The sequence below is a fragment of the Hydra vulgaris genome, chromosome 06, assembly GCF_038396675.1.
Source record: "Hydra vulgaris chromosome 06, alternate assembly HydraT2T_AEP".
NCBI classification, from domain to species: domain Eukaryota; kingdom Metazoa; phylum Cnidaria; class Hydrozoa; order Anthoathecata; family Hydridae; genus Hydra; species Hydra vulgaris.
In genome coordinates, this window is record NC_088925.1 from 37,022,416 (window position 1) to 37,166,594 (window position 144,179).

Here is a 144,179-nt window from a genome sequence, read left to right on the forward strand (position 1 = left end):
AACTTATTTTGGGGGAAAATTTTTTTTTTTTAATTGAAAAAAAATAATTTAATTTCGTCAAAATTTTAAAATACATCCAGTTGCTTATTCATTTTGAATTCAAACAAAAAATATACTAATGTGTAAGTTTAAAAACTAAAAGTGTAAGCAAATATTTTTAAAATGTAAATCTGCCGTCTCTCATTGGATTCTTCATATCATTCATACCCAACAGATATGATTTATTATTTTGTAAGTCTTTTACATTTCTGTAATAAATTAAAAAAAAAGCGCATTTTTATTCCGTCCAAGTCTCCCGTTTAGTTTTCTATCTTTTATTAAGTTTATACTTCAAGACAACGTTTATATCTCAAAACAACGCCAAACATACAAACGGCATAAACTGAGATTTTTTTTTATAGCGAACAAAGTATATGATGTTAAGTTCTAATTAATTTAATTTATTTGTTCTGCGCAACTGTTTAACATAATGTCTAAGTTTAGCGTTTGTTGCTTTGCTTGAGTGAACACACCCCCGTTTATCACCGTGTTTCAAAATAAGTTATGAGAGATTTATTTACTGTTCATTAAATATTCAGAATGTTCGTTGCTGTTTGATTTATAAAATCTCAAATCAAACTGTTTCCTTTCAGTTCTCCGGTGAATAGCGGTTTATAGTAATTAAGGTTTCAAATTAGCTTTAAAAATACAAAAATTTGATTATCTGGTGCGGTTTATAATTGTTTGCAATTTGTTTGCTAATTGTTTGCAATTTGTTTGAATTTGAAAAAAAGAAAAACAATTTTAGGAAAATCTACATTGGTGAGCATGTTTTTGAATTCAATTTTTTTTTTTATATATTATATATATATTTAAATAGTTAATTGTGTTCGTGACCTTGTCAAATTCAAAAATATAAAAAAATAAAAAAATATTATTTTGAAAGTAATGCAGTTCCTTAAAAGTGTTCAGTACTACGCTACCTTATAAGAAAGGTCCGTACTACATAAAAGAAAAAATGTCAAAACTGTTAAAGTTTTGTTAATTGTATTATCATAGTTAGTATTTTAAAAATGTCATCCGCCTAACACTTAGATATGCTAACTTTATACTTTTGTTGGCATTGTTATTTGAATCACCAAATAGACTCATAGATAAGAGGGCCCAAAAAGAGAGAGGGAACAAGTGGGTCCAAAGCCTTCTAGAAACTTATCTTACTTATAGGCGCCCATTAGAATTATAAAGATTTTACAGCTCAATGTTCCTATAGCTTAGTTTGATAACTTTTGCGTAAGAAAAATAAAACGTCATTATAATATCTTATTAGAAAAAGACACCTTGAAAACATTTTGAATATGTGAGCATATATAAATGATAGCATATTTGAGCAGCAGTAGCTCAGTTGTTATCGCGCTCACCTCTGAAACTAGAGATCCGTGGTTCAATGCCACCTCTGGGCGAGTTTTATAACATCGGTAAGGAAGGAGGCATGAACTTTCTTTTAAATACTCTATCGCGGTGCACTGTGATAAGACCGTATGGACTTCTTAGGGCACCTAAAATCAAAAATAAAAAAATAAAAAAATGTTGTACGTATATTGTAACATGCATGGATCAAATAATATCAACAAATGCTTGCAAATGTTCTAATCCATTTACAATCTACATTGTACGATGTCTGTTGCTTAGAATAAATCTAAGTTGCACCATTTTCTTCTTTTTGCAGATAATTTATAGAGCCTGAGGCACGAAAAAATTATTAAATAATAACCTTTTTAATTTTCAAACTGTTTAATAAGTTCTTCTTTATTCTTTCGCTGTTCTAGAATGATAATACCCCGGTAATTTCATAATTCAAGTGCTTTATAAAAGCAACTGTCTTGATTACTCGATGCTGAATTTCCTCAAGAGTTGCAATGTCTTTTATGAGACAGGGCAACCAGACCTGTACCTTAAATTCTAGGTGTGGCTAAATATAAGCCGAATAAAGCATTCGCCAAAGATTTAGATTTCAACTACAAAAAGCTTTTTGAGTTTACCAATGGTGCAATTAGCATTTGATGCCACCATTTCTACCAGGAATTGTTTAGTCGGATCATCTGATATCTTTTCCATTTTTAATGATCTCAATTGTTTTGCAAAATTCAAGCGCGTCAATTATAAAATAGTCTCGAGTTAGTTTTGTTTCACAACAAACAAAATCCATCACCTTACATTTACCAACATGGAATCGCATATACCAATTTCAAAACCATTTGAAAACTTCATCTAGATCCGCTTGCAGAGAGTTCTTTTCTTTGGAATACTTAATGATTTCAATGATATTTGTGTTATCATCGTATGGTTTAAAGTGGTCAGCAATTTTTTCCGGTTAATCGTTTTGACGTTTCAACGATTAATTGACAGTACGAAAAGTAGCGGACTAAAAGTAGTTACTCCGCTCATGACAATCTTACAATCTGATGTATGGTCATCAAAAAAATGCTTTAATCCAATTCAACAGAGCAACTTGAATACCATACGCTTTAAATTAATAAAGTAGTCTTTGATAAGATACATTGTCTAATGCTTAGAAAAATCTTTATTTGCAACATCTGCAATGTAGACTTGGTGCACCGTTTTTGTTAAAATATTGCAAGCAGGCACAGCTTTTTAGGAACGTATGTAAGTACCATCAAACCTAGTGGATTGATTCGTCCAGACAACTCAGTAATTTATTAACTAGAGGTAAGTTTATGTTTGATTCGTCAAACTGACAGAGACAGTTTAGGGTGAGGTGTTTGCTCAGTAACTAAACCATTCTGAAAATAGTCGTTTAAGGTTTTAAAAACAATTTTTTTACAATCTTAATGCTATTGGGCGCCTCTAATGCGCTAACTAATTTGTGCACCCTTTGTTTACTACAATTATGAAAATGCAGATTTCTGTGGTTAATATTTGTTATTAGACTTTACTCGTATTCTATTACTGCTCGTTTCACAAATATCTTATCGAACTAATCTTGTGTGCTTGTTGTAATTCGATATATAAATTTGAACCCGCAAAATCCATTTGAATTGCTTTAACTACTTCTTGTGTGGCCCATATTTCTCGTCTCATGACAAAAGATACTGTTGTACTTGGAATATAAAGCTTGACAGCCTTGAGATATTTTTTAATAAACAGTTTGTAGTTTTATTAGTGATACTTCCTGAAATATTTTAATCCAGTTATAAGAGGTTGTATTGATTGTAAGTGATTCGTAGTCAGCTCTGCTCCATATTTAATGTGATTGAGGTTTTTTCGTGTCATTTTTTTGGCATAAAGTGAAAACTTACGTGTGATTAAACAGTGAGCTTAATCTTTGAGAGTATAACCAAACAAGTCTTCCTCAAAAAAATTAGTTAATCTATTGGGATTATTTGTTATTAATAGACCTAGAAAGTTTTTTGCTACATTGTCCAGTAAATATTGATATGCCAAAAAAGTCACAAGCTGAGTAAGATTAAAGCTTTCAAAACATGTTTGAAATATTTTATCACTAAAACCGCTAACATCCACGGTCTGAAATACTAAGTGTTACTCACATTAAAGTTGCCATACAGTAGCATGTACCACTTAATTATTATAAATATCATAACCATACACGGCACATATCTGCATTACCCTAAAAATTGAGATGGCTATTACATGTGGCGCGCATCAAATTTTATTGTTGGGATTCGATCTGAAATATCTCGAAAATCGATTTCATTTTTTTATAGCGTTGTAAGTTTTTAGAAATTTTTGCTATGCGTTTATATTTGCTTTCAATTTCTGTCGAACACTTTTCGAAAAGGGTTTAGATTGAATGGATTGGCTTGCCACGAGGCAAAACCAATAACTACATTTACTAAGAACCATGTTATGACAGTTTTGCTTGTTTATAAGTTGCTCCGTTTTGAATGCAAATATCAAACTTTATAATTTGAAATAAAATATACACAGTTTTTCAAAACTTCTAAATAATTTACGGAGATGACAGTCTTCCAAATAATTTACGGAGACGACAGTCTCACCTCATTTAAAAAAATGGTGTAAATTAGCACTATCATTGGCATCCCAAATCATCAAAATGAAGTTCCATTGGTTGGATCAAGATGACATTCGATTGGTTTGATCAATTCTAATATGTGTAAGTTGAATAATGCACAAATAATAAAGTTAGAAATAGTGTTTTCAGCTTTTTTAGGTCATTGCTTAAAATTTTTTAGGTTACTTCTTAAAATCTGAAAAACATCTAATGAGAAATTCCAATCTACGAGAAAGATCACAATCAGAAAGATTTATCAGCCTCACGCGAAATAGGGGCGCAACCTACCACAAGGCCCAATCAAAATATTAGTTAATTTCATACAACCTAAAATAACATTAGACACAGGCTCAGAATGAATTCTTAACAGTTTCCAGCAGAAATTTTGAAATCGAACACTAGATAAACAGACATGTTACCACGTTTTGATTGATGCCTTGAACATTTTTGTATAAAAAAACTTGATAAATGCCTCCATAAACATTAAATCAAAGTTTAGCTCTATAGTTTATGATTTTGAAACTTTTTTAAATATTAATGCCAAACTAATTATTTCAGCATTTGACAAACCTGTGTTAAACTGAACTTGAACAAGATCTTGGGAGAATCTTGTTAGATTTAGGAATTTTGTGTACTTTTTATGAAAACACTAAAAAAATATACAAAACTATTATGCCAAAACTTGTACATGTTGTTTTAAATTTTTAAGGAACAACCCAGTGAAAAAAAACGCTTTTACCACTTAGGTTCAATGTGGGCTCTGTGTGGGATACATGGGAGCCCTCATGGAACCCATGTGGGTTCATCTCCATATACTGAAACTTTATACAATCAGTCTACAATCTACATATAATGCTTTTTTTTAATTAATTGTTCTTTTAATTACCCATTGGTTTGCACATTTTATTTACTCAAAATTTATATATAAAAATTTTTTCCAATTACTTGAAAAACTTTAAGAAAAAACTCTTAATTTTTATATATTTAAATACACCTTAAAATTCCCTACAACATAAAGAAAAATTTGATCTCGAATTTTTTTCCAAATTAATTTCCTGAACGATTATTTATTTGTTAAACAAATAAGCTGGAAAAAGTATATTCGTTTATCAAATAATCGTCACACTCTGCTTTATATTTTCCGTCAATTAACAATGTTATTTGGTTTAATATTAAATTTTATTGAACCATATAAATTATGACCGACTTTAGATTTGTAATAAAATTTTATGTAACTGCATCTTATTACACTTATTAATTGTTTTCAAACAATATATAATCTTGATTAAACCATTTTTCAATATCAAAGTTTTATTGACAAAAATTAGATGGCTGTGTAACAAAGACACTTATACACACAAATAATAAGATTTTAAATCATGTAAACTTATTTATGGAATCAGAACTTGTAAACAAATACTTAGACCTAAATCAGCACCAAAGCTTTATTTTAAAAGCTATTATAAAATTACTATAAATTTTTTAGTTTTTTTTATCCATGAAAACTTTTAAAAAATAAATACAATTTTAGAGGAACGCTTTTATTTCAATTTTAAAAAGAAAATAGTATATCTATCTATCTTATATATATATATATATATATATATATATATATATATATATATATATATATATATATATATATATATATATATATATATATATATATATATATATATATATATATATATATATATATATAAGAAATTTGTCAGGTCTTGCTTGGTTGACCATTTTTCAATTGACGGCATGTTCAGAGCACACTCTGTCAAGTTCAGAAAAGCCTTTTAGCTAATTAAAACGAATTTAAAAATGAAAGTGAAACAACGTTGAACATTAAACATTGAATCTAGTAATTAGTTGGCATAAAAAAGTAAGTAAAAAAGAAAGGCAATAGTAAAGTACGCGAGAATGATTACGCAAATAACGTGATTTTTTGAGATTTCAATTGAAAAAAATAATTTAGAAAAAAGTATCTTCCTGCAAAAATATCTTTCTCCTAAGCTATAATAGTTTTTATTGCATCAAAAATGGTGCTTATTTTTAATTTATTTTTATCAAATAAAAAATAAAATATTTTATTGCTGCATCACTATAATAATGTAGTAGTATTTTCCTTTTTTTTTTTCTTTTTAAACCAAACCAACAATACGGTTACGACTGGAGAACATGACTAAGTTGAGAATCACTGTGGTGATAAAGAAATTAAAACACTAATAAAACCATGGACGAAAAACTGAAAAATATGTAAATTATGAATCAGGATAATGTGAAGATTGAAAAAAAATCTAAAGCCTCGATGTTTGTGAAAATAAAACTAAATGAGAAATAGAACTTTGAGCATAAAGGAATAGTTACAGTTAATTCAAAAATAATAATTTCGATTTTATTACGACATGTAGATAGCTGCATTTTATAGCCAAAAACAGGAATCAAGGATTGAGAATAGTCAGCTACATACTTTATGCTTTTTTTTTTCGTACACTATTCTTTGTCCTTATTTGATATAATTTTTAAATGACATTGAGCCCCTTATTTGAACTTTGTTTATCCAACTGCATTTGTTAAAAAATGGTCATTGTTTACCTTTTAATGCTTTGGATATTATTAAGAATTTAAACATTCATTCTTTCTTCATTTAAGCATTCAGAAAACGAATTAGACATCCTTAAAAATGGACTGAATTTTTCTTTTCCACCACAATATCTTAAAAGAACCAATATATATTCTTCTTTCGAACTCATAAACTGATATCTTCATTCGAATTCATGAACTGATATCTTCAGAATAATTTAAAAAATAGTAACAACTCCAGTCAACTTAAAGCTAAACTTGCTTATCTTGCTAATTCCTATATATATATAAATATCGCCCATCTAAAGAAAATCTCAAAAAACATGGAATTCTGAAAAAACTATGTAAAAATCCAGACATCATAATTTTGAAACCAGATAAAAGAAATGGTGAGGTAATGTTAAATAACAAAATTTATGAAACCAGTCTCTACAAAATTATTAATTATCCAGCCATATTCAAACTACTTAAAAAAGACGTCACTATCTCCAGAGAAACACAACTCCAACACTTTTAAAGAAAAATCAAGAAAAAAAAGTTTTTTTCGATGAATCCAACTATAAAAAAATATACCCTTCAGGGTTTTGTCCAACCCGCATCTATGGCCTTCCAAAATTGGATCAGATCAAAGTTTTCACTTCATTGAAATTTTTAAAAAATTTTTCGGCAAAAGATTCCTTTCCTATAGGCTTTAAATTTAAAATAAATTAAATTTAAATAAAATATTTTTTATACTATTCTCAACTAGACTTATATTCATCAATAATTTTTAAGTTTCATAGTATTATCTCTCAGCGTTCAAAAATTATGACCATATAAAGTTTAAACCCCCCTCAATTTGAGGGGGTTGTAATTTTTATATGGTCATAATTTTTGAACGCTGAGAGATAATACTATAAAACTTAAAAATTTTTGATGAATACAAGTCTAGTTGAGAATAGTACAAAAAATATTTTATCAACTTGTTGCTCTCACGTTTGGGGCAAGTGTAGCAAAAATTTTGGGGCTTTTTTGTTCCCAGCCTCCAATCATCGCAATTTTTTGCAAACTCTCATTATTTGACATATGTATAAACATATAAATGTTTGGAGTTAGCTACATGTCTGGAAGTTAGCTATCTCAAAGATCAAAAAATGCTGGATCCGCCACTGTATATATATATATATATATATAAATATATATATATATATATATATATATATATATATATATATATATATATATATATATATATATATATATATAGGATATATATATATATTGTTAAGAAGGAAAACTATTCCAACTATTGTTAGGAAAACCTTCCTAACAATAGTTCGATTAATTGGATTAGAGTGATTTACAGAGTTTTTTAAAATCCACAGTTTTTTAGGATCCACAAATGTCATTTTAAAACAGACAGGAAAACATAACTAAGTTAAACTACTACTAAAGTAAAAGTGAAAATTTTGAAAGGAATAATGTCTAAATAGCAAGCTATAGAAGAGTTTAAAAAACAATGTAAACAGTGAGAGTGATTATAATTTTCAAAAATATATTAACTTGTATGTCAAGAATGTCAGGAAAAAAACATTATATTTGTGAGATAAATTAGAAAAAAGTTGTTTGCAATTCATAAAAGCGTGATGGAATATTAGACTTGTATTTGGTATTGAAACTATTAAAGATTTAGTCACAAGTAGCTAGGGGTAGTCCACAAATTACGTCATGCAATTTTTGACCTTTTTTGACACCCTCCACTTGCCCCCCTCGTCACAAAATCGTGACTCTTTAGTAGCAAGCAGGGATTGCCCGGGATCCCGGGATTTTATATAATGTGAGATATTTGCTAAAAAACAGAACTTAATACTGCATATATAAATATACTTTTTGATGTTATCAATTAATTTCATTATGCCTTAATGACTTAAATTAATTTTCTATGGCGCCTTAAATTGTTTTAATTGTGTAACAGGCAGCAGGTGTATATAAAGATCTGAAAATAATGCAGAATTATATATACGGTACCTTCCATATTATGTTTTAAGATTACAGAATAACCTTCATCAAATAATTGGATATGTAAATAACATTTGAACATTTAAAGTGTATTTGACTAAAGTAACTAAACAATCAAAATTTCAAAATAAATTTGTAAACATAAATTTTCTTAAATTTGGCTACCGATGTAGCTGCTGTAGCAACAAGCTACTTTGTAAAAAATAACATAATAAGTTGTTTGTTAATATTGAGAGACAAAAATTAAAGAAAATCTTTATTTTATATTTATAAATAAATGGTAGCTAAATAATAAATGTAAAACAAAAAAAAAATTCATATTAAATGCATATTTTATTTACAAACTTTCTTTTTTTGTCTGAAAATATGCCCGGAGGAATAGTAGAGCATTTAAGGTTTGGTCATTTAGCCTACTCCTTATTTTACTTCCCAAATACCCAGCTGCAGAAAATGCCCGCTCAGGTTCGATGCTCGTCGGTGGAATAGAAGTCTTGCCAACAAACTTAACAATTGTTTTTTATACAATAGTCAAACAAACCTGCCTTAATTTGTGTTTGTGAAACTTTTTTCAATGATAAACTCCCGAACTCCATGGTCTATTCAAAAATTTGTTCCATTTATCGTAAGGATAAAGCATAAACAGGATAAACCTGCAAAGCAGCATTATATAACTCATTATAATTCAGTATAGTTACCAACTTTGAACATTTTGTTTTACAAAATAATTTAATTAGTTCAATCCTGCTATAATCCCGAAAATCCCGGGATTTTGTGTTTAGAATCCCGGGATTTTCGGGAACCAAAAACGTCCGGGATCCCGGGATACGGGATCCCGGGATTGCAATCCCTAGTAGCAAGTTTCTTATGAGTTGTCACAAAACCACTAACCCCTACCCTCAAATGTGACGTAATTTATGAACGACCCCTTGAATTAAACTTGTAAATTAAGATTAAATGAATAATCAATTATAAATATAAACTTATATCATTTATTTTCAATTATAAGAAGCGCTTCTTCTCAGGGAAATTGTTTTAGTAAAAAAGTAAATGAAATGGCTGTTACTGGAAATAACTTTTGCACAAAAGAAGAAAACTGCCTTGGAAAGTATGAGTTAAATTTAGATAAACATCAAGGAATAAAACTTGAATACTTACCTGAACTAGCAACCAGACAATCTCTAATGGACTTATTATAAAAGGACAAAAATAGACTCCGACAAAGCACTAATTGCAACAATTTTAATTACAACTATCAAAAATGAATTGTCTATAAAAAATGTTTGTCTTTCTAGACAATCATTTTAAAAACGGACACTAAATGAACAATCTCGATTTTTTAATGAGGTATAGAAGATCTATTTAATATATAATTTGGACTTATAACGAGTAATTAAATTTTCACTGCAGCATCGTTTCAAAAACTGAAAACGAGCACAAAATTAAAAATACAATTTTTCTAACAGAAGTTCATTTTTTAATTTTTTGTCCAGCGTGTGCTGTTGATTAAAAAGTTAATGTCTATTTAAAAACCTCAAAATGGACTATTTTGTGCTCAATTGAAGTTCATTAATTACTCAGTTCAGTTGTTTTTCAATTCTCAGTGAATGTGCGTGAAAATTTATTTTTAAAATGCCCTCTCCAGTTTGGGATTACTTCAAAAAAGTTGAAGGTAAGTTTATAATTTAAAAAATTTTCCTTAGTCACTAAAATCTTTATCACCTTCAATAAAGTTATTTTAAAATATGTGATCAAGGAGTTGTCCTTTATAAAATGTGGATTAGTAAGTAGAAGATTCCAATAGGTGTTAAAATTTATTTAGGTTTGTGAATAAAACAATAGTGAAAAAGAAAAATGTTTTTTACTTTCATTTTATTGATGAATATGTACGCAAGTTTTAAACAATAATTAATCATGGGCAATGATCCTCATTTGGAGTTTTGATGTCATTTCAATATTTTTTTAATATTATAAATTTACTACATAACAATCTTCAAATAATACGGTAATGAAAGATTTCTGGTTTTATGAAATCAAGTAAATTTAGACAAAATCATAGACACCAAATAGACAAAAAATTATGCTTTGTAGACTTATGAAGTAAAAATTATTTTTTAACTGAGCAATCTTAGGACACCATCAAAAATTTGATAGACACAACAAGGACAAAAATTAAACATTTGTTGTGTCCATTACAACATACAGAATTGTCTATGTCTGTGTTGTAAGTCTATCCATAGACTAGTCTGGTTACTAACCTGAACCCAAGATATAACAAAAACCTCGCAATTTTAACTGAGAAACCACAAACATTTTTCCTAGGGCAATTAAGAATGTAATAAAAATTAAAAAAATCCAGATTACAACCAGATATTTGTAAATGGTACATTAATAAAAAAAATAAAAAATAAAGAAAAAAATCAAAAATAATTTTTTTTTTGAAATTATAGCATGAGTTGAATCACGGAAAGTGTTATCTGCAGCTCTAGAGTTGTAAAGTGTTTAAGTCACTTAGTAGAGTGAGTTAATTCACAAGTAAAGTTCTCAAGTCACATGGCAGGAGTTTTTTAAGCGAGTAAAGTTTAAGTTCAATTGTTGCAATACTCCCGCCATCAAAAACAATTTGATACACAACTGATTGAATGCACTTTTTGTACATAAAATCATTTTGAATTTCCTCTAAAAAAAGTACATGTGTTGATAGAAGCCTCTCCAAGAGCTACTATAAAGTTCAGGAGACCTTAATACCAGTTGAATCAATGTATACAAAAACGTTCTAAGTCATTTTTTTTAATATTTGACTTTTTGATGAAAATTTATTCTTTGAAGACAGTTCCACCATTTTATAGTAAAACATTCTAAATCAGACCTCTTCGTACACGTTAAATAGAGAGCTGCAATATTGTCTGTAAACTAAAAGGTTCTAGGTCAGTGACTTAGAAGGTTTTTGTTTGCAGCACTGAGAGAACCAGCTGTGTTCTGCTGGTAGCTTTCAGATGTTTTTAATCTAATTTTTGTTTTGTTTTGGTTACGAGTTTGAGGTTATTTGGGCTTATTTTATTATTCATGTAGTTTTCTCGCAGTGAACACAATGTTTCGATTTCAGATCTTTTTTATTCATTAAAAAAACTGCCTCTGCAAAAATTCCTCGTTCAACTTATACTTTAAAAAACACCTAAAATATGCTCATAAAAAAACCGTTTAGACTATACTTATATTTCCACAAGGAAACTACGTCAGTCAAATCCGCCGTACAGGGTTTCTCCCACGCAATTTAATAATTAAATTGCGTTATGAATTGTAATTATTACAATTCATCTCGTTGTTTTAATGAAAAATACTTATAATGGATGAAGAACCTAGTACTAGCAGTGGAAGAAAGGTTAAAAATGAGACTATGTGGAAAAGGAATGTTGTTGAAGAAGCTAGAGTGAAATGTAAAGAGTACATTGACTACAAAGGAAAAACTGTACCTGCTACTACTGTTGGAACTGATTGCATGTGAGATTTGTATTGCAATTTCGATACCCAATTAGTCTTTTAATAATTTGTTTAGGCCTATCATAGCATACCATGCAACATGTTTTCATAAAAACGTCTTAGAAAAAACTAATCCAACACGTTCCATATCGTTCCATTTAATTGTCTGTAGGCCACTCATTGATGGGCTGATGGTCCAAACTTACAAGATGTCTCAAGTCGTCGATCGCATCGTCGAGTTTCCGCAAAATGTGTGCTACCCATTGGGTAATGTTCCATTAAAAAGAGTGAAACTGCAGGATCTTAGGAAGCTAATGCAATATGTTGCGGATGAGTTCAGTGGTTTTTATGATGAACTCGTGAGCTGGCCAACAATTTTTTTTTGAGAAAAGTGGGACATTTCCCCCAGTGCCCCTGCCCTGTGGTCATCTGCCCTCGAAAACAAGTTTAACACATATTCTTTAGGGCTACACAAGTGCTGAAATTTTCAAGAGCTTTATTTTGTCTGGAAAGTAGTGAAAAATCTATCATATAACTCCACTACAAAAAAGTGGGGCTCAAGACCCAGTCCCTGGTGTCTCGGACCCTGAAAACAACTTTAGCATGCATGTTCATTGGCACTACAGAAATGCCAAAATTTGCAGAGCTCCAACTAGTCTAAAAGGTAGTGAAAAATCAATTACAACACTCCGCTGCAAAAAAGTGGGGATCGTGCCCCATTATCCATATATGGAAATCCATATACTTGCAGATCAAAATTATACTTTTTGAAAGATCAATGAATATAAAATGATGTGTAATATATAATTTTATGATATCATTAAGGCCACATGGGTTTCTTGAGCATCGAAATCTGGTATATTAAAAATTGCCTAAATTTATTTAAATTGATAAATACAGGTACTTAAAAATAAATTTTAGATCATTTCATTGGATTTTACGCTCCTGAAAATGGCCTGGCACAAACTTTTAAGTAAAAATATCAAATATTTTTAAAGTTATATGATTTGAATTCTCTAATTAAACGTTGCAATTCCAAAGGAACAAGAGGGGCCTGGCCAGTAACTGCTAAAAGTAAAACGCTCATATTTCATGATCTTCTTGGAGCCAGAGGCTAAAATTTTCAGAGAGTTCTTATTTTAATAAGTACTCTCAACTATATAAAAATTAGCAAAATCTGAGATATAGGGTAACAATTTTAAAAATTTCTGGGTCATTTGACATGGAGTTACCCCTTACCAATGTCATTTATTCGGTTGGCGCAGGCATCGAGTCTTGCACCTCGTGGTTCTGAGCCAGAACTCTAATTATTGCACCACGGTTGGCCAGGCAGAAATTGTCGACATTTTTTTGTAGAACCTTTGTACATAATATTTTTCCAAACCTTTTCTAGAAATGCTTAAAATATAATTTTTCTCTCTAAATTATTTTTTGCAGCTTTTGGTTTTTCCTCCGCTTTTTAAAACTGACGACAAGTAGCTAAAAAAAAAGAAACGGGATGACTTTCAGTAATTTTAAAATTCCATCTCTCCTAGTTAATGTTACTTGTAGGAAAGATATGAAAAGGTGGCGGGATAATAATTTATAAAAATGGTGATGAAACGACATCCTGTTTCATCGTCACTAAGAGCACTATTTATATGTGTTTCTTTATGCGTTTATACAAGGTTTTTTGTAAATATAAAAAACTTGTATAAACGCATAAAGAAACTCATATAAACACATTGAAGAATGTTTTTTTTGCAATAATGCATGAGTTACCCGAAGATTTGAGCTAAATCTCAGATAAGAGATATTTTAACATTAAATGATATACCTTTGCTTTTGAAGACAAATAGTTGATAGCTTTGAGTATATTTTACCAAATAATAGTTGTTAGAAAAATTTTAAGGTTTTAAATATATAAGTTTTATAATTTTTCTTTTTTAATTTTAAGCTATTATAAAATTACTTCGCCATGATATTTTATTGCTGTTTTATACAGTTTACAACACTTAAAACATAAAGCACGTTTAAAATAAAACGTGTTTTATTGCCAAAATAAACGATGGTATTAGCCTTATTTTTTTTTCTGTCTAAAATAATTGTTGAATTTTTATAATGCATGTCGTATGTAACTACCGAAAATAAAATATTTAGTAATGTTACGCAAAACATCCTTTTTTACAAAGGCAAATTATTCAATTTGACATATTTGAACTTTTAGGAGCCGGCTTCAATTCTCCTTGCAGCAGAAATTGAAGAATTTAAATCAAACGCATGTACAATACTGGACTGTCAGTTCTAATTTACCGTTCACCTCACTGACTACACAGGCAACACACTCCAACTTGTACACAATAAAAAAGTGGAGGAAAAAGTTAAATAACCAGGTATTAAAACTTTTAATTTTCATCTAAAAGTTTAAATTTTTCGGCTTTTAGCGCGTGCTAACTACTACTATAATATAAGTATTAATAATATTGATATTGCTGACAATTGTATGACTATTTTGAAACTATTAACAATTGTATAACTATAGCAAACTAGCTATATAAAAAATAAAAATAAAAAATAAAAAATTAATAAACTAATAAAATTACGAATTAAGATAAAAATTAAAAATATTGCTTTTTATAAACTGAGTAGAAAGTAGGCTAGATAAAGACAATGAAAATATAAAAACGCAGTTTTAAACTCTGCGATACGCAGCCATCCAGTAGCATAGCATAGGGCCCACATTGCCCGCAGCTGCAGAGGGAGGGGGAGCTGAGCTATTTGGGGCCAAAGCCAACCAATGAAAATTTTCAAAATTTTTCACTGTGAGAAATTACATTCATATCAACATTTTATAATTCGCACTATTACTACATAGCTAAGTAATGCAAACTTTAATAATCAAATATTTCAAATCATTTAATATTTTTTAAAACAAACTTCACACTATGTTGCAACTATGTTGCAACTATGTTCCAATTTAAATTCATTGTTGCTGAAAATGATTTAACTCTCACGTGACTAATTTCACTAGAATCATATTTTAGATCTAAATTTTCAGTCGTATAAAATATATTTAAAAACTTATCTACATATTAACTGACACAGCGGTTTCATTTCTATTAATACATTTTTCTGAGACAGCAAGAACCAACTTAATTCTAACGTAAATTAACAACATTTATGAGTTTGTTCTCATGCAGTAATGCATCACATGCAGTAATGCATCTCATGCAGTAATGCATCTCATGCACATTCACATTAGGGCTTTCGTACTTGGGCCGGCTATCCTGTAAATGATTGATTAATTAAAATCTGTTTATATAAAATTATGCAGTTTGACACAATTTTAAAACTTTTAAATTTAAGAGTTTTAAATTTTTTATTCTAATAGTTTTAGATTTGAGTAAAAAAAATTCTTCAAAAATATTTTTTTTACCTAAACAAGCGAAATTTAAAATAACAATTTTAAAAGGCTTGAAGTTTATTTGATAAAATATCTATTAATAGAGAGAAAAGTGATTTGTTTCATCTTATTAACAGAACTTAGTCTTTTTCAATGAATAAATTAGTTACTAACAAATCTTTTTGCTGAAATTAATTCATAAAAGTGAGAATTGTCAAATGTTTACCTGAAGTATTTCACGGAGTAAGTTTTCTGAGAGATCTTTTTTCTTAAAATTCACTATTGAGTTACTGAAAACTCAAAATAAGCGATAATGAATACTGGTTCAACTACTTCCCCGAGTAGCAAACATTGGTGCAATATTGTTTATATACTTTACACACTAAAAACATTATTGCGCCAATATTGTTTGCTACTCGAGTCTAATCTCTTTCTAAAATCTTTTACTTAAAAACAAATTTTTGGTTTATAGTGAATAAATCTAATGATTTTCTTTTTATAAAAATATGAACGTGAACTAAAATTGGAGAATGTTTTTTTGCAGTAATGCATGAGTTACCCGAAGATTTGAGCTAAATCTCAGATAAGAGATATCTTAACATTAAATGATATACCTTTGCTTTTGAAGACAAATAGTTGATAGCTTTGAGTATATTTTACCAAATAATAGTTGTTAGAAAAATTTTAAGGTTTTAATGTATAAGTTTTGTAATTTTTCTTTTTTAATTTTAAGCTATTAACTATACTTTGCGGGGCGGAAGTCAAGTATAAAATCTAGAACAGAAAGCATCGTCACCACGAGTATCGTCACCAAGATACTGCTTTTTTATAGATAAAACAACCAGAATTTTTCCACTTTTTTAAGTATATAAAAGATTTTGAATAGAATAAACGGTCTATGATTTTTCATCGCTTCATATTGTCAAGAACTTTATGAGAAGAAGCAGAAAGAAATTTCAATACTTCTGATATATTCTAAATTTTGTTAGTATTTAATTTTGCAGCATTGAATTTAGGATGATTAAACGAGTTTTACTAAATTTACTCGTGCTCTAACTTTGATCCAAGATCACTTTTAGATCCAGATCTTTTAAGATCTTTTTTTTGATCCTAGTGAAATGCTCTTATAGTAAATGATCCGTTTTTCACTAATCTTTTATTTTAGTCAACTACAAATAATTTTTCTACTTGATCTGTTAGCATGTTAATATGTTGGTAATATTGAAAGGTTAGTAATGGTGATTGGTTGATAGTTTTGATATATTGGTAATGCTGATCAGTTGACAGTGTTGACATGTTGGTAATTTCTTGTAAACCCTTTTTAGTTTATTAAATCTATGATGTTTAATATTGTAATCTAAAGCATTAAATTATTATTAACCTTATTAAAGATCTTGGTTAGAATTGACAGCGCTAGCTGAAGGTCTTTTCAGTTTTTTACTTTTCGTCAGCACTTGGGTCATATTTTGAGAAAACAACGTATTTAAATGCGATTTTTTTCGTCTATTTTTTATTAGGTTTATTATCTTAAAGAAAGAATAAAAATTTTACCAAAATATATTCAATTATATATTTTTTATTTTAGATTATAAATATAAATTTTAATTTTACTAGTTCGTTTTTACATTTTTAAATTCAGGGTGTAATAGTATGAATTCAGGGTGTAATAGTATGAATTCAGGGTGTAATAATATGAATCGATGGCTCAATAATAATTAGAACTTGCCAATTAATAACATAATAAAAAATAATACAACAAATCTTAATAAATATAATATAAAATTGTCCTGCTACTGGGTTGCGTTAAAAAAAGATTTTTTTTTTAATGTTAGATAAAAAAAGTTTTAGTAATTACGTTAGTTACTATTTTATTTGTCAGAATTTTATTAGTCACTATAAATTTATTAGTCACTATAAATTTATTAGTCACTATAAATTTATTAGTCACTATAAATTTATTAGTCACTATAAATTTATTAGTCACTATAAATTTATTAGTCACTATAAATTAACAGTTTAAAATATGCCGGAACAAAATTTTGAATAATGTAAGCTCATTCCTTCAAAAAAAATGTCTCCAATAATTTATGTTTTAATTTTCAATATTTCTAATATTTAGGTTATGCACAATAAGTTTATATTTAACGAAATAAGCGGTAACATTGTAATTTTTAATTTGAAAAACTCGCTTCCCGAGTTCAACGCGTTACACTGACGCTACAGTAACAGTGTGTTTTCTCCCATTTTTTTACGCACACTACATTATAAAGTTTATTTTTTATTTTTACGCTTAATGTGTATAATATAGTTAAATAGGCGGGTTTCTTTGTTATGATCAAAGTTATGATCATCAGAAGCTTACAACCCCCTCAATTTGGATAGGGGATTTAAATTTAAATTTTTATCCGAAAATATTTTAAGAATAATAACCACTGAAATTTTGAAATTGGATTAATATTAATTAGTTACAAAAATTTTTTAAATTTATAGTATTGTGGTGAAAGTCACAGTGAAATCAAAACTTCAGTGATTTCAGTACCAATGATATTTTAATATTGATATGCATCAATGATATATCAATAGTGGTATGTATCAATGATATATCAACAGTGGTATGTATCAATGATATATCAATAGTGGTATGTATCAATGATACATCAACAGTGGTATGTATCAATGATATATCAATAGTGGTATGTACCAATGATATATCAATAGTGGTATGTACCAATGATATATCAACAGTGGTATGTATCAATGATATATCAACAGTGATTCGTATCAATGATATATCAAAAGTCGTATGTATCAATGATATATTGATAGTGATATGTATCAATGATATATTGATAGTGATATGTATAAATGATACATCAATAATAATAAAATCTTAATTTTAAAGTTATGCATCATTGATTAATAATGATGAAACCTCGCTGATGAAATCTCGATGTATTTTATTTTAGAGATACGCACTAATACTGAAATCTTCTCAACACATATATTGATTAAACTTTGATTTTAAAATAATTTAATGAAAAATTTTAAATTTTTACAATAAAAAAATAAAAAATTCTAATTTAAAAAAGTATTTAAAAAGTAATAATTATAATTTTAATAATAATTATCGTTCAAAAAAATATCAATTACACTGTGAAGCTTATGAATTAAACTGTGAAGCTTATCAATTATACTATGAACTATGAAGCTTTTCAATTAGTTTTTGCAGTATCTTCTCATTAAGATTAAAAAAAAGTATATGTTTTTTATATTTTTTTGCAACAATTTATACTATGATGCTAATCATCTAACTACAAACAATGAAATTTTACACTGTGAAGCTAATCATTTAGCCTTTTCAGCAATTGCTTGCACATCAAGAGTTTGCGCATCAGTATAACGAAAGCTTACACTATAAAGCTAAACATTAGGCATCATTTTTTGTATCTGCACATCAAGCTTTAAACACAATATACACTTTTAACGTTTTTGTGATTTGTGATTTTATTCAGAAGTTGCACGAGTATTATTTCATTTGATAATTTTCAAAATACGAGTAGCATGTTGAAATTAGAAGTTCTATTAAAATTTCGATAAAATTGGAAAATTTACAACTACAGTACATTTATAATTACGACTTGAAAATGTGTTGTAGATTTAATAAACTTATTTTAATGGAAAAAATCATGTTCCCGTGGGAAATCGGCTAGTAACTAGCTATCCATATTATTAATAACAATTAGACAACAATTTAAGGATGAGAACTGCTGGCTTTTTTAGTTAGCAATTAATTAGCAAAAGCTCACAATAATAAAGATAATGATTTGACTATGAAGGTTGCTAAGCAACATTTTCTTAGCTACAAGTTAGCAGAATATAGAGAAAAAATGTGAAGTAAAATTTAAAATACCTTTAACATTTTTAAAATACCATTAGAGTTTTCCTTAAAGAAGAATTTTATATATATTTTTTCAAATATTATCTAAAATGATAATAAAGGAAATAAGTTATCTTTTTAGACGCATTTAATATTGCGTTAAGGGACCTATCGTGAGTTGTTAATTGGCAAAAATTGTTTAATTTTTTTATTATTTATAACATAATGTGAAGCCTAATAAAAAATTTTTCAAATTACATAGTTGTCTTAGCCTAAACAGAAAGTCTGAAATTGTCTTAAGCATTAAAAGTGAGTAGACAACCACTGGTTAATGTATGACAAGAGAACAAGAACAAAGTTGTTAAGTAAATAAAAAAGAACTCATAAACTATGCAATAGTAATTAAAGAATTTTATTTACCAGTCTTACCTCTAATCAGAACTTCTTATATAAGTCTTTCTTAAATAACATTTTGATTCAGCTAGGTTATTTCTTTTTAGTCTTTCCGAGTAAAAACTCAAAGAGATGAAAGTCAAGGCCTCCAAATGTTCTGAAAAATCATGCATTTACACTCTTTTAACTTTCACAGTATAAACATAGATGGATGCCACAATGATCAAATAAGAAAATATTTACGTTAGTCAACTTAATAAACCATGCAATATGAAAACACCTTGAATCTTGCTAGAGAATATCTACAGTTTACTATGCATTTATAAAGTTTAATATCGGGAAGATTGTTAGCAATACCAATAAACTGTATACGTTGTATAATCCTCTGATAAACTATGTTTACTTCTGCTCTCTTTTTTAATTTTTTTAACTAGAAGTTTGGCTGGGTCAAACCAAGTAGTTATTATGACCGTCCTCCGTCAATTTATAATCTGTAATCAATAATCTATTAAATATAAACTGAAGAGTATAAGAAACCAAATGCTCTCTCAATAATAATGTAAAATAAAACCCTGAGAATTTTTTCTGGACAACAAATGTATTTTATCAACCAAAAAGAATGCGGTTTTGTGCATATGTTTATCTATATATTGGCAGATAAGGTTTCTTAGCTGTGATAAATCAAAATTAGCGCTATTTTCATCAGACATTTTTGAAATTGATGCAACGGCGATAAAAAAACATTGATCTTTTAATTAGTACATTACAAATTATAAATATTTTAGTTGTGCCAATCACGACAGTATTGAGCATATTTAATGTTATGTAGAAATAACGTGTTACAAACTAGATTTCTATTAACTAGATTGTGCATACCTTATTTAAGTGCCGATGATATTTGGTTTTTACAACATTTGATTAGCAGAATTTGTGCTCTAACCCACGCCCACGCCCTAAATGCATATTTAGATGATAATTAAAGACATATCAATATTATATAAGATTCTAAAATTCAGACATTTAGAACAGATCTTTAATATGTTTTTTTCAATTTTATGTTTTTTCTTATTTACAAACTAATAAAGCTTTACATACGTTTTGGCTGTTTTTCCAGTAAACAAATGGTTATCTTTTAGCAAAATATTAAATAGATGCAGCAAATGAAGGAAATATTTTGAAGAAATATTACCTATATTAGCTTTAAATTTTTTAAATTTATCTCTAACAGGAATTCAAATATTCATATTCACGTGATTTTAAGAAACTTATTGTTAGAACTTAATATAACCTATTGTTACTTTTCTACTTTTTTGAAAGCAAAAACATGGCCAGTTTTTTAATATTCTATAGCATACTGTTTTTTTTTTATTGAAAAATCTAAGACAAAGCAAGACAAAGAAAGACAAAGTAAAAGATAAAGTTTAAAAAGAAAAACATACAAAGTTAAACGCTAAAAAATAAAAAATTTGAAAAAATAAAATGCGTGGTTTTTTTTTAACATAGTTTGTATTCTTTTGTCAAACCGTTTGAATATTTAAAAAACATTGGTTAAAAACTGCTAGCACCAACAATAAGATCCGTTCAATGTTTATGCACGCCCAAAACCAAGATATAATTTCGATATTTTTGGATCATTGTGAATTTTCAAGTATATATTAGATTGGCGTTTTGCACAAAATGATTGTTCACTTGAGGTAATTGTCTCCGGGCAAACCAGATCAGTTTTTTCAAAACAAAATACCTCTGAAAAAAGTACCATTTTACAAGCGTTAAAGCCTTTTTGATATTTGACAAGGTCAGTACAAATCACGTCAATTATTTTGTTCCACAAACACTTTAAACTGTGATTTCAATAAAGTTGCATCAAACCCATTTTGTCAAACATCATCACAATTTCCAGCTTGATATCGCACAGCTGTTTTCTGACTGCTTTAAGAACAAGCTCCTGCAACATTGCAGACATTTGATAATCTTTATGATTGAACCTTTTTTAGCGTCCATTCACAATATTATTAAGTTCATTGCAGTAGTATTTGGAATGAAGATCTTTTAGTTTATGTACCATAAAAGCCTATTAACTTCTTTGGCGCTCCACGTTTATTGCAAAACTTGTTTAATTTACGTCTAACGTTTTAATTATAGACCCAACATTGTTCAAAAAAATTTTGAAATTTTTCTTGCTTTTAAACATTTTAAACACTTTTAAAGTCAAAAACTTGTAGCACAAACTTGACACTGGAATTTAAGTGTTTTACTCAGACTTTCACAATGATGATAAACTCACGATAAACATGATCAAATGTCTTTATGTACTCATCAGCACAACTACACTACTTAAAAATGTTGCACAAATGCTCCGTCAAGTTGAGTACAATACTGTTATTATTGTAACGTCAATAGACATCATTTTTAATGAAATACATCAAAAAAAATGTTTATACATAATTTCTAAAGATGTCTAAGGTGCACTAATTTGAGTTGTATTCTATAAACCCACATTACCCCGTTTAGTGGGGAAATGAGGGTCAAATTTACATTTTTACCTTTTTTCAATAAAATATACCAACTAACAGTAAAATATGGCAGAAGTCATTAAGTACGTATTATATTTAAATTATTTGATCAAAATTTAAAACATAATAAGTACTTTAATAGATGTTTTAAACGCAAAAAAACTTTATTCGTTCAAAGTGCTAAATTAGAAATGCAAAATAAATATATTTTTACTATCTCTGTTAGCTAATTTCCAAGGAATGCAAAGCATTCTTGTAGTTCAATTTCTATAGTTTTTTTTACGAATTTTCTTAATATAGATATATTAGTTATAGAATTATATTAATTATGTATATAAATTAATTATAGAATTATTATATGATTTATTCTGTAGAAAAAATCATATAATAATTCTTCCTATAGAATATATGATATTCAAATTTAAAAGTCGAAGTACTTATAAAAGTCAATGCATATTTAAGGAAGAATTTAAAGCAAAAAGCTTAATTGAGAATTATCCAAAAATTTTTGTGTTATATATTAGAGATTCATTATCCTACAAAAACGACAAAAAAATTCAATGTGCAATCCTTCAAAAATGCCTCGCTGCGTTGTCTACTAGTTTTAACTGAAAAAAGGATATCATCACATCTTTAATGACCATCTAAAGGAATCCATAGCAATATGACTCCACAAAAATGAGTTCCGAAACATAGCCAGACTTCTAATTTATACTAATTTTCATTTTAAAGGTATTTATTGTTGTATAAGCATTAGGTTTTTAATGGCACAAAACACATTGGCATATAGACCCACATTACCCCATCCAAAAATGTTGCTTATTTCAATAAACTATGCATCATTCCGTCTAAAACTAGTTGAGCTTAATTATCTGGTAATTTTTTTCCAGTTTCAAACACTTTCAATGTGGTTGACTCCGTTTTTAAGACCCTCTTTTAGAAGTTTACGGTTTTCGATAAAAAAATCTCTCTTTAAATGTATGCGCTTTTTTGAAAACTTTTCTTCTGTAAAACTGATAAATGTTGCTCAGACCCACATTAATCTTTAGCCCCACTTTATCCCACCCTACCCTACCATAGCTTGGTTAAATATTCAAATAAACTTTGTTGGAGTTTGAAATGGTCACAGCTTCCTTTTAAAAATCTTATTGATGGTTTTTTATTAAGATTTGTGATTTCATGAGTTATTTTTTTATAAATTTACTGTCCTTAACTACCACCCACTGCTAAGTAGAATGAATGCATGTATTAGTGCTTATATAATGTTTCTTTGCAATCTGCTTTGCAACTGCAGATTTATCAGACCTTTCGATGTTTGAGGTCCATCAAAATAACGACTACGGCATTTTATTGATAAAACTTTTATACTTAGCAAAGCATCACTAATTACTTTTACAACTGTTTCAACGTTTTTAAATTATAACAAAGGGATTTTTTATAGAACCCGTGTCAAAAAATATAAACAGTATTCATATAACAAGTTGCTCGATGTTCAAGACATCAAATGATTTCTCAACTAGAACTGCGTAAAACTCTACGAAACCAATGTTAGATATTTTTTATAGGTTCTACCAGATTTTGTCAGATGTTGTGACTTATTTAGTTATTCCCAATCCCACAAGAATGGGTTGTATATTCACAGTTAGAATACGACTTTTCTTTACAGTATTTACGCATTGGTTGTGCAAGAATTTTTTGCTCATTGTTTGAGAAAGATTCTTAGCAATAGTTTAAAGGCTTTTATCTCTTTAAATTTTCATACTCATCAACACCTTCTATATTATCGGAAGTATGGTAACTACACATGTTTTTGCGAAGAGTTTTATCGGAAGTATGGTAACTAAACATGTTTTTGCGAAGAGTTTTACTCATGTGTAGCATGTATAGCTACAACTTTTTTATGTTTCATAGTTAAGATGGAAAAGTGTCTTGGAAAGTTTTTAGGGTAGGATTTGTGGGGATTTTTTCCCGTATTTATCCCAATTGGTGGAGTTTATAGCATTTCTTTATACCGATCTCCTCTCTGGTAAGCGGTATAAAGAAATGCTATAAACTCCACCAATTGGGATAAATACGATTTCTCATCCACCAACGTATTTTAACTGTATTAAGCTATTATTTGGTCTCTGATGATAGCAGCTAAAATCATAATTAAATTTGGTTATATTAAATGCATTTAATGAACGAATATTACTTTTATATATTTATATAATATTATTCTACAGTTACGTCCAGAAGTTTAGAAACACCAACTATTTTTCAGTTTTTAACGCACAACCTTTCTTTTCAACTTCCTTAATAAAGCTCAAAATTCAAAATGCGAATCACAAAAATTGTAAAACTTAACAGTTCATTAAAGCTTAAAGGCTTTTTAAAAAGAGACTCCGTGCAAAAATTTAGAAACAGCATCGTTAAAGCTAGCTTTTGTAAACAAAGCAAAAATAAATGCTAAAATATTTATGAGTTTGAATAATTTACTTTCTTTGAGTTGTTTCGAAACCAGTAAAGTAAAACTAAATGCCAAAATATTTCTAAAATTTAAGAGTATAATTACTTGGTGGTAATTTAAAAGTAAAGACCAAGGAAGTTTTAATTGAAATAAAGAAATTAATTATAAAAAACTGTGGGAAAAAAAATGACTTAAGAAAAAGATTTCAGAAATTTACAATGTTTTTAAATCAGAAATAATTCATATTGTGAAAAGATTTTGTCAGCACAAAACTATTCAAAGCAACCCTCGCTTTAAAAACCTAAAGTGACAACTGAAAAGGCTGATAGATTATGAGTAAAGTTACTCTATATAATCCTCGCAAGACAGCTTTCAAACTTAATTCAATTATGCGTCAGCTTTATGGCACAAACTGAAATGTTGATGAAGCAAGATGTTAGTTAAAACAAAATAATCTGTATAATCGCCTTCCAGTTAAGAAACCGCTGGTATTTGCAAGAATTTTAAAAGTCAGAATAACATTTTCGAAAAATTGAGCAGCCTTGGCGCAGTGGTAGCGCACTTACCTCAGAAACAAACGATCGGTGGTTCAAACCCCACCTCTGGAAAGCTCTACGACTTAGGTTAGGAAGAAGACGTAAAGTTTCCCATTAAATGCTCATCCGCGGTGCGGATGTTACACCACGGATTTCGTTCAGGCTTTTGTTGAATGCCTTCAAAATAAATTTATAGTTGTGTTTTGTGGATTATAAATGTTTAACACACATCAATAGGTTAAATGTGAACATAAAACCCTAAAGACCAAATCATTATCAAAAATTGAAAATATTTATTTTGCAATTTTGTGATTTTAAATAAGCTTATAATATCTGGACAATAATTTTATCTAATGGAAATCGCCAATAACATATAACAGTAGTTCAAGTTGAAAATAAATGCTCCTCGTCATAAGTTAATGCCACTTTTTTATTGGCCATATTTTTATTGGCAAGCGAACATACTTTCATCATTTGCTTCCGTACACCCGTACATTCTTTGAAAATAATTGTGTTAGATTAAGTATTGTTGGCACGTTTTCCAATATTATGCTAGTTATATTTACGAGTTATTTAGCTTTAAACAAATAACAATACAAATATCTTTTTAAATAAAAAATTAATAAATTACTTCTAAATTTAAATTATTTAAGTTTGTTTTAGAGTTAATACGAATATATAAATTAAAGATATTTAAATAACTGCAACAAGAAAATTGAACTTAAAAATAAATTATTTTCAAAGTATTTAAAAATATATAATGCTAAATTTTGTCAAGATTAATGATTTGTGTAGCTATCTGTAGCTATTAATATATAGTAGGGGAGACCGGGGCTAGTTGGCTCGGTTTTTACTCTATGAGCTCTGTAGCCTTAACAGTACATTTTTTTAAAATATTAAAGTGTAGTCTTAAAGAGTATGGATTAGGGTATCTTATAAAATTTGCATTCATTTACAAAAAAAAATTCTTGGGGCCTTTCCGGACCCTCAAAAAAAAAAATTTTGCGCCAACTTACCCCACCACGGGGTAAAACTATAAAAATGGCGCAAACTATAAAAATGATTATTGATGCACTATTAAGTGCAAAATTAATAGAAATTTTTTTAAATTAATTTTTGCAACAATTTTATCTCAAAATTTAATATTACTTTTAGCTGGTACCAAATATTAGTCCGTATAAAAGCCAAACAGTAACCCACCTTTTATTTGTGGAAAAAAAAACTAAACAAAATTTTTTTTTAATTTTTTTGTAAGAATAAATATTTTCAATATTGTTAAAAATAAAAAAAATAAAAAAATAAAAATTTTATAAAAATAAATATTTTTTTCCATAGTAAATGCTATGAGCCAACTTACCCCGTGAAAAATTTGTCAACTTACCCCGAAAGCTTTTTTTTTAATAAACAGTCTATAGATCCTGAAAAACGGCAGCTTTGAAAAAAAAGTCTGACTGGATATAGTAAACCAATTGTGACTGGAACTTTTAGAATAATTTTTTTTTCATACGAATAAATATTTTCTTTGTAAAGTAAAAAGGAAGCGATGTTCTAAAAGTTACGTTTTTGTCCAAAAAACGCATAAATCTCAATATCTCCCATGCGCATGCGCGAATCCTGACAATACTACAGTGAATGATGAAATGGTCAATGAGGAAGTTTCTGAGTAATTTTTGTCACTTTCTGATGAAAGGCTCTAAAGATAAACGCAGTTCGTCAACTTACCCCTGCGGCCAACTAGCCCCGGTCTCCCCTAATAATATTGCTAGCTACAAAATTGCGATATATAGCCATTGACTTGCTGCAGATATTTCGTCTGCTGCAGCTAGCTACAGTGCTACGAATTGTAGCTAGCGATGTATAAGAGTAACATCAATAGCCACAAAGTTACGATATCTAGATAGCATCATCTGGTAATAAATATAAAATGTTATAAGTTTAGTTATTGTCATAAATATAAGGTAAAGTAGTCTAGTAACGCCAGCAGCTTATAACGCCATTTCATTTTTCTAAGTTGGCTCAACTAATATTCAGTGGAAACGTCTAGGAACCAGGACTCCTTGGAACAATAGTTTCTGAGTTATTAAGTTTCATTTTTTGTGAACTGTTGTCCATATTTATTTATTATATAGTGTAGAGAGCGTGATTTTAGACCAATATTTTATTTGATCTAGTACTTTAATTATATTTGCGCAAACCTATCAATGTTTTATTGCTATTTTTGTTTATTTATATGTGTAATACCATATCCGATTATTAAAAATAAGCAATAGTCACAATGTAAATTAAAAAAACAAACATTTTACATAAAATGCGGTACTGCGGCCAATAACACCAGACCGCAATAGGCTAATAATCCGCGGTGCTCTGTGAAAAGTCCGTAAAGACTTGGGGCACCTTAATAGATAAATTTAAAAAAAAATATAGTGCCCTGAGTTTAATTTCAATTTTTGATATCATGGTTATGCACATATGTGCTGCATTCGCGCTCAAAGCCTGTAATTTAATGTAAACTACTGTAATTTAATGTGAACGCTAAAAAAACTAAACAAAAAAAGAAAATATTTAAATCGTTAAAAAAAACTTTGTTTAAGTAAGAACGGCGTAACTTGTATCAAGCTAAAAATTTGAAACATGAGTACGGGAATTATTTGTCCCTTGGAAGTATTTTTTGTATAACTCCAAAAGAATATATTACTAAAGGAAGAACTTTGGACTTTTTTGCGACATTTTAGGTTTTGTGGTTTATGCTCCTCCGGCTAATTGCCATATAGAGGTCACATACCACAAGAGTTCCTATCAAGTTCACTTGATAGGAACTCTTGTTACAAATAGATTTTTTACATAATTAACGCAACTTTAACCAGCATCAATTACTAGGAAATGTTTAATTGATTTTTGAAGAGCATTGCAGTCATGATCTTCATCCTCTGAACAAAAGTGTTTTCAAGCCATTAAAAATACTTTAAAAAAAAACTTACTGGAACATATTGAAAAAACTTACTGGAATGTTGCCATTGACAAATTCAAATGAAAATTGGAATTTGTCAATGGCAACATTCCAGTTAGAAAATTACTGTGTACAACTACACCAGTAAACGCCATATCAGGATTTAGATCTACAGTAATCTACCCTTTCAACCCTGATATTATCCTGCAAGTAGCTTTTTCTACCAGTGAAATTTTAAATCGTTAAAATGTCGAAAATTCTGATTTTTACAAGTTTGGTACTTTGAAACTTGGAACTTCAGAGCCTGCACCAAGTATAATAGTTCAATCACCTAAAACAATTAATAAAGTAACAACTAGAAAATCCTTAAACGTGCATACTGTTTTTGTTGATCGAGTTTTAGTTGAGGATAAAATGACTAAAACGCCAGGGCAAAGTCAAAAAAATGATAACGTAGCATAAACCTAAAAAAACTCAAGAAGCATTAAAAAAAAAAAAGAAATAAAAAGTGACGTTTTGTAGCAATTAAAAAAATAGTTTGAATTATTTTAATTGAAAGTTAAATAAGTATTATGATTTAATGAATAATGATTTATTTTCTATTCACATCTTTAACTTAATTTGCGTTTTGAATAACGAAACAAAAAAAAAGTTGTGGGTGGCGGTATAAGGCGTCTATGAGGCTTATATTGCAATTAGTACTTTAAGTACTTTATTTCAAAAAATGATGTTTCCATAGATTTATTTTAGTAAGACTTTTTATCCTAATAGATCCAATACTATAATTACTATAAATCAATATTTATATAATTATAATATCTATATAATATATACTTACTATAAATCAATTTTTTAACTCGTAAAAAGTAAAATAAAAAAATCAGTAACAAGTTCGCCAAAAATTACAATAAAGCTAGCTGTTCGCTAGCTAAGCGTTTATTTCCACAAAGATATGTATAGAGAAAACAATATGTTGATTGCAGTATATCATAGCTTTTTAGCTTGCTAAAAAATAACTATAAATTTAGAGGTAGTTAATATCGCTAGCTAAAAAGTTATGGTATTTACCCAACAGCTTTTTAGCTATCGATTATGATTATTAAATTATTGTCGTAAACTATAAAGTAACGACAAATCTGTATATATTCGATAGCTACATACCGTAGTTTGTAGCTATCAACATCAACTTTGTTTTAGATAAAACTACTAAAATAATAAAACGAAAAGATATAACTGCAAGCAAAAATAAAAAAAATTTGGTAAAAATAGAGGTTTTGCGCTTTATTACAATGATGCTTTTTGTGTCAAGTTAATTTACAAAACTATCTTCGACAACAGTAAGAAAGTAAGTTATTAATATGTAATAATAATTTAACCATTAAAATGAACAAGTAATAGAATTAAATAACAAGAGTTATAGCTAACAATCCAATTCGCAAAATCGCCATTGAATCGTTATAAATGTTGCTAACTAGTCACTATGCATTTCCCCACCCGGTAGTGTTGATTTTGAACCAACTAAATTAAAAATGTTTGTTTTATTTCACAATAAATGCTCAAATGGCCTCCCAAGGTGATCCTGACCGTAGCACAAGGCACATTGACGACTTCCTTGTTTACCAATTTCCATTTTTTTCAAAGTAAGCCAAAAACACTTTCAATTGGTGCAACAGAAAATTAAAATTGAGCTGTCAATGCAGTTGAACTCATAATTTCTGCTATATGGTGCTGCTTATGAATATTCTCCATTTGCCACGCGTATGGCTTCTATTTTCTCATTTTGATCAGCATAAAAAACATGTTTATATAAACATTTTGCCATCAAAATGTATAATAAAATAGTTTCTTTCTTCTTCATGAAATTTATCAACAATGTTCAAGTTTGTGACTCACAAAACTGCTGTCTTTGATGCCTTAGTGTTGATCGACTTAACAAAAAGTTGTCAACAGAGCCAACTCCATCCTTGATACATGCCATGTCCTCATTAGCTCAAATCAGAGTTGTTAACAAGGCCGAAAATAACAAGGCCATGGCCAAGACCAAGGCCAAGAGTTTCAAGACTATGGTCAAAGACAAAAGTTTCAAGGCCTACGCAGACCAAAACGTTAAAAGCCAAGGCAAAGGTCAACGCCAAGGTCAACAGTTTTAAGGCCAAGACCAAGGTAAAGGTCAATTTTTGGGCTTAAGGCAAGGCCAAGGCCAAGACGAAGGCCATGGTCTAACAACTCTGGCTCAAATGGTTAAATCATTATTTTCAAAAAAATGAACATTAAACAATATTTCAGTTCTTTATTATTTGGCCGTTATATAGCGTCTTGAAATAAACTTTTTTCTTTTTATCATCATCATACTCAAGTTTTTGGCAGTCACATTCTATATCAATAAAATTTTAGGCAAGTGATGATTTAACTTTTGTCCCTTGATTTTCTTTTTCTTTCAGGGCTTTATTTCTATACTCTCATTCTTCACTTTTTCATAATACTTTTTATTTTATCCGCTCAAAGAAAATATTCATTTTTCATATCTTTAAGAAACAACTTTTCATCTTAAGTCAAATTGCTACTATTACATGTGATATCTTTGTTGATATACAAAATGCTTTTGATACTGTTGATCACTCTATTCTAATAAAAAAATATTATAGAATACCTCTTATTACCTCTTAAATAACACCTCTTAAAATGGTTTATTTCCTACATTTACAGCAGATCGCAGTTTGTTTCCGTTAATGGCTCAATATCTATTCAAACAAAATGTTACAATGGTGTTCCTCAAAGCTCTGTATTAGGACCACTTCTTTTCCACTACTTCTTTGACAGGCCATACGTTTTCAGCAAATGATCTGGTAGAATAAACCTAAAACTTATTAAAACAGAAATAACAATTTAAAAAAAAGCAAAAATATATAATTTTGATAAAACAAACAGAAAAACATTATTGACTTAAATGAAATTTTCTGTACGTGTTAAAAAATTAAAACTGTCATATTTATAATATTTTGATTACATTCAATTCTTTATAACTATATTATTGACTATGTTAATGTTTTCAATGCAATATTAATTGAATGGAACATTAATTGAATGCAATATTAATTGGCAAGCTCTTAAATTTTTTTTGTCTTAAATTTTTGTGAAATATTCATTGTAAAAAACATTTTATGTCACTTACATAAGATTCAGATATGCCTAAAATAATATAATATAATATATTATAATATAATATAATATAATATATATATATATATATATATATATATATATATATATATATATATATATATATATATATATATATATTAGTAAAAAATTGTTTATTAATTAAAACCTTAAAATTAAAACAATTAGTTTTATTAATTATTATTATTACCAAGAAAAAACATAATATTTTTGTAGTTAGTTTTACTTTTATTGGAGAAAGTCAAAAAAAAAAAAAAGTAAACTCTATCCATTCATAAAAAATAGAATGATTCAGTTGCTGTTAATGATAATAATAATAATAACTCAGCTGTTGTTAATGATAACTAATAATATTTTTCTATAAAACACTAAAGCCTAACTTCTAAAATGAATATTCGAAACTTAATAGTTTATTGATGAGATTTATCATGAGACTTTAATGAATACTGAAAGTTTAGAAGATTGATAGAGTTGTGAGAGAAGCTTCCTGGCTTTAATCTTTTTTTGGCAGTTTAAATGCTATATCAGTATTTGGTACCTATTTAGTACTGCCTCATAGTTACAACTTTTGTACAGCTTTTTACTCAAAACGTGGATACTTTCCTCTATTTCGCCCAATCAAAACTAAGAGCAGTTCTGTTTATTTGTTTTAGCTCTAATATTTACTGCATCTCTCGTTGCCAAAACATAATCGGGACCTTTGAGGATCTTTAAGGACCTCTTTATTTAATTTTTGATTAAATTTCGTTTAAATTTCATTATTTTTTGTTGCGTTCATGTCTCATACTTTAAGTTTTATATATATTTTCTGATACTATTTAATTTAGCAATCAAATTACCTGAATGCTATCTAGAAACTGATACTTTCATGAGTAGAACTGGCTTGGAAAATGCGCGTTGTAACAGTTCGCGCTCTATCGTTAATTGCGTGTGGCATACTTTTATCATATGAGTTTTGGAAAGCTGTATATCTAAAAAAAACAATCGTATTTCACGAAGAACAAGTAGGTAAACATTTTTCATTTCTATAGCTTATTCCACTTTTCAGTATACACATTTATCAACCATAAACACTTAGTGTAAGTAAAGAAACCTTGTCAAAGAAAAATGTCAAATTTTCCTATTACTAGCCTAGTTTCCATTATGGCGCCATCATTATAGCATAATATTATTCGTCACATTCAAAACTTCAAATTTTATTACCTTTTTTTTTTAGTTTCTCATATTAGGTTGGTGCAAAAGTAAATTTGCAAATTTTTAGAGACAAAATTTAATAAAAATTCTGTAAAAAAATACAGACAATATATATAGTTTTTGAAAAAGCAATGTTTTTTATTTTATACATTTAAAACTATAAGTTCAAATATAAGATTATAGTTTTATATTGCAGTTGGCAATTTAGAAAACGTCCCTTAAAGACATACGCTTTAAACATTGCATGCTTTACAAATGCAACGAAAGCAAATAAGACATTTGTATTGTTTACGGCAAGAATGCTTTTAATAGTCAAGTTTTGGAAAATTTGTTTGCTAGGAATCGCAAGAGAACTTTCAATTATGAGGACCAGGAACGGTAAGGAACTAGAAACAGAAGAGTTGAATTGAGGAAATGAATCATGAACTAGAAATTGAAGCGTTGATTAAGGAAAACCCGCGTCAATCGACAAGAGAATTAGCTAAACAACTTAGAACTAATCATACGACTGTTTTAAAATGTTTACATGACTGTTTTAAAATGTTTACATGATATGAAAAAGGTTCAAAAAGTCAATGAATAAGTCACATATGACTTGTCCTAAAAAAAAAAAAATGCAGCAAACACTTGAGTTTCTTATCTGGCAGGGTACAAAAAAAAAGAATTTTTTGTGGAAAACTATAAAGATTTGAAATTAAACGCTTTACTTTTGCACCAGCCTAATAGTAAAATAGTTTTCTGAATTTTTTGTAAAACATTTTTTAATTAGAAGGGTAAAAAATAAAAGAAAAGTTGATTAAAAAAAATATTTTTGGTCCATTTTGCTTTGAATGCAATAAACAGCTTCACTAAGTCTTCTGTTTTAACTTATTTTTTTAAACTATAACTTTATATAACATTTTTCTTCTAATCAAAATTTAAACTCTTAGTACTAAATGTAAATGTATATTTATTTTAGAAGGAAGAGAAAGTGAAAATTTTGACGAATATTCTTTAGTAGATGTAAGTTTTAACTATATCAAGCATAAACATTACTTCATATTACTTACTTATAAATTATAATTTATACTTTCTTACTAAAAATTGGTTGCTAAGACTTTGACTTATCAAAATCTAACTGCAAGACTTACTTAATTAGACTTAAGTTGACTTATCTACTTAGATTAACTTGCCAAGATTAGACTTACAAGTTTTACAAGCAGCACAATATAACTGGCACAAAATTCGTCTGACCATTTGTTATTTTTTGCCGTTTGTGATCGTATCATTAGCGTTGGCATATGATTGGCTTCTCATAGGGTCAATCTTGACATCATGCATGTTTTACAAATTAGGCATTAAATTAGCTGCACATAGTTTTATAATTTTTTGGAATTCATATTGGGAAAAAAACTCATTAAACCAACTTATTATCATGGATCTTCCATTTCGCTTTAATTTTTTTTTATGAAGGTTACTAAAATTCTCTGTTTTTCTGATTAGATATCATGAAAATTCTTAACTGCATCTAATTTTTAACCTATTTATTTTTGTGTTAATAAAAATTATTCTTATTTAAAGTAAAGCACGGTTGCTCGGACTAAATTTTGTTTTAGTCCGGGGCTACAATTTTTATAAATAATAATTTATACTTTCTTTTTAAGAATTGGTTGCTAAGACATTGACTTATTAAAATCTAACTAAAATTAACTAAATCTAAACTAAATCTAATAAAAATCATCCTTATTTACAGCAGCCCTGGCGCAGGTGTTAGAGTTCTGACTCAGAACCAAAAGGTTTGTATAATAGTTTTGTATAAAAACTCTAGCCCAGTAAGCGACATTAGTAAGAAATGTAAGATGTAGTTGAGAAACGAAAGTTGTAATTTGGAAACGTAAGATGTGTTTGAGATCGCGAAAGTTATAAATAAGAAAACGTAAGATATAATTGAGAGCATGACAGTTGTAATTAAAAAAAGGTTTATAATATAGATACTTAGAACAAAGTTCATTGTATTTCTAATTTTGTAGCCTTAATTTTTTTTTATAACTTTAGCTTTAGCTGGATCCGTCTTTGGTACGCAAACATGGGAAGAGGGGGCATATCCGAAAACATACGGGTGCTAACTAGGGAAGTAGGAGAGATTAAAAACAACGAGTACGTACGCGGTTTGACTATCTCTTGTTCTTTATCTCTCCTAAAACTTGACTTCTTTTTAATTTTTTTTAAGAAAAATAGAATTTCACGAGTTTTTAAAACCAATATTATGTTATGTAACATAGATATGTCAAACTAACTAAAAGTTTTTTTGTTTTTTCAATTTGAAAAAATTATAGGTCGGAGAGGGGGTTGATTTTGTTAAAAATAATGCATACGTTCGTATAGGAATGACGGAGGGGTAATTGATGAAGGCATACAATTGCGTACATGGAGGGAGAGGGTCCTAAATCAGTGGTTTTACTGCGTACCTACTTTATATATACCCCAAATAATAAAATATCAGTAAAATAAAAAGTTCATGAATATTATACTATTATACAATTTAGCGGTACGGGAAAAATTCCATGGGGTGTTTACAGTTATTCAGATAAATAATAAAGTATAAATAATTTATTTACAAAAAAAATATGAAATTTAAATTAAATTTAAACATTAAAATTAAAAAAATCATACAAAAAAATTACTGAAATTTCATATAAACATCAACTTGGACGACTTGTATATTTAAAAAAGTTGAGCAATGGGTTTTTTGTATGTTTTACAGCACGTCCACAACCACCTCCCATTGTATTTTTGCCGCAGTAACAATTCTTTCTAAATATTGCATTCGCTGCTCCACAATCCCAGCACTTAATAAGGTGGAATGCGAACCGATTTTTAAAGTTATTTTAATTTTAGACCACATTGTTTCCACCTGGTTTAACATTGGGCTGTAGGGGCCCAAAAGTTACAACTGAGCTGATGAATTTTCAAACACTCTTTTTAAACGAGCGTGACAAAGAGCATTGTTTGTTACGCCAACCAATTCTTTTAAATGATTCCCACTTTTTATAACAATCTGCTTTAAATGATCATCTGCGAGTTTCTATTATGACGACATTTATTATTGATATAGCTGCAATTAAATGTATATTTGAACATTTTAAAGCATTTATTTTTATTATTGCTCTTCCTCCTGGTCTTACGCAAGGACACGCCAGACCAGGAAGAAGACCGTAGACCGTCCTTGCACCTCATTCAAGAACTCTTAATGAACTTTTCACTCTTCTCATCATATAAACATACTCATTGTATGTTTTTCATGCCAAAAAATTGCATAAGTTTAATCTGGCTGTTCCATAAATGGATGCAAACTGATTTGGTGAATTAAATATTGACACGGGTTTAACTTAATAACAGACTTTTGGTTCGTAGTGTATTGACACAAACTATTTATTACAATTTCTTACTTTCTTGTCATGTTATGAATTACATCTTGAAAAATTATACATTTAAAGTTGCGAGTAGCCAACCTTTGGGAAACTCTATTACGGTTATCAAACATGATTTTGAGGTGCCTAATGTTATTTTAAGTGTTTAAGAGTTAGCATTTTGCCGTAAGATTAATGCGCTAAATAAATTTGTTAAATTTTTCTGACACCTTATTTTGAAGTCATTTTTTTAGAAGTGTGCAACTTTTGTTATATATATGTGTGTTTATATATATATATATATATATATATATATATATATATATATATATATATATATATATATATATATATATATATATATATATATATATATATATATATATATATATATATATATATATATATATATATATGTACAGAGCCGTAACTATAATTTTGATATTAGGGGAGGGGGGGCTTGGGGTTTCTTCGATTGAAAAAAAAAGGGAAGGGGAGAGTTAAGATCAAGAAAAAATTTGAAAGTAATAACTTATATTAACTAAAACAAACCTTTTTAAATTAGTTTTAACAATAGAATGTTGATAATAATTCAAAAAAATGTTGATAGTAACATTATTCGATTTGACAATCGAATTGTGATGTGTAAAAACCTCACGTGTATTACAATAAATACTTTATTTTTTGCAATAAAATGCAGTATTAAGAAAATGTAAGGTTTTCGCAGATTTTAAGTTTATCTCAAGAAAATAAATGCTATAGAAATAAAGTCATTCTGTATATTTTACAATAGTTTTCTTATAAAAAAAATATTTTTAAAAAAATTATTGGGGGCCAAAACCCTCCGGGGCCCCTCCTCCCCCTCCGGCGGTTACGGCTTTGTAAATATATATATATATATATATATATATATATATATATATATATATATATATATATATATATATATATATATATATATATATATATATATATATATATATATATATATATAAAAGAGTATATTAAACTTGTATCAAAGTTATCTAAATTCAATAGTTGTGGGTTTACAATTTTATAACTTTATTTTAGTTTTTTATTTTATAAGTTGTTTTTTCATAACTTTTATACGCTTTACAGGTTGTTATTATTATATACTCGTTATCTCTTAATTTACCAAAGAAAATAAATGTGTTTGTTATTTTATTGTTGCAATCCATTATCATATCAATCAATGAAGTACATTCATTACCTGTTTTCTTTGGGTATGTGTAACGTTTAGTGGCCAAGTGATAGGTCAGGGGAAAACTATATACTTAAATACTTTAAATAGATTTTAACAAGTTTAACTTATACAAATGTATAACTATTTTGTTAAGTAAAACAAACTTATAAATAAAAACAGACTGTGTTGAGGAAGTAACTTAAAAAAATGATAAAATTATGTTGTAAATTTAAATACATTTGGAAATGACTTGACTATAAATTGAAGTTCTGTTAGAGTCCCAGTTTCATAATAGAAACAAAACTTGAAATTTTACTGGAACAGAAACTTCAATAAAAACAAAAAATATTTATAATTATGAAAATTATATATGAATTGCAAATAACTAAGATTAATTAATTATAACTAACTATTATACAACTTAAATATGTTTTCTAAGTTTTAGTTTATGTTGCCCTTTAGATGGGTATATCCACTATTGTTCTTAATTCTACTGTCTTATCAAAAACAATCTTAGAAACCTTTAATATTGTTGTACTTGGAGCCACTGTACACGAAATCACTGTACACGAAGTCACTGTGCATGGAGCCCCTGTACACAAAGTCACTGTACACGGATTATATTATATTAACTAAAACAAACCTTTTTAAATTAGTTTTAACAATAGAATGTTGATAATAATTCAAAAAAATGTTGATAGTAACATTATTCGATTTGACAATCGAATTGTGATGTGTAAAAACCTCACGTGTATTACAATAAATACTTTATTTTTTGCAATAAAATGCAGTATTAAGAAAATGTAAGGTTTTCGCAGATTTTAAGTTTATCTCAAGAAAATAAATGCTATAGAAATAAAGTCATTCTGTATATTTTACAATAGTTTTCTTATAAAAAAAATATTTTTAAAAAAATTATTGGGGGCCAAAACCCTCCGGGGCCCCTCCTCCCCCTCCGGCGGTTACGGCTTTGTAAATATATATATATATATATATATATATATATATATATATATATATATATATATATATATATATATATATATATATATATATATATATATATATATATATATATATATATATATATATATATATATAAAAGAGTATATTAAACTTGTATCAAAGTTATCTAAATTCAATAGTTGTGGGTTTACAATTTTATAACTTTATTTTAGTTTTTTATTTTATAAGTTGTTTTTTCATAACTTTTATACGCTTTACAGGTTGTTATTATTATATACTCGTTATCTCTTAATTTACCAAAGAAAATAAATGTGTTTGTTATTTTATTGTTGCAATCCATTATCATATCAATCAATGAAGTACATTCATTACCTGTTTTCTTTGGGTATGTGTAACGTTTAGTGGCCAAGTGATAGGTCAGGGGAAAACTATATACTTAAATACTTTAAATAGATTTTAACAAGTTTAACTTATACAAATGTATAACTATTTTGTTAAGTAAAACAAACTTATAAATAAAAACAGACTGTGTTGAGGAAGTAACTTAAAAAAATGATAAAATTATGTTGTAAATTTAAATACATTTGGAAATGACTTGACTATAAATTGAAGTTCTGTTAGAGTCCCAGTTTCATAATAGAAACAAAACTTGAAATTTTACTGGAACAGAAACTTCAATAAAAACAAAAAATATTTATAATTATGAAAATTATATATGAATTGCAAATAACTAAGATTAATTAATTATAACTAACTATTATACAACTTAAATATGTTTTCTAAGTTTTAGTTTATGTTGCCCTTTAGATGGGTATATCCACTATTGTTCTTAATTCTACTGTCTTATCAAAAACAATCTTAGAAACCTTTAATATTGTTGTACTTGGAGCCACTGTACACGAAATCACTGTACACGAAGTCACTGTGCATGGAGCCCCTGTACACAAAGTCACTGTACACGGAGCGACTGCACATGGAGTCACTGTATATTTCAAATACTTTTTAGTTCTCTAAATAATTATATTTTCTGATTCTGTTAAATTTCTTTAAACAATATATTTCATTTTTTGTATGCTCAGACAATCGCAAAGACTTCTCAAATAATGTGAATCAAGAATTAGTAACATGTCTTTTTTGTATCTTTTATTATTAACTTATTGCATTGACCTTGTGCAATGGAAATTATTTTAATTATAACTTTGAAGTTTTATGCCAAATATATGAAAAAAAATATGCTTCAGCAATTCTAGCCAGTAGTTGTTACAGCTCAAGTTACACGTGTATACTACTTTAATATACTTCTTGTATACACTATTTCAATAAAGTATCAATTGTTGTATTGTTAGCAGTATATATTAATCTAGGTATTATTAGGTATTTATCTAGGTATACAAACTTAAGAAAAACATTTTACGCCAAATCATATAGCTAATCTAACATCTTACAAGAAAGAACTGGATTGGTTTCAAGAATTTCCTTTTAGCTGAAACCAGATTGTTGCCATGAAAAATTTAAAATCAAGTTTTTCTAGAACCATCTCAAGAAAGATAGTAGCAAACTAAATTTGCTTAGTTTCAACAATTTTACAAAAGCGCAGTGTGTTATCTATAAATCAATCAAAGAGTAATCTAACGTCATCCTCTACGCTCGTACTCTTTCAATGTTAGAAACTAGTAAAATGTAAAAATCTTTTCTCCTCTAATTGACATTTTGTATATATATTATAATAAACAGTAGCTTTTTGGTGTTTTTTTTTAATTTTTTTATGCATGTTGTGAACAGTAGGGTGGAGTGAATTATAGTTTTTTTTACAATTCGTTTAGCCTGGGTGTGCAAAAGTTGTCTATTCATTTCAGAAATACTCTGGAAAAATATCAATGCTCTAGGAAATTATCTTGAGGTGCCTCAAGACCTTTAAAATTTTAATGGGTCCCTAATATTATGTAAAAAAAAGTTTTTCAAAAGTATGTCATGTTGGGTCTCAAAAGAAGCAAAATTTTATAAAAATTTCAAAATAAACAATTATTTTAAAAAAAAAATTGTTATTTTATAGTTTATTGCAGAAAAAATGACCTTTTAAACTGAAAATGAAAAAAGTTTATTTTTTTTAATTATAATTTCAAAAAAATCTTAAATAATAATTTTTTTATAAAATAATTGTTATTTTTGAAATTTTATAAAATTTTGCTTCTTTTGAGACCCAACATGACATACTTTTGAAAAATTTTCTTTTACATAATATTAGGGACCCATTAAATTTTTAAAGGTCTTGAGGCACCTCAAGATAATTTCCTAGAGCCTTGATATTTTTCCAGAGTATTTCTGAAATGAATAGACAAATTTTGCACACCAAGGCTAAACGAATTGTAAAAAAAACTAAAATTCACTCCACCCTAGTGAAAAGTTTTTTATGCAAAATATGAATAGTTTGAATACAAACTATTTATACAAATAGTAAGAATACAACTTTTTATCAACACCATGATTATAAACTCCTCTAGAAAAATAAAATTACTTAAAAGAAAATATGGTAAAAGAAAAATAACTTTTACACAATACAGATCTTAGCAAGTAGTTATTGGAAAGCCAATTAAACTCATTTAACTAACATATTATCATAGATCTTCCATTTAGCTTAAGTTTTCTTTATTAAGGTCACTAAAACCCTCTACTTTTCTGATTACATTTCATGGGAATTCGTTTTTTAAACTATCTATTTTTGTCTTGATAAAGTTATCCTTATTTGAAATTTTCTTAAAACACTTGGAGTGTTGTTTATTAATATATCAATTAAATATTTTAATTGTTCTTCGCGGTTTTTTTATTTGATGTTTTCATCACTTAAAAAAGCTTGAAAGTTGTAAATTCTAACTTTTGTCCTGTATAAAACTGCTTTGAACTGTATTTTTATGCAAATTGTTAAAATTGTTTTTTTACTTTAAAACAAAAATATCAACAGTAACCTAAGCCATTGGTCAAAATTTTTAGTCAAATGGGCAGAATACCTGTTCACTGAATCATGGGCCAAAAGCCTAAAGTTATGATGTACGTGGAAAACAAACAATGTACAAAAAACACACGTGCAAAGGAAACACCAACGCCTAAAGATTCTGGAGGAGCATGGTAAAATTATTTATTGGTGTTTATATCCAGATATCTTCAAGCCAGCTCTTTTATTTAGGTTTTGCTTCTTTTTATGACATTTTCCATTATAGAGAAATGTTATGCAAGCAAAAAATGAAAATTATGAAATAAAGTCATTAGGGTGTTTCAAAAAACTTTGAATGGCAACCTCCTAATGTGTTCTGTATAATAAAATAACACGGGATTTAAATATCTTTTATATAAAAAAATATTTTTATGGGTCCCCAAGACACTTGAACATTTAACGAGTCTCTAAGATTATCACAAAAAGTTGTTCAAAAGTCTCATGTTGAGTCTCAAGTAAAGCAAAATTATGTGCTAATTTTAGAAATGATAGAATAAATATATTAGATTTTAATGCGTAAAAAAAGAAGTTTATTAACTAAAAATGAAAAAAGTGCATATTTACCAATTTTTTTGACGATGCTTTTTTTAACAAGTTTTTATAATGTAGTTACAGTGAAATAATGTAAATACAGTAGTATAATGTAGTACAGTCTACATTTGTATTTACAAATTTTTACAATTTTATATTTACAATATAAAATATAATGTAATTATAAACAAATCTGTATATTATTTTCTATATATTTTGTTAACTATAATAAGAATGTGTTAATACTACGTATTAGATATACGTATTAGTATTTTAAAGATTAAAAAAATGTCGTTTGTCGAATTAGGACATAATGCACTATTTAAGTATAAAACTGCATTAAAACCAAAACTTTTTTTGTAAATAAGACTTGAGTTTTGGAGTTATAGAGTTAAGAGAGGGTTTTAACTATAATTAAGTAAGCCTCATTGTCTGTAGTGGCCTTCATTACCTTGGGGAAGTGAACTAATATTAAAAAAAAAAAAAAAAGGTAAAAATGAATAAATTAATTGAATGATTCCCAAAGAATTTTAAAGCAATTTTAAATATATGAATGAATATTTTAAATATCTGAATTTAAAAAATAAAATTTCTTTAAAAATTTTTTTGAATTGTTTTAGTTAAATTTTATATTGAACTTTAGTTATCCTTAAACATTTGATTATTTATTTTTTATAAATGGGTATAATAATAAAAATTTATATAAATTATTATTCTTAAACTATATTTGTTTATTTATCTTTTATAATAGGGTATATTATATTATTATTAAAAAAGTGGTATCTATATTTATTAAAATGGAAAAGTTAATATATACATTAAATAACAAATACAACTTTTTACTTAATTTTATTAGAAACATACTTTATTTAACATAACGCTACTTTATTAAACATAATGCTACTTTATTTAACATAACGCTACTTTATTAAACATAATGCTACTTTATTTAACAAAACGCTACTTTGGTATACGATATACAGGGTATAAGATCTTTTATAAACGGGGTATACGATATAGGGGGAACAGGTATACGTATGTAAGTGGTACACTTATGTGCGTGGTAAAAGTATATACGGGTCATAAAATATACAGGGTATACGATATATGATATACGGGGTATACGATCCGATATACCATTTAATATACAAGATACAGATCGTACGATCCGATGAACTCAAATGGATCAAAATTAAATCTGTATAAATTGCATTTAAAAAATTTAAGGAACCTCTCTAAGACCTTTTGCGCTATCTACACTAAACTTGGATATTCAAAAATTCAGTTCACTCATTTTTGATATAGTACAGATTTCATCCCCTTATTCATGATATAGTACATATAGTACAGAATTAATTGTCAGATATTTTTATACTTACTGAAACTTGGATAAAGCCAGAAGATCCCGCTGCAATTTAAAAAGACATAGCGCCGATCAGTTTTAAAATCATTGTCTGCCCTATGAACGTACACCTGCTATATTAAATTTAGTAAATAATATTTACTATATTTTTTCTATTCATCGATGATATCCATTTATTCCGGCAAGCATTTTATTTATGGAATTATATAATTTTCTAGAAAAACTTCAAACATTTTCTGGATAAATAATTCTATGTGGTGACTTTAAATGCTCAGGTACCACTCTAGCAACCAGAAATCCAAGACATGCTAATACTCTAAAGCCCTACAGCATGATACATCGTGTTCAATCATACTCGTGTATCAAACTCAACTTAACACGGTAATCAAAATGAGTATATGAGAATAACTCTAAAACTAACTATAAAATACAAGAACCAAAGTCGACATAATAAGTCAATATTTTATAAGCAAACATGAAAGTTTAAAAATTGCTTTTCAAGAAAAACTTGCTAAAATTCCAAAATCTGATTTCTTTTCGGAATAACCTCTCCCTGTAGATATTTTTGCAACATTTGGTTCTGTCACTCAGATGTCACTTCAGATGTTTTGCAAGCAATCAAAGCTCTCAAACCCAAGACTTCGCCAATGGATATTATTCTAACCAACATTCTTAAATCATGTTCAAAATTATTCAGTTCAATTATAGTTCACCTCGCTGACCTCTCATCCGAATCTAAATTTTTTCCAGGTTTATTTAAGATTGCTGATTCCCAAAAATCAGGCAAACAGTATTTGACCTCACTGATTCAAACCTCACTGCAATATTAATGTAACCTAAGTAGAAAAACTGTATAAAGCAAGCAACATGGTCCAGCAGGTGAAACAAGAAAAGAAATTAACCAGAAACTAACCAGAAAATTAACTAAAACGTAAAATTTCTTTTCAAATCGAGTTATTCCTGATTGGAACAAATTACCAAACACAATTGTTTTAAGCAAGGCAGTCAATATTTTGAAAAACAGATATGATAAATACAACAAATAACTATTAAGCAAATATATATATATATATATATATATTGGCTATGTTGGGGTTTTAAAAGTTGTCTGCTTTCACAGATGAATAAATCTGTCGTTGCCTACTCTTATTGCTGTAATCATTATTAATCACATTTGCAATAATATACTATGTTATCTTATACACTATTTAAAATGAAAGTAATAATACGTAATAAAAACATGTTTAAAGTTTATAAAAAGGAATGAAAATAATTGTTGATTAAAAGCAAAAATAATATTTATAAAAAGTTATTTACGAAAAATATTTGAATATTTCTCACTTTTAATTGTATGGCTAGGAATTGTACGGCTTGGAGAACTTTTGCAGTAACAATAATATAAAAGATATATAGACTAGTTTGTATATAGACTAGTTTTAATGAAAATCGATTATTAATATTGGGTATAGGAAGCATTTTAATTGATAAATACTTCCATAGACAATAACTCATAAATAACTCACTATTAAACGTTATTTATTATATATTTTTTTAAATTTATTTTTACATTCCCTTCTTCCAATATTTCATTTAGCATGGAATATTTAATAGAAAGATGTCTGTTTATTTCAATATTTTTGATTATTATTATTGTGCAATAACAGTTTGTTAGGGAAACAAAATTTATAATTTTTTTAAATAAGATGTTATATAATTCTTGTCAGGGGCGGATCTAGACAATCTATTATTGCAGGGGAAGAGCCATTTTTAGATTTTTTTGATTCGATGGATCCAAATCATCCGAGAAGGAAGGGGTGAGGGCGGGTGCTGGGCAGTTTTCAAGTTTAAATCATAAAACTTTTTTATTTAGTTTTTTTTTAGAATATTAGTCTTACACTTTTTTAATCTATGTAACCATGCAATTACGTCATATTGATATCCCAAGTGTCCGATATTTTTTTGCACTACATAAATTTGTTTAAATTTTTAACATTTTTAAACAGCCTTTTTTGATATCTAAGTTTACAAAAACAAAAATTATTTTTAAAATATCTAAGGGGGGAGGGGCAAGCGCCTCCATCGCCTCTTTCCCCCTCCTTTAGATCCGTCCTTTATTCTTGTTTTATTAAAAAAAATGGTTATGGTATTATATTTTCCTGGTATTTGGTGCTTGTAAAAAGATGATTGTAGGGTAAAGGTTGTAGTGGTAGTTGTATCACCCACACCTTCTTTGAATTCGTCTGTTTAAATTATTATTTAAAATGTGTAGCTTGATTTAGTAATCCCTTTATATAAACTTTGGCATTTTATTTTTATTACATGAAAATTTTTGTTAGAATTTATTATAAATCAGAAATAAATAAGTAAAAACTCCATTACTTCTATTACCTTAATTTACAAAACTTTTGAGCAAGTTTAAATTTGGTGATTTTTTTTTTTTCGTCTAGTTATTCTTTTCACTTCCTAAATAACAAATTAATTATTTTTTTGCAAAAGATACATACATAATTAGTCCAGTGGTTAGTTATCAAGCGGTTTTGTGGAAAGTGTTTTTGCACTAACTAAAGTTGGTACGGTGCTTCAGCGCAAAAATTAATGTCAATTATAGTATCAAATATTCACATAATATATTTGATAACAAAAACAGAGGTAATGATTTCTAACTAGTATTTGGAGGGTTAAAATAAATTTTATGATTGAGGAGCAGTTAAAAGATTAATTTTTAAGAATATTACTCAATAATTTCAGGGGGTGCTGTCTTTGGTTTTAAGAATAAAATGAATACAAACACAATTAGTAAGAAACTGTTGCTAATTTTTTAATAGAATTTTTATTTGTTTTTTTCGACATTAAATTATAATCAAAGAAGTACTTAGCGAGGGACGTACGAGTAACTTGCGAGTGCTTTACGAGGGAAGGCAGAAATAATAGTCCTTATCTAGACACTTTTACATTATTGACATATTTTTACATAAAACTAATAAACTAAGTATTTGCACATTTTTTTTAAATATGTTTTCTGAAGCTGTTAGTACAACATAATAATAATAAAAAAAAACACACATTATTACATTTGAAATTAAAAAAAAGTTTGTTTTGTGCCTAAATAAAACACAAGTTGTTTTGTGGCGCGTTTAAATAGTTGGTATTAAATAATTATTAAAAGTATTTTTTAAAGTTTTTCTAAAAAATAGGTTTCTAAAGGAGTTGAAAATTATGATCGTTTTGATAAGATTTTTGAATCAATAGTTTTTGACACAGAGTTTTAGGTTTGATACTTATGGTTCATCAAAACAAAGAATTTCCAAAACCAATATGGAAGCATTCCGTTTTTTAACCTAAATATTAACTTTATTTAATTTAAATATTAGTAGTTTAAGTGAGTAAATTTTTTTTTGCTGTGGTTTGCCGCTTGTTTATCTGTCGGCATATAGTATTGAGCAGTTTTTTCTTTTTGGCTTTTTGTCTCTCTTTACAGTGTTTGCACTATATAACAGATATTCTGTAATATATAGTGCAAAACTATATATTACAGAATTTTTTTTTTCTGAATATCTAAATAACTGTAAAACTTTAACGTCAATCTCACAAACTAGCAAACAAACAAAAAGAAAAAAAAAAAAAGCCAAAGTGTAAAAGAAGTAAAAAAAACTAAATAACTGAAAATGATATCGATATTAAAACATGACGACAGGTTACTTAAACATTGTTTAAACAATAGGTTTTAAGAAATATCATAAAGAATAAGAAGATATATAGTAGGAATACATCTATCATCTATCATCAATATAAGTAGGACTACATCTATCATCTATCATCAATATAAGTAGGACTACATCTATCATCTATCATCAATATAAGTAGGACTACATCTATCATCTATCATCAATATAAGTAGGACTACATCTATCATCTATCATCAATATAAGTAGGACTACATCTATCAGAACATGTAAAAAAATATATTTGTTTGATGATATTTTTGTGAGGCTAAAAGGGTTTTTTGGTGTATCAATTTGAAAGAAACCATATATACTAACTTAAAACTTTCTAGATTTTAAATAATAAATTAGTTTTAAAATTTTTTATACGGTTTAATTGAGTTTTTTATTCTGAATCAAAAGGTAATATTTTTGTTATGTTTTAAAATAAAAAGTCATTTCATAAAAACTAAAAAAGGTAATATCCTACTTAAGTCGGTCAATAATTAATGAATAATAATCAATTATTTATGGCAAAAAGAAACCATTAATTAATAAAGACCTACGGTTCAACTTTCTCTTTAAATTCCATTCTATTTCTATAAAAAGAATGTTTCTCTTCTCTTCGAATCTTCTCAAAATTTCTCTGTTTTAATATGCTAATACTAATCTTATCTCCTGCAAACTATAAATATAAAAATTAAATCAACAAAATGCCAAGCAACAACTACAGCGAAGAAGGTGTTGAAAATGCTTTGAACCATCATCGAGAGCAAGGAATACCATTAAGAAAGTGTGCAAAAAAGTGAAAGAAAAGAAAGTGTGCCTCGATTACAGCATTCTGGTTCAATAAACGAAAATGAACCGACATTGATTGACAGAAATAAAAGTAAAAATGCAGGTAAACAGAAAGCCAACAGCTTTACCAGTTGAAACTGAAAAGTTAACGATTCATTTAATTCAATGTTTTAGCAATTGGGGTTGTGGTTTGAAAAACACAAAAGAAGAGCATTTATTTAAAAATGACAAACCTTCATTACAGTGATAGTATGATTTTAAAGATGAAAACATGATGTAGTATTACGCAGAGTGGATTACATAACATCGAACATCATCTTGCACTTCTAACATAATTTTACCAATAAATGTTTTAACAACAAAGAAATAATACAATGAAGCCAAAATTGATAACTTAAAAGCTTCACATATTTGGAATTGTAATGAGTGTGGTCTAATTACCTTCTTTCGTTGTTTATAAATCAAAAAAGATACTTACATCAATCATGGCGCAAAAATCGTCCAACCGACACTGAGTATACAAGATCAGATTCAGGATGGATGGGATTGAGTGGTTGGAACGGGTGTTAATACCAGTAGTTAAAGCGATTGGCGGAGAACACATTATTGATTCGATGGATATAGCACTCATGTTCCATTAAAAGTTATCAAAATATATAAAGAAATGTCTGATTGGTCTTTCTATCAGTTCAATCAAGTTATATTTTGCAGCCACCAGACTTTAGAATATATTGTCATGTTAAACTTTCCTGGAAAACGTATTATAATCATATTCTGAATCATTAAAATGCAAAAATGTTGATAAAGATAATTTTCCTTGTTTTTTAAAAGTTTTTTATGAATTTGGCAAGTGTTTCACCAGAAGACACGCAGTCAGTGCGTTCATAAAAACAGGGTTAATTGCTTTTAAAAATGAGCTAACTTCACATTAAGCATATATCATCGACTGCACAGCGTTCCTCAATTCTTCAACACCATCGAAAGCAAACTTGAATACGTTTTAGATTATTTTCTTAATTAAGCTAAACTGTAAGGCTTCAAGTTTGGAAAACTATATTTTTTGTTGCTTTGAGTTCTTACTTTTAAATTGGTTTTAAATTGTTGCAGTGCTGTACTTGCAAGGGTTAGCTGTGGCACTACTGTGTTTCCAATGGTTAATTGTGGTTTTCTCAAATGTAGAGAATGACTATGTCTCTATAAACATTAATTGGAAAAATACCAACTTTTAGCCTCAAGTAATTGTACTAACTTTTAGCCTCAAGTAATTGTTAAATATAAGTTTTGAGGGCTTTAACCTTGTCTTTTTTTGTTCGTTTTGATCAACAAAATATAAATCTTAATTTTAAATAAATTTTGATAATAAATAAGTTTAATATTGCCTCAATGATCTTAAATGTTTAGTTAAGTGTCTTCTGAGAGTACTCATTTTTTGAAATTATTTGTGAATGAGCTATTTCTAACTTGTCGGTTGCTTTTTATTATCTATTACATTTTATTAAGTTTGAACTAAAAACGTATTTTTACAATAACAAGAAAAATTAGAACTTTATCATAGCATAAATACAAGATATAAATGGATTAAAATCGATGGGAAAAAAACCAGAAAGAAAAGTAAAAAAATGTATTTAATTTTATAATTTAAAGAAATTTCGATTAAAAAAGAAACAATAATGTTAATCAGTGTTTGCGTGTATGTCATTGGTGAACCACAATAGCATTTAAAAGGCAAAAGTTTACTATGGAACTGTTGAAATTCTGTTTTTTAATAAAAAGAAGGAAAATATTCAACAATGAGATGTTGTGAAATCTGTAATTTAGAAAATGTGTGACGTTTGTGCCAATCCTTGAGTTTCTGTTGCTGAGGAAGAAGCGTTCATTACAAAGTTGATAACATAATAAATACGGGAATATTGTGGACTCAGAGAACTTAAAGTTCAAAAATCCAAAAAAATATACTTTGTTTCGTTATGTCATTTTCCGTTTGGTATTGCTCACCATGGTGCGTTATAAAAATTAACTAAAATTGAAGCAAATAGAGTTTTTCTAAAAAACAAACGTTTAGAAAAAATTTATTTATGTGTAATGTGGACAGCGGTTTGGTAAAAATTAAAAACGTAGCGAATTAAGAGCGCAGAAAGGAATTTAGGTATTATTTGCTTTATTTAGAGACGAAAGTGACTGTGGAAACGGAACGTCTTTAGTAATAAAAGACACCTTTAGTATATAAAAGACACCTTATAACTGCAAAACATTAAAATTAGAATAATCAGTTGCAAAACAGTACAGGGTTTATACATTAAAAATACCTTTAGGTTTACAAAATGTTATTTAGGTTTTTTGCAGACAATGTTAAAAACTGGGCAAAAATCCAGTTCTAAATTGTCAGATTGCATAGAACACTGAAAGGAGACTGAAAGTAGTGGATAATTGTGCAGAGCAGAGACTGAAAGTAGTCGATAATTGGTTAGAGCAGAGACTTAAAGTAGTCAATAATTGTGGAGAGAAGAGACTGAAAGTAGTAGATAATTGTGCAGAGCAGAGACTGAAAATAGTGGATGATTGTGCAGAGCAAGTAGTTATCTTTGCTAAAATTTTAACTTTGCTTTCATAAAACTCAACATGCAGATACATGAAGTCTTTTTTTTTTAATATAGAAAGCCAATTCAAGCGTTTTAAAAACCTTAAAAATGGTACCCTACTTAAGAATTTTAAATACGGTTGTAAATATAATCTAAATTCAGTACACACTAAAAAAAGAAGGTAGAAATTTCTACCTTAGGGTAGGATATGTGATATACCCTTAGTAAGGTATAATTTTCTACCTTTTAGGGTAGAAAATTATATTAAAAACCATTATTTCCCATACAATTTTCTAACTTAAAGGTATAATTTTCTACCTTATAAGGTAGAAAATTATACCTTACTAAGGGTATATCACATATCCTACCTTAACTAAAAATTTCTACCTTTAATTTTTAGTGTGTAATGTAAAACTTGGCAATTGGAAGAATAAAGATAGTTATCTATACATTTTTTTTTGAAACTTTGTTTTCTGTTTAGCGGGTTTCTTAGCTATAATTTTAACCTCCGTTTGATAGTTTAAAATATTATCTGATGCTTTTATATTTTTTCTAACTTATATTCATTCCGAATAGAACTTTTATAAAATGCAAAAAATAAAAAAACAAAAAGTTTACTTAAAAAAGTTTCTTTTAAAAAAACTTTTGATAAAATTAGTTTGTAGAACTCAAGTTATTTTATTTCAGAACTTTTTTGTAGATTTAAAAGTAAATAAATCCATTTTTACTTTTGAAGAGCTAAGTTAACTTATATTCAGGTTTGGGGTGTAACAAAATACATTTAATTCGATACAATACTGCGAAAATAGCACCAATCTAGTATTCTATGAAAAGTTTTTAATTGATCTTATTAATGGAAACAAAATTGATTGTTCAAAATTAAATTGTGGTTATGTGATATAAGTTACTTTTACGTGCTATAATAGTTATATTAAAACCCAACGACACGGGTTTCGAAGTGGAGGGCGCACAGTCATCAATTTCTAAAAAAAAGTCCTCTTAATCTAGAATTTTCAAGCTGTGCCCCTCTCTCCCACCCCCGTCCCCCCTCTCTCCCACCCCCGTCCCCCTGGGCGTTGTTGGTTCTGAAACGGTAAATTACTATCTTTTTAATCAGAGTATTAACTATTTTATTAATTTTTATGAATTTTATTATCGTGTTTCAAACTTTTAAAAAAACTCGTATTTTACACCGATATGAGTATTCAAGATTTTGAGCAGCACTCCAAAGCAAATAATAAAAATTTACCACGTTTTCATGGTTTTTATTATCTTTTTATTTAGCAGGACAGTATGCTAAGTAAAAAAATAATAAAAACACATGGAGGTTCTACAAGTGGTCTTCATACCCATTTAAAAACAATTCATGAAGTAATTTATTGAAAAGAGATGTAGGTAGCCCCACTGATTTAAATACTTAAGAGTTTGTACATAAATCAAAATCTTCTGTAACTATAAACAACTTTTTTTAAACGTGATAAAATGGATGACTCATTGCCAGCTATTTTGGTTGGATGACTGCTAGTAATGGTTTATCATTCAACATTATCTGGACGTCACATGATATCAGAAAAGACATAACTAATATACCAAATAATCGCAAAACAATTCACAAAATGGTCTTGAATTACATTAGAAATATACGAGACCAAGTAATTATAGAATATTGTGCTGAATTGCTAATGGAAACAAAATTTCTCTTACTTTCGATGAATGGAATCGGTAAGAAATAGAATATCAATATCCACTCTCACAAAGATATTCGGAATCTAGGACTGGTTTGTACTTTTGGAACAATTCTAGCAGAAAAATGATGGCGCTGCAGTTATGACAAAAGTTGGCAGGTTAATTGAAGCACATCAACAGCTATGTTTAGCGCATGGGTTTCATTTGGCTGTTCTCAGCGTACTTTTTCAAAAAATCTATTAATGAGGCTAGTCTGCATGATGAAGAAGATGCTTACATGACATCTGTTGCCACACCCAGATTTGAGAAAGAGCAGAATTCCACAGAAGACGACAAAAAGTTATTGTTCTACAGATACAACGTCTGGGTGTCTCTGACTTTATAAGAAAAGTTGGAGAGGACAGTATCAAAAAAAATTTGCTTCAGATTACCTGAGAGTGGAATTGACTAAAACTAAAAAGATCTCACACGCTCAATTAAAAAAATGTTAGTTTTTGATAAAAATGGCATTAGAGACAAATACTTAATTTCATCTTATCTTCTGGCTTAATCTGAGTCAGAATTTGGTCAAGGATGGAAGATAATTTGCTCAACAGTCTATGTTTTCTGAGGTCTTATATCAACAATCAACTGCAGAAAAAGTAGAACGTTAAAACTTTATATTTTCTTTTTTTCTTATGAATAATGTATAAATAACATTTTACTGAATTTTGTTTTTTATTTTTTATTCTTTAGATAAATTTAGTTTTTTTTAATTGCTAAATCATTTTTTAATTAAATTATTTATTCATTCGTATTATTATAGGAAAAATAATAATCCCGGAATCCCGGGATAACAAGTTTTCAATACCAAAATAACGGTATTGGAGTTTTGGTTCGGTATTCCGAACCCTAATTGGTAAGGAAGCTTCTGGTTAAATGCTATTCCGCTCTGCTAAGTAATAAGATCGGTCTTCTTGGAGCATCTACAGAACTCATTAAGTTTTATCCTAACAATGATATTTCAAGTACTTTTTAAAAATTAGGATTAGGAAATTTTTTTTATTTAAACTTTATTTAAGATTTAGTTCATGTTTATTTCATGTTTTAGTTATGTTCATTACACATGACTGAATATTAAACATTAAATTTAAACAATTATACTATGAAACAAAGATGTGAGTTCATTATTAATATTATTGTATTTAAGGAATATCTTCTTACATCAAACATTCAAGATATTGAAAACTCGGCCACACAGCGCAAACGAAAGCGAACCGTCACTCAAGACTGCCATAAACGTAAGATAAAAGAGATATTTCCCCTGTCAGCAGATTCATCCTCAGGAATAAACTCATATGCTTTTAGAAATATACTGGTAAGATTGCATGACAAAAAATGATAATTCAGATGAAAAATTTTTAAATCTTGCAAATAAAGTGTTTTGTTATCACATTCTCACTCACAAATAACTTTCTATCTATATATCTAGATATATATACATATATGTATATATATATATATATATATATATATATATATATATATATACATATATATATATATGTATATATTATATATACATATATATATATATATATGTGTATATATATATATGTATATATATATATATATGTATGTATATATATTTCTATATATATATATATATAGATATATATATACATATATATATATATATATATATATATATATATATATATATATATATATATATATATATATATATATATATATATATATATATATTTGTATATATATATATTTGTATATATATATATATATATATATATATATATATATATATATATATATATATATATATATATATATATATATATATATATGTATACACATATATATATATCAAAAATATTTATTTCTAAAACACTCAAGCTTGTTATAAAGGTGAGTGATAAACATCAACTTCTATACTGCGTTACTCCGAAAGTTGCTTGTACAAATTGGAAACGAGTTCTACTTGTTCTTGATGGCTATTTTAACAAACCTGATGAGATAAATTCTTCACTTGCACACAACTTTAGCACGGGATACTTTCGCAAACTTAGTGACTATTCTCCTGAAGAAATAAGTTTACGTTTAACAACATATTATAAATTTTTATTTGTCCGTCATCCTTACGAGAGACTTGTGTCAACATTTAGAAATAAATTTGTAGAAACGAAATACAAGACATTTAAATTAATATATGGAAAGTATATTATGAGAAAGTATAGGGAGCTCAAAAATATTACAAATGACATCCGTTATATTGAAGGTGAAGGCCTAAAATTTGAAGAGTTTATCAAGTTTATTATTGATTCTCCGCTAGAAGATGCTGATTTTTGGAACGAACACTGGGAACGAATTGATAGACTTTGTTTGCCTTGTTTGGTACAATATGACTTTGTTGGAAAATTTGAGTCACTTAAACAAGATGCAGACTATCTGTTGAGAACCCTAGATGTTGCTGATAAAGTAACTTTTCCAGAAAAACCTGACGTTCACTCTAATGAAAATTCAAATAAACTTATGAAACAATTTTTTAAATCAATATCGAAAGATATAACAGATAAACTTTACGAGTTATTCAAACATGATTTTTTAATGTTTAACTACAAAAAACCTCAATTTGGTATGAACTAATGTTTATAAATAATTATCTTTACTGTACCTTGTACCACGTGTGTCGTTGTACCAACGTTATACCAACGTTGCTGCGGAGATAAAGAGCTCCAAAAAGAAAACTTTAATGTTAATTTATTCACACACTAGACGCTGCTTTTAAATAGAAACCCATAAGACACAACCTACAAATAGTTTTGATGTAGACACTAGACGCCACTTTACAATTAGTGAGAAAGCATTTTTTTTAAGTGTGTCATTTTTACAAAACTTTTTACTTGTTTGCTTATTCAAGATTTTTTATGTCTCGTTTATTTGTAATCTGTCTTTTAGTAACATTATACACAGAAATATATTAAAAAGGTTGTATTTAGAACAAGATTTTATTGAAAAACACTTCTTATGCTTTCGGATTTTACCGTTTCTAAAACGGAAACAAAATGTAAGTCTTAATTATTTCTTAAACGTCCTTAATATACAAAGCTCTCAGATAAAATTTCTGATATTTGAGCGGAATAGTAAGCGGGTGTTTAACTATAAATTTAAATTATAAAATTGATAAATATAAAATGTAACTTTATTTGGTGCGTAAACTGTAATAAAAAAACGTAAGATGGTTAAATGAAATCAAATCCGTTTTGTCAATGTCGATTCCTGAATATCAATAAATGATTAATTTTAAGCATTTTTTTCGACTTAAACAACTGCAACATTAATCCTTCTCTTGAAACTAACACACACTCTTTTCCATTTCAAATTTGATGTGGGTTATTTTTATCTTAAAAACGTAACACCCAGTGGGCAAGGAACGTTCAAAAGACGTCTTTTTTAGGTCCGGTGCCCACCGGATAGTGCACGAATGTTCAGCTTTAAATTTCTTGTAAGTTCAAAATAATGAAAAAAACTTTATTTATTTAGAACTCTCTTTTTTCATTTATAAAGAATATAAAGTTTAACATAAGATTTTGAAAATGTTTTTAAAAAATCACGATGTTCTTGTTTTTGCAATCTTTGAAATGTTTAGCCAAATTTGAGCCATATTTTAGCCAAATCGCCATATTTGAAGTCTTCTGTGTTAAAAACAGCGCAGGGGCGGATGCAGGATTTTTTGTGGGAGTTGCCTGTTTTTTTTCGAACTGCCAAAATATAGTCGGCGATATTTTTTTGTAAACCCCTCCCCCGGGCTTGCGAGGGGGGGGGGGTTAAGGTTGCAAAAAAATATCGCCGACTATAATTCGTCATCAAAGCGGCATCAGTACTTTATTATTACTTACTTGGCATTGTTCTCAATTACCCATATAAAACAAAACTAATAAAAATATTGCCTTGGCTATTCTGTTCATAAATTAGACATTTTTTACTTGTCTAACCTATTTAACGAAGTGCACCAACGAGAAGGTAAGCCATAGGACTTTGCACTCCATCTGTAAACTGTCATGTGGCCTAAGGTTAACCCTCCATTTCTGGATTCTTTCCTTTTCTTGATAGGCAGTTAGTGTAAAGTATTTGTATTGTTGCCTTAGGTTAGCTCTCCATTTCTGGATTTTTACCTTTTCTTGATAGGCAGTTTATGTAAAGTATTAATATTGTTGCCTTAGGTTAGTCCTCCATTTCTGGATTCTTTCCTTTTCTTGATAGGCAATTAGGCCAAATTTTTTTAATAGGGTTTTATTTTTAATTTTTTATGTTGCTTTTCTAATTTTCACTAAATATAAGGTAAACTTAAATATAAAATAAAATACACGAATATAGTCAATAAACAAAAAAGAAATTATTAAATAAATATTAGGTAAAAACCAACTCTAAGCGTCGTTCCCCTAAAACAGAAAAAATATTTAAAACTCTTTCTACATCAGGAATTATTTCTTGATGAATAGACATCAGAGCTAAAGAATTAAATCTTGACTCTGTCATGCGGCTTCGCATATAAGTTTTCAGTCTGCGTATAACAGAAATGCTCCTCTCGCATTTACATGTAGTAATTGGAATTGTTCCCATTATTAAAAAACCTTCTCTAATGTTTGGGAAACCCATCATATCAATAGACTTTAAAATCTCTGAAATAGTGGATGGGATCACAGATCGATTGTTCCAAAATGTCTCCCACAAATCTAATTCAGCATGAATTGATATAGAATGAGGCATATCCGATATATAAAAATGCAAAAATTCCATAAAATCTGATTTCCAAAAACATTTTTCTTTATTTTTTTTACAACAGTTGCAGGAATACCAGATAAACCTTTGTAAACAATCATCTCACCTTTGCAAACAATCATCAATATTTACATCTACAATTTTAGTTTCATTATCTATGCAAAACTTTATGTGAGATTGAACTAATGATTTTTTATTAGAAAATGGATTTTTAGGAGGTTGACAAGATAAATTAAGAACCTTAGTGGTAACAGAAGAATGCAATAGAACACTTGGCAAAACTGAACACGATCCTCTTTTTAAATCACTTTTGACAAATTTCTTAAAGCATAAAACTTCTCTTTTCACAATAGGGACAAAATGATTTGGTGACCACATATCTTTATCCTTGGAAATAGAGCGACAATCAGTGTTACACCATAAAATACTCAGAATTTCTTTATTTGTTTTATGATCACCACGTGGGTATATACTCACATTAAATAACTTTTTATATTTTTCAAGTCCAAATTCAGGATAAACAGAACGAATTTGCTTATTTAACACTGTAGATAATGCAATTAAACAAAGAAAAGAAGCAAATTTATTGTTTCTGCAATTGTTATAGGCTTCTTTTTTTATAAGTTCAGAAATATTTATATCATTTAATTCTGTAAAAGAATTATTTTAATTACATGCCATGAAAACACTAGAGAGTGAAGAAAAACTTTTAGATTCCACTTGGTTTAAGATTATTGGGTATCTTGAATAAAAGGTTGCTTTCTCAAACAACTCAACAGAAGTTAATAGTCGAAGAATTTCATGTGTTTTATCTGATGAATTTATTAATAAAGCAGCAGAGTTGTAAAGACAGTTACCATTTTCCATTGACCTGTAAAGTCATATCATATATAAACTAAATATAACTAAAAAAAACATATTTAACTTATTTGTTAAGAATTATTGTTTTATAAACAAAATAAAACATAAAAAAACGCGTTTAAACTCATACTTTAAAACAATATAGTCTTCATTTTCTTTTTGCATGGGAATAAAAGCTTCCAGTTCAGAATTTCTTAAAGAAAGAAGATCTTTGTTTACAACAGGAAACTTTGAATTTAAATCTTTGAGATTATTACGAAGCTTTACTTTGTAAGTCGTAATATTAGGCAAATGCTTGGCTTTAATGGCATTGGATAGCAACAAATCCATAATTGCAAACAAAAGTAAAATTTGTATTAAAAATTACTTTAAACTAATTTTTGATAAAACTTCAATTTATTCGAATACTTATAGCTTTATCTTAAAGCTTTAATTATTCGAATAAAGTTTATACGAATAATTAAGGCGTTATTGGAATAATTAAGGATTCATTTCTATATGTAAACGGAACCGAGAGAACCCTTTTGATCAAACGTTCCTGCAACTTTTTTTTGTTGTCTACCGGAAATTCGGGTCAAATGAATCCTGAAACAATAGGGATTTTTTTGGCCTTAATTACGGCAACCAAAATAAATACATTGCAATAACGATTGATTAAAAGGGTTCTTTCGGTTCCGTTTACTTTAAAAAAAGAATCCTGATTAATAGCGGCATTTTGAAACATCACGGAGGAGAGAGAGAGTCTTTGAAACATTGTTAAAGCCGTGTATGTTTTTCTATAAAGGCAATATTTATTTTTTTAAAGAACTCATATATACATATTAGTATACTATAAATTTAAGTTTAGTATTTTTTATATTATGAATCGGAATTTTTTATAACTTCTTAGAATATTATGGGTGAATCCTGGGCAACACAGGATACCCCCTAGATCCGCCCCTGCAGCGGCCTCCTAGATGGCTGTTCCTGCACTAAATTCTTTAAGCAACTTCTTATTGCTATCATTAGAGGAACCTGGGTATGGGTGAAAACATCCTTTCAAGGTTAAATAAAATAGTTATGCCTCTTAATATGAAAATTATCACTTTTTAAATTAAAATCCGCTGACTAACCCTTCATTATGCTATGTTGCTTTCGTAGCAGTTGTTAAACTCGTAATTTTCTTTTGCTTTCGTAGAGGTTGTTACACTCACTACGCGCTTTTTAATTTATTATACTTAAATTTAGGTAAAATAAATTACAGGGGGGGTCGCATTTTATATGCAAGTATTGCAAGATTATTCAATAAGAAAATTTAAAGAAATGCTTTTTATTTAGACATTATTTTGTAGAACTCCGTCTTAATGAATTTTGTCTCAATGGATATAAATTTTCTTTGTGCTGTTTAAGATTGTTGCCGGGCACCCGGGTACCCGTTATTAACTGCCAGGGTAGTATTATTAAATGACGGGTAAGCATTATTTGATAAGTTTAAAAGTTATTTTTTTATGTTTAAAACCAAAGTATAATCGTAATATAACAATTTAACAACATTTTTAAAGAAAATCTTGAAGATCTTGTAATTAAAAATTTTAACGATTTCAGTGTTATTTATCTAGAAACATTGAACGGAAACAATTAGGAAAGTTATTTGAGTTTCAGAAACTAACTTATTATTCTTCACGCATTATGTTTTCCTTTACGTGAATCAAAACTCCTCCAACTCCAATTTTGTTATTAGTAATGATTTTAAATACATAAATATGAAAAATAACAATACAAATGCATGTTAGTGCATATATGGACATATGAAATAATTTTATTTCATATGTCCATATATGCATAATAATTATCTTGTTTGCAAATTAACCCATCGATATAACTATTTTTAAGCTCATTTAAAAAAATTCAAGTTACAGTTAAGCTAAAATGTAAATTTTGGATATAAATGAAAAAAAGAAAACTCTAAATAAATGACACCATTGAATGAAAAGCTTTCATTGACTGTTTATAAGTAAAAACTTACATATTACACTCTGAAAGCTGGAATAACTCAGAAAAAAAAATTATTAATTTGTTAGAAAATGAACTTAATGTAAAAGGAGTCGTTATTGGAAGAGCTCATAGAACAGGGAAATTTGACCCAAAAAAACCAAGAACTATTGTAACAAAACTACTAAACTACAAAGATAAGGTTGAAATTTTAAAGAATGCAAATAAGCTAAAAGGATCGGGAATTTACATTAACGAAGATTATTCAATCGAAATTGCGGCAATTTGAAAAAAACTTTTTGAAGAAAGTAAAAGTCATAGTATTAAAGGTAAATATTCTATAGTCATTTACTATAATTTAATTGTCAAAGAATTTAGAGATTGAAATTTTGTTAAATGATTTTTTTTTTAAGTTTACAATATTGTTTGATTTTTATTAGTTTTTCTTTGTTATATTACTCTTATTTAAAATGGCCGAGGATTCAGCTTTAAAAAATTTTAAATTTAATTCATTACTAACTGAAAAATAAATACGTTAAAAAAAAGATTCTGATCCTGATATTAACTTTTATAATAATAATGATCGAATAAAAAATATTAACCCATTATATTATAATGTAAATTCAAAAAATATCATTGAAGGAATGGGGAACAACTCGTTCTCGATCCTTCATGTTAATATTAGAAGTCTTGAAAAAAATTTAATTCTTTAAAACAATTTTTATGTAAAATTAATATTAATTTTCAAATTATTTGTCTCAGCGAGACATGGTGTGATGACAAAAATAAAAGACGGAATTTTTCCGGAAAAGTTAAAAATCGCTAGAGTTGTCCCAATTTTAAAATCAGGTGATCCTTATGACGTTACTAATTATAGGTTGATCTCAATTCTACATGTTTTTCAAAAATTCTAAAACGAATTATGTATAATAGACTCTATTCTTTCTTAAGCAAAAAAAATATTTTGTACAATAAACAATTTGGTTTTAAATTTGGTCATTCTACTGATCACCCAATCTTTCATCTTGTACATGCTATGTTTAAAGGGTTTAATGAAAAAAAGTATACTTTAGGTGTTTTTTATAGATCTAAGCAAGCCCTTTAATACAGTTGATCATATAATTCTTTTATCTAAACTCGAAATCTACGGTATAAGAAATTCAAACTTGGCTTAGCTTAAAAGTTACTTGCTTAACAGGAAGCAATATATTTCATACGAAGGTGGAAAAACGGATAATATGACTATCACATGCGGTTTTCCCAGGGTTCAATACAAGGACCCCTCTTATTTCTATTTTATATTAGTGATTTAAATAATTTTTCTAATATCTTAAACTCAATTTTATTTGCCAATGATACTAACTTGTTTTATTCCAATGGAGATATTAATATTTTATTTTTAACAGTAAACAGAGAATTTGATAAACTAAGCCAATGGTTTAAATCCTATAAACTATCCCTAAACATTAATAAAACTAAATACACATTATTCCATCATGCTTCAAAAAAAAATATTTCATGGAAACTACCGAATCTTTTTATTGATAATAATTTAATAAAAAGGAAAATAACGTTAAAATTCTTGGGCGTAATTCTAGATGAAGGTATTAACTGGAGAGAACATATAAATGTTATTGAAAAAAAAAATTTAAAAAAATATTGGTATACTGTATAAAGCTAAAGAGTTTTTAAACTTTAATTTTTAAATCTTGTTTGAATTACATATACTTTTCATTTATACATTGTTACCTAAACTATACAAATTTTGCTTAGTGCAGCACCAACGTTACAAAAATAAATAGACTTCTCTGCAAACAAAAACATGTTATCAGGGCTGTGAATCTTGTGCTGTATATATAAATCATATATACAGCACAAGATTCTCAAAAAATAATTTTAGTCAATCCAAAACCTATTATTCAGTCACTAAATACTCAATTACAAATCGAGGACCTAAATTATGGAATACACTTTTAAATGATGATCTTAAAACACTCTCTTCGCTTAAACAGTTTTAAACAAAACTTAGGCAAACTCTTCTGTCAAACGACAATGAATTTAATTTTTTCTAAGGCGTTAAATAAGAGTACTCTTATGATTTGATTTATATAATTATGAATATATTTGTTAATTTTATATTTATACTAGGGTTATAACTTTTTTTAACCCCATGCTCCTGTACTGTAGTTTGATGAATTTTTACCTAAAATGCAAGAAAATGAACTATTATTTGCATATATTTTGAAAGAAGTTAACACTGCCATTGAAAAGTCGATTTTGACATAAGCACTACTATGTAACCCAGTAGGCAAAAGACGTATTTTAAACGTCTAAAATATCTTGTGCCCACTAGGAATACATGGGAATATATAAAATCGATTTTTGAACGGCGCACAGTGTATCGCTTTATACAAGCTAGGTGGACAAAAGTCATATTAAGAAATCGACTAATTGAGAATATTTTTACAATAACAGTCCTACATTAGTAATAACTTGCGGTGTTAATTATGAAAAACATTCCAGAGCAATGAGTCATAAGCAATTAAAAAGGCGTTAAAATGTAATTTCATTTTTGAAAAAAATTATATAAAAATTTACAATGGTTGCATTAACATTTAACATGAATTAAAGAAACCAATCATTTTAATGCAGCGATGGATTTTACTTTTAAGGGTAAGTACTATTTAATTACATTAAATATTTTATTTAAAAGTTAAGCAATATGTATTAAAATATGGTTTAAAAAACTGGGTTGAAATTGTAAAATATTTTTTGTTTTTTAATTTTTAAATTTATGCAACTTTTTGTATCCACATGTATCCAAGCTAATTTATTAACAGTGTATAGCTAAAGTCCTAATGGGTACAACAAAGAAAAAATTTTCACCACATAAATCCACAATTTTTTGTTACTAAATTTCATTTAGATCATGTGCGCTCTTTTTTAAAAATGGAGTTATTTTAAGAATGGCGAAGACATAATTAAGAAAAAAGAAATTCTCGTTTATTGGATTTTATTTTGCAAAGATTTTGTGTTACTGATGTAACTGATGTGACTAGAGATTCTGAGAGGTCTTTGCAGTTAAAAATTTCATGTATGGCTTCAAAAGTCGCAATAAAATGGTCTGCAGCACATACGATGATGGACCGTTTTTTAAACAAAAATAAAATTTAGTTATATAAGTATATACTTTTTCATCATCTGGAAAAATTCAAGGACGACCAAAAAAGAACTTTGAAGACTCGTCCTTTAAAACCAAAAAACGAAGGGTTCAAAACTTAGTAAAATCGTAAAGTGCAACTGAGTTGACCACAGCTGCTGAAGTAGCATGCCGTGTGTTGGGGCACAGAAACCAAGCTACTTTAATCAAAAAAAGTCTGGAATCATCAGAAAAAATTAAATCAAAAGACTTTATTTGTGGTGGCAAGCAGTTAAATTGTGACGAGGTATTAACTTATTACATTGACTCTAAATGTACAAGTCATTCTTATAAACAGACGAGAAAGTGGTCTTCAAATGCAGGGCATATATTATTTCCATCTTATTATAGTCTATGCAAGTCGAAAAAGTTATGTTATCCATTAGATGAAAATATTTCTGCTACAGAAACACGTGCCGAAATTAGCCTACAAGCTATACTTGATAAAACTACTGAATGCCTAATTGAAGCCCAATGCAAAGTTCTTAAAAGTATTACTTTTACTACGCCATTCACACTAATTAGCAAATCGGGATGTGATGGGAGCTCCGGTCACCGCACATACAAATAGAGATTTAAAAACTCTGATGCTACTAATGAGTTTTTGTTTGTATTTTCATTTGTTCCGTTGAGACAGAGTGACGGTCAAAATATTATTTGACAAAATCCACGACCTTCATCCACGCTTAATTGCCGACCAATTAAATTTATTTTTTCAAAAGAAACAAATCTTTTAACTACAACAGAAACTAACCAAGTTTTAAAAGAAGTTTCAAAACTTGTTTCAACATCTATAAGACTCAACGAATCTCAAATTACTGTTAAACACGACCTAATACTATCAATGATAGATGGAAAAGTTTGTTATGCCTTGACTGACACAAGTTCCCAACAAAAATGTTACATATGTGGTGCGACTCCTAAAATGATGAACGGTGAAGTAAAAGACTTAGTTGTTAAAAAAGAGCATTATGGTTTTGGTCTGTCTACCTTGCATGCGTGGATTCGTTTTTTTGAGTGCATGCTACACATTAGCTATTGGTTAGATATAAAAAAAGAGGCAAGTTAGAAGCGATGAAAATAAATTTAGTGTCCAAAAACGTTCAGATGATATCAAACAAAAATTTAAAAAGCATATGGGCCTTATTGTAGAGAAATCAAAACCTGGCTTTGGGTATACAAATGATGAGAACACAGCTCGCAAGTTTTTTATGAATCCAGAGTTGAGTGGCGAGATTACGGGTTTAGACATCAATTTCAATAAAAATTTCAGTATTTTATTAAGAACACTTTCCTCTGGCTATGATATTAACTATTATGAATTTGAAAAGCTTTGTTCTGAAACCCAAACTCTTTATTATTAATCTGTATTCGTAGTACTATATGCCTGTTGCTGTGCACAAATACTTGAGCATAGCACGGAAGTTAAAAACATGCCTTCTTCCAATAGGAAAACTGTCTCAAGAAGCCCGCAATAAAGATTTTCGTCGATTCCGCGAACACCACACAAGAAAAAATTCACGTATTTGCACAAATATAGATTTGCTCAATATGCTTTTGGTAACATCAGATCCTGTCATCAACTCACACAGAGAATTGTCAAGTAAGAAAACTGGTAAACTACCGTTGGAAGTTTTGAATTTAATTATCCCACCTATAATACCACCACAGCTTGTTGAAAATAGAACTATGTGTGACGATGAAGATTATTTAGAGTCCGAGTCATCGGGTAGTGAAAATAACAATGATTCATCCGATAATAATTAATTATTAATAAAATAGTTTTTTTTATTTTACGTAGTGTAGTGAGTATATTTTTATATTTTGTATATTTGTAGTGAGTATATTTTTATTTTATGCAAAATTTTGTTACATTACTTAATTATCTTTTTCAAGAAAAAAACTTTTAAAAACTTAAAAGTAATTAAAATATCGCCTTTTCTACAATAAAATTTAAAAAAAAAATACTTTTATAGTAAAATTGGCTTTTTGGCGCCCTTTTAAGCTTAAACGCGCGGGGTAATTGCCCTCCTGCCTCCCCCAGGCTACCCTACTGCATAACTAATCAATAAAACACCAAAATATTGTTAACTACATTCTTAGAAATGAAATTACAAAACAAAATATTTTTGTCCACTTAGCTTGAATGAAGCCATACACTGTGCGGCGGGGTGAACTTTTTTCAAAAGTTATGCAAATAATAGTTCATTTCGTGCTTTTTAGGTAAAAGTTTATCAAACTACAGTACAGGAGCATGGGGTTGAAAAAAAGTCATAACCCTAGTATACACATATAAAAAAAAAAAAACTCTATTGTACACTTTTACACGATTTAATTTTATCATTTGTTTATTACCGAGGATGCAAAAAAGTTTGTACTATATATTCTTGAAATCTTATGTACCCCTAATTTTTTGCCATATATTTATATGCGAGTGTGTACGTTCATTTTTTATCTTTTGTTTTTGTTATCTATATTTGTTTATTTTTTTATTTATTTTTTATTTTTTGTTCCATTTTGTTTGCTTTTTTGATGTTGTTTTTTTACTTATTTTTTTAATTTTTTTTTTCTTAATTATTTTCAATCCAAGAAAAGAAATTTTTAAAAATGAAATAGGAAGATAAAATATAAAAAATTTTTTTTTTTTTTTTAATTTTTTTTATTTATTTATCTTTTTCTTTCTTTATCTAAAATAAAATTTTTAAGAAAATTTAGTTAATATTTAAAAGATTTTGTATCATCTTACACGTTTTTTTAAAAGCTATGCTATGTATGGTATATAATACGGGGCTTAGTGACAAGACAACTATAGTCTTCTTTTTGCTCCTGTCATGTAAATTTTTATTTATTTACTTAGTTATTGTAATTATTCTTAAACGGCGAAATATATATATAATAAGAAAAATATTTATGTTTTAGAAAACATAAATATTTTTCCTTAAAATTTATTGACAAAAAAAATTATGTAAAAAAATACTAAAGACTCTTAAAAAAATTTCAACAGAATGTTATTCACCAATAATACAAAAAATACTTATTTTTATTACAAAAGAATAACATTTTTAAAATCTCTATGAAAATACGCTTCTTTTGAGACCCAGGTTGACATACTTTTGAATAACTTTTTTTTTGGCAATATTAGGGACTTTACCTTAAATACTAAAGATTTGAACCCAAATATCTTTACAACTTGACGTGATGGTGAAAAATGGTTTGCATATTTGAAATCAGCATATTTAATTTGTTTTAAAAAACCACCTAGTTAACAAGATATGCACAATAAAATTTTATTTGTTGATCAGTGTTATCCAATGGTATTGTTTCACAACGCCATGAACAATTGCAAATAAGATATGGAAGTTAACTTTTTTTTTCGGCAATATTAGGGACTTTACCTTAAATACTAAAGATTTGAACCCAAATATCTTTACAACTTGACGTGATGGTAAAAAATGGTTTGCATATTTGAAATCAGCATATTTAATTTGTTTTAAAAAACCACCTAGTTAACAAGATATGCACAATAAAATTTTATTTGTTGATCAGTGTTATCCAATGGTATTGTTTCACAACGCCATGAACAATTGCAAATAAGATATGGAAGTTAAAAAAACTCGTAAACAATATTTGAGCCCATGAGATGCATAGTGGTATAAGTCACTTTTTTCAATACTTTGAGTTATTGCCACCAATGGTTAGCATTTTGTTTATTCTATTACATGGCAGAGTGGTATAAGTCTAATGATATCGATAACGATGCTGGAACTGTTTTTTGTTATGCTCCTCACTAAACAGCTGTTTTTGTTCACAGCCATTGTGATATTAGTCAGACTTCTCAAAACTAGATATGAGTGACTTGTACCACTATGCATCTCAAGGGCTCATTTAGAGTTAGTTAATTATATTTTTTAGAGTTAGTTTATTATTTAGTTCTATATAAATGATTTACAGTTACAACTAAAAAGGAGAAAATAATATTTGTGTAAATTAAAAAATTTAAAAATCCACGTTTTTCTATCCGACTAAAAAGAAGAAAATAATATTCTTCTCTGTTACGCCTGAACTGATTTGTTAACATGTATGTAAATTTTTGATTCATATTAGTGTGAACAATTTATAAAATTTTAGAAGTGTAAACGTGATATACAGTATCAGACAAAACGAGTGCAGCCAAATAATGCTAATTTAGTTTCTTTATATAAAAGTGCTACATTTTTTCAATTTAGAGAAATAACTATGTAACTGTTTAGAGACAAAGTTCTTCAAGTTTTATTCATCACAAAGTTCATTATTTGTACACGAAAATTAATAAATTAATCAAAAGTATTAAAAAAAGTTGATTTCCTTCTGGACAAAACAAGTGCAACTCGACAAAATGTTGACCAAGCTGTATTTCGCTATCAACATTTCGTGGCAAACCCTTTGTTGTTGATCACAGCCTTGCATCTTCGAGGCATAGATTTGATCAGGTGATCAATGAAACTTTGTGGAATTGCTGCCCAGGCCTTTTGTTCAAACAGTTGATCCTTATTACGAACACCTTCACGACTAATTCTGCGGTTGACAATCTCCCACAGGTTCTCGATAGGGTTGAGATCCGGAGATTGAGGCGGCCAATCCATCACCGATAGGTGGTTGTCTTGAAACCACTGCTTTACTACTTTTGCAGTGTGTTTCGGATCGTTGCCTTGCTGAAAAACCCATTTTATTGGCATATTCCATTCAGCATGAGGTAACATAACATTTTCAGGATATTTTTATACATGAAACGGTCCATTATTCCATTGTTTCGATGTATTGGACCTAGACCGTTAGCAGAAAAACACCCCCAGACCGTTACATTGCCTCCACCATGCTTCACGGTCTTATGGCAGTAACGTAAATCGAGGTGTTTTCCGGCCGGTCGACGTACACGGCAAATGCCATCGCTGCCAATGATGTTGAACTTCGATTCATCACTGAACAGGACAGTTCACAATTTCTGTACATTCCAGGCAATATGAGATGTAGCAAACAGGAGTCTTTTCTTCTGGTTTTTTTAGTGAAATCAGCGGTTTCTTTGCAGGGCGTCGCGAAAACAATCCGGCTTCAACAACACGTCGTCTGATTGTTCGTTCCGATACAGGCAGCTCTAATTGCTTTTGTATCTCGACTGATGATATCCAGGGATCCTTCTTGACGGATCTGAAGATCATAGAATCCTCTCTAGAAGTGGTGGAACGCGGTCTTCCACCTTTGTTATCTGCTGCCAACTTCCCCGAAGAACGATATTTGGAACATAGTCTTGATACGGTCCATTTTTTCACGCGATATTTATCACAAATACTTTTTTGTGACATTCCACTTACGTAATCGCCAATAATTTTCTTTCTTAGTTCCAATCCAAGTCTGTCGGGATCCATTTTTGCACTTGAAGTCATAAAAAAAATAAAGATAAATAATCACGCTTCTCAAGGCTTACCGTGTTACATTTACCTTGTGATGATACAATAATGCTCTGTGGAATACAACGTCTTGGTTGGATGTGGACTGTATTGATGTAATGAAACACTTGTTGTATTTCACTTTTTGTATTGATGTTCTTCGATAAAACACTTTGATAAAACTCACTTCGATAAACTGTCTTGATAATACTGACTGATTGACTTCCATATACTGACTGAATTACATGTCGATTTACATGTCTCTTATATAGTAAAATGAACCTGTGTGAACCTGTTTTGGAAGATTCTAGATGCTTCTTTTCGATGCTTCTGGAAGCTTCTGCATGCGTCTAGATGCTTCTGAATGTTTCTGGATATTTCTGGATGCTACTGGATGCTTCCAGATGCTTATTTGGAATATTCTGGAAGCTTCTGCATGCTTCTGGAAACTTCTGGATACTTCCTTTAATTATTAAAAAACTTCCGTGACGTTGACACGGACCAGACTTAAGAAGATGAAACAAACCAAAAAAGTTGCACTTGTTTTGTACGGTGCAAAATGGCACTTGTCAACGAAATTCTGCCTGTGTGCTGTCACCTGTCAGCTGATTGCTCATGTCATGGCTTGCTATGACTCCAGACTCCTGAACTGTTTGCTGTGGTAGTATAGTTTGTTTCGTTTTTAAGACATGTAAAATTAGGAACACTTTTTAGCATTGTTCGATGTTGGTTGCAAATGTTTTGTCCAATACTATATATATATATATATATATATATATATATATATATATATATATATATATATATATATATATATATATATATATATATATATATATATATATATATATATATATATATATATATATATATATATATATATATATATATATATATATATATACATAGATGTGCATATATATATATACATAGATGTGTATATATATATATATATATATATATATATATATATATATATATATATATATATCACGTTTTCACTTCTAAAATTTTACAAATTGTTTAAAGTAATATGAATCAAAAATTTACATACATGTTAACAAATCAGTTCAGGCGTAACAGAGAAGAAAATTATTTTTTTCTTTTTAGTCGAATAGAAAAACGTGGCCTCTAGTGGCAAGTATCATAAACAAAACATATCGACTGTTGAAGCTTCTTATTTAGTATCTCTTAGAATCGCCAGAGCTATAAAACCTCACAATATTGCCGAAAAATTGCTGTTGCCAGCGGCCGAAGACACTGTTAGAGTTATGATTGGAACCGAGTATGTTACTAAACTGAATGCAATTTCCTTGTCTAATGATACTGTTCACAGGAGAATAGCTGACATGTCTGCTGAAATTATTGATCAGATATTTCAGGAAATTAAATCTGCTCCACTTCCAATATTTAGCATCCAACTTGATGAATCCACAGACGTTGCAAATTGTTCACAATTACTGGTTTACGTGAGGTATATAAATTATGGCGATTTTAAGTTTCTCTTTTGCAAATCTCTTGAAACTACTACTACTGCACGTGATGTATTTGACAAAGTTAGTTCATTTCAGAAAAATCATAATATCTCTTGGGAAGATATTTGTGGTATCTGCACAGATGGTGCTCCAAGTATGCTAGGATGTCGATCTGGATTTCAACGTTTGGTACAGAATGAGTCACCAAATGTCATTGGAACTCACTGCATGATTTATCGACAAATATTAGCAAGGAAAACACTCTCACAAGAGTTACAAGAAGTAATGAAGAGCGTCATTGGTTTTGTCAATTTTGTGAAAGCGAGTGCTTTAAATAGTCGACTGTTTTCAAAAATTTGTAATGAGTTGGATGCGACCAACAATGTTTTGCTATTTTACACTGAAGTGAGATGGTTGTCGAGAGGAAAAGTTCTAAAGCGAGTTTTTGAACTTCATGATGAACTATAACAGTTTTTTAATCAGAAAGCAAAACCGCAATTCGAAGCATTTTATAGCGATGAAAGTGAATTACAGAAAATAGCCTATCCTGTTGACATCTTTGCCATCTTGAATGAGTTAAATTTATCACTGCAAGGACCAAATGCTTCCAAATGAAACTTCAGCTTTGGTAAACAAAATTGAATGAAAATAAAATTTACATGTTGCCAACCTTATCTGCTTTCTATGAGGAAAATGGCATTGAGCCTGACAAACGGAATACAATGATAATTTCTGTGAAAGAACATTTGCACGCGTTGCGGACGAAATTTCATCATACTTTCCAAATCTACCTAACATCCCTTTTGCACTTGCCAGAAATCCATTCAAAGTTAAAGTTGAAGATGTTCCTGAGACATCGCAGGAAGAGTTTATTGAACTCATAAATAGCGATGCAGTGAAAAATGGTTTCTCTTTAATGTCAGTTACGCAGTTTTGGATCAAGTGTTTGCAACCATATCCCGTTCTGTCTGAGATTGTGTTGCGCCTTCTTCTTCGATTTCTAACAACATATCTTTGCAAAACAGGGTTTTCCAGCCTGTTAGTTTTCAAGTCTAAATACAGAAATAGACCTAATGCAGAAGATAACCTTCGTTGTGCTCCTGCAAAGACTGCCCCAAGAATTTCTGATCTGGTAAAACAAAAACAAGCTCAACCTTCGCACTGACATTGACATTTTGTACACATACTGTCGCAAGAATATTGTTGAAATGTAGTCATTTGCAATGTATTGTAAATGAGACTGTTATCCATAATAAGTCATGCTTTTCAAATTTTCATATAAGTATGCAACATGAATATGGTGAATACGTGATATAGAAAATTAAATATAAATGCAAGTCATAAAGATAAAATTCATTTAGTTGTAGTTTAATTATAATTAGAAATCTATTTTGAAAAAAATGTAATTACATATTGTTTTGTGATTAAACATAAAACTTTAGCTATGTTCAGTTTTTCACAATGAAAATAATTCCTGTATATGCGGAAATTTATATTGCGATATATAATTTGTATTATAACAATAGCAAAAGTACAGTTACTTAGGCCTATGAGCGTAAATAATTTTACAGTTGGGTTCGCTATATCATAGAGGTTGTATTAAAAGGGTCGCGGCAATATAAAGGTTGAGAACCGCTGCTTTGGACTATGCAATTGAAACATGAGACTTTGAATTGAGGGATAAAAATTATATTACATACAGTAAACTCCCGGTTACTCGAATTTGTCGCTTATTCGAAGCAACTTTCATTGCCCGAAAATTTTTCTTAAGTTATTCGAAATTCCTTTTATTCGAATTAATTTTTTGCTCCCCTTGTCTAATAACCCTGTTAGTTACTCGAAGTTTTCCTTCTGCTAAAGATACCATTGCATTGTATGTTAAAATATAACTAAATCGAATTTATTCAAATTATATGTATCTATATATGTAAAAAAAAGTAGCGTTATCAAAATATAACGAAATTGAACACTTTAAACATAAAACTTTAAACATTTTAATAAAAATTTCTCGTCTACGCGAAAGAAGGCAGTACCATGATTGTACCGTGGGGGTCGTTGGGTGCAATTGACCACCCTTTTTTAAGAAACTCTCTTTGTTTCTGGCAAATTTTATATTTAAAATTGAGCAAAAATTTCAAATTATCAATCAAAGATAAATATCTTGCCTTTAAAGATTGGAAAAAGGTCATATTAAAAAAAAATGTAGTCGGAAAGTTTAAAACACTTTTACTTACATGATTAAGCATTAAGAAGACAATCATTAAGGGTCAGTCAATTTGGAGCTAAGAGACAAAAGATTTGGAAAGCATGATTCCGTTCATAAATTGTAAAGATTTTATTTGTTTATTGTAAACTTATTTTTTAGAAGTTAAAGACTTAAACAGCATATTATTTCAAAATTTTTCTTCTTTTTTACTCTCTTCTTCTGTTAAAATTTGATTGTAACTTGAAATAGGCCACTATAACGAAGATTTTCAGTTATTCGAACTTTCAGTTATTCGAAGTAAACTATATTCCTTTAGGACGTTCGAATAACCGGGAGTTTACTTTAGTGTTATTTATGTTTTATGATTTCTGCGATGTTCTTTCTATGATGTTCTACTGTTATTTTTTGTATGTGATATATCATGTATATACATTATTGTATATACATGATATATACAACCTCGAAAAACTTTTTCACTGGAAAAAATTTTTCGAGGTTGATTTTAAAGTTAGTTTTAATTTTAAAGGTCTTGATATTTTTGTCATTAATGAATTCATACGGCAAGTTATTTCAAACATTAACAACCATAAGTGAGGAGAAATGTTGACATACGTCAAGCTTACACTTTAGTTTGCGTAATTTGAATTTGTGACCTCAAGTGTAAATATAGTTGTTTATTAAAAAGAAACTTGATATATTTAGGCAAACTTAGTTAATTAGCGCAAATTATTTTATGAAAACAATTCAGCGCTTGAGATTTCGCAAGCTTTTATTTCAACTTTTTAAAATGGACACGGTGCTGGTTACCCGGATTTGGACCCGGTATTTTTTTCCCGATTCTATTGATTTATCTAAAATTACTGCTGTAATTGAGGGGTAAAAATCATTATTACCAAATTATATTTATGATTTTTACCCCTTTATATTAGAGATGTGCCGGTGACTCGGTATAAACTGGTTCCAGCTCATCTCTAATATAAAGGGATAAAAATCATAAATATAATTTGATAATAATAATTTTTACCCCTCAATTACAGCAGTAATTTTAGATAAATCAATAGAATCGGGAAAAATCCACGCATAAATTACAATGACACTATTCGTTTGATTAAACATTGCAGGAAAATTTCATTTTTTAACAAGGAGACGTAGAAGAAAACAAAGATACACAGGATGTAGCAATGAGAGTTACGACAGTGCAGAAGTTTGCAAGTTTGTAGGTTATGCATTTTAAATTCCTTAACTTAAATAATACATAATAAATATTCAATTTATTGCAATGATTGAGAATAATACATTATTCATATACATGAATATATATTATTCATGTACATGAATAATATATTATTCATATATTCATATACATATAATATAATATAAAATTCATATTCATATACATGAATAATATATTATTCATATATCGCAATGACGGTTTAATAGTAATGCGCAATAAAAAATAAATCAGGTCCCCGTCTTAACAAAATCAGAAAAGAATGCAGGTATGAAAATAAGTACCTTTTAAAAAATTATAAAAATAGTCATATAATACTCATACTTTAAAGAATTCTTTTTACAATTAGTTTTTACAAAAATACTGAAGTTCATGTAATTTCCTGTTTACAGAAAATGACAGACTTAAATTGTTACAATTAACTTTAAAAAAAAGTTAATTGTAACAATTTAAAATTTCCTGTGAAAATTTTAATTTATTTAATAAATTAATATTTACTTATTCCGAAATAACCATCTTTTTCCATGCTTTATATAAGGTTACTTTCTATATATATATATATATATATATATATATATATATATATATATATATATATATATATATATATATATATATATATATATATGTTTGTGTGCCACAAAATTTGAAATCAATTTTTGAAAGCTTTTTTCTCAACCAATTTTGCTCAAATTTTGCACACTTAATCATTTTCGATGACAATACAAGGAAATGGAAAAATTTGACCAGAAAAAGTTAATTAAGTTAACAAAAATTTAATTTGTATTTCCCCATACATTTTATTTATTTGATATGAATTGCGTATTACGTCACAAATATCATTGATTTGCAAATTATTTGCAGTTTCGAAGACATTAAGGCGCAGCGATTCAAAACCTTTTGTTTTAAGTTATTAAGTAATAAGTCTTAAGTTATTAAGTTAAAAACCTATTGTTTTAAGTTATTAAGTTAATAAGTCTTAAGTTATTAAGTTAAAAAAGAAAAATTTAGTAAAAACAGTAATTTTTAAATTTAAAAAAAAAAAACAGTAATTTTTCCTTCTACAAAAGATAACAAAAAAAGAATTTCTAGGCCCAATAGAATTCTGCTTGCATAAAGCATGGATTTAAAAAAAGAATTTTTTTTTGATTTACTAGTTAAGTCTTGAGTTATTAAGTTAAAAAACAAAAATTTAAAACGCGCTACTTTTTTTTCCATGCTTTATATATAGAAAGTAACCTTATTACTTTCTATATATATATATGTTTGTGTGCCACAAAATTTGAAATCAATTTTTGAAAGCTTTTTTCTCAACCAATTTTGCTCAAATTTTGCACACTTAATCATTTTCGATGACAATACAAGGAAATGGAAAAATTTGACCAAAAAAAGTTAATTAAGTTAACAAAAATTTAATTTGTATTTCCCCATAAGAACACTGAATTAATAAAAAAAAAATTTAAAAACGTAACAGTAATTTTTCCTTCTACAAAAGATAACAAAAAAAGAATTTCTTGGCCCAATAGAATTCTGCTTGCATAAAGCATGGATTTGAAAAAAGAATTTTTTTTTGATTTACTAGTTCTTCTTAAAACAAAATTTGACGTCACTACTTCGAATACTTTTCAAGAAGAGCTTCAAACATAAACAATCGCAAGAAAAGTTATGCAACCCCTTGTTATCAGAAAACTTTTACAATCAGGTATTCGGAGAAAAATACAAGGATGCAATGCTTGTAAATGGACGCAATCTTTTTCAGGATTTCTCGAAGTTGGGCTGTTGTTTGCATTATCTCTTGCAGTTATTATAATTTTGTGCGTAAAAGAAGTCCCCGGTAGCAACGCATCAAGTATTGAGTTTTTTTTATTTATCAATTTCGTAGCGTTGCTAATTGATCTTGTGATAATAATCCTAAAAACCACTGGATTGTACAATGTACTTCCAGTCTATTTTATTGCAAATGCGGGGGCACTGTTGTGCTATGGAGTAGCCTCAGTCGTGTTTTTTATCACAAGTGTTGTCATAGTTACTTCCTTTAATGGAAAAAGAATCTTGTTTACAACTGGAGTATTTGGATTGATATCCACAGTGTTATTTATTATACTCTTTTTGTATAGACTTTACCATCTTTTAAAAAATGGACGTATGGAATATCCTGCATTTTAAATTTAGAATTTCTTGTATTTTAAATAACAATCGACTAAACAATAAAAGACCGGAAGTTAGCAGTTTTATGTTTACAATTTTTATAGTTTATTTACATGGTATATTATTAAAATTAAGAAAGAGAAAAATTTCAATCAATTTAACTATTTTTATTATAAAAACATTATCATTGGGACAATATTTTAATTATTATAATTATTTCATAATCGAATCTCCAAAGGATCACGGTTAGTACGGACCCTGATAATGATAAGCTAGCTGACCCAAAAACGCCTCTTATGTGGGGTGATAACGTACACATCAAGGTACCCTATAATGCAAATTTTGAAATCTTTTTATTTTGTCCGCGGAAAATAATTTAGTTTGAATGTTCAAATTAAGTGAAACTTAATTTGAACATTCAAACTAAATTAAATTGTAAAATTGATCTCATTTTACAACCTGTAAAATGAGCACAATTTTATATAAATTGATAAAAATTGGTGCAAATGTAGCATATGGCCACACCAAACTCTGAACAACATTTCAGTTTATTGGTTTACTGGTTAAGGAATTATGGCAGTTTTAGTTTAAATTTTGTTGATTACTGTGCTATTCGATCACGATTTTCAAAGTAATGGTCACATGAGTGTTCTATTAAGTAATATCAACAATTTTTATTATAATAGTTTTATTTCTAAATGTACCATTTTCATTTTATAGACATAAATATTATAATTGGCTTTCGCATAGCGTAGATACCTCAACATTTCCAAGAGTATAGACTACTGCTAAAAAAACTGCTAAAAAAGTGCAAAACCTGACAAAAAGACTATCAGATGGTAAAACAAAAGCTTTTTGCTGAAAGAATTTTTATTTGAAACCTTTTTAAATTTTTTAAATACATTGACTTTCAAAATGAAGTGAAAAAATAACAATATAAAATTTTTTTACATATAACATCATACATTAACATCAAACATCTGATTAAATTGTAAGACATGTTCTTTGATTTTCTCGCAAAAAAATTTATTCATAATAGCTTAATATACTCTTATAGTCAAATACTCTTCAATATTTTAACATGCAGTAATAAAATTCATAATTGCTAATAGCAGTTAAAGATTAAAATGGTTAAAATATTCATTTAAAACCGTAAGCTATGATTTTCTGCTGCTAAATCTAATAAATCGAATTATGGTAGCAGTTCTTTAAAGGTGCTTACGGTTTAGATCAGTTATGCCGCATAACAATCTTTCTTTGTAATCTGGATAATTATTGTTTCGTTTATACCTTGACCAATGTTTATCAAAGTCTTGATGAGCAGTTTTAACAGTTTGTTTACTATAGGGCCCCAAAGGATCCTTTTCAACTGATGAAATCTTTAATGTAATAGAAAAAAGTGTGAATTTTTGGTGTTACGCTTGCACCAGTTATCATTAAGTAACACCTTTTGAAATTTTCAATTATTTTAGTAAAATCCGGCTGAAGGATAAATCTAAAGCAAGCTTTTACAACTAAATTGAAACTTTTATATGCTTCGATTATGTAAAAAATGTTAGGAACCGATTTTCTACCAGCAAGTTGCTGGAGCATATCTACATTTTTAAGAAGCTTCCTGCATTCATTTCCCTTAAACGGGAAAAAAAATACGGCTCAGTTAAATGTGGACGGCAGCTGGCTACTTAACAGCTTCTATCCAAGATTGACCAGATTTGTTCAATTTTGGAGTGAGTTTCTGAAAAATCTTCTGATAACGCAGCATGAATTCGTCTTTTAAATCCAGTGTCTTTGCCAGTCCATTGAGTGAGAGATTGTTTTTGAGGCGGTAAGCTGATATCAACCCTTAACTCAGTATCAACAAGCTTAGAGAAAATTTTTACCACCATTAGTTCTTAACAAAAGCTTAAGACAAGAACTTAACAAAATATCCACCATAAATTCTGCGAGATTGAGTAACATTAAAAAGACTTGATAAGTATAAATAATAAAACCCGAGCTGTACCAAAATCTCCTTTTCCGTCGGTAATTTTGATTCACTGCACATGAAGTAATCCTTTAAGTGTTGACCTACTTTTAAGAAATTCTAATAAAAATTTGCCTCCACCATCTTGCTGCTTTAAAAAAAACTTTCTTTGAATACATATATAAAAAATATTCAAGCTTAAATATTTACCTGGGCTAGTGGAGCGCCGCCAGATGCTTTAGCAAGTCAAATAGTTCCTTCAGAGGATAATTCTTTATTGGAAATAACTCAAATGTAATTTTTTCAACTGCTCTGGCATCTTTTGCTGCAATAGATTGAAGATTTTTCCTGAACTTTAATTGAGAGCATTGGTAGAGCAAACCTTTTCCAAAAGGGCAAAGGCATGTTCTGCCTTTGCCCTTTTGGAAAAGGCAGAACCTACGTACATTTGATTTTTTCTCACTGGTGATTTGCTCTTCAGGAGGATGCTCTTTTTTTAAATTATACGGAAATAATTCTTTCCTTTAAAGGAAATAATTATTTAAATTAATGAAGTTTGTCATACTTTTTGACAATTTAGATGAGATTTTATTTGATGACACATTCCAACAAAAGATTTTTACTGCTCTTCAAAGGAGGAGGCTGAATAAGTGCGAATTTCATAACTGCGAATCTGCATAAGTGCGAAGCAGTTGCAAAGACTGGCATAAGTGCGAACTGGCACAAGCGCGAACTGGCATAAGTGCGCCGAAAGAATTTGCAAACATTGGCATAAGTGCGAACTGGCATAAGTGCGAACTGGCATATGTGCGAATCAATTGCAAAAACTGGCATAAGTGCGAACTGGCACAAGCGCGAACTGGCATAAGTGCGCCAAAAGAATTTGCAAACATTGGCTTAAGTGCGAACTGGCATAAGTGCGAACTGGCATATGTGCGAATCAATTGCAAAAACTGGCATAAGTGCGAACTGGCACAAGCGCGAACTGGCATAAGTGCGCCGAAAGAATTTGCAAACATTGGCATAAGTGCGAATTGGCATAAGTGCGAACTGGCATAAGTGCGAATTGGCATAAGTGCGAACTTGCCAATTCGCCACTTATGCCAATTTGCACTTATGCCAATGTTTGCAAATTCTTTCGGCGCACTTATGCTAATTCGCGCTTGTGCCAGTTCGCACTTATGCCAGTTTTTGCAATTGGTTCGCACTTATGCCAGTTCGCACTTATGCCAGTTCGCACTTATGCCAATGTTTGCAAATTCTTTCGGCGCACTTATGCCAGTTCGCGCTTGTGCTAGTTCGCACTTATGCCAGTTTTTGCAAGTGATTCGCTCTTGTGCCAGTTCGCGCTTGTGCCAGTTCGCACTTATGCCAGTTCGCACTTATGCCAGTCGCACTTATGCTGATTCGCAGTTATGAAATTCGCACTTATTCAGTCGCCCCCTTCAAAGGACTATTCTCCCATTCACAAGAATTACCTCTGACCGCCCCTCCAAACATTTTATTTGTCAATTATATTAGTTATCTTATCTAAATTTTCATGTTTTTTTTATGTATCTTTTTTATGTCTTTATAAATGCTTTTCAACCATTTTTAACGTGTTCATGCATTTTGACAGTAGTTTATACTTTAGGAAATGCTGAAATTTTCACGCATATGCCAAGTCGAACAACGCTTTAAATAGCAAATCAATATTTTGGTCTATAAAATAAAAATGGTAGTTTTAGCAATAAAAAAATTATAAAAAAATTTATTGATATTACGTAGCAGAACACTTATGTAACCATTACTTTGAAAATAGTGTTCGAATACCACAGTAATCGGTGACGTTTGGAGGTATAAGAAGCAAAAAACTAACAAAATATAAACTCAAACTGCCATAAATCTATAACCAGTAAACCAACCCGGCTAAAATTTTATAAAGAGTTTGATGCTGCCATATGCTACGTTTGCACCAAATTTTATCAAATTATATAAAGTGCTTCTCATTTTACATGAGTTTTTATTTTCGCATTATAAAGACAAAATTTCACTTAATTTTAACACTTATTTTTTGTTTTCTGAACAAAAAAATTTTTATTTCTGGTTTTTATTGGTTCAAATAAATTTAATTGTAAACTCCACCTCACTCTACAATTTTGAACTCAATATTAACTAAAAATTGCAAAAAGGATGTGATTTGTTACGCATTACCGATGAAGTTAACAACCAATTTCAAATTTCAAAAGTTAACTTATTAACTTCCGAAAATCCGCAACTTCAAACACAAATAAAACCAAAATCAAAAATTAATCAAACAATTAAAGGTTTTATATAAAGAGCCTTAAAAAATTTTTTCCCAAAATACCTTAAATATGGAACACAGTTTATAATAACAACTTTTATTAAATATCTTTTACTTGATTAAACAGCATAAAAAGTAATTGACATGCTTCCGAAGTCTCAGACCTCTGCAAGAATTGCCACGGTATATTTTATTGGATGCACCCCAAAACAATTGCTCTTAGTTCTAGCTACCATGAAAGAGAATCCCTTGAGGTTATACCTAAAAGAATTACGAGATGAGGCATTTAAGCAAGGACAACACTTTTAAACAAGAACAACGGTGTTAAAATTGCGCCAAAATGCGCAATTTTAACACCGTTGTCCTAAATATGAACTGACATAAGGTGAAAACTATTTTGAAATCTCAAAATAGTTTTCACCTTATGTCAGTTCATATTTAGGTCTTCTTAACGGCTATTTTTAACGTTTTTTGTGATATTATTATTATTAAATTTTTTTTACGACTGACGACGGTCTGAGCTAATTAGTCAATCATATATATTCTGAAAATAAATTTTTCACACACACACACACACACACACACACACACACACACACACACAGATATATATATATATATATATATATATATATATATATATATATATATATATATATATATATATATATATATATATATATATATATATATATATATATATATATATATATATATATATTTATTAATAGTTATAATGATAATAATTATTATTTTAATAAAACGATATTGATAAAAATATTAACATTAATAATAACAACAATAATAATTATTTTTATAACAATTTAAATTTATATTTATTTAAATAAAATTTTGTACTTTGGTGCCTTTTAGGTAATGCTTTACTAAAAAACAATTATTGTATCAAGCTATAATTTCAAAACCCCATGAGATTAGAAAATTATAATATAGGGGAAAGGCGCCTATGATGGCATACTTAACTTTGAAGCTTCATTATTCAGTATCCTGAAGACCATTATTAAAAGTTTTAATATGGATACATTCCTTGTTACATCTAGAACAATAATTACTCTGGGAGTTTTCATCAGTTTTATTTTTTTATAAGTTATTCTTATTGTAAAAAAAAGCACAAGTATGCCATCATGGGCAACCACTGCTCCTATGATGGCATAGGGAAGGATGGGGCTAGTTAGGATCGAGGGTAACTTAATGATTTCATTTAACCTTAGAGTCTTCCTTCAGAAAAGCCAGAAATTACTCGAAACCATCCTAATTTACCATTTCATGCTACACACAAGCATTGTAAAATTTTGAAGCATCGCTTTCTTTCAACTTTACTTAAAAATAAGTTTTTCTTATAAAAAAAAAAGGTTTTTCCAACTCGTCAATATTTCAACACTCCCAACTCGTCAGTATGCCATCATGGGTAAAAGTCATCATTTTCATTAAAACAAGCTGTGTCTGCTTTGTTCAAAAGATAAAATTAAAGTAACTATTCCACTAAATGCACAAAACTTGAACATAAAATGCATGAAAATTTCATTTCTGCACAGTTAATAGTAAAATCGCAATCTTAGATATATGAAGGAAATAAAACTGCAACAGCACATCCCAAAATCGATTTTTGTTGATTATAAAAACAATACTTGTGCACAAGGTACGTTTTTTCACTAAAACTAAAGTAAAGTCAGTATAGTCATGTAGGTCTAATCATTTTTTTACCAAAACCAATTTTAATGGAAATATGACCGGTATGCCATCATAGGCGCTATGCTATCATAGGCGCCTTTCCCCTACAAATAGAAAATTGAAAAAACAGATTTTATAGCCGTTTTTTAAGACTTAAAAATTTGAAGGTTTTATGATTCAGGAAAACATGAAGATGGGAAGAGTTCCGAAGGGTTAAAGTGCGGTGAAAAAAACTAGGAAAATAAAAGTTTTTAGAGCATGTAGAGACAGATACAGTAAAAGAATGAGATTTTACTGAATTGACCAGTCAAGCGAGAATAAGTTTTTGTTAGTATTGAAAAATTCCCGGAAATTTTAGAAAATTTTAAATAATTGCGCGGAAATATATTTTTTGTAATTTTATATTTTTTGTATAGTTTACTATTACCTTACTTTTTTTAATGAGAAATAATTATATTAACTAATATTAAATATATATATATATATATATATATATATATATATATATATATATATATATATATATATATATATATATATATATATATATATTATATGTATATCTGTGTGTGCGTATAAGTAGGTATAATTATATATATACACAATTATAAAATAATTATAAAAAAATTAGTTAATATAATAATATGAGTATAAATATAGCATATAAGTTATAAATTAGGTTTGTATTCTATGTAAACTAAATTGACTAAATATATCTTTTAAGTTGTACTTTTTTTTAAATTTGAACGTTTTTAGTATAAGTTAAAACACGCCTCGTGATTTTGATCAAGTTTGGAATGGTTATTTTAAAAAAAAATTGTGCCAAGATGGAAAAAATGCATTTATTTGCTCATACTGCAACGCAAAGTTTCTCACTCAAAACTCCACTCGAGTTAAAAAACACTTAGTCGAGCTAAAAAACACTTAGTGCAAGTAATTATGCAGCTGTAGCAGATTTAATACGAGATTCTTGTGACAAAAACTTTAGCAGTATTGTAAAAAATTTAGGCGCCAAGTCCACAATCAGTGTAGTTGCTAATGATTTATGTTCTGATGTACAAGAGTGTTCTTTTCTAAAATCTTCAGAAAAAGAAAAAGATGTTAGTTCAACATCTATTGTACCTCTCAATCAAAAACCTATATCATATTTTTTTTATAAAATGCCAGCACAAGAGTGTGATGAAATAAATATACAACATGCAAAAACAATTTATGCAACAGCTAGCCCTTTTAGCATGTCAGAAGATCCATTTTGGATTAATTTCTTCAAAACGATTCGACCTGGTTGGTCACCTCCAAAACGTTATGTCCTGAGTCATGATCTATTAGACAAAGTATATAACCAAGTAAATAAATTAAAACAAGAACTGATATCCCAGGCAGAAACATTTGTCCTCATGATAGATGGTTGGTTTTGTATAAATAATGATTCACACATACAGATTATATTAGCTACTCCAACTCCAATATACATGAAAAGTATTCATCCAAAAGAAAACTCCCACACTGGACAATATCTATTTGATCAAATGGTTGAGGTTAAAAATGAAAAAGTTTTATTGAGCAAGAGAAAAATAAAAGCTTTCTGCACTGACAATGCATCGGCCATGGTGGATGTTTGGAAATTGATAGAAAGTAAATATGATTGGATGTCATCATATGGCTGTTTTTCTCACGGTCTAAATTTGTTAGCTTGTGACCTAGTAAAGAAGAATAACAAAATTTCTGAAACACTTAAGCAAAATAAACAATTGGTTAAGTTTTTTTAAAAACAAGCATGTTCTAAAGAGCATCCTTGAGCGTTGTAGCCTACATTCTCTGAAAAAAAATGTGAAATTAATTCTTCCTGTTGTAACTAGATGGTTATCTCAGTTTTCAATGTTACAACGCAATCTACGTTTTGTGACTCATTGCGATTGGCAGTAATTAATGAGAGAGCACAAGAACATATTGAAAAACACAACAACACAAAAAGGAAATTAACTTTAAAGAATTAAAAAAATTATGGAAAAAACAGACTTAGCTTAAAAACTTCTAAAACTTGTATCATTGGCTATTCTTAAATCAGAGGTTGATACAGCATCAAATCTATTGTTTCACAAGTCTACTCATGTGTCACAGCTGAGATATCTGATGTGAAGACTTTGTCATAAATCCTATATATTTTGCAGCTAATTTGCTTGATCCAAAATTTTTAGGTCAAGATTTGAATCATTCAGAAATGATTTTAGCTGAGCAGCATATATTCAGATTAGCTGAAAATGAAACATTAGCTGCTGATGTTATATTTGATGAATTAATAAATTTTATAGCTCGTAGTGGAATATATAGCCAGGATAGTCGCAGTTATATTTGGAAGCTGAGTGTGGAGTGTAATCCAGTTATATGGTGGAAAGCATATGCACCAACAACACTATTGAAGAGAATGGCATTAATAAGATTGTCTAGCAACTGCAGCATTGCATCTGCTAAGCGTACAAACAAAGAGTTTTCATTGCAAAAATCTAAAAATAGAAATCGTTTAACCGATACAAGAGCATCATAGTAATTATTTATTGTTTACAATTTGAAATTACAGAATAGGTTGGTTAAATTTAATTCTAAAAAAAAAATATTTATGTTTACAAAAAAAAAAAGATTGATGATAAAAACAATATAAGTCATTGCTCCTTATCACTCAATGATAATGATGATGAGTATGACAGTGTATATTTAAGTGATGATAGTATTGATTTTCACATGGCTAAGCATTAACATTTGCAAAGACCTATAATTATATTACGACAGAATAGCTGAAGCTTAATTATTAAAAAAAAGAATTAAAAAAATGCATCTAATAAATTGCAGGAAAACTATTTTTCAGTAATTTAAAAATGAAAAACAGAAATCTTTGAAAAACTTTTCTCGTGGTTTTTCACTCTTATATATTTTTTCACAAAAATAATAAAATTACTTAACTAAAAAACGGATTAGGTGTATAATTCTTTGCAATTTTGTTTATTATCTAATTATAGAGTAGCAAATTAAATAAAAAAAATTTTTGAAAATTTCCGGAAATTTTGATCAAATTTTCACGGAAAATTTCCGGAAATTTTCATCACTAGTTTTAGTTGATGGAACTAGAGATGCTAACTCCTTTAAGCAGCGACCATGATAGTATTTGTAGAAAAGAGAAAGAGATGTAAATTTGCAACAATGGGAAAGAGGCTTAAGCTTAGCAGATCAAACGGGTCCAACTACGTTTACAATGTATTTTTGGACCTTGTCTAGAAGAGAAAGAGCATCGTTAGAAGAGCCAGCACAATTATGACAACAGTAATCCATACAGGGACGAGTGAGAGATTTGTAAAGATAAAGAATAGAATCAAGAGAGAGAAAATCGCGACTACAATAAAGAGAAGCAACCTTAGCAGATAATAATTTAGCAATCGATTGTGTATATATTTTTTATGAAAGGTCAGTAATAAACAATAATCGAAGAAGACGTAAAGAAGACGACTCAGTGAGAGGACTGTCATTCATTAATATAGGAATATCAACAGTTTTGCAATAATTGTTTTCAGTAAATAACTGAGTTTTTTTGAAAATAAATTTACAAGCCAGTGTGATTCCCATTCTAATACAGTAGTGAAATCAGATTTAAGATTAGCTGTCTGTTTTAAGCGATAGAAAAGAGAAGGCTTTTTGTCAAGACAGGAGTATAAAGTTGAGTCATTAGCAAAAAGAGCTACTTTAGATGTAAGGTTGACGGGAAGATCATTAATGTAGATAAAAAAACAAAACAAAACCAAAGATAGAACTTTGAGGTACCCCAAAAGCTCCTGGAAATATAGACAAGTGTTGGCCTTCGAGGATAACTTTAATAAAGCGGTTAGAAAGAAACAATTTGATAATCTCAAAACTTTCCCAGATACACCATATGAAACAAGCTTATGGAGAAGGCCAGCATGCCAAACTTTGTTGAAAGCCTTAGATATGTCAAGAGCCCTAGTTTCTCCGCCTCCATCTATTGCACGATAAAATCTTTCAGTCAAAGCAGTTAGCAAGTTTAGCATATGGGATCAAAAACCGTATTGGTTGTCGAATAGTATGTTATTTGATTCAAGATGGAATTTGAGAAATTTATTTATTAAAGACTCAAAGACCTTGCTAATAACAGAAAGAAGACTGATTGGACAATAATCGGAGTTTTTTAAAATTTGAACAACAGATGGCATTTTCCAGAAGGCAGGAAAACAAGACTCAGTCAAGCACTTATTGAATAGTTTTGAGAAAATTGAAGAGAGTTCTTGAAAACAATTTTGTAAGAATATGACAGGAAAGTTGTCTGGACCACAAGCCGTAGAAGAGTTTAATCGAGATATGACTTTAGCAATAAAAGCTGGAGTGGTTTGATGTCTAACAATGTGTTAACCTGTTTGATCGGAATGGAAGGAAGAAAATAGCCATAAGATTCGAGAGTCGAATTAGAAAAAAAAATTTTCCAAATAGTTTTGCCTTATCCTTGGGAGAGATAATAAGACCAGCCCCATGAATGAGAGATGGAATGTTCAAACAATCATTGTTAATAACGCTGTTGAAGAATTTCCAAAAGTCTTTAGAGCCTATCTTCTGAGATAAGATAAACGATAAACGAAGCTTACCATCAGACAGCACCTTTTTACATCAATTTCTTTCTATAATAAATAGTCGCTTGTTCTCAAGACATTTGTTCTTTTAAAAAAGATGAAAAAATTGATTACAATCAGATGAAAACGATGGAGTAGAATGAGACTTGACTTAGAACCGACAAGAAGGAATAAAAGCTTCAATTTTTGCCTGAATTCACGAGGTAATGTAGCAGGCGTTATTTTCAGCTGAAAGGGAAAAGACATCAGCTAAAGGACCGTCACAAAGAAAATCGCGAAAAGAATCCCAGTCAGTTTTAGAGTAGTAGTGAGTAATGCAATGATAAGGTCCGAAAATAAAGTACGAGATGAAAGACTTTTTTTATTGTTTATTTCATTTAGGTGCCCCAAGAATTCTTTACGGTCTCATCATAGAGCACCGCGGATAAGCATTTAAATGAAAGTTCACGCATCCTTCCTAACCGATGTTGCAAAACTTGCTTATTTAAAGACATCATTGCATGGTCAGAACCATCTAAAGGAGAAAAAAGAGAAACTGAACAAAAGCTAGGATCAGAGACCAAACATAAAGGTGAATGGTTAAGGTTGCAAGGAAAACAAGTCAAAAAAGGCCAAGCCATTCAGTGTGATGAACATTAAAGTCACCAATAACAACAATATTGGCAGAGGGGTAAAGAGAGAGGTATGGCCAATTTGATCAGAAGTTTTTATTGAGACACCATCTCTAGTCTTTACTCAACCAAGAGCCCCAAGGCAGGGGATTGTTAAGTTGGATTTTGTTTTTCCTAGCCTTTACCTCTACAAAACAGCAAGGCATGGTGCAGTTAGCACTGGGTTACATAATACCAGTAGCAGGGTGATCGTGATGATCGTGAACCTGAACTGACCTGGAGTAATTAAAAAGAGCTACTTTATGCAAACAGTAACTCAAAACAAATGGCATGATATTTTGGAAATGGATTAGGAAAAAATATTGCATCTAACAAAATGCTAGAGATAAGGGTGAGCGTAAGTTTTATAGTCAGAGTGCCTAGTTAGTTAATGAACTCACACTGCATCAAAATAGGTTTAAACATTTATACAGAACATTAAAACATTTAAACAGAATGCATTCATTCATAAAGTAACTTACGAGTGAGTAAACACCACGTCAGAGGATCAGACAGAACGCAAACATTCAGATAGCAACTTACGAGTGAGTGAACACCGCGGCAGTGGTTTAAACAAAACACAAACATACATATAAAATAGATTACAGGTGAGCTAAAACAGTAACTAAGGCACCTCCAACTATATAGTAGACACACACGCAAAAAAAGTATACACATATACGTATATATTACTATAGGCATCACCAATTTTAAATAGTACTGATGATAGGAAGCAAACTCCTTCCAGCCTTTGCTCAGAAAGCGAATCCCACACGGCAGCAGGGCATAGAACTGGTTGCACTGGGTTGCATGTTACCAGTAGTTAGTTGATTTTATATCGTCAATTTGCACACATTATACAACGTTTTCCTTAAAATCTAATAAATATATGTAAATACAATCTGACTGGGACAAGTAGAAGACAAAATATCTTATCATCAAGCTCCTTCGTGTAATAGAGAAAAATATAATTTTACAAGTTCTAATATTATACAAAAGAGTGAATCTAAAAAGTTTAAAATGAAATTAAAAAAATTAAAAATTAAAAAGTTTGAAAAAAAGGAAAAAGTTTGCAAAAGAAAAAAAAATTTTAAATAAAAAAAATTTACAAATCGGAACTTATACGTAAAGTAATACAACTTAAATATAAAAATAACGTATTGTAAACGTAAATAATATATAATAAAAATTTATAAGTCGGTTTATATACGTATGCATGTTCAATACAATAAGTAATATATGTTTATATATATTTAAATATTTAAAAGAGATTTAAAATTTAAAAAGATTCAAAACATTTTCAAAATTTAAATTTGTCTATTTATATTTTTTATACAAAATTAAAACAGTCAGACAAAAACAACAAGAAAGATAAATCATAAAATATAGTTCTTTTTTTAAAAAAAAAAAATGAAAGAGTGTAAGTCTTGTTTAAATTTAGTTATTAAAGTTAGTGTTTTTTTATAGTCTTTTTAAAGATATCAATAGATTTTATTTTTGTCGAGAACAGAGTACCACAAGCGTGGGCCCCGGCATGTAATTGAGAAGTCAGATTTTTTAATTCATGTTAGTGGAATGTAGTAATTACTTATTGAGTGCCTTGTTCCATATTTATGATTAATTAGAGGAAAAAATTTATAAAAATATTTTGGAACTATTTCATTTTGAAGTTTAAATATATATAACAAATTATGGTAGTTATTCAGTTCATATACGTTTAGAGCATTTATTTCCTTGAGTAACGGCTCAGCACTTTCGTACCTATCTGCGCCCAAAACTACAGTTATAGTACCCTTAAAAAGACAGTGCCCTTAAAAAGACAAAAAAATTAAACTGCCTATAACTTACCTTGAAAAGCATTAAACCAAAGTTGGGAAATTCAAAAATATAAACAGACCATATAACTTTCAGAAAAAAGTCAAGTTATATATCAAGAGTCTAAAAAGAGGCTATGAATAGGGCCCTTATAAAAATAGTAATTATTTTTCATTTGTTTAATAAGAACATATAGTTTTGGTTGCTTAAAAAGCACTGCTAAAATGTTAATATTTTTGTCTTTTTAAGAACACCATATATTTTTAACTTTTTTTTCCAATTTTTTATACTTCTGAAGGAGAAAGGTCTCAAAAACAACAAACAAAACTCTTTAATTTATAATGAATAATAAAAAAGATTCTCAATAATGAAATCTATTGGATTCTGAATCTTCCGTACTTTCTTCTTTATCATTAGACTTTCTAAATAAATTCTTTGCAGCGGTGCTTTTTTTGATAAACATTTAGGTAAAAACATAATTGGTCTTTTACCATTTAAGATGCACTTTGATTTGCCACATACTAATTTGATAACAATTTGTCACATGGGACTTTGTTTTAGCTTTTCAGCTTTGCAAATGCTATTGTCTGAAATGCATCTTTCCTTGCATCTATAAAACAACTCAGTTTCTTCACTCTTCTTTTGTTCTCTGTCTTCTTTCTCTTGCACTTTCTTTTCTTTTGAGTTATTAATAGATTCTACGAGTTTTAGCACATTTTGACCTTCCATGGAGCCATGGACTTGAGTTACCCTTGTAGTTACTTTGTGCATACCATTGTCAAAAGACCTGGTATTTCATAAAGATTGATGTTTTTTTTCATGTAAGTCTGTAATCATGGTCTGCAATGACAAACATTATTTTTCTAGTTTGAAGCTTTCTCTTTCCAATACATTTGGCTATCTTTTTGTTTCATAGATATAGGAGAACTTATTTTGCTATTTAGAATTGTTGAAATATCAGGCAACGTTAGGCGAAGCAGCTTCCTCGGCTAACATAGAAGCTTGGTAGAATTTATCACTTTGCATAAATGCAACATTCAAACTTTCATTAGTAATTCTGGTGTAGCCCACTTATCCCACATACTTGCAAGAGACAACATAAACGCTTCTCTATTAGTTGTTTGATGTTGATTGAACAGATTTTCTTTTGCATTAGCATAGTGTTCATGAAGTTCCTTGTTAATTTGATCAAGTAGTTGTGTTACCCCAGTTGTGTCTGGAGGTGATATATATAAATGTATTTCTTTTCTCTAAGAAATCGAAGTAAGGTATAATGGAAGCGAGAGCTGTGACCATCGTTCAGTACAACAACAGGGCGAAGTATTTTTTTTGCAATCAAGTGTCTGTCAAATAATTTATTAAATGCAAGGATTTGTGATCTTGTGATCCATTCTCTGTTGTCGAAACTAATAAGTTAGGAATTATTGGAGTAGCACTCAGAAGAGCCATCTGACTAGTAATTCCTTGAGTACCGAATATTACAAGGCAGATGCATTTTTCACTTAAATAATAAAATATTTTTAAAGAATGTGTCTGCAGTTTTAACTAATAAAATACATGAGTTGTTTTAAAGTCAGGGGCCCCCACAAAGGGTGGGGGAACTTTATTTTAGTAGTAAATGGGCGGAGAGCATCCCGTAAATTTTTATGATCTGCCCTGGACATCATAAAGTCTCTGTGCGCCTCTGCCTAAAGTATATTTATTTTCAAATTTGATAATTTAATTAGAATATAAAATATAAGAATAATATTTGTAAAAAAAAAAATTTTAAAGTTTAAATTGTGTTTTAAGTATGATGTACCTGATAATGACACCATTGGATTTATTGTGACACATTCACGATTTTGCCCAACCATTTTTTAACATCTTTCACCACGACCACCATATACTAAACCGCTCACTGAATCATTAACACCAAAGTTAACAAACTTTGGTGTTAATGGTGTTTCGTCGTGATTGAAGATCCGAGACAAGTCAATTTGCCCGGTCCAATGTTTAGATACTTCTTGATTTTCATTAATCATGATGCCACATTCAACCAGTTCTTTTGCAAGATCATCTGAAAGTCAATATTCATTAAAATTATTATTTTTAAATCAAATTATAACACATTTCAAAGTTATAATTCCATATCATTTCTAAATTATTTAAATGAATTTGTTAATTATTGCTCTATAGTCACAGATACAACGTATACTATTTACTTTTGTGAATTTCAAAATTGTTTTACCTAAATGAGAGCAGGCCATTTCACGAGTACAATTCATTGCTCTATACATTATAATAATTCCTTGTCTTTTTAAAGAAATATGTCAATGCAGTAGTAAAGAATTGTAACATTTATAATAATAAAAAATAAAGGTCTTTCAAGATCATATTTTTTTGTTTATTTATTTTTTTAGTTTGGTGTTTAAATATTGAAAACTTTATATATTATACTATGCAGTATAATGTATAAAGGGTTTACATATAACTGTGTAATAATTCTTAATTTTTGATGTTTTTTTTCTTGTAAATTTGTTTGGAACTGTAGACATATACAACTGTGGAGAAATACAACTTCTATAGTTTTAATAAATTATATAATTTTTAACTTTTCTTCAAAAGAGCTTTCCTTTCATTTTCAGTCAAAGCAATGAACTTTCTTCCTCCTTTCATCTTTTTGTTAGCATGATCTCAAATTTTTAATACATCCATAATGAGTTTTGTTAGTAATTTTTCTGTTCATAGCTTGATAAGCACGATTTTTACAGCGTACATACTCAACTATAATACCTTCTTCTTCAGCTGTTAGAATCACTAGATGTTTTTTCTCATTTCCTGTAAAAACTAGATTATCTAATCGTTTATTAATCACATTTTTGTTTTTTAATAATGGAAAATGCTTTGTTGATATTGCAGTAGACCCTCTTTTTTCATCAATTTTGTACCACTCTACAGCTTGGTTTATCTGTTTGAATCTTTCATCTCGGTTAACCTGTTTTACAGCAACTTCAGATTTGTTCCTTGGCTTTTTTATTATAGAATTTGCTGTTACTCTCAAGCTAAATTTTGGTTTAATTTTTATTTTTATCTATGATAATAAACATTTTAAACTATTAAAACAATTACTTACAAAAACTGTTCCAAGTTAGTTCTGGTAGTTTAAGTGAAAGATTTTCCCAATAAGAAAAATGACGTAGGGACAACGTTATACCAACGTCTTCCGTATCGTTGGAAAGACGTTGGCATGATGTTATAAATGAAACAGCGGAAAAACATTATTTTGCTAACGTTATTGCAACGGTGTAAAAATGACGTTTGGGCTAAAGGACGTCAAAAACGCGTTAGAGAAACGTTAAATTTTAAGAAAAAAGACGTCAGGCAAACGTTATATTTTGATTAATATGACGTTGAGTCATGTTATTCAAAATATAATATTTGCCTAACCAAAATATATAGGTCTTTTCTATCTTTGTTTTAGATGTGGGAATAATGGAAAAAAAAAACATTGGTCAACATTATATTAACGACGTTGGCTAAACGTAAGAAAAATGTCCTCCAACGTTTTCCTAAAATTTTTGATTTTAATTCTACACTGCAAAAAACAATTAAGCACTATGTTACACGGTATAACATCGCGCTGTGAAATTCTGTTTTCCTTTTATTACATTTTTATAAATAAATTAAAAGACTAAAAATAAATAAACATTGCAATGCTTCTATTTCAAAATTTTAAAATTATATACAATAACTTAGAATGAATCTAGTTTGATTTTTACTTTCTTTGCAAATTTCAACCATAATTCATATAATACAACCATAAGTCTCAAATAACTCGCGTATTCTTTGTTTGACACTAAAAGAGGAAAATATATGAAGTAACATAAAGTTACAAACAAATCCAATTAAAAGCATTTTTTAAAACGAAAAAAACATTCAGAATGAACAAATAGAAATACCATAAATACCAGAAATTTGACTAACTTTCTATTTGATGCTCACCTGAGTTTTTCTGCTTTCGAAAGATTATTGACTGCAAATCTTTTAGAAACATCATCTGAAATAGGAAAAAACAATCCCTCAATAAACTGCAAAATCAATGAAACTGCCCCCCAAAATATTTTTAACTGAATAAATAAACAAAAAATTTTTAAAACACACAATCGTGTCATAATGGAAAAAAAAAAATTTCTAGTTTGACCCTTAAAAGATATATCTTTGTGTTTGAGTTGCAAACTTGAATTGCATGGTACAATAAAGAAACTGAAATAGTACATTTTCACAAAGTGAAGAATCAAAAATAGTTTTAATAAATAGCTCTCTTTAACACCAGTGATTACTTTGTTAGGTATTTTTTCTTCCAATTCGAACTATTTATATTTCGCTGAAACGTTTGACAATTTTTAAATGAAAAGGCAGACATATCGAATAGCGGCCATTCAAAAAGTTATAACAAATGAATCAGGTTATGTTAATTGTATGTTATGAATGTTGGACCATAATAATTCACAGCCTTAATAATCCAACTTTAGTAATCCAATCATCCAAACCAATTTAATAGCATCAATGCATAACCAATGCATTGATGCTGTTAATTTGGTTTGTATCTTTAGTAAATAGGGACCAGTATACAAAAGAAATTAACTGTATAGTCTTTTATCTTTTAAAACTCTACCAGTGATGTAGACTTTCTGAAACTATCCAAAACAAGCTAATTGCAAATAGTCCAAAATGAATCTAGAAACGCAAAGTAAATCAATCAAAAGACTTTAAAATACTTCATATTCTTTACAACTCGTCTATATATAATAAGTATCACATGTAAATTTTTTAACATTATCATACTTAAAAAAAGCCTTTGTAAATAAGACAATTTTCTGAAAGCATTTGGAACATTCCAAAAAACTTTTTTTAAAACTCCTTGGTTTGCCACAGAGGTTTAGAAATAAACAACCAAAGTAAAGACTAAAGCTGTGTATTGCTAGATTTAAAAAAGGGCAGGCCATATACATTTATTATTAAACATTTTTCATTGTTAATTCTAATAATATATTATACAAATTTAATGTCTAACTTCCAGGATTTTATTGGACAAAATAACATGGTATTCACATGATTAGGTATTCTTAGTAACACTTATTTCCTATGCCCATGCTGCCGCATTAAGAAAAGCAAATCATTTAATGAAAAATGTGCATCTAAATGTTTAACTGGCCACTGAACAAGGTCAAGCATTAAATCAAGGCAATTATCAGAGTGATAAGGGTTTACTAAAATCAGCACTTTTTAAAGAAAGTTTAGTGAAAGATAACAAGAATCATTTTTAAAAACATCAAAACTATTGGAATTGGCCAAAAGAAAAAATTACCAATTAAACTTCAATAATTATCATTTTCTAATAAACTGGTTATCAAAGAATTAGCCAAATTCACCATCTAGTTGATCTATATATATTTATGTATATATATATATATATATATATATATATATATATATATATATATATATATATATATATATATATATATATTTATATATATATATATATATATATGTATATGTAAATTATAAAGACATTATATATGTATGATATATTATTATATATGACAATTTATTGACAAATTATATATGTAATTATATATGTGATTAAAACATATTATATATGACATTATATATGACAAATTATATATGTAATTATGTAAGGACACTATCTGTATAATTAAGCACTGCAGAAAAACTTTGCTCTATTTTAATAAGGAAATGTGGAAGAAAAAAAACCACACACTAATGCTTTGATGTAATAATGGGAAGTTACGACGGAGCAGAAATTTGCAAATTTGTAGGTTTATATATTTTAAATACCCTAGCTAAAATAATCCAAATTAATTAATTAGGTCTTTATCGCAACGACGGATTAATAATTATGTATAAAAAATCAGGGTCATAACTAGATAAAATTAGAAAAGATATTATTAAAGTTTTTAAAAACATTGGCTTCCAAATTGAAATAAACATAAATTTGAAAATAGTGAACTTTCTTGATGTCACATTTAACCTCCCTGAAAGTTCCTATAAGCCCTACAAAAAGCCTAGTGACAAATTATTGTATATAAATGTGAATTCAAACCATCCCCCTCAAATTCTAAAACAAATTCCAATTTCAATTAACAATAGGCTAAACCAAAACTCTTCTAATGAAAATATTTTTAACTCCTCTAAACGCGTTTATGAAGATGCCCTTAAAAAAAGTGGCAAGCTAAAATTTGAAAAGAAAATTGCAAAAAAGTGTAATAGAAATAGAAACATAATTTGGTTCAACTAAATGGTTGGTACAGCTAAAATGTTTCAACAAATATAGGTAAAATTTTTCTAAAATTAGTAGACAAACATTTTCCTTTCTCTAATAAATTACATAAGATTTTTAACAGAAATACCATTAAAGTAAGTTATAGTTGTACAAAAAATTTAGAAAGAATTATAAAAGGCCACAACTACGCATTAATTAATAAAAACGAACATATAAAAGAAAAAAACACTGATTATTGTAATTGTAAACAAAAAATAGGTTGCCTTCTAAATGGAAAATGCCTTACGAAAAATGTAATTTACAAGTGCATTGTTTCCTCACAAAATAACCCTGATAATCAATATATTGGCTTAACCGAGGGGAATGGAAAAAACGTTATGCCAACCACAAACAATCGTTTAAACACAAAAAATATTCAAAAGAGATTATGCTGTCAAAATATATTTGGGATTTAAAAGAAAAAAATAAAAATTTTAATTTACAATGGTCTATTCTAAAGTCTGCCCCTGCCTATAATAACATTTCCAAAAAATGTGTGCTATGTTAGCAAGAAAATTTTGAAATAATTACTCATTTAAATCAGGAAAATTTATTAAATAAAAAATCTGAACTAATTTCTAAATGTAGACACGAAAATAAATACCTCTTAAAAAATTATAAAAACAAATGACCAAATTAAATTATCCACCTTCCAAAGAAATTTATTTAATAATTATTTTCTGTAACTTCCGGTTAACTAAAAAAATATAGTAATTAAAAATTCTTTAATTTTTATTTTTAGTTATAATAATTTATAACTTCCTGTAAAATATTTTTTTCAATAAATTGAATTTTTTTTTTTGAGATTTAGTAACTCTTCCTGATGATCCAGCAATGGTGAAACTTAAAGTTGAAGAAAAAAGTTAGATAAGCGTTTTTTACTAATTTATATATATGCATGTATATATATATACATATTATATATATATATATATATATATATATATATATATATATATATATATATATATTTATGTATATATATATATATATATATATATATATATATATATATATATATATATATATATATATATATATATATTTATTCATATATTATTCATATATTATTCATATATTTATTCATATATTATTAATAATACACTTAATACTTTTGACATAGATACTTTATAGTATCATAAATACAAAAAATTTTGACAATTTTTATAGTTAATTAGCATTTTTTTAACTTTTATGAAATGAACTTTTATGATAAAAATACTTTAAAATGTTCCCAAGAAATAATTTTGCAGCATTTATTGATCTATTGATATCATTTTATTATAGGCGTATGTATTATATTATTATTGCGTTATATAAATATTCACATCCAGTATGTATACTCATTTACAGTAATATTAAAATAATAATTAACAAAATCTTTGCAGTTATTCAAGTCTGTAATGTTCTGAATATACATGTAACAAATAAAAACATAAATGAAGAAATACAAAGATTACCTCTGAATTAAGTCCTCAACATGTTTCTGTAACTTTCCACCATCACATGAGAGTTTACCTAAAAAAGAAAAAAGTATATTTAAGGTACATCGAAATGTTTTCACATAAGATATTACTTACTTTTTTTTCTTTTTTTTTTACTGCATTCACTAAGGTCAAGCCTTAAAAAATCTTATTTAATAATCTTAATTTAATAAACAGTTAGAATTGAATAAGTAGCTCATGGCAAAATTTTTCATTGTTAATTCTAATAATATATTATACAAATTTAATGTCTAACTTCCAGGATTTTATTGGACAAAATAACATGGTATTCACATGATTAGGTATTCTTAGTAACACTTATTTCCTATGCCCATGCTGCCGCATTAAGAAAAGCAAATCATTTAATGAAAAATGTGCATCTAAATGTTTAACTGGCCACTGAACAAGGTCAAGCATTAAATCAAGGCAATTATCAGAGTGATAAGGGTTTACTAAAATCAGCACTTTTTAAAGAAAGTTTAGTGAAAGATAACAAGAATCATTTTTAAAAACATCAAAACTATTGGAATTGGCCAAAAGAAAAAATTACCAATTAAACTTCAATAATTATCATTTTCTAATAAACTGGTTATCAAAGAATTAGCCAAATTCACCATCTAGTTGATCTATATATATATATGTATATATATATATATATATATATATATATATATATATATATATATATATATATATATATATATATATATATTTATATATATATATATATATATATGTATATGTAAATTATAAAGACATTATATATGTATGATATATTATTATATATGACAATTTATTGACAAATTATATATGTAATTATATATGTGATTAAAACATATTATATATGACATTATATATGACAAATTATATATGTAATTATGTAAGGACACTATCTGTATAATTAAGCACTGCAGAAAAACTTTGCTCTATTTTAATAAGGAAATGTGGAAGAAAAAAAACCACACACTAATGCTTTGATGTAATAATGGGAAGTTACGACGGAGCAGAAATTTGCAAATTTGTAGGTTTATATATTTTAAATACCCTAGCTAAAATAATCCAAATTAATTAATTAGGTCTTTATCGCAACGACGGATTAATAATTATGTATAAAAAATCAGGGTCATAACTAGATAAAATTAGAAAAGATATTATTAAAGTTTTTAAAAACATTGGCTTCCAAATTGAAATAAACATAAATTTGAAAATAGTGAACTTTCTTGATGTCACATTTAACCTCCCTGAAAGTTCCTATAAGCCCTACAAAAAGCCTAGTGACAAATTATTGTATATAAATGTGAATTCAAACCATCCCCCTCAAATTCTAAAACAAATTCCAATTTCAATTAACAATAGGCTAAACCAAAACTCTTCTAATGAAAATATTTTTAACTCCTCTAAACGCGTTTATGAAGATGCCCTTAAAAAAAGTGGCAAGCTAAAATTTGAAAAGAAAATTGCAAAAAAGTGTAATAGAAATAGAAACATAATTTGGTTCAACTAAATGGTTGGTACAGCTAAAATGTTTCAACAAATATAGGTAAAATTTTTCTAAAATTAGTAGACAAACATTTTCCTTTCTCTAATAAATTACATAAGATTTTTAACAGAAATACCATTAAAGTAAGTTATAGTTGTACAAAAAATTTAGAAAGAATTATAAAAGGCCACAACTACGCATTAATTAATAAAAACGAACATATAAAAGAAAAAAACACTGATTATTGTAATTGTAAACAAAAAATAGGTTGCCTTCTAAATGGAAAATGCCTTACGAAAAATGTAATTTACAAGTGCATTGTTTCCTCACAAAATAACCCTGATAATCAATATATTGGCTTAACCGAGGGGAATGGAAAAAACGTTATGCCAACCACAAACAATCGTTTAAACACAAAAAATATTCAAAAGAGATTATGCTGTCAAAATATATTTGGGATTTAAAAGAAAAAAATAAAAATTTTAATTTACAATGGTCTATTCTAAAGTCTGCCCCTGCCTATAATAACATTTCCAAAAAATGTGTGCTATGTTAGCAAGAAAATTTTGAAATAATTACTCATTTAAATCAGGAAAATTTATTAAATAAAAAATCTGAACTAATTTCTAAATGTAGACACGAAAATAAATACCTCTTAAAAAATTATAAAAACAAATGACCAAATTAAATTATCCACCTTCCAAAGAAATTTATTTAATAATTATTTTCTGTAACTTCCGGTTAACTAAAAAAATATAGTAATTAAAAATTCTTTAATTTTTATTTTTAGTTATAATAATTTATAACTTCCTGTAAAATATTTTTTTCAATAAATTGAATTTTTTTTTTTGAGATTTAGTAACTCTTCCTGATGATCCAGCAATGGTGAAACTTAAAGTTGAAGAAAAAAGTTAGATAAGCGTTTTTTACTAATTTATATATATGCATGTATATATATATACATATATATATATATATATATATATATATATATATATATATATATATATATATTTATGTATATATATATATATATATATATATATATATATATATATATATATATATATATTTATTCATATATTATTCATATATTATTCATATATTTATTCATATATTATTAATAATACACTTAATACTTTTGACATAGATACTTTATAGTATCATAAATACAAAAAATTTTGACAATTTTTATAGTTAATTAGCATTTTTTTAACTTTTATGAAATGAACTTTTATGATAAAAATACTTTAAAATGTTCCCAAGAAATAATTTTGCAGCATTTATTGATCTATTGATATCATTTTATTATAGGCGTATGTATTATATTATTATTGCGTTATATAAATATTCACATCCAGTATGTATACTCATTTACAGTAATATTAAAATAATAATTAACAAAATCTTTGCAGTTATTCAAGTCTGTAATGTTCTGAATATACATGTAACAAATAAAAACATAAATGAAGAAATACAAAGATTACCTCTGAATTAAGTCCTCAACATGTTTCTGTAACTTTCCACCATCACATGAGAGTTTACCTAAAAAAGAAAAAAGTATATTTAAGGTACATCGAAATGTTTTCACATAAGATATTACTTACTTTTTTTTCTTTTTTTTTTACTGCATTCACTAAGGTCAAGCCTTAAAAAATCTTATTTAATAATCTTAATTTAATAAACAGTTAGAATTGAATAAGTAGCTCATGGCAAAATTATAAATACAAAAACATTTTTATTCACTAAATTTTGTAAATTTTGTAATTTTAAAACATTTGAATTATTCAATAACAATTTTGTTAGGCTACAACCAATCTGAAATGTTTAAAAATATTTATAGGTTGAATAAATAGGCTGACATAAGTTGTAACAGCAAATGATTTACATTCATTTTAATAAAATGATTGTAAATTATTTGCGGTTTCAAAACTTCGGCAATAAAAAATATTGCCGAGGTTTTGTTCTCTAATATGATATTAAACATATTTATATAAAATCCAGAAACTTTTGTGAAAAACCTTTTTTACCCATTCTTAGTGTAAACTTATTCAAATCTTTTATTGTTCAACAGTTGAGTTTAAAATTAAATAATGTGATAATGTATTTTTGAGTCGACTTGTTTTGATTTCAAAGACCTTGATAACTTTGTACTGAAACTCTGCACATGAAAATTGAAGAAAAAATAATAGCATTTAACAAAGATATATTTTAACTTTGCATGTATTTTATTAAAATATACAATTAATTTGTTTAAACCTTGACAAACAAGATTGCTTTTTCTAGTAGTCTTGTTTGTCAAGGTTTGTACTTTGTAGTTAAATAGTCGACAGAATAAGTAAATGATAGTACTACCGAGTAGGTACTTTGATAAAAAATTCAATATAATACAATTACAAAACTTATGCTGTTACATAGAGCTTAATGAGAGCTATCCAATGACGCCTAATTTGTCTGTCTATGTTAATTATGACGGAAGTTATGATTTTTTTTCCGCGTGTAAAAGTGGTAATTTCGGCTAAAGAAAATTAAAAAAAACCGTGACCAATATTTTGCGTTACTGGTACTAAAAACTGCATAAGTAAAAAACCGACTGAGATAATGCAATAAAATTTAAAACAGTGATTCATCATTATTAGATCTTTAATTTATTACATTTTTTATGGATCAAATAGCTTATTTTCATCTTATCAGATACAAAAACAAATTGGAGTGGGGTTGAATTTTGACGAGGGTGCAATTTAAAAATTAAAAGTTCACAAACTAATTGCAAAGAAGACTAATTTTTCTAAGGTATATGACTCATTACATAAAACTATTTTTAAGATACAAATTACTAGTCTGCTGAAAGGAGGTTCATATAAAGATTAATTATTAATATAATATTGAAAATCTTTTAAAATGGAGTAAAATTGACAACAACATAAAGTTAAACACAATTAATCATAAAAATGATACGTTCAAAAGAACAAAAAAATTAAAATGCATAACTAAAATAAAATACTATTGTAAACATTTGTCTAATAATTAAATACCAGTAACTAAATGTAGAACCTGAATCAATAGAAAACTAAATCACCAAGAGCAACGTCAGCGAAGAGGCTATCTACTGGTATTTTAAAGTCTTATGCATCATCTTCTTCTTCATCCTCTTTCCAATATGCAATTCTAAAACTTACAACTTTTCCAGTAACAGGTGGTAACTTTATAACTATTCTTCCCTTATAAGCTACTTCATTCCCCTCCTCATTCCATAAATGTTCAACTCTAGCTCCTTCAATTTTAACTGGATCCTCATTTAACATTTCTAATACTTTGACTCTTTGGTATTCTGAGAGCGAAGAGAAAATGGAATTATTTACAATATCTAAACTATTTTCTAAAATAAGTTTTTTTATATCTCTAGCTAATCTATTTCTCTGTTCCATTTCTCTCTTCTGACCTTTTTCTTTTAACCGTAACTTTGCTAACTCTTCTCCTCTCAACCTTCTCTCTTTACTTTGTTTTCTTGAAACTGCACCCCTAGATATACAAAATTTAACTATTTTTTCTTGCTGTTTTTTTGTATCATTACACAGCCAGTCCAGAGATTTGTTCACCTTAACCTTTGTCTTGCCATCTAAAAATGAAATTTCAGCATTGGGCTCGCTGCAATCAATAAAGTCTATCATGCTAAAAGTTTTCTCAGCCCAAATATTATTAACAGGGGCACTAACTGCCTTATCTTGCATGAACTGGGTTGGTGTAGATAGTTCACCAGTCAAATACCTTGACAGCTGCCTTTTTAAAACTGTCACTGTAGCAATAGCTATCATTTTTAAAACAGAAAGCAATTCCTCCAAATACTTCCCTTCAATAATGCGTAATGCAACCAATGTCTCATCAGAAATCAGTGGGCGACCAAATGCATCTAACTGTGACAACAATAGAAATTCCGGCTCATCACAAAGTATTTCCACAACCTTAATTGCAGACTTGAGATACTCAGCCTAAAAAGAAGTTATTTTTTATTAGAAGTTATTTTTTTAGATCATAAATTAATACATGCATTAAATGTTTAAATTACATTGTAAGAATAAAAAAAATTGCATACCAATTCAAAATGGTTTCTTTGTTTTTCCTCTGCATAAAAAAGGGCCATCCAAGGTCCAGTTAAGAATTTGCCCCAGACTCCAAGGGCTTGTAGATGGATCATTATCTCCTGATTCTTGAAATCTCTTAGTAGAGATGTCCTCAGTAAAGTCGTGTTGTTGCATTACTTCTCCAGATAGTTGGCTAGTATATGTCTGTGTCTAAAAACAGAATAAAACAAATTATGCATTTGCTATTGGAAAATCAAGTGCATGAACTAGATAGTTGAATACCAATTGTCAGTACCTGTATACAATGCCAGCTGAACAAAACAGTATGTGCAATCGGTTGCCGACATACCTTGGAAAAGTACTGCAAGATAATCCACTTTGCTTGAGAAAGGATTTAAATCCATGCGGATCTTCTTTGGCCTTGTATCTGAAATACAATAATGCAGACTTAAAATATAGCAAGCAATTAAACTGATTTTATAAAAAAAAGTAACAATATGCAGTTTGTTTACATTATTTGGATCAACTTTGAAATGCTGTACAAAAGATTTGCAGCTCTGCAATCTGACCCATAAGTGGCACTGGGTATTGTATCATTCAGCTTTGAAGAGCTTTCCTGGTCTCACTGGCTATTCCATCAAGTGGATGCAGATGACAGTTTAACTGTAACAGCTCTTTTTCAAGTATGCTGTTTAGCTTCAAAACTGCTGCATGGTTAACCGAGGCCCTGTCTGTCAACGTTGACATTTTTCCCATTAGTTTTTTCCTTACATCAGCAATCTCTAATTTATAATATGCTGCATATGTGTTTGCTAAATCCTCAATGGTATCAGTAATGTGTTTTACATAGTCCTCTGCCTTGCCTCGTGGTAATTCAGTGATGCTGGCTGTAAGGATTTGTTGCTTAGTAGCAAAATGAACTTTATTTATGTGACTACCCTTAATTGTTGTTGCATCAAATGCTAATGTCACAACATCAGCATTTATTGTTTCTGCCACTTGTAGCAGAGCAATTACTCCCATTTCTTTGGACATCTGCGCAATCGTTGACAGATTGGGGAGATCTTGAGGCTTCAAATTCAGGTTACCAAGACTTGCATATGACATGATCACTTTAGGTATGGCATCTACAGGCACGTTGCTTTCAAGACAATGGTAAACAACCAGACGCAATGAGGCATTAAAACTTTTTTTTTCTTTTGTAAAAATTGAACCCTTTTCAATTTGATTGATGTCGCAGATTAGCTGGTCTATGGTAATATCATTTTCTTTCAATGCTAAGTCTTGAGCTCTAAGTTTTTTTTCTAAATCTAAAATAGTAAATTCTAATGTCAGGATCTTCTTCTTACAACTCTTAATTTCTTTAACCAAACTTTTGCATTTGAGGTTCAACTTTTTCAAAGATTTTGTTAAAGATATAACATCAGCTTCATATTTTTGGGCCTTCAACTGATATTTCGAGATCCGGCTTGAGGTTCCTTTAATTAGTTGGTTCACTCTCTTAACTTGAAAAATCTTACTGATTGTTGTTTTCTCTTTTTTTACTGTTTTGATCACTGTCTTAAGCTTTTTGTTTTGAGTAAGTAAGGCTTTATTATAAAGTTTCCTTTTTTCACAGGAATGACATTCTCTGTTAATCCTTGTCTTTAATAGAGACACAGAATGAGGTGTCTTTGGCTGAACAGGGAGAAGTGATGCCCTGGCTAGTGGAAACTTGAAGTCTTCACTTAAAAAAACAACTATCCTATGCCAGCTATAAAGTATTTAAGTGTCTTTTAAAAAACTGGATTTTTTCGTTAACTCCCAGAATTGATAGTGTTAATGATGAAACTTTTCATTCATTTTTATTAAATTGCAGAATTAAATATTTAGCTGTTTCTGTAGCATTTTTGTTCTGTTGTAAAAAAACATTGTACACAAAACCATTTGAAAGTAGTTTATACTTGTGGGAACCAAGAAGATCTTCAAAGTCTTTTGCCTTTTCAATTATTTTCTCCATGTCACAAAAACAAGTTATTGTAAATAAAAAAAAGTGATTTATATATTTAGTAATTAACAAGGCAAATTAATAAAAACAAAGAAAAACTACTAAGTATTAATTTTTAAATAAATCTTTGGATTAGCAACTAATCTACGATAAATAAGACAGCTATTTCAATTATATTATTATTGATTTATTAATTATTATGCCATTTAAGCTAAGCACAATTTACTACACTTTATTATCATTATAACTAAGTAAAAAAATTTCAAATTTTATGAAATTAAGATTCAACCATATTTTAAAAAAATAACAATAGTAGTTTAAGAAATTTGTTTTTAAAACATTTATTCTAAATTGGATTATGCAACACCACAAATGCCCATTATCGGTATTAATAACTGGTTACTTGTGGGTAAGTTCGTTGGGAAGCTTTTATTTTTAAAATTGGTTAATTTATTTACATAAAAAATACATAAAAGTAAATTAGATACATACCTCCTTATGCAAATTTAATAAAAAAATGAGTATCTAGTACAAAAAGCAAAAACTTCGAAAATAAAAACTTACCTTGTTTTGAAAATCAAATTTTTCACTAACAACACACTGGATGAAGGATTTCCAAGATATTTATAAAAAGATTAAGTATTCTATGTTGAAATACAAACAAGCCTATTTTAAAATCTAGATAATTTAAAGAGCAGTCTGGTTTTAAAAAAACACACTATCCAGAGATGACTAAAAATCGGGTTTATATAAGCATATGAAAAACCAAGGGCAATCTCCGACTCAAGTTACGGCCGATATTAAAGTATCTAATATATATGTGTGTGTGTGTGTATATATATATATATATATATATATATATATATATATATATATATATATATATATATATTACAGGGGCGGATGCAGGATTTTTTGTGGGTGTTGCCTGTATTTTTTCGAGTTGCCAAAATATAGTCGGCGATATTTTTTTGTAAACCCCTCCCCCAGGCTAGCAAAATTATAAAAATATTGCCTTGGCTATTCTGTTCATAAAATAGACATTTTTTACTTGTCTAACCTATTTAACGAAGTGCACCAACGAGAAGGTAAGCCATAGGACTTTGCACTCCATCTGTAAACTGTCATTTGGCCTAAGGTTAGCCCTCCATTTCTGGATTCTTTCTTTTTCTTGATAGGCAGTTAGTGTAAAGTATTAATATTGTTGCCTTAGGTTAGTCCTCCATTTCTGTATTATTTCCTTTTCTTGATAGGCAGTTAGGCCAAATTTTTTTAATAGGTTTTTTTTTTTAATAGGTTTTTTTTTTTAATTTTTTATGTTGGTTTTTCTAATTTTCAATAAATATAAGATAAACTTAAATATAAAATAAAGTACACGAATATAGTCAATAAACAAAAAAGAAATTAATAAACTAATATTAGGTAAAAACCAACTCTAAGCGTCGTTCCCTTAAAACAGAAAAAATATTTAAAACTCTTTCTACATCAGGAATTATTTCTTGATGAATAGACATAAGAACTAAAGAATTAAATCTTGACTCTGTCATGCGGCTTCACATATAAGTTTTAAGTCTGCGTGTAACAGAAATGCTCCTCTCGCATTCACATGTAGTAATTGGAATTGTTCCCATTATTAAAAAACCTTCCCTAATGTTTGGGAAACCCCTCATATCAATAGACTATAAAGTCTCTGTAATAGTGGATGGGATCACAGATTGATTGTTCCAAAATGTTTCCCACAAATCTAATTCAGCATGAATAGATGTAGGATGAGGCATATCCGATATATAAAAATGCAAAAAATTCCATAAAATCTGACTTCCGAAAACATTTTTCTTTATTTTTTTTTTACAGCAGTTGCAGGAATACCAGATAAACCTTTGTAAACAATCATCTCACCTTCATCAAATCTATCTTCTAATTCATTAATTAAATGATCTAGAAGAGGAGATGTGATTGAATATTTGAAATAATCTGAAACTGTGTCAGAGGGATAATTATCTCTATAAACTTGTCTGCCACAAAGTCTTGGTTTAACTTCTGAAACATCAAGAGTCTTAGCTAGGTCAAGAGCAGTTAAGTACCATTCCTTATGATAGACATCACTATTTTTTTTTTAATCTAAAATTTGAGTTTTCAAACAATTTATTTCATTACACTGTTGTGATATATCAAATGCTTTAGTTTTGAGAACAACAGTGATGGCGTAGAAATAGTCCATTATTTGTTTTGTTAAAATTAAGCTCATAATAAGAGAAAAATTTGTCATAAGATTTAAAAAACATGAAGCTTTTGAAGAAGTATCAATATTATAACTCTTACCTTCATTGTATGCCATTTCTTTCATTGAATGAAAAACGGATATGTAGTTATCAAAAAAAACATCCAGACCTTTAAGTTTCTGAACCCATCTAGTTTGACATTATCAATTAATTTTGCTTGACCAGGAAAAAAGAATTTATTGAGACAGCTAGCACATTTAGGTGATAAGTTAAAAAAATATGATATATCTTTGATTTGATCAAGAACATTTCTAACACTCTGAACATTGCATGATTTACTAATAACTAAATTAAATTTATGGCATGCACAGTGAATAAAAATAGCCTTTGAATTGATATATTAAATTCTAGATGAAATACCTTATAATTTACCAGACATTGCCCCAGCACCATCATATCCTTGACCTCTACATTTTTGGATATCAAGACCAAGATCATCAATTGCAGAAATTGCGCAAGACTAAGACCAATTGTACCAGATTTACATTCAATAAACCGTAGAAAGTCTTCACAAATAACATTATCACAGTCAATGTATCTTATAACTAGAGATAGCTGTTCAACATTAGAACAATCAGAGGCTCTATCACACAAGATAGAAAAATAACCTGACTTTTTTAATTTTTTAATTAGAACTTCTTCGATTGTTTTTCCACAGCATTCAATAAGTTCGTTTTGTGCGGTTTTAAATATATAAGTTGCATTTTTAGGAGCAGAACGAATATGGTGCTCAAGAACTTTATCACCTGCTTCAATACGAAAATTTAAAAACTCTACAAAGTTACCTATACCAATGTTGTCTTTACATGTTTCTCCAATCTGTGGATGATACTTACTGTCATCACGATGACCTCGAAAAGCAATATTGTTGCAGCCAAGAAAAATAATTGTCTTTGTAATTGGAATTAATTTATTTTGATTACTTATAATAAGTTTTTTTCTTAGATTATCTATGTCTTTAATTAAAACCATATTTCAACAGTAGGCAAACTAAAATAAAATAACGGCAAAGTTAAAATCAATGAAATAATGGAATAAAAAAGAATCATTTTTTTAAATATAACTAATAATAAAAATAAATAAAAAACTACAAGTCTTTCAAACCTTATAACAAAAAACTTCTTCAAACTCCAATCATAAATAAAAAGATAAAAAATAATAAATCCAAATAAACAAATGAGTATTCCATGATAAAGAAAAGTCCAAGCCATCTGAAATCTATTTGCCTTCTTTCCTTTTTTTCTGCATAAAATCCTTGATAAAGACTTTGGGTCCGATGGCATAAACAAATGGATTTGCATGCTTCTTGTTATAATTTTCTTTCTGCTTTTCATGAGCCGTTTCAATGTTTTGTTTAGCTTTTTGCAGCAGATTTGATCTACATTATAAACAATTATTGTTTAACTTCAAAATATATTTATAATGAAAGAAAAAAGAACATTTTAAATATCAAAACTCTAAGAAAAAACCTTGAAAAAAATCAAACTGTTACAGTAATGTTCTACAATCATATTTTAACAAACCAGTAAATGCTTTATACCTTTCCTCAATTATTTTATTCATAAAATGTTGGTTGCTTTCAGGTCTTGTGTTAAAATCAATTAAAAATGATTGAGGAGATTCTCCTCCAACTTTTAATTCTATAGGAAGTATGGGCTTCCTTCCGAACATTTACTCAAAGGGAGCGTATTTTGTAGACTCTTGCCTTGATGTATTGTATGCAAAAATACAAGCATCCAAATGAGTATCCCGTGTAATGTGGTGATCATTGCAAAATTTTACAAGCATTAACTGGATGGTTTGATTGAACCGCTCATTTAAACCATTAGCCTAAAACACAAGATGATTAAATCCAAGACTTTAAAACTAGACAGCTCTTATACACAAACTGAATTCAAATTTTTAAACCTGTGGATGATAGGCTGTGGTAAAATGATGTTTCATATTTAACAAAGACATTAGTTCCTTGTTTATTTGGTTGTAAAACTCTGTGCCTTGGTCAGAGGTAACAACCTTTGGTATACCCATTTGCATGAACAACTGAAATATTTAAAAAATTCTTATATCTTCAAAAAAAAATTTTTAAATGCAATCAGATAACGATATTTAAATTTACCTTATACAATTCTATTGCAACGCCGCTTGCTAATTTTGATTTTAGGGGAAATGCTGCTACCCACTTTGTGCAATAATCAGAGATAGTAAGAATATATTTATTTTTATCAGATGTTTCAGGAAGTGGTGACTGTACTTTAATAGGATGTAGCTCTGGACTATTTTTTTCGAATTTTCGCATATTTGTGTGCTGACACTGTTCACAGCTTTTAAACTATGTTACGTGTAACTTGCAAATTACAAATTCTAGCATATGGTATATATTAATATTCTGATGTCACAGGACTTAAATTTAGAACTATTTAAGAACATACTTTAAAAAAATTTCACATAATACAATATATAATATATGTATATATTATACATTATCGCATTATAAAAAAAATATTATAAAAGATACACATTGGTTACATTGTAACCAATGTGTATCTTTTATAATATTTTTTTTATAATGCGATAATGTATAATATATACATATATTATATATTGTATTATGTGAAATTTTTTTAAAGTATGTTCTTAAATAGTGATAGCAATACTGAAATATGTATCAGGTAGTAATTATACTTATATTCTATAAAAGTGTTATTATTTGTAAAATAGATTAACATTTTGAACAACTTAAAGTTTTGAGAACTTGCTTCAAATCTTCTATCATTCAATTATTAAAATTTTCTTTATATTTTAAAACATAACATGGTATTTTATAATATATATAAATATATATATTATATATATACATAAATGCCATATTAATATTGATAACAATGATGCAATATACATACAGCATAATCTACACCTTTGAAAATTCCTGGCCAGTAAAAACATTCTGACACCTTTTAAAAAGTTTGTGTTCTACCAAGGTGACCAGCAGTAGGTTCGCTATGACAAAAATTAACAATTTGTTTTCTTTGCTCTTTGCTAAAAATCACCTCCAACCATATGTCATTCTTTGTCTTGTGATGCAGTTTATCATCCTCCATCCTAAACCTGTAAAGTATAAATAATTATTTATGTATTATTGGAACTGGTTCCAATAATACATAAATAAACTTTTTGTGCTATAACTTTTTTGAATATCCTTGTAAGTATTAGTAAATGGGAGCAAAGCATTTACTTTGTGTAAAAAGAATCTACTATGTTTAGTTTGAAAGTACTGCGTGTATACTAGTTATATACTTGTGTGAAACCTAGGTATACCTAAAACAAATATTCAGTGGACATACTTTGTTGATTGCTAGTATACTAGGGACATACATACTCTAATACATAACAAAATATGTAATGTAAAATGGTAGCAATAATGCCATCATATATTACAAAATGTTATATGTACACTGCAAAATAGACCACTAACATATATTATATTATATACTTTAGTGATCTGTAACACTGACACTGTATATAATATAATAACAAATATAGTCGATATGTCAAATAGAATATATGATAATTATATATTCTATTTGACAAATAGAATATAAAATTATCATATATTCTATTTGTCATATCGACTATATTTGTAATCTACTTTACAGTGTCACAAATGCTACAAATAATTTCTCATAATGACTATATTTGTAACTTTCTTAACTTTGTTTAAAAGTATATATCATATTGTAACTATGTTAATAGTAACATAGATACAAAATGATATAATCTATGTATGTTTATAATCTATACCTGCTTGCTCTTCGTCGAATAGCCCGCTTTTCATTCGGTGTGCAGTTATAGCGATAAACAGATGTAGATATATAGTTACTAACATCAGCAAGCATTCTTTCTTCAGCATTATTCTGTTCATCCATTTTTAAAATTAATTTTTCAAATGATGGTACAGACTCAGCCGCAATTCATAAAATTACACTATTCTCTAGGTCGGACAACTTACTCCAAGCTAGGACAAGCTACTCCGGAGTAAAATGTCCGCTCGGACAGTTTACTTCAGCGGACAGTTTTCTCCGTGACAGGACAGTTTTCTCCGTGCAACTTCTGCAATTTTTTTTTGTTGTCTACCGGAAATTCGGGTCAAATGAATCCTAAAACAATTGGGATTTTTTCGGCCTTTATTACGGCAACCAAAATAAATAGATTCCAATAACGATTGATTAAAAGGGTTCTTTCGGTTCCGTTCACTTTAAAAAAAGAATCCTGATTAATAGCGGCGTTTTGAAACATCACAGAGGAGAGCGAAGTCTTTGAAACATTGTTAAAGCCGTGTATGTTTTTCCATAAAGGCAATATTTATTTTTTTAAAGAACTCATATATGCATATAAGTATACTATAAATTTAAGTTTAGTATTTTTTATATCATGAAACAGAATTTTTTATAACTTCTTAGAATATTATGGGTGAATCCTGGACAACACAGGATACCCCCTAGATCCGCCCCTGTTACATATGTTAAGAGCCCTAATAACATATCAATCTGACAATAGAACTTCATATGTATCATAAAAATACAACGCTGTTCTTATTATTTATTGATTTTTAAGTTACGCCAAAGTTAAGCCAGCTTATAGCAAGCATAACTTTTCTTGCGTAAATTGAGCTGAGCAAGTTTCTAAAAAGTTTGGTGAATACCATTTGAGTTTGGTGAATATCGATAGTTACGGTTGAACTTACGCAAAAACTTACGAAAGTGTTTTTTTAGCGCAGCTGTGCAAGTTTGGTGAATACGACTTTTACAGTTTTGAACTTACGCCAAACTTACGCAAAAAAAAGTTTGGTGAATAAGCTCCCTGTATAAAATATATATATAGATATATATATATATATATATATATATATATATATATATATATATATATATATATATATATATATATATATATATATATATATATATATATGTATATATATTTATATATATATATATATATATATATTATATACGTCGAAAATTAAATAGTTATTATATTTATATATATATATATATATATATATATATATATATGTATATATATATATATATATATATATATATATATATATATATATATATATATATATATATATATATTATAAATATCGAAAATTAAATAGTTATTAAGATATATTTAAATACATAACTAAAGTTTCACTCAATTGCGATCATTAGTTTCAGGTTCGTCCTAAGGAGGAGGGGCGTAGGGGTGTCGAGCCGACTCCCCCACCACCTGCCTTCCGCAACGAAAATCATATTTAAAAAACATTATTTTTGTAAATTTTTGCCATACTTTCATAAACAAAAGAGTTTTTATCATTATACCACCTGTCTTTAAAAGTTTTCTCAGTAAGCCTCATGTAATTATATATATATATATATATATATATATATATATATATATATATATATATATATATATATATATATATATATATATATATATATATATATATATATATATATATATATATATATATATATATATATATATATATAGACCACACGGGTAAAACCACAGATGTCACATGTTTTTTTATTGTATAATGTATTTAATGTATTTGTATTGTATAATGTATTTAATTAAAAGTATATTTTTATGACATTTTAGTCCTAACACTATATATAAATGCAGTTTTTATGCTAAATACAAGAGCTATTTATTTACAGTATTTTTTTGAAAACAAGACACTCATTTTGGACATCTGAGATTTTTCCGTTGTAAATTCATAAACTCACAAACCACGTTAGCTTATTAGAGCACTTATTTTTTTAAAAGGTAGATGGCAACACATTGTAATATACAACCACAACGTACTAAGTGTAAGATGGGATAATAAAGCCGTTCCCCCCCTTCCCCCCATCTCTTTTCATAAAAAAAAATCAAATAAAAAATTATATGAAAGATTTTTTAATAAATAGCATTGTAAACTTATCTCTTCCCTAATCTCATCTATTTACGATAAATGATTCCATAATGTCTGTATTTTATCACTTTGTATCAAGTTTGTATAAATCATACAAAAACCAACTGTGAACAACACCATTATAAAAATATGTTTTTTTAATTGTAAAGAAAAATAAGTTTTTCAAAAATAAAATAATCTCAAGTAATGTTTTACTTAAAAATGTTTAGCTTCAATAAGTCTTTAAATTTTTGAACAAAAAAGAGGCCACAGAGTTATGCATGCTTGTTTCAGTTTATCAGGCACTTTGATCTTTGATCTAAATATATGGTATGTAACACACATAAAGCTAAATATTTCCAGTTTCCCATATAATTATATTTTAACTAGGCTTTAACATTTCAATTTCTCTAAGTAAACATGTCTTAAATGAACAAACAACTAAGAAGTTTGGCTTTATAACTCTGCAAATTTCAGAAATTTTTCTTGTATCATGTTTACATATAATATTGAATTGTTATGGTTTTTTGTGAGATCGTCTAGTGTTTCTGTCAGAAACTTTTGATTTGCAAAGGCAATGTTTCTTTCACATTCTATAGAGGAACCATGCCTATACAGAATGTGACAGAGCTCTTATTGGTAATGAAACAGTAATGCTGTCAAGTTTTTCAGTTTCATGAACTAGATAATTAAATCAATCTAAAACTTTTTATTTTATATTTTGCCTAGCACATAAGCTGCAAATCAATTTAATATCCTTTATATTTAAGATAATTGATAACTTAAAATTATGCAGCATAGAAAATACATCATCAGACCATCTGTCCCCAACAGTTTCATCATAGCAATAAAAATATAATTTTTGAGTTGAAAGTATATTAGTGTTTAGAAAATGAAACAGCTGTTGCCTGGAATAGTATACATATTGGTTTCAAACGTTTAGGCACTTTTTTTTTTTGTGGGAAATTCAAGCAAATTACTTAACAATTAAAAGCGTGATGAGTTGGAAGACATATAGCTCTTTCCCTCTAATAAAGCATTTAAGCTTTTCTCTGATGGAGCTGGAGCAATACATCCAAAACATTCTTTTTTTTGCTAAATATTGTTAGCAGTATCAAAATCAGAAATCATTGAGTCTATTTTTTACTTTTTTAGGGTACAAAAGGTACACCTTATGAACTAAAACAAAAGTTGAAATAATTCACGAGAAAACTTTTGTCATTATAAAAAAAACTTATTTTACATATATACATATATATATATATATATATATATATATATATATATATATATATATATATATATATACATATATATATATATATATATATATACATATATAGAAATATATATAGACATATATATATACATACATATACATACATATATTTATATGCATAAATATAAGTATGTATATGTACATATATATACATACATGTGTGTGTGTGTGTGTGTGTGTGTGTGTGTGTGTGTGTGTGTGTGAGTGTGTGTGTACTGTTAAAGTTTATTTTGTATAAGTTTTGGCATCCGTGCTTCAAAATATAGATATTAAATGGAGAAATGAATAGCAGTGTAAAGGTAATTGTAAAACTATAATGCACCAAATTTAATTACTGTATTAGTAACTTTTTCAACAGTATCCATCAGATGAAAAAGCTTTTTGAAGCATAAATTACTACAAAGATATTTGCGATCTTGTATGACGCAAAAACGTTTAAGTGACTTTAGCATAAAAATAAAGACAATGATAAAAATGCAATAGTAAGAAACGTTGCCTACGCAAAAGTCAAAAAGCAAGCATTCTAATTTTTAAAGTAAATTTTGAAGAAAAAGTGATAAATATAAATTAATAACTGTTACCTAATGCCAATATAAAACTGGATAGTAACTGGTAAGTGATAGCTTTTTGCTTCTACATTAGTTTTTTTAATTAAATTTTTTAAGTTCGTTACAAAAAGCCTACAGAGAGTTGAGTTACCGACATAAATTACAACAAAATAAAATTGTATAAATTGCATACTGTTTAATTTGGTAAAAATTAAAAATTCAATTAAGCAAAAATCTATGTTTAAAATTTATAAACAAAATAAATTATTGCTCTATACGCAGAGAGTACGCGCAAAACATTTTTTTAATCTAAAATGAATTTTATGGAATTTTTTTTTGTTTTGCACTCATTGATTTCGGTTTACGTTACGGTACTAAGCACGTATAAAAAGGAATTAGCAACCGTGTAAATCAAAATAGTAAATAAATAAAAACAAGGGAAATTTTTCAAATTCAAAATTTATAGGTCCATTTACTTTATTTGCGATAATTACTAATCATTTATAGGAACTGGCATGATCGATATAATGCGAATTTTTAAAGCACGTCTAAACTTGGCATTCATTATTGAATAAATAAAAAAATCCAATGTACTATTAAAGTATGCAAACGCCATAGCACAAAAACTAAATATTTCTGAAGCTCTTTTTTTAAAAGCTCCCTCATAGTATAACAGTATGGCATAAGGCATGAAACATGTGAAAAAACATCCCACAACAACCAAAAGCATGCATGTTAAGCGTTGTTCCTGAAATTTGACTTTATGATCAACCGTGTTTTGTAAACGTTTCCTAGAGTTTATTGTGCAAGTAATGATTTTATAGTAACAAAAACCTATGATCCCTAACGGAATGTTAAACGCAAAAAATTGCAGAAACAGTAGGTAACTAATACTGTATTCCCAAACAACCATACAATGGGCGCGAAACGGGTTATAATCAATATTTCCCCAATTAAGCAATGCTGGTAAAACAATAATTCCTACTGTCAAATACGTTATCAAAATTATAAAAAACAAGTTTACTTTAGAAAACAAGAAGTCGTGTACTTTGGGTTTTACAATTAGTAAATAGCGATATGCAGCTATTAAAACCAAATTAAAGTTAGATACTAAAAATGTAAGAAGAACTAATGCACCATGCAGCTGACAGACTGCGCCAACTGTTACAGGTCCATTTTTAGATAACAGGTTTGTTGATTGGATTGGTACACCAATAACTACAACCAAGATGTCGGATATTGCCAGATTAATTAAAAGTAAATTACTTCTTGTGCGAATAATTCGATGGGTATAAATAACAAAAATTATGATAAGGTTAGTAACAAAAGATATAACACCGATTGCACTAAACACTGCAACTTGCAATGTTGGATCAACATTTCGTTTGAAGTAAAAAGTGTTGTTTTGGATAATTCCAATATGGTTAGTGATGTTTTGATACATATCTGCACACTTTTGATTAGTATCTAAAAATATACAATAAAAACTTCATCACACCATCACAACTAACACTAACAGCGCTGCTAACACCGCCAACAAAAGTATGGAGACCATTTGTACGGAATCCATATACATATACTTACCTACTCTTTGAACATAACTAATTCCAACAGCACTATTAATACTAGAGCATTTAAAAAATGATTTTTTTAAGTTTATAAAACTTCAAGTAGATTAAAAAGTTTACTTATTAACTAAAATCAACGCTTTTTAAAAAAAAGAATACAAAATAAATTTGTTTTCATCATTTAAGCAAAATGAATCAAATTAAAAAAATTATAGAAGTTTTTTGTTTAACCAGTTTTCAAAAAGCTTAAAAAACAATTTAATCAAAATCCAAAAAAAACAGCAAACATATTAAGTACTATGATCTTCTTTAAATTTTTTTTCTAATACTTTTAAAGCTTTTATTAGTTATTCATATATTTCATTTATTGTCTCTATTTTAAATCATTCTTTTTCAAACTTTTAAGCTTTATTCATTTACACAGTTTATTTCCACAGTTATTTTTAAAGCGTTAATTTTAGTTAGTGGGCCGTTTAAAGGGTTGATTTCTATATGTCGACAGTCATTAAAATTTACGAATAAAGTTAAATAGCTTTATTTTCGAATTATGTTAATTTTTATTTTTAAACAAAAAACTAATGTTGCGGAAGATTGTCACGTAAATCAAAAAATCTTCAGTTAAAATGTTAAACTTGATAACTGGGTACGGTTAGTTTAAAATAACCATTTTTTTGAGTTAATCTAAAAGATTTAAAAATTAACCATATATTAACCATGTAAACATGTAAAAACATTGTACTACGCCATTAATAATTGGCCTTTTGATTATTATAGAATTTTAACCAACACAGACATTAAATAAATAATTGTTACTAAAAAGATTAATTTATAAAATCTACTATATATATATATATATATATATATATATATATATATATATATATATATATATATATATACATATATATATATATATATATATATATATATATACATATATATATATATATATATATATATATATATATATATATATATATATATATATATATATATATATATATATATATATATATATAAAGATCTAACAATATTTAAGTTGCTACTTGTTTCACTTGTCTTATATGTATATATTATATAGCAAAATATGAAGTTTTCTATAAAACTTGAGTTCTTTTTTATTATTATTAAATATAAATAGGCCGGATTAAATTGACTATTTTCCAACCTCTTCTATAGAAAAAATAACAATATCTATTATAATTTTTGTGTTTATAGGTGTGGCCTCAGTTGAATAATTTGTGTAGTAAAAAATAGTAAGTTATATAAATTACAAAAAATGGTAATTGATTGCAATTATAATGCTTATTATGTCGCATTCACATTTTACGATTGAAATGTTTTAAATACCATAGAAAATTTTTACTATTTTTACTTGAAGCTATATTCATGATATAATGACGTATACTATTGTGTTATTAATAAATCTTAAATGTAACTTTTATACATTTCTCATAAATAATGTATCATATCACGAATATCATATCAAGAAACATACGATTTGTAAATATCTTTTTCTTGTATTAAAAATAACATTAGAATTGAGTAATCAAGAAGTTTTGAATTTTACTTACATAACTTGAGTCATCTATACATTAAATATTCATATTATAAAAAAATTATTATACATTGAATATTTGTATTATTATAAAAAAATAAATTAATTTTACACAAATTTATAAATTTGTGCAAAATTAATTTTTTTTTTAAATTAAACTGATGATATTAAAAAGATGGACATTATTTATTATCATTATTATTATTGTTATTATTATTGTTATAATTATTTATTATTATCAAAGACAGATTGACTCATGCCAGGCCTTCTATATCTGAAAAGAAAATTTTTAATGTGTATCAGCTCAATGTTTTTAATACTCATTGTTTTATGTACAAATGTAAAATAAATTCCTCCCTAGTTTCTTTCCATAATTTATATACTTTGAAATATAAATGCAATTTGAGAAATGACAATTTAGTTCGGCAACCTTTTCATCCAACTAATTTTAGAAAAACAAACACTGCATTTCGTGAAGCTTCTCTTTGGAATAAATTAGTTTTAAAATATTTTGATTTTTCACTGGAATGGAGTAGGGGAACATGGGGTAAGATGACGAATGGGGCAAGACGACAACCTACAGTTATCTTATAAGCAAAACTAAATATAACAGTTGACTTTAGCTGAAAGGGAAGTAGATCAGTTTTACTAGATTTATCAATGGTTTCTTTTTAAATATTATTTTTGTGACGAAAGTTAAGTATTAAAAAGTTTTTCCGACATTGAGAAAAAATCTTTTTATCCTCGTTTTACTTTATTTATTACATCGCTACATCACCAGCTAAAGGTAAGCGAGAAATTTTTATTTAATTTGATGAAACTGGAAGCCATACAAGAAGTATTAGGCTATGATAATTTGATTATGTACTGATTCTGATTCATTTTAAAGATTGTATTAGCCTGGGGTAAGATGACCGGGGCAAGATGGCTTGTCCGTAATCTATATTAAACGGAAGTTTACTTGTACTGTTTGCTATTCTTGTATTGTTCAGTAATTATTTTATTACGAAATAAAAATTTTTTTGACAATAGGTTTATTTTGTTGCGTTGGAGTTTGCTACAAACTGATTACTAGATTGTTACTGTTTTTTTTTTTTGCATTGACCGATATAAATGTATAATTTATTAGTTTTAAAAGTTACACCTTTATTTGTATTACTTTTTTAATAAAAAAGAATTTGTGATGATGGTTTTTAAGGCGTTTATAGCTTCATGGAGTTTTTTTTTCTTAAAGTTTTAAACTTTGTTAACTCAAATTGTCATCTTGCCCCGTATGCGGGGCAAGATGACGATTTGAGTTAACATCGTTTAATGAGTTTTTCCTTAGCTATTTTCTACTTTTAGAGTGGTTTTTTGATACATCAGTAACGCGGAATGATTTTTTATTACTTTTAAATCAAGTTTTAATTTTTGGGACAGATATTGAAAGGCGTTTTTCGAAACGTTCGTCATCTTGCCCCATTTTCCCCTACCTCTCATTTAAAAAGAAACTTATAGAAATTATTTTGCCTGTGGATAATATATTTTTATATTTTTAAACGTTTTATAATTTGATGTATTATTTGATGTATTTATGCTGTCAACTTTTTATAGAGATATACAACTATATTTGATTATGATTTATTGAGATTGTAAATTACAAGTTTTCTGCGAGTTTCCGCGTTCTTTTTATGAAATTAAATACCTGTAATAATATTATCTTTTACTTAGTTCTTATTGTATGATTTTATTACTTAAATGTTAACGATTTTATTGTACAACAGTTTACTAAAATGTTTAAGAAAAGAACATAACAAAAAAAAATTGTGATTAATGTTATTCTTGTTATAGGTATTTATAAGAATTTACAAAAATCAGCTTTAAATTTTTTTAACCGTCTAGATTTTACCCAAAACTTTGTTAACGAAATCGATTGCTGTAGTTATGACATCCAAATTTCAAATAATTTAAAACCAAAAAACCAAGTTAGTAAATCCTGCTCTAAAGTAAACTAAATGTTTGGTACGCTAAAGCATACATTTTTACATCGAAAATATTCTTTGAAAACGCCTACTTACTTTATACTTTAGACCACCGACAGAATTTTCGGTGTCTGTATGAAAAATACTTAAAAAGTGATATCAAAACACTCGAAAAAATTTGAAAATAAGCTATAAAGATATCCCACGAAATAAACTTATATATGAAGAACATTTAGGGTTAAACATATTTATTTTAAGAAGAATCAAAGACGGCCTCATTCAAAAGTTTAAATTTAAGAACGGTTTCAATAAAATACATTGACAATCAGAGCCATTATGTTTACCAACAAGAGGAAAACAAAGAGGATATATTTTTAGATAACAAAAACACAAAACTGCAATCAAAGATATAGTTTCTTTAGCAAAAGTATTAAAAACAAATGGAACTTGTTACCAGGTGAAGAAGCAGATTCAACATCTACAATGAGTTTAAAGTAAAACTAATAAACATACTTACTACAGACAGGGCTGCCGAGAGTCGTCAAGCCGCCTGGGACAGCAACCATGATTGGCGTCCTAATTAATCAAAATTTCTCTATGTTATAGATGAAGGACCTCTTTTTTTTTTAGGTAACCTCTTTTCATTCAGTGCCCCTTGGATATCTCTCCCCAAGGAAAAACTTTCTATGGCCTTGACTACAGACAGTCATACATTGTGTACTAGGTTTGCAAGATTTAAAAATCTTGTCGTGTTTTAAAATACTAATACTAATAGCAAAGTGCGCAAGTTCTTCAGATTTTGCGCTGTAGTTCTGACTTAAAGATGCTTAGTACTCGAGTGTTTGTATTTGGAGGCTTGTTTTAAAAATTTAAGCCTGCAGGATATTAAAACAAAAAAATTAGGCTTGCAGGAAATTAAAGCGTAATCTTGGTGGTAAATTTATGAGAATCATTATATTTATTAAACAACAAAATACGTTGAAATAAAAATAAAAAAATTTTTATTTACACTTATATACAAACATGAACTAATGAACCTTCGAGAGAAAATTCTACCCCCACTTTACATATTTTACAACAAATGTAGGTTTCTATCTACCCTTATACCAGATCATTAAGGAGAGGGAAAATATTCGAATATTACTGTAATATAACGTTGTTATCTGTTAAAAATTTAATAAAAAAACGTGATTATTTTTGTGAAAATGGATTTCTCTTTGCAAAATGGATTACTCTGATGTTCTGATGCATTTCTCAAGAATAATCAATTAGTGGGTGGACCAGTTTAGTAGATGGATTGATTAGTGGGTTGAAAAGAAGGAGTAAAACAAACAGATAGAATTTGTTTTTTCAACGTTGATAAATTTTTTGAAAATGAATATTATAATATTGCGATTTTGAAACAAATGTTTATTAAATAATTTAGCAAGACATATTTATCATTGTTTTTTCTAAAAAACCTTATTTATTATTAATAATATTTACGTTTCATTGCAACAGTATTTTTTTCCCCGATACTATTGCGTAAAATTTATTCCATTTAATTTTTAAATTGTAAGAACTTAATAAATTGGTTTTCTTGACGTAGTTTTACTGAAAAATATTTTTGACAAAAATATGTCATGAACGGGCGATCCTACTAGTTGTTACCCCCTCCCTCAAAGAAGTCAAGTTATATTCGGTTTTTAAGTATTTAGCCGGTTAGTCAGGCATTTGACATATTTCTGTCAGAAGAATTGTAGTTTTGAGAACTTTTTCTTTTTTAATAATTATTTTAGAAAGCAATCAGTACTTTTTCGGATTTGTCCTCCTTATTCTATCCCTAGAATCGCCTTTTCAGCCTAATCTTTTGTTTTGGTAATCATCTGTTGCACAGTGGTTAGAGTTCTGGCACAGAACCAAGAGATCGTAGGTTCAACGCCTGCTCTAGCCTAATAAGTGACATTGGTAGGAAAGGAGGCTTGAACTTCCTAGTTAAATACTCTTCCGAAGTGCTCTATGATAAGATCGTAAGGACTTCTAGGAGCACAAACCACAAAAAAAAAGGTTACATAACAACTTATAACTTGAATTGCATAGTACAATAAAGAAATTGAAAAAGTACACTTTCACAAAGTGAAGAATCAAAAATCGTTTAATAAATAGCTCTCTTTAACACCTGTAATTCTTTTGTTAAGCGTTTTTTCCTCCAATCCGAACTAAATATATTCCACTTAAACGCTTGACTTTTGAGCAAGTGACATCTTCTTACCAAAGACCAATAGTATCAGACACAGTTTTTAAATAAAAAGGCAGACATAAAGAAGTGATCATTCAAAACGTTATAAAAAATGAATCAGGTTATGTAAATTGTATGTTAATGAATGTTGGACCATAATAATCCACAGCTTTAATAATTCAGTTTTAATAATCCAATCAACCAACCCAATTTAATAGCATCAATGCATAACCAATGCATTGATGCTGTTAATTTGGTTTGTACCTTTAGTAAATAGGGACCAAAAGAAATTAACTGTTTAGCCTTATATCTTTTAAAACTCTACCAGTGATGTAGACTTTCTGACAAAATCAGATGGCTTTTTACCAGATAAGTCATTTGACTTTTCAGAAATATGATTAATTTGACATATCTTTGGCTCCTTTTTTCAAAATACCAATAATCGACAGACAAACCCAAAACAAACTAAGTGCATATAGTCCAAAATGAATCAATGCAAAGTAAATCGATCAAAAGATTTTAAAATACTTCATATTCTTTACAACTCACCTTGTTGTAAATTGTGTTTGCTAAGGTGAGTTGTAAACTGTGTGTTTGCTAAGGTGAGTTGCAAACTGTGTGTTTGCTAAGGTGAGTTGTAAACTGTGTGTTTGCTAGAATGAATTATAAAGATTATAACGTAAAATAACATAAAGTATATCTCAAAGTAAAAAGTAATTGGCCTGATTGAAAACAACTTTTTTTTTATGTAGTTAATTTTTTTACTAGCGCTGAAGTATCACATGTAAATTTTTTAACATTATCATACTTCAAAAAATAGTCTCAAACAAGACAATTTTCTGAAAGCATTTGGAACTTTCCAAAAACCTCTTTGAGAAACTCCTTAAACAAATTAGGTTTTTGTTTGCTACAAAAAAAGTAATAAGAAACAGAGGTTTAGAAATAAAAAAACAAAGTAAAGACTAAAGCTGTGTATTGCTAGATTTAAAAATGGACTGACCATATACATTTACTATTAAATATTTATCATTGTTGACTGGCGACTAATCAAGGTCAATCATTAAAAATCAGGACAACTATCAGAGTGAAAAGGGTTTACTAAAATCGGCACTTTTTGAAGAGAGTTTATATTAATCACTTACAAAAACATCAAAGCCAAAAGAAAAAATCACCAATTTTAGGCCAAAAGAAAAAATTAACAATTAAACCTCAATAATTATCATTTTCTAATAAACTGATTATCAAAAAATTTGCTAATTTCACCATATAGTTAATCTTGATGTCGTCATATACTTATACTTGTTTATCTGTAAGCAAAAATATATAAACTTGTACATATATACATATATATATATATATATATATATATATATATATATATATATATATATATATATATATATATATATATATATATATATATATATATACATATATATATATATATATATATATATATATATATATATATATATATATATATATATATATATATATATATATATATATATATAGTATAGTATAGTATAGTTTATATATATAGTATAGTATAGTTATACTATACTATACTATATATATAACTATAACTATTATAAACTATACTATACTATATATATATAGTATAGTATAGTTTATAAATAAATATATTTACTTATAACAATTTATTCATATATTAATAATAATACATTTAATACTTTTGGCATAGATACTTAAGTATCTATGCCAAAAACAATAAATTTATAGTATTATAAATACAAAAAATTTCGACAATTTTTATAGTTCAAATCAGCATTTTTTAACTTTAAGTTATGAGCTTTTATAATAAAAATGCTTTAAAATGTTCCTTAGGAATGTTGCATTTTTTCATCTATTGATATCATTTTATTATAGGCATTTGTATTATATTTTTATTGCGTTATATATATATATTCACATTTAATATGTATACTCATTATAATATAATGTTTAAAAATGTAACAAATAAAAATATAAATAAAGTTCCACTAACAAAGAAAAAATAGTTAACCTAAAAAAGAAAAAAATAGTTGACCTAAAAAAGAAAAAAATAAGGTACATTGAAATGTTTTATACATAGGATCTTATTTACATGTTTTTTTGTTTTTTTTTTACTGCATTCACCAAGATGAAGCCTTAAAAAACTCAAGCTTATTTATTAAACAGTTAGAATTTAATAAATAGTCTTGATTGAATCATGGCAAAATTATAAATATAAAACATTTTTTATTCACTAAATTTTGTAACAAAAATAAATCATATTAACATATTTAAATAAAACTCACAAACTTTTGTGCAAAACCTTTTTTACCCTAATCTTACTTTTTTATCTTAGTGTAAACTCATTCAAATCTTTTATTGTTCAACAGTTGAGTTTAAGATTAAAAAATGTGATGATCTATTTTCGAATCAACTTGTTTTGATTTCAAACATCTTGATATATTTGTATTGAAACTCTGCACATACAAATTGAAGAAAAAATGATAGCTTTCAACAAAAATATTTTTTAACTTTGCATGTATTTTATTAAAATATACAGTTAATTTGTTTTTCTGCATATAAAATTTCTTATTGAAAATGATTTTAGTTAATAATACTTAAAAAATAAATTTGTTAACTCGTTGCTCTCACGTTTGGGGCAGAGGGGGACATTTTTTGGGTTTTTTTTGTTCTCAGGCTCCAATCATCCCAATATTTTGCAAAATATCTTTATTTGGCATAAAAATATAAATGTTTGGAATTTACCCTATGCCTGGATGTTTGCTTTCTAAAACACTAAAAAATGCAGAATCCGAATCTCAATTATCTAAATACTTGGAATTTCTTTAGAAGGAAACAATATAGAGACAAATACAAAGTAATAATTTTTGCAAACATTTTTTATTCATGACTACTTCTTATATTAAAAACCGTGCAATATTTTTTACTATATACAGGCCTTCTCGTAAGAGGCGTGCGATCGCACGTCTTAAATGACCACGCACATAAAACTATGTTTTGGTAACTTGTCCACGGCTTTTTAGAAGTTTTAATTTTTAGCGCGAAAACGCTAAAAAAAGATAATGGCGCAATAAAAACCAAAGCAGAAATTAAAACTAAAAAAAAATTACAAAACTGAAACTTAATTAAAGAAATTAAAATTTTAACACATAATAATAAAAAATTAAAAAACAAACAGAAAAAACTTAATTTTTAGCCTAAACGTCATTGTCAGCATAATTAAAAAAAAAATTTGCACAGCTCTATAAACCTTTATAATTCCCAATCTTTATAATTCTTATAATATAAAAATAAATAGGTTGAGACCAGGGCGTATTCAAGGGGAGGGCGGGTGATAGGGCTTCCACCACCACAGTATTTTTTTATTTTTTATTTTTAGAAATCGATCAATTTAACATAGCACGACGTTTGAAAGCGTAAATTAGGGAGGCTATTTTTGTGAAAAAGAAAAGCCAACACCATTAACATTAATGAAGTCATAACTGAGAAAATCGTATTTCCAAGATAAAACCGTATGTAATATGAAAGCCTTTGTACTCATCTTTATTCTGACGCCTTAAACTCTAATCTGTTTATTTTTTTCAATGATCGCATTTTATTACATTGTAATGAAGTACTCCGGAATTTTTGTTGCAGTTTAATTGTAATTATGCAAGTAATTAAATTAGGAATTGCATCGTTTATAAGAAAAAGGTATTGTTACAATTGAAAGCCTGGATCAAATTGTTTCCTAAAGTCTGTCGTATTTTTAATGAAATACGAAATGAAAAATTAATGAAAACCGTCATTAGCATTAATGACTATTTATTACTTTAAAAACTTGTTACAATACAAATATATATATATGTATATATATATATATATATATATATATATATATATATATATATATATATAGTTTTGGTATAACATCACATTTAAAAACTATATCATATCACATACAAAAACTATACACAAAGGTATTTTGACATGATTTTTATAGAAATATTTTTGTGTTTCGGAGTCATAGAGTTGAGAGGGGGTTATAACCACAATAAAAAAAAGGAGCCTCCTCAACTGCAGTAGCCTATATAGCCTTTAGGGGTGAATTAACATTTTGTGAATTAACATATATGGCCTTTAGGGGTGAATTAACATTGAATTAACAAAAAGTTAAAATTTATTTTTTATTGTAATTAATGAAGCCAAAATTGGTTCTTTGTTTCGACTCTGAAATTAGGAAAATTTGAGATTGTGTAATTGATTCAAATCAATATTTTGTTTATTATGACTAAGTTCTGGTGTAAAGTTTAGATGTTCCGTTGCTGTTTCTGTAGGATATGTTTTTCTATTCCTAAAAACAATTTTAAGTTTAGGTTTCAGAGGAAACATTTTACACTGCCAAGTACTGAAAATAACATATTGAAAATAATAACTAAAATAAATTAACAAGTAAAAAACTGAAAAAACAAAATGAACACTTAATTATGCGGTAGTGTTGTAATGGCAAAGCGGTTACTTTATAAGTAAGAAGCTCTGAGTTTGATCCCTACCACGTCTCTGGTAGTAATGCGGAGGTGAATAACAAGAAAAAATAAATAAAAATAACCTAATATGAACACATAAAAAAATTAATTTTTACCTTTTTTTGTTACTTGGGGTTCAAAAGATATGAGAGTCAGTGTCAGTAGTAATATTGTCGGAATAGCATGTCATAAAGTTTTTATCAGTAAATTTAATTTTAAGAATTTGAAATTTATACAAACCCGCTTTTTCTTTTTTAACTATTTATAAATTTAAATCAGTTAACTTAAAAAATGATGAAAAATTTAAGAATAACTACATTATATAACTATGTATTGTATAAGAAAGCAAATTATTATCTTTACTTTAAGTAATACTTAATAAATGTTACTTTATCTTAATAAATGTAATTAATTAAATCACTAATAAATGAATATAAAAATAAGAAAATACAAAAGAGATAACAATACAAAATCTTTATATTTAATCCTTATTCTCCAATAAGTTACAAAAAAATAAAATACTAATCTTTGAATAAAAAAATACTAGTATACTAATTCATAAAAGAAACACATTACACAAGTTATAAGTAAGCTTATTAGGTAAATTCTAGTCTAGAACTAGTTCCACAAGAAACTAAAAATATCAAAAATTTTCTTTTCAAATAAATAAAAAGATATTATGTATTAAAACAGCTGAATTAAATGTCATTTAAAATAAATTCTGTATTTTTATTAACATTTAATTAAACTATTAAATAGTTTAATAATGGATATTGAAAAAACACATCATTGCATTATTTATTTGTAAATAAAATATTATAAGAAATGTGATATATGATAAAAAACTTGATATACAATTTGAATGTAGAATATAAAGAAATAAAGTAATAAGTATTAGTATAACAGATTATAATGCCTAAAAACCAGTATAAAAATAACATTTTTTTCGATAACGGTTTTTCAACCATTTTAAAATGCGCAAGTTTTTTTTTGTTTTGTAAAATCAAGTTGTGTTTACGTTGGAATGATGACGTTGCTTTGATGTCAAAAGTAAAAACGTAAAAAAAGCAACGTTGTTCCAAAGTCATTCTAACGTTTATCAGACTAACGTTAGTTTTACGTTAAACAACCAACGTTGTTCCAACGTCGTTTTAATGTTAACATTTAAGACGTTAGATGATAACGTTTTTCCGACGTTGTTCCAACGTTTGATAGACAGATGTTAGAATAACACGGTTATGCCGACGTTGGAAAATCATTGGAATTCAGTTAACTTGCGTCGCGACCAAAATCTAACCAATTTTCAACAACGGCTCGACGTCTTTTTCTTACTGGGTAACATTATTATTTAGGATGTAATAACGTTGGATTAACGTTAGAAATGGAAAGGATGGATAACGTTAGATTATTTGACGTTATAACGTTAGACTTTCCAACTTCAATCAACGTTAACCAACGTTGTAAATTCGATGTAAAAGCAACGTGTTTTTTTTATATAAAAGTTGACTGTGATTGGGACTCAAGCGCTGTTTGGTACATTAGGGATCACGCCAGGTATGCAAAGTTGAAGACCGGTGTGCAGAAATTCCTTATTTTAACCGGAGTCTGGAGTAACCCGTCATAAAAATTGTTAACGCTCTAGAACTCCAGAATATTTTTAATTATATAACAACATATAAACTTTTCCTAAATAATCCTTATTAATTTCTGTAAGTTTTATAACTTAAATTTGTTTAGCCAACAGTTACGTAACTTTAAACTAGTAAAAGCACGAACGCATTGAATAACGCTGTGCATTTTTAAATAATTTCTACGCCGGAGAAAATAAAAATTATTTTAAAATGTTTATACGGTACATCGCCTATAGCAGACATTGCTTTTAAAGAATATAAGAGGCAAATCGCGGCTTATTCGGTACATAAAAATTTTGGGGTACGCTGATAACTAGATATCGAATTATGCTTAGGCTTGCCCAGTTATTTCGTAAGAGAACGTAATACAAGAGTAGCAATTAAAGTCTATTAAGTGCTTCGGAGCAGAATAAAGTTCTTAATACCTTTTGAGTCGCTATAATTTATCGTTTAAATTAAAATTTAATTTAAATGATAAATTATAGCGACTCAAAAAGTATTACGAATTTTATTCTGCTCAGAAACACTTAATAGACTTTATTTGCTACATCTGTAAAATGATACTTTTTCTGTCTTTAAAAAGACTTTTAAAACTCCTTTAGTAAACGCATAACGACATTTTGGTTTAAATACGAGTTTAGTTTACAAGTTATAAAATAAAGATTTTAATAACTATTTTTTGTGAGTTATTTAACTAATTATGTAATTTTGGTATGTGATAACACTTGAAGTTAACAAGTTCGTTATATAAATTATATCAATAGAAATACCTTCAAACTAAAAGAAAGACTTATTTTTTGAGCAAAGAAATGAAATCAAAACACATACACAATTTTTTACAGCATAATTGAAACTTTATATAGTCTACTCTAGCATTTCAGGGACTATTTCCTAAATATCCCTAAAACTCTGGTTAATTATCTCAAAAAGTTGTATACTATGTTGTATACTATCTATATAATTTTATTTTACTAATCAATTTTTTGAAAGTTGTGTGTTATATTTTTTGCATAATATTACAACATTGTATACGTTTAAATAATTTTTATGCTTGGTGTTAAGGACTAAGTTTGTCTTCTTGTTTTAACGTCATTTGTGCCTGTTTTATAAATGGTCAACCATATTCATCAATAATGATGAAATCAAACCTTATCCAAAAGAAATTTAAATATTTTCAATGAATAATACTTTTATTATAATTTTTTTTATATATAGCAATTTTTTTCTTTTAATTTTTTTTTAGATTATTTTAAACTGTTACAAAATTTACACAAGAGTATATCCCAGGTTACTCAAACCTCTACGGAGAATAACTTTACTCCTAATAAACGAAACATTTTACAATTCAAAATCCACTTAAACTTTGACTTCTTTCAAATTACCATATAATTTTTTTCAGAACTTGATTACAAAAAAAAGTAGAAACTTAGAATGTGATGCTACATAAGTCTTTTTCATGCAAAATGACAAAATATTCTGATTATATTGAAAAAAATTCTCATATTTTATGTTTTTTCGGAAAAATAAAATATATTATTTTGAAAATAAAAACTATGAAAATAAAATTCTTTTGAAGTTTACCTCCTTTCCTAAACTAAAAATTTCAGACTATGTATATACACACCGCTGGAAAACGGGAACTACAAAATGTAGTTTTGGTTAGTGATGTAACGAATATTTGGCAACTTAATAAAAAAGGCAATCGTTTAATCGCCTTTCCCATTAAAGTTAAACCACGCTTTAAGTTCAGGTTGTCGTAAAAATAACATTTTTAATAAGTTTAAAGTTTTTTATGCTAATTCAATCTATAGCATTTTCTAAAACTTCCTCAGAAGTGCAAGATATACCTAAGCTGGTTGTTTTTGAACTTTTCTGAATGGTTTGAATAGAATGAAACTTGTATATTGAAATATTTTAACTACAGATATATGCATATCTGTAGTTAAAATATTTGGTGTAACAATCAACAAATAATGCATGCTGTGACACAGCCTTTTTATAAATGCCCTCAGAGTAGTTGACTTATGCACTACAACGACGCAGGTCGGAGCCCATTATATACCTAAGTGTTGCCAAATATTCGGCCGAATATTCGTGGCATCTCTAGTTTTGCTCAATAGTGAGTTTAAGCATACACGCGTTATCTCCAGGCGGTGTTAGTAAGAGCGCTAGCAAGTTTGCTACCACGGCAAATTTGTAAAACGTTAAGGATAAAAAACTTTCAACTTGCGTGGGTTTCAAGTCATTAGTTTTCATGACTTAATTTTAAGTTAAAAGTATTTCCAAAAACAATTTTAAAAACAATTCCAAGAACAATTCCGAACAAATCTGCTGTATAAACGATCAAAGCAATCTTACTAGAAATTCTGCATCAAAGTACTTTAAATTTAAAGATGACATTGGGAGTTATAGTGACGTTAACTTCAAAAATGTTAAAGCAAATCATTCAAAACAAAAGATGAATTTTAAACTCATTAATTATTCATGTGACGTACGTTTTTAAGCGGTGGTAAGAAACAGGGTTGCCAGGTTTTTTTTCGGGCACAAACCAAAATCAAAACAAAAATAAACCAGAAATAAACCAGACCAAAAAAACAAAGAAAAAAATCATTACTTTTTGTTTTAAAGCCTTATTTATAATTTATAATTTGAAAAATGCTTTTTTATCCAAAAATTCATCCTTGAATATTAAAATTTAATTTGTAAAATAGTGAGGGAGGAGCAGAAGAATGAGTTAGTGAATGTTTAATGGGGTGCCAGTCCAGCCTTCAAAGCAGCATGGGAAAAGTATTTCAATCCCAAACACCTATACTAAATCTGACACTATCAACCTGTAAAATATATATTTTTTTCGCTTGCATATGGATATAGACTTCTTTTCCAACCTTTGCGATAATTGACTCAATTATTTCAAAGTCCTGGTAAAAAATCTTTCACCTTATTAAATATGATTTGATCCAAATGACTGCATGCTAGAGTTAGTTTGATATTTTCTTAGTCTGATTTTTATGCAGATGACCTGTGAGAAGACTCAACAAAATAGTTAGAAACATAACACATAGACAGCCAAGGCAGTAGGCATCTATGTTGCAGAGGTCTAGGTCTCTGGAAACTTCTAAATGGTCTCACAAAGCAGTTTAAAATTCAGGGGTGTTATTAGAAATTTATTTTTCTTATAAGTTTTTAGACTCGCTCTAATGATGCAATGTCAATTAATTTATGATTAATGACAATTTCTGTAATGATTTTCTATTTCTTCACTTTTTTATCCATAAGATATACCAGTAGATTTGAAATGGCCTTTTCAAATTGGGAATCAGCATTGATTACAGCCGGATTTTTCTCGAAAAATGACTTTTTGAATGTAAGAGTTTTCTAATATTTTTGGCAATTAAGGGATAAAAACAACATTTCAATGACATTACAAGTAAAAGTTTTTAACTTTTTAAGATTTTAATGTAAGCATTTCCTTCATTTCTTTTAAACTTGACTGTTCCCCTATAAAATGAAAAAATGGAAATCTTTCTTTCCCTCTAATTAACTTTTTTTATGTAATAAAAACTTGATTAAATTGATTTATCATTAAATAAACCAGAATTAAACCAGGTTTTAAAAAACATACCTGAAAAAACAAAAAAAGACCAAAGACTTTAAAATAAACCAGATTTAAACCAGATTTTCTAGAATAAACCAAAATAAAAGTTCCAAGCCAAACGATAAAAAAACAAATCAGATTTGAGAAATCTGGCTTTAAAAAACACCAATTGGCAACCCTGGTAAGAAATAAGATTTCTAGCGTACGTTTTAAACGCGATGAGTTACAAAGAAAATTTCCCTAAGGCTTATTAATTATTTACGAGAAATTCTTTTGTATTCCTGCCACTGCCTCGAGATAACGCTTATATGCTTAAACTCATTAATGTAAATTGCCGACCATAATAGCTTTAAACTTTTATCGGGACCGGTTCGGAAAACTGTTGTCGGTCGTCTAGATAACACATGGAAACGCGACCAGAAATGACATGCATCCCACTTGCTAATCCGAAAAACTTAAAAGTTTGTTGTGAATTATGTTCCAAACCAGCTTTTGTTTTCTGCGAAAAATGTAGAGTGACTTATTATTGGTAAATAATAAACATTTGCTTAAGATTAAGTTTTGTATAAATTTTTTATTTATATTTTTGTTGATTTATTTACTTATAAATAAAATAAACAGACAAACAGGCTGAAAAATAAAAGTGTATAGAGTCTAACAACAGTAAATGTCAGACTTTACCAGCTTCTCACAGTTTTGTATTACTTATTATAAAGGGTTTTAAATATTTTTATGTTTTTCACATTCATAACTTCTTTTAGTAAATGGTTTTATTTGTTAAATATTCTTTTTATAAAATAACAATTAGCTCTGTTTTCAATATATACTTTTTTATGAATATAATATAAGTTTAGTCCAAATATTTTCATATAGGTTTCCTTAAAAAATTTGATATTTTATATGGATGAGAGTATTTTTATGAAGTTGAAGTGTTATCAGACACAAAAAAAGTTTTTGTCAAGTATGTTTTAAATTTTAAATCTTGGAAGAGTTGGAAAACTAAAATTAATTTAGTTTAACTTTAGACTTATTTTTTATTTAAAATAAGATATTATAAACACATAACTTAAACAAGTAAATAAAAAGTTAATTCAAACACCATCAAGCTTAATAAATTAAATGTAATCTAAAAGTTCTTATTTCAAAAATATTTACAACAGTAAAAGTATTATTAGTAAAGACTTAATGTAGTGTGCCTATGTATACAAAACCTTTGTACATTGTGCAATAAATTACTATATCAATGTTTTAGTAGTTAAAATGTAAAAAACTTTTTATAATAAGAAGATGTTCTTACAGTATCTGAATTTTCAATTGTCTGCTATTACTTAGGGTTTTTTATTATTTAGGTTTTTTTTTTATTATTTAGGCTTTTGAATTTTTGATTTAAAAGAGTCTTGCATAAAGTTAAGATATAAAGTATAAGATTTAATAAGAATAATAAGATTTGTAAGTAAAAAAGTATAAGATAGTATAAGGTTTTAAGTTGTTAAAAATCATTGTAATTTCATTGTAATTAGGAATAAATAAAGTGTTTTAGTACAAACAGTTTTTGTGCGTTTAAGATGTATCTTATAACAACTTTCTAATAATCAATACTCAACTGATTTTTTATTTAAAAAAAAAAATTCATATATTAAATGCTAATGAACTAAATACAAGTAAATAAAAAAAAGTATTGTATTGCATTTTAATGTTATATAAAACACATATTATACACTATGTAAACATTTATAGTCACAAGATTTTCACAAGAATATCAATGAATCAATCACTGAAAAGAATTTTTACAGTAATTCATAAATAATCACTATATTTCTGAAAAGATTTTTTTTAATTCAAAGTCATAAGCAATCACAATATTTCTGAAAAGAATTTTTACATTTGGAACCCATAAGCAATTATTGTAAGCTAAACTAATGTATACGCCTGATATTAATGATATTAATATACGAAAATAAATAGATGAAAATAGAAATAACAATAAGAATAAGAATATTTCCTTCATTTTTCACATGACCTCGTTATTTAAAGAAAGTTACAAACAGTTCTGTTGATATAGTCAAATAATAATAATAATATATGTATACATATTTAGTTATATTTGTATGCTTTTGGGGGTCGGAGGCCCCCAAAAGTCATCAAAATCTTAAAAAAATTTTCACAAGGTATTACTAAAAAGAAAACCTTTAAAATTACATATGGTCTATTTAAATTCACTTTCCCTGGCCTAAGTGTATATATAATGTTTTTATTCTGTGTATATTATTTATTCATAAATAAATAAAATTATAACTAATAATTGACAATATAGTATTTATGAATGTATTTTTAAATTACAATGCATTATATTTAGTGACACAGAACATCAGCGTGTTGATTGGCTGGGAATTCATGAAAAAATATGTCAAATGCTTATACCTTTACGCACTCCAATTCCATTTATTAGTGGCTCAGAAAAAGAACGAGAGTATCGTAATCAGCAGCAGGTTCTTAGACAGGTTTGTTTCTTTAAAAGGCTCCTTTGATGTGTCTTATAAAAAGTAGATTTTTCTAATTGGCATTTTTTCAAAAGCCTTTTTTTGTCTTGATTTTTTTTAATTTTATTGTTAAATTAATGGATAAAAAAAAATAATAATAATAATTTTTATTTCATAAATGTTTCATATATATATATATATATATATATGTATATATATATATATATATATATATATATATATATATATATATACATATATATATATATATATACATATATATGTATATATATATGCGTATATTTATATATATTTGTATATATATATATATATGTATATATATATGTATATATATATATATATATATATATATATATATATATATATATATATATATATATGTATATGTTTATATATATGTATAAATATATATACATATGTATATATATATACATATGTATACATATATATACACATGTATATATATGTGTGTATATATATATATATATATATATATATATATATATATATATATATATATATATATATATATATATATATATATATATATATAATAAGGTAATTTTTTCTTTGTAGAAGCAATTAATAGATGTTTCAAGCAATGCAGGGCAGAAACTTTTGTTTGAAGGAAAATATGAGTATGCAATACCTGCAGCAATGCAAACATTGAAGTTTACTATGGAAGTTTATGGCTCAGCTAGTATTGAACTTGCTTCACCTTATCTCATGCTTGGGGAATCTTGCATAGGTTTTTAACTTTTTTTAATATTGGTTTTATTATATATACACACAGGTATATTCATTAGCTTGTTTCTGAAAATTACTTTTTTTAAATAGATGTACGAAGTTTTTACAAAAAATTTTTTACTAAAGGTGTAAAAAAAATGTTTTATATAAAAAAATAATATTGAATTAAAAAACTTTTGCATAAAAATTACTTTTACGTGTGGCTTAGGACTAATAAGCATCAGATAAGTCCCTAATATTATTTAAAAAAAATTTTATCATAAGTATGTCATATCGGATCTCAAAAGAAACAAAACTATATAAAAAATTGAAAAAAAAAATTATTATTTTTTATGCTCATTATTATTTTAGATTTGATTACATTAATACTATGTTTTTTACCATATAATAAAAAAACTACTTTTTACATGTTTTTTTAAATACTTTTTTTTAAGGTTTGAAATATAATTATTATTTTTGAAATTTTTATAAAATTTTACTTCTTTTGGGATCCAACATGACATACTTTTAAAAAAAAAAAATTACGTTATTAGGGACCTGTTTGTAAATAAAGAGTCTTAGCTAACCTTAAAAAAAATTTTTAAATAAAAAATTTTTTCAACTTGGTGTTATTTCTTTATATAGAATGGCTAACACTTTTTAAATTCTAGTAACCTTTGGGGAATGGCAAGATATCTTGGAAATATTTATTTTTGGTTCTGTGCTGTTTCTCTTCTTTATTACCTTTCTGATATTTTTACCTCTGAAGTGGCTTTTTTTGCTCCAGTCTTGAAAAAAAGTCTGATTGTTTGATTGCTTATAACTGATTTTGAATCTGATCACTATTTTTTTGACTGCTTGGAGCTTGTCTTTCTTTATTGTGCTTGTCTTTTTTTTTTCTTTCTCTTTACTTCTAATTCCATTCTCTAGCTCTATAAATCTCTTGATCTTCTTTGTAATGTTTTCATATTTAGGCTGGTTATTTCAATGAGGCACTTTCTCTTTTAAAAATTATTTTAAAATCTATTAAAATGTATTGTAATTGGGCCTGTTATAACTGCCAAGCCTGACTTTTTGTCCCATCGTCATAAGGTTGTTCCTCTTTCTCTTTTCTACAACTTCTTCCATATTTTACTGCTTAACATTTAAGCTTATATATATATATATATATATATATATATATATATATATATATATATATATATATATATATATATATATATATATATATATATATACATATATACATATATACATATATATATATATAAATATATATATATATATATATATATATATATATATATATATATATATATATATATATATATCCTTGACTCTTCTGTACTGGAACATTCAATACTTACTTTGACAACCATAGTTTTATATATATATAAGCTCTGTTTTATCTTAATTTATTTTAATTTACTTTAATTCATCGAGCACTCTCCTGAAGACATATGCAAGCACAAATATGTATACAAATATATATATATATATATATATATATATATATATATATATATATAAAAATTATGTTGGTGTCAAGGACTATTATATGTCAGGACAAAAGCCATTCAATACTTCTTACTAAACACTTATAAAATTTAATTTAATCAAAACAGCATTTTGCAAAACCAATATTACTAAAATAATTTTACAGTTTTTATCATTAAAAACTTATTAACAAAGTAAAAATTAATCTTTCAAAGTCAGTATAATAAACTCCATAAGCAAATTAACAACAAGTTAATAAAGTCTATCTATAAATAAATATAACTTGACAAGGTGTGCATTTTATATTGATGTCTGATAAAGACATGCATTTTTTGCTTGTTCTTTTCCCAGCCACCCTGCAACATAAACAGCAGAGCTCTCAGTTTTTGAAATAAATAAATGCAATGCATTGAATACACTTACATACAGCAGAGCTCTCAGTTTTTGAAATAAATAAATGCAAGGCATTGAATACACTTGACAAGCTAGACGACATATACATATAGCAGACTTTGTGATAGAGTGAATGTTATCATGCAATATCTTGCATTCTGCATTTAATATCTTGCATTCTGCATTTAATATTTTGCATGCATTAACTTGACATTCCGAAAGACATTATAAATGCAAGTTTCAATTGAGGTCCCATCTTCAAAACTGATTGGACCTTCACATGTGTGATCTTTTTTATTGGGTTTTCCTACTTCCACTAATTCTAGAAACGTTACAGCAAATCAAGTCAAATGCTTTTTAAAAGCAGAAAAAATGTCCCCAGCTGCTATAAAAGCATTTTTCACTGTTGATTGTCTGCAAACGGAAAATTCTATTTCAATTCTGTCACTTTGTAGTTCATAAAGCAAGATGTAATCAAAGCTGACTAAAAACAAATGCTTGCAGACTGCTATCAACTCTTCAGTGGTTTGCACAAGGGTGTTTTTGGTATCATGGGTAACACATCGAATTTGTTTGGGTCCATGCCCTGATTTTATAGATTTAAATTGTTCTAAAAATAACTGCAGATTATTTGAACTTTTATTTTGCACAGATCAGTTGTGGTATCTAGGTCTAATACCTGCCCTTTTGCAGAAACATTAACAATATTCCGCCAATCTAAAACTTGCTGAATAAAAATGGGTGTTTCATGAGCTCCTTTAATTTTCAGAGCAACTACTACTTTCTCATTAAATATTCTTAAAAGATGTTGCACATTCTGTAGTTAAAGTCTAGAACAATAAACAGCAGCATGGGATATAGGTACTGATTTCAAAATGTTATCTTTTTCATAAACTTGGCATAAACCTATCATATAGGTTTTTAACATCAGAAAAGAACTAATGGTTTTATTGTCAAAAAATAATTTTTGACACTTTTCAAAAATCCAGTTGTTATGTAAACAATTAAGAAGATAAACTGTAACAAAAGAAACCAAACATGCTGATCATCCAGTCATTCATCCATTAGATATGGATGAATGACTCAATAGTCATTAATTCTTTTAAAAATTTTGCAGTACTGCTGATTGATTTTATGATTATCTGCTACAAATCCTAAAATAATAGCACCATTTTTTTCTATAACAGCAGCTTCTTTCACAGCATTAAAGTGGTTCACCATGTAAGCATTTCATCATTACACATAGCATAGAAGTTGCTTTGGATTCTGGATCTTTTTTTGCCATCCCATATAAAAATCTATATGAATATGCAACTGCTGGTCTGATTTTTACCTCATCAACTATCAAAAAAGCATTTTTCTGATGATCGTTTTTTACTTTTTTTAATGTTTTTTATAATACTAGATCAATGTTTGCGACAGAAATTATAGACTGCAGCTTTCTTTTACTTGGAAGCGCTAAAAAATCACGAAGTTGAACTTAGTTGAAGTTATAAAAAGACTCAGTAGAAAAGCACTAATCAGCAATAAAGAAACTTTTGTTACACAATGGTTTAAATTGCCTTGTAATAAAATTTCGTTTCTTTTGCTTGATAGCATCTTTGAATTTAAATTTATAATCTGAAAGAATAATTGTTACCTTTTCAATCATCAACATCCAGATTAAGTTATAAACTAATAGCTTCAAAAAACTGTGAGTAAAAGACTAAGTCATTGTTGGTATTCAATATATTACTTAATGGAATGCAAATGCCATGCTTAAAAGCAGAAAAAAATTAGTGGTGAATACAATGTACATTTATTGTAAACAATTATTGTCGTGAAGCTCTATTTAAAATCCTTTGACATAAAAATGCATATGAATTTATCTTTCTGTCAAAATAATACAATATTTTCATATTTTTTGTGTAATTCATTATCAGGATAGAATTCAGAAAACGAATATATTTTGTCTTTTTTAAGATAATAGTTAAGTTGCTTATCCTCTGGCTTATATTGGCAAAGCACTGACTTTGGTGTTGGTAGACAAGAAAAAGTAACATTAAAAATACTTGGTGCACATAGTGGTCAAGTATAGCCACCAGGAAAATAGTTGGATTTTTCACTCATCATTGTTCAGCTCTCAAATCAGGTTTCTCAAGGAAAACCTGAGTCAAAGCCTCCAATGGATGTGGAAACACGCGTTAACAGTACGTTAACTAACTTATTGGGATGGATTTAAAAAAATAATGTTTCTATAGAACTTACTCTAGTTCAGTGCACACAAACAAAAGTTGTATGAAAGTCCCACTGACTAACTGAAATGCAAGTACAATTATTAACAATAGTCTCTCCTATTTTAAATGCAATATCTGAGACCACTATTATTCTAAGTGCAGAAAAAAGCTTAAGCATTAGTTTAGTTTATCCGTACATTACAATTTTGAATAACTGTTTTTACTCAATGGATAAAAGAGGAATAAGTAAATTTGTTGATGATCTTACTAGACTTACTGTTAATTATTTGTTAATGATCTTTTTTGTGATGTTTTTCTTATCGCTAACTTCTTAGACCCTCAATTTAAATGTTTACCTTTGCAAAAATATAAATTTTGGAATCTTACTTAATGACATTTGAAAAAAATACCATTTAAGTATTTCTGTGATTATGGAAAGAATTCAACTCAAGAGAACATATTTCTTATCTAAACAAATAGAACTTTAGATATGTTTCAACGTGTTTTTTAAAATTGTGCCCTATAGAGAAAACAAATTTAGATCAGTAATTTCAAATTACTGTGTACAGCCCAAACATGATAAATGTATTCCATACAAGGATAAATAAGAAATTTATAGAGGAAGAGAACAAAATAAGAAGTAAGAAACTGGCAAGCATGATAAATAGAAGCAACTTTAACAGATGCTAACTTTGCAATGAATTGTAAATTTGGTTTCCATGAGAGGTCAGTAGTGAATAAAAAACTGACATGACATAAAGTAGAAGACTTGATAAGATTGTTGCCCTTCATGAATATAGGAAAATCAACAATATAATTATTACCAGTATCCTACTGAATTTTGTTTGGGTTTAAATTCACCAATCACTGCAAATTCCATGCTGTCACACAAGATGCTTGTTCTATCAAGAAGTTTGATCATATAGATAAGGATCAACAAAATACCACGGATGGAAACTAGTGGTACCCCAGAAGTTACTAGATATGAGGGTGAGTGTTTTTTCTTTTATTATTATTTTTTAATGTTATTCACCTATCCAAGACTGAAAGGGCCACTACAGTCACTACACAAGAGAGTGTTGTAATAAAGAGGTTACTTTATTACAACACTCTCTTGGTAACTCCGAAGCACAAACCTTGACAAACAAGGTTGCTGCGCAGAAAAACAACTTGAACACAATACTACTAGGGGCATAGTGGTGATCGTTATAAATAAATACTTTAATACTGCAGTTAGAAAGAAACGATTCAATAATTTTGAAAACTTTCCTAAATACACCATAGAAAATCATTTATGAAGGAGAGTAATGGACTTAAGCATTTTACCTTTTTACATGAGTTAATTGCAATTATAAAAAGATGCTTGTTCTTCTTATTAAGTTCTTCTCTTGTTCTCATTAAAAAGATAAAAAAAAACTATGATTTAGAGTGAGGCTTGACTTTATATCAACAAGAAGGAATTTAGCTTAACTAGCTTTCATCCCTGTCTGAATTCAGGAGATTAAAAAAGAGGCGCAATTTTTGGAAGAGAAGCAAAAACTAGCAGCCCAAAAACCATCACAAAATAAATCACAAAAAGAATCCCAGCTAGGTTCAAGGTTTTAGTAAGAAGTGCGATGGTTGCTTTAATCTGATTTAGAAATGTTTTGATAAGATCATAGCATAATCTGGTTCACCAAAAAATAAAAGAGATAAAACTGAGGTCAAAGTTGGATCAAAGAAAAAATACAAATCAAGGAGTAAAAGTAAGTGATACGGGCTGTCTAGAAATAATTTGGGCTGTCTAGAAATAAGTTACAAAGTTAATTATCTGAATAAGTCAGGCATGTCAAACTCAATTTGGTATGGGGGCCTCTTTAGCCTAAGGAAATGTTGTGAGAGCCACTCAAGCTAATACTTATTTTTCTGATGAATGAAGTGTAACTCTTCAACCCAAACTGTCCTTTTGCTAAGGTTTGATGTGAAGTATTATAATTTTATTTAAAATCTATCAAATCACTGCAATATTATTAAAAAAAAGTACAGAAGTTTAATTTTGCATTATTTATTTCACACAATAAGAACACAATAAAAATGAACAAGGAGTATTTTGTAATAATAATAACAAACATTATAAAATTTTGGATTTTCCAGAAATTTGACTTCTTTTATTCACTGAAAGCTTAATAAGGTCTGGTTTTATGTCTTGGTTAGCTACCATTTTCATTATAGAAGATAAATGTTCATCAGAAAGCCTGGACCTCTCAGGGGTTTTATTTTGTTTCATGTGTGAAAAAAGTCGTTCACAAAAATAAGTACTGCCAAACATTGCACATATTTGACAAACAAATTGAATCATCTTAGGAAATTGATGTGGTTGTAAAAATGAATAAAACTTGGGTACACCAACATCGGTAAATTGTTGTTTGAGAACAGAATCACACTGAAGTTCAATTAATTCCATTTGCAGATCTTCCACTTTTTCAATATCAAAGTTGAATGGTGAGGTGAACAAAACAAACTTTAGTTCACATTTTTGAAATCTTAAAACCTTACTTCAAAATCTTGTTTTATATTGTTTATATTTTTTAAGTAGCTGGTGAACATAAAATTTGGGCCTTGCATCTTCATATACTTGCATGTCTCAAAATGTACTAAATTTTCTTCTTCAATTTGGTGTTTCCAGAGTAAAAGCTTGGTTTGAAAAGCTCTGACATTATCAAACACTGTGGTGACCAATTTGTTCTTTCCTTGCAAAATAATGTTCAGATCATTCAGGTGTTTTGTTATATCAACTAGAAAAGCTAAATCTTGTAGAAACTTGGAATATCTAAAATATCTTGCCCTTTTGTTTCCAAAAATTGAAATAAAAAAACAGAAAGTTTTTAAATGATTGAATACTTTGAATACTTTGTGACATGATAACCATCAAACTTCAGTGTATTATGGTAAATCCTCATATTCACTGTCATTTTCATTCAACCATGAAGCAAACTGACAGTAATTTAGTCCTCTTACTCTTATAAAGTTGACAACGATGCTATTCTTTTAATCACATAATCCAGATCAATTGTTTTTCAGCATAATACTTCTTGGTGAATGATACAATAAAAATTGTTTATCTTTTTGCCAATTTTTTCATTCAATTTACAATTTGTCTATAGTTACTGATGGAGCAGGTGCTCCATCAGTAACTATAGATACAAGTTTAGTAATTGGAAGTTTATGCTTGTCCAGTATTTTTTCAAACTCCAAAAAAATATCTGCACCTGTTGTTGTACCATGCATTGGAATCAACTCTAGAAGCTCTTCTGTAATTTCATATTTGAAATTGCAACCTTTGATAAAAACAGACAACTGAGCAACATCTTTGACATCTGTACTTTCATCAACAGTACTTGAAAAGGTCTGAACATCCTTGCAGATTTTTGTTAACTGACTTCTCAAATCTGTTGCAATGTCATTTACACCCTCAGCAACTGTATTTCTTGAAAGGCTTATGTTGTTAAAATCATTTATTTTTTCAGGGCAAAGAACTTTTGCAGTTTCAATTAGGCAGTTTTTGATAAATTCACCTTCAGTGAAAGGTCTGGAATGGGATGCAATTAAATGTGCCAGATTATAACTTGCTTTGACTACGAGTTCATTTGATTTGCTCACGGAATGAAAAATATTTTTGTTAAACAACAACAACAAGATAACGATTGATCTATTAGGCCAGGTGAATAAAAAATTTTTGTTCACGTAAAGCTGAGCAATTACTCAGCGTTTATGGAGTAAATTGCTCAGCTTATAAAGGTTTTGCTTAAATCTTTATTCACGTAGAGCTGAACAGTTACTCTAAAAACGCTGAGTAAAAGCAATTGCTTTTTTATATTCACCCGCCTTATTTTCAAATATCAATTGTTAAAATTAAAATATATCGTCATAATTTTTTAATACTTTTTTATAGTTTTAATTTCAGAGTTTCAATTTTAATAAAAAGTTAGAAAATTAATTTAGTATTCATGTCCTTTTTAATAAAGGAGTTCAGAAAACTATTTGTGATTTTTTTATTGTTGTTTTTACTAAAATGTTTTTGAAATGCATGTCTGCAGGCCACCATATGTAATAAAATGAATAAAATGTTGGGGGCCATCATTAAAGGTCTTGCAGGCTGCATGTGGCCTGCGGGCTGCCACTATAACATGGATGGAATAAGTGATTAAGATTTTAATCTTTAGAGCCGGGTACTAAAGCCTAGTCCATAAGTGTGATGACCATTAGTAACACTAATAACATAATATTATCTGTAGGATAATGAGAAAGATCTTGGTGAATTTGATCAGTAATAAAATCAAAAAAGTTGCAGTTTAGGAAGAAGGAGAATGATAAAGCACAAAATAAGGGATTTAATGAGGAGGTTTTAAACAAAAAGTTAGCTTTTATGTTAGTATATATCTAAGTCAAACATGTGACTATTAAATCTTTGTAGCTATGCAAGTCAAAGAATATTAGTTATTTACACTGAGATCTAAAGATGTAACAGCCAAATTGAAATTATTCCTACAAAAAGTCTGATTCAAAAGTTACTTTGAAGATCACAACTATTTGTAAAAGATACATATCCATCAAAACCATCATTAAATTAAAACAATTTAATGGAAATGATGGTTTTTTTGTTTAATATTTTTAGGTATTTAATTCATATTTTAAACCAAATGATAACTTGACATGATCATATAACTAATAAGTTCTACATTTTCCTCACTTCTGCTAATCTACTCAGACTTGTAACATCTTTTTTGGCCTCAACAATGCACATACATATAAGTACATACCTTCCATGCACAACATGACACTATGACAATAATGTCACATACCTTCCATGACACAACATGACAATAACACTCTGATATTTTACAGAGGTTAGTGGAATTAGCCTCTGGCAGCTACCATAAGGTTTTTGAAACTTTAGTACCATCCACCATAAGAACAGTTAAACTGAGTATTAAAGCTGTAATCTCATCAGAAGATAACAAAAGAAGGTACAATCCCATGTTTAGAGTTAAGAGTATTTAGTGTTCAGTATACTAAGTAGGAGAGAATACAATACATGTTTACATCTACAATCTATTAAATTACACCTATTAAATGAAGAAGGATGTGTGAGGCTGGTTAATAAAAATTTTCAGCTCACTCGTGATCATGATTATCTTAATTCCTAATATCTCAGTAATCTTACCTGATTATTACTGAACATTTTACTTAAACATTTCTCTGAAAAATATTACTGGAACTTATTACTGTTTTTTTTTTGTAAAAAATTACGAGACAGTGGCAGATTGTACTTGATTACATGTTACAAAGGTGATAATGATGTTACTAATTCTAACTAATTATCAGTGGACATATTGTTTCTAATTTTTTTAATAAAAAAATGTTTAACTTTAATTGAACATTATAGTTTATAATTTTTGTTTTTTTGCATTATGAATTGAATTAGTATAAAAAACATTTCATGAAAATTTCAGTTGATTTGATAAAATTTGTGAAATGTTATGCTTTAAAAACCAAAAAGTTTTTTTGTTTAAATATTACTATTACACATGAAAAAATCTGTGGCCCAAAATTTTGATGTTTAAAAGTTTATGTTTACTTTTTCATAAAGAAAAATATGTTAACTAGAAATCCGTTTCATTTATTGGAAAATATGTTAGCTAGAAATCCGTTTCATTTATTGGAAAATATGTTAACTAGAAATCCATTTCATTTATTGGAAAATATGTTAGCTAGAAATCCGTTTCATTTATTGGAAAATATGTTAGCAAGAAATCCGTTTCATTTATTGGAAAATATGTTAGCTAGAAATCCGTTTCATTTATTGGAAAATATGTTAGCTAGAAATCCGTTTCATTTATTGGAAAATATGTTAGCTTGAAATCCGTTTCATTTATTGGAAAATATGTTAGCTAGAAATCCGTTTCATTTATTGGAAAATATGTTAGCTTGAAATCCGTTTCATTTATTGGAAAATATGTTAGCTAGAAATCCGTTTCATTTATTGGAAAACAATGATAGGAACATTTTTTAATAAAATTACCATTTTTGTGCATGCTCAAATTACACAGTGTTTTTTATTGAAATTATTATAGTTTAAAGTCCTAAAATTGCAGTGGTTTTAATCGCTTGTTGAATAAAAGCAAAATAGTAAAAAATTTTAATATTAAAGCAATACGAAATCTTTTTCTGTATTTTAATTTCAAAAAATTCTTTTTTTTATTGTTTAAAAGTTTAGGTTAATAAAATTGAAAAAGTAACGAATTAAGTAGTTGTTTTTTT

At 28.0% G+C, this 144,179-nt stretch overlaps 5 protein-coding genes, 1 long non-coding RNA gene and 1 pseudogene across 8 annotated transcripts in view; 3 read left to right on the forward strand and 4 right to left on the reverse strand.

The window, feature by feature from the left end:
• Positions 1 to 545: 545 nt before the first annotated feature.
• LOC100204866 (carbohydrate sulfotransferase 11) lies at positions 546 to 54,772 on the forward strand. 2 transcript variants are annotated; one of them, XM_065800034.1, is made up of 6 exons: positions 546 to 801; positions 14,286 to 14,451; positions 32,184 to 32,364; positions 33,509 to 33,552; positions 52,946 to 53,113; positions 53,650 to 54,772. In XM_065800034.1, the coding sequence occupies exons 3-6, from the start codon at positions 32,247 to 32,249 to the stop codon at positions 54,397 to 54,399; spliced, it is 1,080 nt and encodes a 359-aa protein (XP_065656106.1). In that variant the 5' UTR covers positions 546 to 801; positions 14,286 to 14,451; positions 32,184 to 32,246; the 3' UTR covers positions 54,400 to 54,772. The 2 variants fall into 2 exon arrangements, with proteins under 2 accessions (XP_065656106.1, XP_065656107.1); XM_065800035.1 differs by having other exon boundaries at positions 53,662 to 54,772.
• A 1,391-nt stretch (positions 54,773 to 56,163) lies between these two features.
• On the reverse strand, positions 56,164 to 56,523 carry LOC136081365 (52 kDa repressor of the inhibitor of the protein kinase-like). The gene has a single exon (XM_065798676.1). The coding sequence runs from the start codon at positions 56,521 to 56,523 to the stop codon at positions 56,164 to 56,166; it is 360 nt and encodes a 119-aa protein (XP_065654748.1).
• A 9,762-nt stretch (positions 56,524 to 66,285) lies between these two features.
• LOC136081366 (protein FAM200A-like) lies at positions 66,286 to 70,629 on the forward strand (annotated as a pseudogene).
• Positions 70,630 to 91,776: 21,147 nt separating this feature from the next.
• LOC136081819 (uncharacterized) lies at positions 91,777 to 108,765 on the reverse strand. 2 transcript variants are annotated; one of them, XR_010639158.1, is made up of 5 exons: positions 108,636 to 108,765; positions 98,858 to 98,915; positions 95,867 to 95,924; positions 92,063 to 92,117; positions 91,777 to 91,916 (listed from the first exon to the last, which is right to left on the reverse strand). It is a non-coding gene; the product is annotated as an uncharacterized LOC136081819 (long non-coding RNA). The 2 variants fall into 2 exon arrangements; XR_010639157.1 differs by having other exon boundaries at positions 108,622 to 108,753.
• LOC136081818 (uncharacterized) lies at positions 99,164 to 103,188 on the reverse strand. The gene is made up of 4 exons (XM_065800036.1): positions 101,965 to 103,188; positions 101,748 to 101,879; positions 101,464 to 101,662; positions 99,164 to 101,359 (listed from the first exon to the last, which is right to left on the reverse strand). Exons 3-4 carry the CDS (start codon positions 101,563 to 101,565, stop codon positions 100,496 to 100,498), a joined length of 966 nt encoding a protein of 321 aa, XP_065656108.1. The 5' UTR covers positions 101,566 to 101,662; positions 101,748 to 101,879; positions 101,965 to 103,188; the 3' UTR covers positions 99,164 to 100,495.
• Positions 108,766 to 113,771: 5,006 nt separating the features above from the next.
• Positions 113,772 to 114,958, reverse strand: LOC100202075 (melatonin receptor type 1A). Its single transcript, XM_065798353.1, has one exon. The coding sequence runs from the start codon at positions 114,937 to 114,939 to the stop codon at positions 113,989 to 113,991; it is 951 nt and encodes a 316-aa protein (XP_065654425.1). The 5' UTR covers positions 114,940 to 114,958; the 3' UTR covers positions 113,772 to 113,988.
• A 15,957-nt stretch (positions 114,959 to 130,915) lies between these two features.
• LOC101236995 (zinc finger MYND domain-containing protein 12) overlaps positions 130,916 to 144,179 on the forward strand; it is a 21,843-nt gene continuing 8,579 nt past the window's right edge. The window contains exons 1-3 of the mRNA XM_065800037.1: positions 130,916 to 131,075; positions 132,903 to 133,047; positions 133,624 to 133,795. Of these exons, the coding sequence (XP_065656109.1) occupies positions 130,951 to 131,075; positions 132,903 to 133,047; positions 133,624 to 133,795 (442 nt within the window). The 5' untranslated portion in view covers positions 130,916 to 130,950. The remainder of the gene's footprint in view (positions 131,076 to 132,902; positions 133,048 to 133,623; positions 133,796 to 144,179) is intronic.

Excerpts from the sequence above, each read along its gene's own strand:
- LOC100204866 (XM_065800034.1), top strand. The coding sequence starts at position 32,247 with ATGCGCGTTGTAACAGTTCGCGCTCTATCGTTAATTGCGTGTGGCATA. Across the intron at positions 33,553-52,945 it reads ACGAATATTCTTTAGTAGAT|GAATATCTTCTTACATCAAA; the intron begins GTAAGTTTTAAC and ends ATTGTATTTAAG. Across the intron at positions 53,114-53,649 it reads ATGCTTTTAGAAATATACTG|CTTGTTATAAAGGTGAGTGA; the intron begins GTAAGATTGCAT and ends AAAACACTCAAG.
- LOC136081365 (XM_065798676.1), bottom strand. The coding sequence starts at position 56,523 with ATGCCTCATTCTATATCAATTCATGCTGAATTAGATTTGTGGGAGACA.
- LOC136081818 (XM_065800036.1), bottom strand. The coding sequence starts at position 101,565 with ATGATCCATCTACAAGCCCTTGGAGTCTGGGGCAAATTCTTAACTGGA. Across the intron at positions 101,360-101,463 it reads AAAGAAACCATTTTGAATTG|GCTGAGTATCTCAAGTCTGC; the intron begins GTATGCAATTTT and ends ACTTCTTTTTAG.
- LOC100202075 (XM_065798353.1), bottom strand. The coding sequence starts at position 114,939 with ATGTATCAAAACATCACTAACCATATTGGAATTATCCAAAACAACACT.